Below are 144,179 nucleotides of genomic sequence, written 5' to 3' on the forward strand. Positions count from 1 at the left end.
TTTAGGATTTTGGATCAGGAACGGAAAAAGGAGAATGAGTAGTACTGGCTCGAGGTCAATTCTTTTTTTTTTTAGGAGAGATCACACTCCTTTCTTTAGCGCTTGTTTAAATTTATGATTCTCGCATCAACCTCAAGTTGATATTATAATAATAACATTAACACACAAGATCAAGACAAATGAATTTTCATAATGCCGCAACCCACCCTCTAGATCCGCCCCCGAGGATCATTAATATTACAGCATAGCAATAATATTCTTTAGAACAAAAATTTTACTGGTAGATATTGGCGAATAAATCCACAGAATCCTCTTAATCAAACAATCCTTCTTCATCTTTTAAATGGGGAAAAGAACCCCTTAATCTTGAACCAATAGTGGAAAATCAAAAGATTAAAATTGGCCTTTAATATTTTTGGATTGTAACACATGGAGTAGCTTTTAATAAATTCCACGTAATTTCTTTAACCTTTTTTATTTGAAAAATAATACCCTTTCACCTTTTGAATAGATATACTCTTTAATTTTAAATGATGACAAAAAATGAACTGAATAGACTGCATATATTTTCAAAATGTCCAAAGGAACCCACAGTAAGTAAGTAAGAGACAATTGTAACTCTTAAGTTTTACCAAAATTTAATTCTCAGTTTCGGATTATTTATTTTAAAAAAAGAGAGTATTATAACAAGCGACTCTGAGACTCCCCATAAAACTAGGGAATCAATATTATGGATCCACTTGAACATTGATTCGGCAAATAGGAAGCAAATGATCAGATAACAGAGGATTCCTTGTTTGAGCCAAACTATTTTTATTTGACCTAAGATAAAACAGCACACATTCATGCCTAGTAGCATAAAAAGAACCAATATAATACTTTTTTTTACAAATAAATGTTTAACATGAAATTCTTTACTCATCAACTTCATAGGCATGCCTATTGTTCTATGTAGCAGCTTACAATATTACATGAAAGGGGAGTCTAAATTTATCGTGGTATGATTAAAAGATCACGAAAATAACCTCTTATAAGATCAAATATGTTCCAACATTTCTTCAAACTCGAAACATGGTGAGAATTTAGTGCACTAAATTGTCTCGTAGTCTTTAATATTATATATATAGTTGGTGCAAGCTTGCAAGCATTAAGGTGGGGAACATAAAATTCTGTTATGGTTGCTTATGCAATATGGAACCATTATCATTATGAGTGGTGATATTCATTTCATTGTTTGCTTCTTCTTAAAATGCTACTTTCGTGGAGCCCTTACCCCATACCTACCTATCCCTATCCCAAACGTGTCATGTCAACCTGTTGTGCAATGAGTTATAGCTCTCATTTTTTAGCACTCTACTCCATGATTTCGAGTTCCATAAGCAATTCTATTCCATCAACAATGATTGTATTGTATTGGAATGAAGTCTTGAGTTTCCAGTTTTAGATATGAAGTCATTTTTATTAGGGAGTGTTTTATTCCAAAATATAAAAATTTTAGATATGAATTCCAATTTAATCAAATCTGCAAATATATTGAACATAAAAAGAGAAAAAAGAAAAATTCATTCCAAATACACCACCTCGTTATCAATGGTTACACTTTTATAGCTTGACCATAACAGCTGTTTGGCACACAATTACATAACTAGACAAAAATGCTAGCAATTTCGCTTTGGTGGGTACGAAATCCTCCTTTCATAAATCATTGCTCAGTTTATATATTGACGCTTGTTTCTCGCCTTACGTTTGCCTTTCAATGGAGGGGGGGGGGGTCCGATATGGAGTAACGAATAAGAAAAAGGTCTAGCGAAAATTGAAACTTACAGATGTAAGAGGTAAGATAGCAACTCAATTAGTGAATTACTACTCTGTTATCAATTATGTATAATTAATTATGTGTATAAAGAAATAGAGAAAAATATCACAATAGTCCAAGTAGATGTTTTTCTCTTTTTGATTGTTAATTTATAGGGCGTCAATCTAAATTGATATGAAATACGAAAATTGAATCATCTGAAATTTGGAACTGGTATATAGGTGAAAATTAAAGGACCAATCAGTAAAAGTTATAGGAAGAAACATACAAAGATTTTGGTCCACGAGAGTTAATATTACTTCAATTTTGGGACACAGAATTTGGATGGATTTGCAAGAGAGGACATTTTCTTGAACTTAGAATTGCCTTTTATTGTGGTTGACATTGACCCTTATACAATTAGTGGTCAGAGAAATTTTAAAGACCAAATTCAGAAAGTATATTTTTAAAATGAAGGAAATTGTTGATTTGATGGTTGCAGTTTCCATTTAAAACAACAGATTGCATTGTTTTAAACTAGTATAAGTTAACATTACCGTCGAGGATTGCATTAGAATAGTTCGAGTAACTTTATCTTTAATTAAAGGTATAGATTTCATGCCTTGAGAATAAATATTTTTTTATGAGAACGCTTTGCCCCTTAGTGTGCCTACTTGGTAAGAATTTAGATTAGTTAGGTCTATCGATTTTGGATACTTGATTATTAAAAAATATTAAAATCATTTTGGTTTTGTAACATGTGATTTGCACGGCATATAATGTTCTTTTTTTCCTTTTCCGGACAATTTCTCGAGTGTTTATTACTTGTACGGTAGTAATAATTGACAACCAAATGTAACATCTATATCAAGGAAAACAACAAAGAGCTCAAGGTCATTCGACACACTTATATATTAATCTCAACTAACCCATTATGTAGTGCAACCTAGCTGGTTCTTTGTCTTCAATAAAACGTTTTTATCAGTAAAAGAAACAAGAAAACAAATGAAAGATAGAAAGAAAAAGGAAAGTAGTTCCAATTGCAGCCTTACGTTTATTTCCACGGGGGTGTATTGTATTCCCTGGAAATACACATAGATTCTAAACAAATCAATTTTAACGTGACTACAAATGAGAACGTGTTGACTACAATTTGAGTTGACAATTGGACTTATCTCCGGGGCGGATGTACCGTTATAGGTACGGGTTCAATTGAACCTATAACTTTCGACGCGGCGTATAAATTTAGGTGTAAAAATTATAATAAGTAGTAGAGATAAACCCATAAACCTAAAAGTTTCAATACTAAAAACCTAAAAATTGAACCCATAAACTTTAAATCCTGAATCCGCCGCTGCTTAGCTCATGCTTATATTGAAAAAAACAACGAAGTAGCTAACAAAATTAGCTAGAAACGGAGTAGGTATCTATGCTTGTTTTTAGAAAGTAACGTCCTAGTTTTTATAGTCAAATTAAATTATAAAACTTTGTGAAAGCAAACCTAATTATGGCTAGCATTAGTAAACATGAAATGAAAGCTAAAAAAATTGAGGGCGCATCTGTAAAGCCACTGTATTTGAGTGTAATACATGACTGATGTGTTTGTTTGGCCAAATAATTATTTGGTCAAGACTGAATTAGTTGTAATTGGGGTAGAGTAATTATACTCTTCAATTCTCAAAGGATGAGGGGTTAATTATTGATTGTAAATTACATATTGACACAATTACTTTTAAAATATGAATTTTCAAGAAAATTTTTCCCACTACTCTAAAAATTAATTACAAAGTTGACCGGTAAGTGACACAACGAGAATTTCCAAATCTACAGCTAACGTAGTAGGATGGCTATAAGTAGAAAAGAGGATTCTGTATCTCCAAAATATTTGGGGTAGGTGCACAAACAACCATTCTTTTGAGACGTTATTTAGAAATTAGTAACTACTTATTTTGCCCTGAAGTTATAAACTAAAAATTTTAAATTTAGGATAAGTCAAGACAATTTAATCCCGAAAAATTAAAATTCAAGATGCATTAGATATACTTAATAGCAGCCTTTTAGAGTGGCTATCCGGAGTCATTTTTACAAATATTTGGGCCATTGAGTAGTAGAGGCCCGAGTGAAAGTCAGTTGGATCAGTGACACAGAGTGTGGACACGTTCACCAAATACCCATCACCAGAAATGAGCTAAAAAACATTGAGGAAAAACAAAAGGCATTACCTGTGTCTACGTGCTAAAAAATGGTGTAGATAATACCATAATCCAATAATCACAAAAATGGCTAACCGTTTTGGTATCAAATTACAGAACAGGCTGCCAAGTTTGGCGGGTGTTTATCCATTTTCAGCTCCCATAACAACTACCAATTCAGTTATTTATTCTTATAAAAAGTTAAGAATTGTTGGTAAGAGGAGAGCGTTTATTCCACGTAGAGTGGTGATAGGAATTGGGATATCAGTTTGGTCTCAGTTCATGGGCATGGCTGCCAATGTCGGTGGTAAATCTTTCATGGCTTCTGCCAGTCAGAAGAGTGCAATTGAGCAGGTAATTAAATTCTTCATCTTTCAGCTTCAACCCATGCTAGATTTTGGTTAATCTTCTCTTATCGTTACCTGTTAGGTTTCCCTAAAAAGTTATAAATTTTCGGGTTCGAACGAATAGATGACTCTTAGTTAGCTTGGTTTCTTTTCCGGACTGTTGGAGTTGTGGAATGTGGTTATTTAGTTTATGCATACAGCATATTCAATCTATTGTGCAAGGTTGGGGATTACCTGGCAAAGTTGGGAACTTTATGACGTCAATGTGGAGTGTGAGTGGTAAAATTGATCATAGAATATTATTGATCATTGAAATGATAATGAGCTCATAGAGGTGGCATTTGGTAACCCAATTTTCCTTGAAAATTCAAGGATTAATAGAACAAATCATTCTTAGAAGATTATTGATCTGGCAAGTAATGAACTAAGGCCAGAATTGGATTACCTGGAATAGGCATTGTTTGCGATCTAATTTCAGTTTCATAGTCCAGCTGAATCTTGTTGTCGCTAAACCTATCTACTGATACACCTTTGTCAAACTTATGTCTCAACATCGAATGATTCGTTCTGATTGAGGACAAGTTCGCTTGGTTCTAGTTTTCATGCATTGGCTTTTATTTGCTTTCTTGAAGGTTTTGAAGAATGTCGAATGGCCAGAACAATTTCCTTTCAGGGATGAGGATTTCCAGCGCTTTGATGAGTAAAAACTTTCCAACTTTTGCTTGCTTTTTGTTTGTGTTCCAAAACTTTACTTTTCATATCCATAGAGCTGTGGGCTGAAAAATTGATTGGACTTATTTTTGGGTTGAGTTCATCTTCAGATCACCAGATACATTATTCTATGAAATGCCACGATTTGTGACACATATCGATGATCAAGCTATTGCTGCACTTACCAAATATTACTCAGAAGTCTTGCCTCCTAGTAATGCTCCTGGAGTAGCAATACTTGATATGTGTAGCAGTTGGGTAAGATATCTCTTGCTTGTAATTCTCTCTTTTCCTGAACATGCTTACATGATCATCAACTAGATTTTCTTCTTATCTAGGTCAGTCATTACCCTGCTGGGTACAAGCAAGAAAGGATAGTTGGAATGGGTTTGAATGAAGAAGAGCTTAAGCGAAATCCGGTAAGAGCTAAACACTACCTTTCAGTCTTAGCCTCCCTCATTTTTATAATTTTCTATTATGGCCATCTGAACATAACCTGCCTTTGTCTTTTAAGTATGATTGATGCACTTCGGTCCTGATCTTCTCTTCTTCAATTAACATGTCCTGTCACACCCCATAACCCACCCACCCACCCCACACACACGAAAGGAAAAAAGAAAAAGGGAGGAAGTTCCATGCCCTGCAAATTGTGGTCCACTGTAGACAAAGATACCATTTTCCAGAAGTCGCCATTTGGGTGTGAGAGCTTTTTTCCTGTGTCTGATCAAGATCCAGAAATGGGTGGCCATATTTTAGGAGATTTTTGACGGATTAAGGCAATGCAAGAACTTCTCTCACTTCTGCTTTATAAAAAATGAGAAAAAGCTGAATATCATATTTAGATAGAGAAAATAAAAAAGTGATATATTCTTTACTCGAATTTGTTCCCTTATGTTTCATTGTGCAATGTGGATGTCACTTGGAATGTATTCTCGATAAAGCATCACCTTGATCAGATGAATTCGTGAACTTGCATATTCGATATCTCTGCAGGTTCTAACAGAGTATGTAGTTCAAGACTTGAACAATAATCCTAAGCTCCCATTTGGAGACAATACCTTTGATGTTATAACCAATGTGGTATGTTCATCTTATCCATTTTTCATTGATATCTGGCATTGAGCAAATGCTCGTCTTTTCTGCATCCTATGTGAACATGCATACACTTGCTTAATGATGATGCTATTCATTGTACTTCAAAGTTTCTCTTGCATCATTAGCTCCGCTGGGCATTCTATTGCATAAGAATTGGATGATCCATGTCTTTTTGGTTTTAAAGAAACGGGGCTTTGGCAGCAATTCAGTGAAATTGCTTTTTAATTTAATGCTGACATTGTCTCTTCATTTATGGTTGGAATCCACTAGTTTAGTTGCTGCTTGGTCTCCTAAGGTTGAGAATAAGTCTGATTACATCTAAATGTCAGTTGTCCACTTGTGGTCTTATCAGTAGCCTCCGTAGGATCAGAAAATAAATTGTGCCACGATTGACTAGAGAAGTACTATGTAGTAACTTAGTCCATATTCGCTGGCAATGAGTTCTAATGTTTGTTCTCCTTTACTCGTTTCACAGTGATAAAAGAAACATGAAGCATCCAGCTTTTGAGATCACTGTTGGAACTTGCAACCAACTAACTTCTGATGACAGATTTTTCAAATTTAAAATGAGATAACATTTGTTCTTTCTAGGAAGATCCAGCTTCAAATCCATTGTATTCCGTCAGAGACAAGTTGCGCTCTTGCACTCAATCACATGCATCAATTGTGCTTTATCACTTCATAATAGGTTATACAATTATCGAATAGGACCTGGTTCCTTTATCCTCAACCAAACACATCTCCAAACTACTAGAATCTGTAAAAGAAGAGCAGAAATAAGAACTTATGTCAAAAGAACAAGGGGAAAACTTTTCTGAAACCGAACACACCCATAATTTCAACACCTTAAGCATAACACGGTATAGAAAACTTGGCCATTAGTGATCTTGTCCATTAAGAATGTGATTGTACCTTGCCAGTCACATTCTTCCAGAGATGGCTGGCTCTTTTTTCAATAATTTGTGACATTTCTTTCTTCTCTTTTATATGTGGATTCTGGAAATAGGAAACCATGCTTTATGCTTCCCCTTTATCCTGCTAGAGACAACTACCTACTCTGATATTTGTGATAAGTTATAGACAACATTTAGGATGACTAAACATCCGGTCTTGGACTGTAAATCATAAGTTGCATAGTTGTCATAGAAATACTATTTCTTGCATTAATGGAGTGCTCTTCTTGCATGTTGTAGTGAAAAATTTAAAAGCTAATGAACATGGATTCCCCTTGCAGGTTAGTGTTGATTACTTAACAAAGCCTCTTGATGTTTTCAAGGAAATGTCTCGTGTTCTTAAACCTGGTGGGCTTGCAATTATGAGGTAAATAATGACAAGAAAGTGAAATTTTTTATTATGTCTGACGAATACAAATCCAAAAAGTTTCTTGGCTTGGTTCCAGCTACCCTTTTTCTGCTTAGATATCTAAACTTGGGCCATTAATTTCCGGTGTTTCCTTTAACACTAATTGTAAGGCCTAAAACCAATCTTCAACTATTTGGGCTCTTCCTGTGTACCAGTTTCTCGAACCGCTGCTTCTTTACAAAGGCTATCTCGATTTGGACATCAACTGGAGATGCTGATCATGTTATGATAGTTGGGTCTTATTTCCATTATGCTGGAGGATTTGAACCTCCACAGGTAACTTCTAGGTTCTCTGCTTAGAGCATTTGTTAAAGTTCATCATCTTCGGCATATTAATCTCACAAAGAGATGATTTCTCCTCAATCCATATGATAGCAAAAGTTAAACTTATTTGATAAGTTAAAATGTCAACACCTTGTACCACTTTCCTTAGCAAAGAACACATCCCTTTTGTTTGTAAGCATTGTAAAATTGTGATTCATGACACTACATGACAACTGTTTATCCCATAATTGGGACATCTCCCCACCCCCAAAACACATACACAAGAAAAGAAAATGTGAAAGGAGCCACAGGCAAAAGTCATTTGATTCAAAAGAACAAAACGTATAAGAGTATAGGGCTAACTTCTACTATGCTAGTTCTCTTGGAGTAAGGTGTTCATATGTTACTTGCTCACTTGTAGTTTCTGCTATAATAATTTAGGCTTTAGAAGGAAAGCCAAGAAGAGAGGAAGGATAAAGCTGCTGCTATCATAATATGGATATTTCTGTCTGCCTCTCCCTTGAGCATCTTTTTAGTTTTTAGGGCATGTGATACAACTTTCTCTTTTCGTTATTTTATACTCGACGTGAATTCATCCTATGTTGAGTATCGATATATCAGCATGAAGTTATATATGATAATGCAAAAACCTGGCCCTGTTAATAGTTTGGTTAAAGGGTAAGACGCTGAATTCCTAGTGGACATTGCTAGAAAGTAGTCTGATTGGATCCACACAAATTGTACCTAAGTACTAGAGCTTTTCTTCCAGAAAACTCTTTAACTTCTTTGATTTTAGTTTAAACAATTCTGTCGCTTATTGGCTTTTAAGATTGAGAATCACTTTTTGCTTCTGCTGATTATTTTTCACGTTGTTTCATTATAGGCTGTGGATATATCTCCTAACCCTGGACGTTCGGACCCCATGTATATAGTATATTCCAGGAAGATAGCGACAGCCTGAAATTGGACTACTGGTCTAGATGGTTCTGTTAGCTCGTGCCATTTCAGCTATGAGTTTTCGTGTCGATTTGGTAAGTATTTTATTCATTGATCACAGGAATGTACAGTCAAGAGTAGTGAAAGGTGAGATAGAATGATAGATCTGCTCCTGATCTGAGAGAATGTATTCCCTATTTTCCTTCATAAACACATTCAACAGAGGTAATTCAAAATCCATCCAGTTTAACTATTATAGCCAAAAGTCATAAGTTGGCAAAAGTACTTATTTGGTTGGGAAGGATAGGAGGGTGTTTGGATTGACTTATTTTAAGTGTTTATTGGCTTTTAAGCATTTTTTTAGTTTGTGGTGTTTGGCAACGATAAAAAGTGTTTAAATGCACTTACTTTTAGGCATAAAAAGTACAAAAATAAGCCAAAAGCCAAAAGTTGAATATTACCAACTTATGACTTTTGGCTTTTAGCTTAAAAGTTACTTTTTAAAAGTCAATCCTAACACCCTCTGGGACTTCTGACTCCAAGCCTACCCTACCCGAAAAAAAGTTTCAGCTATTGATGTAGCCTCTAGCGGCGTGGTCCAGAACAAGCCTTTGCTGACGTTGACAATCGATTCCTTCCAAAGGGAGCTGTTGCCGGACTCTATTATGGGTTTCTGACCACATTCTCCATAGGGCCCTTTTATCTCTTCCTTCTCCGAGCTCTGGTTATGGAAGAAGGAATCGAGAAGAAGGTATCAACAACAACTGATTTTATTACGGGACAGCTCATGATTCATGACCATGTATATTTAAGTTTTAGAGGTCAGTAAGAGGACTAGGAGAGGAAAGAAAGAAGACCTACATTACACATCGCGAGGAAGGCACTAAACTATTTGTTTGTTTGTTTTTAAGAATTGTGGATGACCAACAGGAAAAATGGTGAGTCCCAAATCCCAATGTTGAGTTGGTTTCAAAAAATTATGGACCAAATTTAAAAACAATTATCTGGTACTTGGGGGCGTTGATGGTCACACTATCTTGTCGATAATGTCGGCGAGGGGTCATTTGGTTGGCCGCTTAGAAATGAAACTATTCCAATATAAATTTCACACAACTAACCTAAGAATGATATAATAACAAGAATACAAAGATAGATGCAAAGAAATTTATGTGGCCCCATGAATGGTGGAATTTAGCAAGTAATCGGAGCGCTAGGTTCAAGCAACTTCATACGATTTTATCCCTTTAACTCTTCAATCTAATTTCTATATTCATAGCTTAGAAGGCTTACCTTCACCTCTCTTAATTGGTTCTGCCAATATGCCTAGTCCACAACCAAGGAAGAACAATTCCAATATATATCAAGTGTACATAAAAGGTACAAAATTAAAGATATCAGTCTACTTAGTCAGCTCAGGTGATCTCCATAATCTATTTATTTCATAGGGGAATATAAATAATACATGGACGATTTGTAGATAACACATATTCGATTTATGATTTCACCAAGATCTCTCACTTTATAAAATAAAAAAATCCTGATAATAATTCATAAGCGATCAACGAGAGCACTTAGGCGATCCAGTGGTCCACAGAGCACTTAATTGAGACAAAATGGTACAAAGAATATGTGCAACTGGAAACACAGAAACTAACACCTAAATGCAAAACAAGCTGCAAATGGTTTTGGAGTTTTAAGTTTTGGAATTAAAAGATTGGTGAATGGGAAATAGAGGGAAAGTGAGCTCCATTTTGCTTTGGAAAGAGTAAAGTGTTCCTCATTGGCGGTGGAAAGAAAAGTGAATGTGTTTATATTGAGAAAACACTTCATTTGGTGTTAAATGGTTTGGAAAGAAACTAAGTCTCGCGTTGTCGCCGTCGGCTTCGGCTTTGCTCATAGATTGATTAATTTTTTTGGACAAAATTTCTTTCAATTATTTAATTAATTAACGAAAATTCAACCTGGAATACAGGACCCGCGACTGACCCGGTCCGGTTCTTTCCCGGATTATTTTAAATCCTTTTCCCTGAATATTTCAAACGTGAAATTTTCCCACATGTTCCAACAACTATGGCTGTTTCAGAAAGGTTGCAAACCTTTTCAGAAACAGTGCCAGAAAATGGCTATAAATATGGCTTGATCCCAGAATCTTTCCTTACGAAATTTTCTCATCTTTTTCTTCTTCTTATGCACAAAATTTTCAGTGTGTTTAACAACCATTGAGTGGTTCGCAGTTCATTAGAGTTTTTGGTACCAATACACTTGTGAGTTAAATCGTTCTATCCTGGAAGATAATATTCCAGCACCTTGGGTACTTGAGGGGAATAGTTTCCTTAAGGACTCACTGTGCATTCAGTGGGCTCGATTTATTCCGAAATTATTTTCAGATATTTTTTCGACATTCTGTTGCTGCTAACTTTCTATTTCTATTTTATGTTTCAGAAAGTTTACTGTTTCATTATTCATTATAGTAATACAGATTGGCTAACAATCTTAAGAAAATTAATTTTTATATTATAATCTGTATTCTGTTTTTGGAGATTAAAACCTGTGTAGTTTTCTACTCCTTTTGAATTTTTCTATTCTGATTTGAAGATATAAAAACTTCATTGGAGTATTAAAATTCAGAAACGATTTGAAAACATAAAAACTTCATCGTTTTCTGTGAAACATTATATAAAAACTTCTGTTTTATTTATTAAACGTACTATTTATCATTAATTACAGTATTGTTTACTGTTCTATTTTTTGCCATTAATTGAACTCTTCTGTTGTTGACAGTGAGAAAAGATAATTGATAATGGAAATCCTTCTGCGACTGTTGCGGCAACGACGATAGCCTCATTAACCCGAATTGATGTGCCACTGACCGAGAAATAATTAACCCGAATTGATGTGCCACTGACCGAGAAATAGGAGAAATTTTCTGGAGCCAACTTCAAAGGATGGCAGCAAAGGGTGTTCTTATGGCTTACCACACTTGGTATGCAGAAAATCACCAGTGAAGAACCTCCAGTGCATGTCGTGGACATGCCAGACAACGAGAAATTTATGATTGTTGAGCGTGGAAACAGACAGATTTTCTTTGCAAAGGCTACATCCTAAGTGCTTTGGAGGATGACTTGTATAATGTCTACAGTTCTATGTAAACTTCGAAAGAATTATGGGATGCATTTGAGAAGAAGTATAAGACTGAAGATGCATGCTTGAAAAAGTTTGTGGTTAATTTTTTAGACTATAAAATAATAGACATCAAAACTGTTGGAACCCAAGTTCAAGAGCTTCAAATTATTTTTTACGACCTTATTGCTGAAGGTATGGTAGTGAATGAAGCATTTCAAGTGGCTGCAATGATTGAAAAATTGCCTCCTTCGTGGAGAGATTTCAAAAACTATCTTAAGCACAAGTGCAAAGAAAAAGTTGGAAGATCTTGTGATTCGTCTCAAGATTGAGGAAGACAACAAAACAACTGAAAAGAAATCTCGTGAAAATTCAACGATTATGGGAGCTAATATCGTTGAGGAGACTACTCCAAAAAGTAAGAAGAGGAAGAGGTCTTCTGGACAGACTAAGGAGCAGAACAAGAAGAAATTCAAGGGCAACTCCTACAATTGTGGAAAAGCTTGTCACAAAGCCCCTGATTGTCGTCTCCCGAAAAAGGATAAGAAAAAGGGACAAGCTAACATAGTGGAGAAGAATGATGACATTGATGATCTGTGTGCAATACTTTCGGAATGCAACCTAGTTGAAAATCCGAAGAAGTGGTGAATTGACTCTGGATCCACTCGACATGTTTGTGCTGTCAAAGAAGCATTTCCGACTTACTCTACTGTTGGTCCCGAATAAGAGCTTTCCATGGGAAATACTCCAACAACCAAGATTAAGGGTTATGGAAAGATATTCCTGAAAATGACTTCCGGCAAAGTGTTAACGCTCAACAACGTTCTTCATGTTCCTACTATTAGAAAGAATTTAGTTTCAACTTCTTTACTTGTTAAGAATGGATTCAAATGTGTATTTGTATCTGACAAAGTTGTTGTAAGCAAGAATGAAATGTATGTTGGAAAGGGCTACCTCACAGAGGGCCTTTTCAAACTCAATGTAATGGTTGTTGACACTATTAATAAAATTTAGCTTCTTCTTATTTATTGGAGTCAAATGATTTATGGTATATTCGTTTAGGACATGTCAATTACAAAACTTTGTGAAAGTTAATTTATTTAGAAGTATTGCCTAAATTCGAGTGTAATAAATCAAAATATCACATATGTGTTGAATCTAAGTTTGTTTTATAAGTTTGTAAAACATCCTTATAAGTATGTTGAAAGGAATTCAAATCCTTTAGACTTAATTCATACTAACATTTGTGATATAAAGTCGACACCATCTCGAGGTGGAAAAAAGTATTTTATAACTTTTATTGACGATTGTACTCGATATTGTTATGTTTATTTGCCTAATAGTAAGTATGAAATAATTGAAGTATTTAAGCAATAACCACCACCTAGTATAATCCCGCAAGTGGGTTCTGGGGAGGGTAGGATGTATGCAGCCTTACCCCTACCCTGGAGGGGCAGGGAGACTGTTTCCGATAGACCCTCGGCTAAAGACGGTGAAGGAAGCCCTGATATCAAGTAATAGCAAGACCAATAATTAGAAAACTAAATCGAAGATAGCAACAGAGAATATGAAAGGGGTACCGATAACAAGTAATAGCAAGACAGTATAATTAGAGAAATAAATCCAAGGCAGCACACGAGAATATGAACGAAGTACTGCTAGTAAACTACGAAATTACCGATGTCAAGTAGTAACGGAACAAGACATGCAAATATAGCAAATTAAGGAAAAATAGGGTACCATACTAGCACTAATACCATCGAACTAGATAAGACAAATGGAAACGCACGACTACCTACTAACATTCTACCCTAATCTTCAACCTCCACACCCTTCTATCTAGGGTCATGTCCTCGGTCAGCTCAAGCTGCTCCATGTCCCTCCTGATCACCTCTCCCCAAGACTTCTTTGGCCTACCTCTACCCCTCCTCTCACATCGCCTGACTGGAGCATCTGTGCTTCTCCTCTTAACATGCCCGAACCATCTCAACATTGCCTCACGCATCTTTGCCTCCACAGGGGTCACTCCTACCTTGTCCCAAATAACTTCATTCCTAATTCTATCCAACCTAGTATGCCCACACATCCATCTCAACATCCTCATTTTCGCTACTTTTATCTGCTGGACATGAGACTTTTTGACTGGCCAACACTTTGCCCCATACAACATATTCGGTCTAACCACTACCTTGTAGAACTTACCCTTAAGCCTCAACGACACATTTTTATCACACAAGACACCGGAAGCGAGCTTCCACTTCATCCACCCTGCTCTGATACGGTGTGTGACATCCTCATCTATTTTCCCATTCTTCTGAATTATGAATCCCAGATACTTGAAACTCTCTCTCCTGGGAATGACTTGCGTATGGAGTCTCACATCCCCGTCCGCCTCTTGGGTAACACCGCTGAACTTGCACTCCAAGTATTCTGTCTTGGTCCTGCTCAACTTGAAACCCTTAGACTCTAGTGTATGTCTCCATACCTCCAGCCTCTCGTTAACGCCACCTCGCGTCTCATCAATCAGGACTATGTCATCCGCAAATAACAAGCACCAAGGCACCTCCCCTTGAATGTGACGCGTCGAAGAATCCATCGCCAGGGAAAACAAAAACGGGCTAAGCGATGATCCCTGATGCAACCCCATCTCAACCGGAAAGTAGTCAGAGTCTCCTCCTGTTGTCCTAACCCGTGTCTTAGCCCCATCATACATGTCCTGAATCACTATAATATACACTACATGCACTCCTCTAGCTTCCAAACATCTCCATAAAACCTCTCTCAGGACTTTGTCGTAGGCTTTCTCCAGGTCAATGAACACCATATGCAAATCATTCTTCACCGCCCTATACTGCTCTACCAATCTCCTCACAATGTGAATGGCCTCAGTAGTCGACCGTCCCAGCATGAAACCAAACTGGTTCTCGGAAATGGACACACACCTCATCAACCTCCCTTCAATTACCCTCTCCCACACTTTCATCATATGGCTTAACAACTCGATACCCCTATAGTTGTTGCAGTTTTGGACATTCCCCTTGTTCTTGTACAACGGGATCATCATACTCTGCCTCCACTCTTCGAGCATCTTCTTCGTCCTAAAAATGATGTTAAACAGTCTAGCAAGCCATTCCACGCCCTCCTTACCCGCGCTCTTCCAGAATTCCACCGGGATCTCGTCCGGCCCAGTCGCTCTACCCCTACTCATCCTGCGCATAGCCCCTACAACCTCCCCCACTCGTATGCGTCTAGAGTACCCAAAATCTTGCTGCCGCTCTGAGTACTCCAACTCCCCCAACACAATGCCCTTATCTCTCTCTTCATTCAAGAGTTTATGGAAGTAAAACTGCCATCTCTGCCTAATTTGTGCCCTCTCCAATAAAACTCTTCCCTCCTCGTCTTCTATGCATCTCACTTGGTCCAGATCCCGGGCCTTCCGCTCCCTCACCTTTGCTAGCCTGTACAACTTCTTGTCCCAGCCTTTATCCCCAATTTCTTCGTATAAACGACTAAACTCTACGGTCTTAGCTGCAGTAACCGCCAACTTCGCCTCCTTCCTAACCTTCTTGTACCCCTCCCTGTTAGCACTCTTCTGACCCTCGTCTATACTCTCTACTAGCTTCAAATATGTCGCTTTCTTGGATTTCACTTTTCCTTGCACCTCTTTGTTCCACCACTTGTCCCTTTTATGGCCACCAGAAAAATCCTTTGAGACCCCTAACACCTCTCTCGCCGCCTCTTTAATACAATTTGCTGTCATGGACCACATACAACTCGCGTCCCCGTTACTCCTCCAGGCCCCCATAGCCAACAACTTGCTGTCATATACCACATACAACTCGTGTCCCCGCTACTCCTCCAGGCCCCCAGAGCCAGCAACTTCTCCCCCAACTCCTGGGCCTTGTCCTTAGTCAATGCACCCCACCTGACCCTAGGTATACCAAACAAAGCCCTCTTCTTCCTCGTCCACTTAATCTCCAAGTCCATAATCAAAAGCATATGTTGGGTCGTAAGATTCTCACTTAGGATGACCTTGCAGTCCGTGCAAAGACCTCTATCACATTTTTGGAGAAGTAGATAGTCAATCTGGTTCTTGGCGGCCATACTCCGGAAAGTTATCAGGTGCTCTGCCTTCTTCGGGAAACATGAGTTAGCGATTACCAGCTCAAAAGCTTTAGCGTACTCCAGCAGTGAAGTACCTCCTCTGTTTCTATCTCCAAAATGAATCCACCATGTACACCGTCATATCCCCCAGGCGACCTCCCAATTTGGCCATTAAAATCACCCCCTATAATAAGCTTCTCGGTGGATGGTATACCTCGCACCAACCCATCCAAATCTTCCCTGAAGTGTCTTTTAACCTCCTCGCCCAAACCTACCTGAGGTGCGTAAACAACTACTAGCTCCCTTAGATCCTTATCAACTAAAATGCCTACCCCGTTCTTCCCTCTCACCCTCCATGAATACCACAACTTAAACCCATGAGTCTCCTGAGCCCTGTTCCCCACCCATCTAGTCTCCTCGACACAAGCTATGTTAATTTTTCTCCTATGGAGAATCTTTGCTAACTCTATAGACTTCCCCGTTAGAGTCCATATGTTCCATGACCCCACTCTCCACCTAGAAGGTGCCTTAGCCCCCTGCCACCCCTCCCCCTACCCCCCACTCCCCCTGAGGACATGCCCTCACTCTATCATAGCTCGGCGCGGCTACTAGACCAGCACAAAGCTACAAGCATAATAGACTAAAAAGGAATAGGCTAAACAGAAACCTACCGGTACACAAGGTGCTAATAAGGGATCCGACTAAGCAGAGAAAAATTATGAATTAGTTATACACTAAAGTAATAGACAGAGATAGATAAAAGCCGACAAGTCTAGCTAAATCTAATTTAAACAAGGTACCGTAGCTGTCCAAGATACACGAAAGCAAAACGAGAAAAAATAACAATAAAAATATCGATACCACGAGTACCAGATATAGAACGAAAAAACCTGGAGCAAGTTTTCCTGAAGCGTGTCGGATCTGCTCAAGAGCACTGACAAGTCCTGCTGCGTCCCGTCGGAAAGCTGTTCGGAAGTTGCCGGAATTTATGAAACTTGTCGAAAATCTGAACACACCGGGAAATAGTCTGCCCTCGCCGGGAAGAAGTTTCACCTGTCCAAAGAAACAGACGCACCCACACACACAAAAAAGAGGGGGAGAGAGAAAGGAAAAGAGAGAGAGAAAGAGAGGGGGGAAGAAGAAGATGGAGCAGGGGCCGCCGGAAAAAGCAAAACTAGAAGGGTCATCGGAGTTGCAGCAACTCACTTGGAACACGCACGTCCCGACTACGGCAGCGAGAACGGAAAATAAAGGAAAGAAGAGAGAGAGAGAGAGAGAGAGAGAGAGAGAGAGAGAGAGAGAGAGAGAGAGAGAGAGAGAGAGAGAGAAAGAAAGAAGAGTGAAGAAGGAGAGAGAAAGAGAAAGAGAGAGAGAGAGAGAGAGAGAGAGAGAGAGAGAGAGAGGCTGAAGAGAGAGAAATGGACTTACCTGTAACAGCACCTGCGGCGGCGGCGGCAAAGCAGCAAATGCCGGAGTGTCGCTACTGGGGTGCTACTGGAGGTTACCGTTAAAGTCTTTTTTTTCGAAAATAGAGAACATAAGACATATTGCAACTCTTTCAGTAAATTGAATCATTTAAGCAACACAAGAATGAAGTGGAGAATCTATTGAATAAAAAGATCAAAATGATTAGAAGTTATAAGGGTAGAGAATATGAATCTCCGTTTGTCAAAATATATTCGGAATATGGAATTATCCATCAAACTACTGTCCCCTACACACCTCAATCCAATGGAATTGCGAAAAGGAAAAACCGGACATTAAAGAAAATGATGAATTCTTTATTAATAAGTTCCGGATTACCGCAGAGTTTGTGGGGAAGGCTATCCTTACAGCTAACCGAATACTCAATAGAGTACCCCACAATAAAGCGCAATCTATTCCATATGAAAAATGGAAAGAAAGAAAACTTAACTTGAAGTATTTCAAAGTGTGGGGGTGTTTAGCAAAGGTACAAGTACCTTTAACCAAAAGGGTAAAAGTTAGACCAAAAACTGTGGATTGTGTTTTCATTGGATATGTTACAAACAGTAAAGCATGTCGGTTTTTGGTTCATAAATCATTCATGTTAATACGTTAATTGAAGAAGATAATGCTGAATTCTTTGAAAGCATTTATCCGTATAAAACTGAATGCAAGTCGTTAAGTGAAAGATCTAAACGACCACGGGAAGAACCAAAGTAAAATACTCCAAGTAAAGAAGATCCAAGGCGTAGTAAACGTCAAAGAACATCTACTTCCTTTGGACCATATTTTGTGACATTCTTGCTTGAAAATGAGCCTCAAACTTTCAAAGCAGTTATGTCATCTTCTGATTCAGCATTTTGGAAAGAGGTAGTCAATAGTGAGATTCAATCAATTTTGGATAACCATACATAGGAATTTGTTGATCTTCCTCCAGAAAATAAGTCTTTAGGTTCGAAATGGATCTTTAAACGGAAAATAAAAGATGATGGCACTATTGACAAATATAAGGCAAGACTTGTTGTCAAAGGTTATAGACAAAAGGAAGATCTTGATTACTTTGACACTTACTCTCCAATAACGAGGATAACATATATTAGGGTATTAGTGGCACTGGCGGTCGTATATGGTCTTGAAATCCATCAAATGGATGTTAAAACAACTTTCTTAAATGGAGAATTGGAGGAAGAGATTTACATGGAACAACCTAAGGGTTTTGTGATTTCGGGTAAAGAAAAGAAAGTGTGCAAACTGGTTATGTCGCTTTATGGACTTAAACAAGCACCCAAACAATGGTGCAAAATTTGACCAAACAATGTTGGCAAATGGGTTTAAAATCAACGAGTGTGACAAATGTGTTCACATTAAAAACACTCCAGGTCATGGAGTAATTGTTTGTTTATATGTTGATGACATGTTGATAATGAACAAAAATATGGCAGATATAAATGCTACTAAGCGCATGTTGGCTAGCAAATTTGACATGAAAAACTTAGAAGTTGCTAATGTGATCTTAGGAATCAGAATTCACAAGACTCCACAAGGTATAGTATTATCACATTCTCACTACATTGAAAAACTACTTGACAAGTTCAAGTATTTGGATTTCAAGATTGTCAAGACTCCAATTGACGTGAGTTATGCACTTCAAAAGAATGAAGGTAAAAGTGACTCACAACTGGACTATGCAAGAGTATTGAGAAGTTTGATGTATATATGAATTGTACGCAACCAGATATAGCATGTGCTATTAGCAAACCGAGTCGATTTACAACTAATCCCAATCAAATGCATTTGAAGGCAATGAATCGAGTTTTGGGGTATCTGAAAGATACCCAAAATTATGCTTTGCATTATAACAAATATCCCTCCGTGATCGAGGGATATAGTGATACAAATTAGATCACCGGATCATCTGAAGTTAAATCCACGAGTGGATATATTTTCACAATTGGGGGTGGAGCAGTGTCTTGGAAATCATCCAAACAAACATGCATCACCCGTTCTACAATGGAATCTGAATTCATACCTTTAGACAAGGCCGGTGAAGAAGTTGAATGGCTCCAAAATTTCTTGGAAGATATTCCATTTTGGCCCAAACCTTTGACACATATATGTATACATTGTGATAGTCAAGCGGCAATAGGCATGGCAGAGAGCGTTATGTATAACGAAAAATCTCACCACATTCGACGGAGACACAATACCGCTAGACAACTACTCCCTAGTGGTGTTATCACGATTGACTACGTAAAGTCAAGAGATAACGTGTCGGATCCACTTACAAAAGGCATATCTAGAGAGGCAGTTGAAAGATCATCGAAGGGAATGGGGTTAAGGCCTAGGACAAGTCATCATGGCAGTAACTCTACCTAGCAGACTGGAGATCCCAAGAGTTAGTCTCAAAGAGATCAAACAAAGTTATGAATGACGGTTCAACATTGTCAAATAACTCAACCCATTCTCGTGATGAAGACAATGTTAAGAAATCAGGGTAAAACATTAAGGCTTTTTGATGAATCAATAAAGCTTAAAGCTTTTTAATGATTTGCTAAGTCTGGCAGGAAATGTTCAGATAGTGTGTCTATAGGATTACACGATTAGAAATCACCTATGTGAGTGTGAAGTGTAAGCCGCTTCAAGGGGAATGAAAGTAAAGGCCCATTCTCTAAGCACACATGAAACCAGGCGATGTTCATGGCTGAAACGAATACAACCGTGAGAACCATAGATGGTTAAGGGTTGATTGTTTGACTTATGTTGTCTAGGTATACAACAAAACTCGACGGTTCAAAGATATCAAATCTACCGATTGACTGAATATATCCGAAATAAGTTCACTACGGAAAGTTCAAAGGGAAACCTACTTATCTAGAAGCAATTAATCATTGTATGTAAATCACACATTCGTACGTGCATTCCTTTGTCTTATAGCCATTCCCCCTTCATGTGGGGGATTGTTGGGATTAAAAGATTAGTGAATGGGAAATTGAGGAAAGAAAGTGGAGGGAAAGTGAGCTCCCTTTTGCTTTGGAAAGAGCAAAGTGTCCCTCATTGGTGGTGGAAAGAAATGTGAATGTGCTTATATTGAGAAAGCATTTCTCTTAGTGTTAAATGAGTTGGAAAGAAAGTAAATCTCACAACGCCATCGCTCGCTCGCTCGACAATCAGATTTGGATTCGAATTCGGTCAAAGATCGATTGATTGATTAATCTTTTTGGACAAAATTTCTTTCAATTATTTAATTAATTAACAAAAATTCAAGCCAAAATAACCCAGGACCTACAACACGACCCGGTCCAGTTCTTTCCTAGATTATTTTAAATCCTTTTCCTGGAATATTCTACACGTGAAATATTCACACCTGTTTCATACAGTGCCAGAAAATGGCTATAAATATGACTTGATCCCAGAATCTTTCCTTACGAGATTTTCTGATCCTTTCTTCTGCACAAAATTTTCCAGTATGTTTTACAACCATTGAGTGGTTCGCAGTTCATCAGAGTTTTTGGTACCAATACACTAGTGAGTTAAATCGTTCTATCCTGGGAGGATAATATTCCAGCACCTCGGGTACTTGAGGGAAATAATTTCCTTAAGGACACATTGTGCATTCAGTGAGCTCGATTTATTCTGAAATTATTTTCAGATATTATTTCGATATTCTGTTGTTGCTAACTTTCTATTTCTATTTTATGTTTCAGAAAGTTTATTGTTTCATTATTCATTATAGTAATACAGATTAGCTAACATTAAGAACAAAGAAGACAATATACAAAGAAAAAAATCAAGCCCAACCCTGTTTGTAACGTCGGAAAAGTTGTTCAGTTTGGGCGTTTCTGAATGCACAGCAGGCAATGAGATATACCCAAATGAGAACCACCACAGTTATGATGAGAATGACATTAACTTTCCTCCATTCTTTTCTGATATTTCCCAGCAAACCAGCTTTGCACGCATCACAGTTGTAGCACAGTTGGTTTGGGTCATTGTTCCAGATGGAGCAATCTGGGTCTGCTATTGTGTTTGTTGGGTTATTCCAGACCGTTGGGTTCATATACTGGTATCCACATATTGTTGGAGGTTTACAACATCCAGACTGCACAATTTGGAGAGAACAAAAAGCAAATGGTAAACAAAGAGAATATAAAGCTAAATATATTTGTAAACTACTAGTTGCATCATAACTTATGCTTACTAAACACTATCGACATTTATTGTGCTACCTAGTTGACATACTTGAAAAGAAAAACGAGTTCAGATCGCCTTTAGATTAGACCCTGAATTCCTATAGTGTCTTGTGAAGCCAAAACTTGTCAATCCCAAACCCCTTCACGGAGTAAGATGATTGTTGAGGGGGAGGAGGATGGGGACCGTGCAAAGCCACTTTATGCTTGAGACACTAAAGGTCCCAAACAAACATATTAGATGCAGAAGCTAGCAACTACTATATACTAGTTAGTAACCTTCATTATCTTGTACTATGTATAGAAATAACAATATCTGAACTCCATGATTCCAGAGTGATTTCCTAGGGTAGTCAAGTACATTTGTCCACCTAACAAGTGGAAACCAGAAAGAGCGGTCACTACTAGTGTCGTCTATGGAAAAAGCAAATGCCAAGAGGCCCATAAATAGTTAGAGAGGTTCAAGATCACAGACCGGTAGTTCCTATATATTGCATACAGCCAATGGTCAGCTCTTCATTCATAGCACCATGATTAATGGACATGCTCTGTGCTAAAGAAAAAATCTTTTTGATCTAGGTTCAAATTAACTCGATCAATCCAAGCCCCTCCATCTTGGTCCTATCGGCATGAGATCGAAACAGGACTTAGGAAAATTTTTGTATTCCACACAAGACCTTAGCACACTTAAATCTCTCCAGTATGACAGCATAGAAACAATAAGCTACAAGAATGCCAAGTCCTAAGTAAGATTCATACTATCTTTCGTGCAAATATGATTGCATTCAATTTGAACAAAAAGTTCTCAACAGACATTGATGTGGTGAATCTGTGTGAGCTATATAGGCTCATAGTGATTTCTTGTGACACAAGTAGTATAGAACCTAGAATTCATGGCATTTGGCACCGAGTATATGTTCTGATATTTTCAGATAGAATAATCTAGATATCCAGATTCATCAATCTACAACCTGGTAAATTCGACTAGTGGGCCAAAGTCAAGAATCATATTAGTTTGTCTCAGTATGGGCAATAATGCAGTTTTTGAACTCTATTAGGTTGACAAAACAACTAAATGTCTTCCAAACTATGGACTGATCCTTTCATTCACCAACAAGCTCTCATGGTAGGTCCCATCCCACCATAACAAGTTTGAATGTTGCAACACCTTTTTCATTTTTAATTAATTAACACATAAATAGATTAATATGCTCAGGTAATGGCGCAGTAATTAAAGTCAAATCTCCAATAAGTTACCATAAATTATGATTTCATCATAGTACATTTTAGTTCATGTCTTGCCCTTTATCTTTTGTTTTCTCCAGCTCTCTACAACCACCAAATACTTCTGTTTTATCTGCACTTTATTCATGCTCTTTTGACAAATGAGAAAAGTAATGATGCTTACGCCCCCCCCCCCCTTTTTTTTGGAGGGTAATCTCGTTGAAATATATCAACACAATAATCAGCAAAATTGTTACTTTCACTAATTATTTCTAGTTTTTTTTTTTTTGTGTGTGTAAAATGATTGTTTTAACCTTCTTTCAATTACCTGGACATGCTAAAAATCCGTTCTAAGAGGAAAAGGAATGACTTGATGAGTCGAACTTTGCAATAATAAGATTGAGTTACTTAACAGCTATCTGCTAGTGAGCTATAAATTAATTCTCAATAAAAACCGTTCTAAATTAAAAAAACAGAGGAACGAAAATCTTACTCTGTTGGTGGGCTAAATTTGGAAAGGAAGAATAAAGGAAGAGGTGGAATATACCTGGATAGGGGAGAGATGAGCAGCGAAGAACTGATCAGCAGTAATAAACTCATTATTAAGCTTAGGACAAATATTAGAATCAGCCAAACAAGCCCTTATCTTCCCCCAATTATCAGAACTTGTAATATGATTCCTGAGCCAGGAAGAGAAACGAGCAAGCCTGTACTCACTGTAACCCCTACCGGGTACCAAATACGCGCCGTTGGGGCGCGTGACAACAAAGGCAAGAACTAAGAGGACAAGGAGAAGGATGATAAGAATGGCCATACACACCAAGTAGACACCCAAAAGTCCCTCTTTTTTCCAGTAAGCACCGACAAAACCAACTAAAGAAACTAGCATAACGGCGAGACCCATGAAAACAACGGGCCAACGGAGCCAGTGAATGCACTCGTTGTCTGGCTTAGAAGCAAGCCACGTGCCGGCGGCGATTATGGGGATAGAACACATGAACGCCACAAAGTTCAAAAAAGCTGTAATATTGTTGCTTAGAGACATGGCTGGCCTCGAGATATTTTAGTTTCCCTCTTCTGGTGAATTGGTTGGGGAGAGTGAAAACAAGTGTTTCTAATTCTTGTTTTTGTAATTTGGAGACTCTGTAGTTTAGCTTCAAAGGAGTTCGTTAATTAAAGTGTAGTAAGAAGTGTGTGACAGTTCTGGAAGGAAATGCGGCGGAGGCCACGCGTACTTTCTACAAGTAGCAGTGACCAGAGAGCAGCGAGCGAGGACACTGATAAATTCACAAAAGTGGGAAATTTAATTTAAGCCCCCCTACAATATCATAATTACAAATATGATCATATTGTGCTCTTTCTATATCCACACACAATTGCTATACACAAGATTTTATACATATTTGTACCTTGTCGGCTAAAACAACTCAATGATATTCGGGTGAAATTCAAAAATAGTTAGATTTATAAGTGGTAATTGAAAAATAGCCATAGTTTTAAAAGTAATTGAAATTTAGCTACTTTTCATATAAAGATAAATCTGAACGAAAACATTGTTCAAATTCCGGAAAATATTCCAGCATAATATACTGGAATTCGAATTTTTTACATGTGAACTTCCAGTATATTATGCTGGAACTCCAGTATATTATGATGGAACTCCAGTATATCTGGAACTCTATCATAATATACTGGAGCTCCAGCATATACTGGTCCAGCATAATATGCTGAAAGTTCATACACATGTGCTCCAATCTCCAGTATATTATGCTGGAACTTTCCATGTGCTGGAGTTCCAGTATAATATGTTGGAAGTTCATACGCAGGTGCACCAATCTCCAGTATATTATGCTGGAACTTTTCGTGTTGCAGCAAAATAGTGGCTATTTTTCAATGACTTTGCAAATGCTGGCTATTTTTCAATTACCTAGTCCGAAAACTGGCTAGCCCGTGCTATTTTTACATGATACTCTTAACATAGTGTGATATTATTTGCTTTGGGTCAAGCCGGTACGATTTTTCTCAAAAGGCCTTATTAAGAGATTCATACACCTTATATGGAGGTTCCTAATCTTTTCAACTACTTTGATCTCCCGAAACCCGCAACTAGCTTCTTTTCATGTGCACATCTTCAAGCTCGTAAGGGTAAGCAAACCAAGTCTTGCACCTTCATTTTGCTACCAACATACTCGTCCCGTTGAATTGGGCTCTGAAACCAGTTGTAGGGCTCAGCCAACCCAAAGATACTCTTAACATGGTATGATATTATCCGTTTTAGGTCAGATCTATACACCTTTCTCCGGAAGGCTTCACGCCACTAAAAGATCATTACACCTTATATGCAGACTCTAAATCTTACCGCTATCAATGTGGGATTTATTTGCACACTCAACCGTACCGATATATTATCACAATTCAATTAGTATGTGTGTTTAAATTTAAGATTATGAGATTTTAATAACTTTACTCTTACGTCAAACTACTAATGCTTACTATACACTATTTATGCGATTTTAATGTTAGTCTATCGGATAACATCACTTCTAAAATTCTCAAAATTTCAAGTTATTCCGCCGTTTAAATTAAAACTTGCCGTCATTTTTTTGTCAAATTAGTTATTAAAATTTTTAATTATATGTATTATATGATGCACAATTCAAATTATTGTCTTAAATACCGTAATATAATACACAATCAAGTAAAGCACGGGAAGTTAGTATTATTTAATCGATCATATTGTAAATTTTAATTCTTTCTATGAGTACAAGTCAGATGAGGATTGTGACACCATGCCTAATGCGTTTTCATTTTCCTTCTTTTAGGGTTTTGTGTTCGGTTTGAAGACATCATCTACTCTTCAAAGTTTCCAAGAAATAATTTCATTTTACATTTCTATTCAAGTTATTGTACTTCTATATTTGGCGATGAGGTTTTGGAGTTTGTGTACTTGACCTGATCTGAAATATCTCTCTCTCTCTATATATATATGAGGGATTTTACAATATGACGTGGCATTTCTTATATTGTAGGAAACCTATTTATCTTTTTTCTCATTTTTTTGACTTTTTCCTTTCATTTTAACCATAATTTAAAAAAATTATATCCATAACTCACGCCTCTTCATTCATTGTGACTTTTCAAGTTCATAACCCCCAATTATTTAATTTGTTATAAATTACATCTTGGATTGTGACTTTTTGAATCAGTAACCCCCTATTTGTTTAATGTGTTATAACCCCCAATTATTTAATTTGTTATAATGTGTTATTTTTATTGATGAACAAATAAGTTCTCTTCCTCCATTATTATTTTTTGGTTTTTTTTACTCTCCTCTCCGATTTTCATTTTCTGTTGCTTGGGTTTTCTTTATTGAGTTGCTTGGTGCGTATGAAAAACATTACTACTAAATAGAAATTTATAGTAGAGAGTGGCGGAATCAAAAATTGCGTGTGTAGAAGAAGAAAATTGATCCTACAAGCCCAATATGCCAGCAACAGTTTTATTATCTGACACTCTATCAATGTGGCTGACTTTATATTTTAAGTTTTTGGTTTTGTTAACGGAGAGGTAGTTCTCACTTTGTGATTACTTGGTTTGTAGTTATTTTGAATTTTTCACTTCTTTAATTTTTAACATTTTGCTTATGGGTTGTAATGTTTTGGATTTTTATCTTCTTTTGTGCCGGTAGATGCACTCAAAGATAGATCTGAGACTAACAAATATGTGATTTATTCTTATTGCCCCTTCCTCCGTATTTCTTTCCTCTCTTCTTTTTTTTCCAATTAAAATTTTGATTTTTATACTTATTAGCATGCTAGTTTTACTTTTTTAGATACTCATATTGTCAATGTCATTGCCTAGCTAATTGGGAAACAAACATTTATAACTAAGTGAATGTTAATGCCTTTATTTTACATATATAAAAAGTTTTTTTTTTTTCTTTTTATTCTTTAAATATACAAATTTATACTTGTATATTGTCTCTGCTTTTTCTTTTTTCCTTTAAATTGTTACATTAAGGTATTTTTTTAATGGGAAGTACTAATTATCTGCCAATGATATTGGTAATCGTTAATGAATTGCCTCACAAAATGTAGGAGTACCGGTAAATAAATAAACAAACGCAATAATGTGCTTGTGTGTGTTGTTGTGTCATATGGATTAATTCACTAATCTATATCAATATATAATATAAAGCTAGGCATAGATAAGGTGATGTGGCACCTCTCTATGGCCTCCATTCATATTTATCTTTTATCTCCTTTTTTTTGGACTCTTTCCCTCTCACTTATTTATTTATTAATAAAATAAAAAATGACAGTGAAATAAGAAAAAGAGATGAGGTTTCAGGTTATTAGGAGATTTCAGTTATGGATATAAAGAGAGTGCTATTATTAGTTTATAACGTATCAATTGTGAATAACATGTGTGAGCTTCTAACGTTTCTTCCATATCTTTCACAATTAAATTACCTTAAACATCAACAAATTTATTGTGTATTATGTATGATAATAGTGAAAAACTGAAAAGACGGTATATTGTATGTATAAATTTGTACGAATTTGCTTCATATCCTTGCCATGGATATTAACGAGAAAATTAGCTATGAGATCGGTCTTCCAACAATTGAGAAGGATAGGGCTAGCTCACAAAATTGAATTTATAGAAGTCCATGCACTTCCCTTTCATGACTAAATGATCGGAGCGTACGTATCAATTTTTTATTGAAGAAGATATCAAATGAATAAGTTGAATTTACCGATCAGTATTTATTTTTGTGAGTTATTTTTATTAACAGGGTAAGACTACACAACAAATGATTTGAATGGGAGCAGTTAAGCATATATAGAATCATTTTTCCTCTTTGTTTCTTAATCTTTCCTACATGAGTCTATGATTTTTCTTTTACGAACTATCTTAAGGCCTTTAAATTAATTTGTTTCATGTTCTGATGATCAAAGAAATCTGACTTTTGGGACGTAGTACACAATTTGTTGTTATATATATAAATAAGAAAGAATGGGCAAGATGACTTGACACTTCTCTTTGGCCAAGGATCCTATGGAGTATCTTTTTTCTCTTTTTCTTATAACAAGGAAATGTTTACCAACGTTTGTGTTTCAAAAACGTCGGTTACTATTCCACCTTTCATAAATTTAATGCTTACCAACGATTGTGTCACAAAAATGGTCATTACTTAGCTTCGACGCTTTCATATTCTGTATTTATGAGGAACAACAATAAATGCTAAAGATTCACACCCTATACTTATAAGGTCCTTCAACATTTTTCAAGATCAATATTGTTAATTTGATGAATAGTATTCTCGAAAAGAGAGTGGAAACCTTTTATAATGTCCAGTAAGTTTTTTTCATTAACTTTTTAAGTAATGCCATACATCTTCATACTAAAAAAGAAAGAAAGAAAAGGCGGAGAAAAGAATATTGTTGATTGTAATAATACTGTTATTTTCTTTGCAGGTGAGCCGAACTGGTTGATTGATTCTTATTTTCTTTTTTTTTTCTCTACTACAAGTTTGACCTCCCTTTGTTTTTTATTTCATGCCGTATATGACTATTTTATGAAGCCAATAATATATGATGCTTTTTTAATAACTAAGTTATATTGTATTTAATTTCCCAAGCCAATATTTCTTGAGTACTTTTTCAAGAAATGAGCAAATGTTTTTAGATTTTATGAGATTTTTTCATACTTTTAATGATTTAGAGGATGGAAAGGAGCAGTTTTAGCGTGGAGGAGTAGCTGGTTATAAAGAAGGTGTTGAAAAGTGAGAGAAGAAGAAAGAAATTGTTAATAAATATTTTTTTTGTTATTCACCAAAATAGTGTAAAATGAATGGGCAGGCAAGGAAAAATGAAATAAAGAAAAAAAAGAAGAAGGTAAAAGCAACTAAAAAATAAAAAATAAAAAATAAAAAATAATAGAAAAGATTCATGCAATTTATTTGGGTTGATTTAGGGCTGACAGATTTCTTTTCCTTATTTTGTTGAAGGAGACGTTGATATGTTTTTTTTAAGATTCTAAATAAAGAGAAATTATAGAATATGACTTTTGAAAGGTGAAGAGTAGAAGATACTTAATATATTAATTGAACAAAGAAACAACTATGTTTCTTGAAATTCATCTCTTTCTTTCATGTTTACTTCAGCAAAAATAGAAAATATTGTTTCACATATATAGATTATTAGACAAACCTTTTCTGATAGATAAAAAAAATCCTCAGATGATGAAAATTAAAAGAAAAAAAGTAAGAATAAAATGTTTATAACTTAAAATCTAATCTATGTTTGAATTTGAAGATTATAAAAGCTTTATATATTTTTCATTATTTGAACATTAGAAAAAAATTATTCATAACCACGCGAAGCGCGGATTAGTTCACTAATATATATATAAAGTTGGGAATTAAAAAGATGATGTGACGCATCTCATAAGCCATGAAAGTACCTTATCTTTTTTTCTCCTTTTTTTGACCTTTTTCCCTCATTTGATGTCTACAAAATATGGAGAAAATTAAATACATCCTATTTATGTCATTCCTTATTATCATTATTATCATTTATTTCATTTACACCCATGTTTCCTCCTTTATTAAGTCATTTTCCCACTCCTTTTTCCGCTTCTTTTTCTTCTTCTTTGTTTTTTTAATCTTTTCCGTTACATATTTAGGTCTCCTTTATGACTTTTAGTATTCAATCATGTTTCTAATTATACAATCGTTGCAATTCTTAATTTTTGTTTTCAATTGTGTATTGAATGATATAATAAAGAAGAATGATGTGACGCATCTCATAAGCAATGAAAGTACATTATCTTTTTTCTCCTTCTTTTTGACCTTTTCCCTCATTTGATGTCTACAAAGTCTTGAGAAAATTAAATACATCCTATTTATTTCATTTCTTATTATCATTTATTTCTTTTACACCCATGTTTCCTCCTTTATCAAGTCATTTTTCCACTCATTTTTTTCGCTTCTTTTTCTTCTCCTTCTTTTTTTTTTTTAATCTTTTTCGTTATATGCTTAGTTCTTCTTAATGGATTTTAGTATTAATTCATGTTCTAATTATACAATCGTTACAATTCTTAATTTCTGTTTTCAATTGTGTATTGAATGATATAATAAAGAAGAATAGCAAATGGAGAGAGCACTTTGCTATGATAAGTCTAATATGCAACATGGTTGTGTGAGAATTGTGTGGGTTGTCTATCTTGGATTTTGCATCTGCTACTGCTATTATTTTCTAGAATAATTAGTTGTTTAGTTTTAGGAGGAGTCTTCTAGAAGATTCAGAATTTTAATTATAGTAAGAGTTTAGTAATTTAGTTGTAGGAGGAGTCTACTACTTTATTTATTTTGCTATTTAAAACCCTATGATTAATAAAATTTTAGAGACCGTTTTTCAATCCTATTTTCAACCTTCTTCCTACTTGCATATTTTTTCTAAAATCCATAACAGTGGTATCAAAGCCTCCATTGATCTTGACAGATCTCTGAATTCGCTGAAAAACAACAAATTTCAACTACTTTTAAACCATACGCATTTTTACCCATACCGATTTTTAACCAAATTTTTAACAATGGCAAGCAGCGATCTCTCTTTGAATACCCCACAAACTTTCACTGGTGAAAACTATTAGATTTGGTCAGTGAAGATGAAATCTTATCTTGAAACTTATGATCTATGGGAAGTTGTAATGGAAGACAAACTTATACAACCACTTCCCACAAATTCTACCCTTGCCCAAATCAAAGCTCATTCAGATGAGAAAACCAAAATATACAAAGCCAAAACTATAATTCAAAATTCAGTTGCAAATTCAATCTTCTCTAAAATCATTGCATGTGAGACAGCAAAAGAAGCTTGGGAAACACTCAAACAGGAGTATCAAGGAAGTGAACGAGGCAGACAAAATCAGATTTTAAATTTGAAAAGAGATTTTGAATATCTTAGAATGCAAAATGATGAGACCATCGCTAAGTATTCTGACCGAATTTCTTTAATTGTCAATAAAATTAATTTACTTGGTGATGATTTCAAAGATGACAAGGTAGTTGAAAAAATTCTTGTGACAATTCCCGAGAGATTTGAATCCAAAATTTCCTCTCTCGAAGAGTCTAAAGATCTCTCTATCATCTCTATTGCAGAATTAATAAGTGCTCTTCAAGCACAAGAGCAAAGAAGGGCCTTCAGACAAGACAAAGTTACTGAGAGTATTTTTTATGCGAAACACCAAAAAGAAAAAGTCGATTATCCTTATTGCAAATATTGCAAAAAGAAAACACACTTAGAAAAATTTTGTTGGTGGAGACCTGATGCATTATGTGGAAATTGCAAACAAAAAGGTCATGTTACAAAAGTGTGCAAGTTCAAAGATGCTCATGCACAAGCACTAATAGCAGAAGAAGGAATTGATGATGACCTTCTTTAGACTGCAGCAACAGAAACAAGGATGAGTGTTGGATTTTGCATATGTTACTGATATTGTTTTCTAGAATAATTAGTTGTTTAGTTTTAGGAGAAGTCTGCTAGAAGATTCAGAATTTTAATTATAGTAAGAGTTTAGTAATTTAGTTGTAGGAGAAGTCTACTACTTTATTTATTTGACTATTTAAAACCCTATGATTAATAAAATTTTAGAGACCGTTTTTCAATCCTATTTTCAATATTCTTGTTGCTTCCATATTTTTTCTAAAATCCATAACAGTGGTATCAGAGTCTCCATTAATCTTGACGGATCTCTGAATTCGCTGAAAAACAACCAATTTCAACCATTTTTAAACCACACGCATTTTTACCCATATTGATTTTTAACTAATTTTTTTACAATGGCAAGCAGCGGTCTCTCTTTGAATACCCCACAAACTTTCACTAGTGAAAACTATCAGATTTAGTCAGTGAAGATGAAATCTTATCTTAAAACTTATGATCTATGGGAAGTTGTAATGGAAGAGAAACTTATACAACCACTTCCTGCAACTCCTACCCTTGCCCAACTCAAAGCTCATTCAGATGAGAAAACCAAAATATACAAAGCTAAAACTATCATTCAAAATTCAGTTGTAGATTCAATCTTCTCTAAAATCATTGCATGCGAGACAACAAAAAAAGCTTGGAAAACACTCAAACAGGAGTATCAAGGAAGTGAACGAGGCAGACAAAATCAGATTTTAAATTTAAAAAGAGATTTTGAATCTCTTAGAATGCAAGATGATGAGACCATCGCTAAGTATTCTGACCGAATTTCTTTAATTGTCAATAAAATCAGGTTACTTGGCGAGAATTTCAAAAATGACAGGATAGTTGAAAAAATTCATGTGACAATTCCCAAGAGATTTGAATTCAAAGTTTCCTCTCTGGAAGAGTCTAAAGATCTCTTTACCATCTCTGTTACATAATTAATAAGTGTTCTTCAAGCACAAGAGCAAAGAAGGGCCTTCAGACAAGACAAAGTTACTGAGGGTATTTTTTATGCGAAACACCAAAAAGAAAAAGTCGATTATCCTTATTGCAAAAAGAAAACATACTTAGAAAAATTTTGTTAGTGGAGACCTGATGCATTATGTGAAAATTGCAAACAAAAAGGTCATGTTACAAAAGGGTGCAAGTTCAAAGATGCTCATGCACAAGCACTAATAGCAAAAGAAGGAATTGAGGATGACTTCTTTAGACTGCAGCAACAGAAGCAAGGAGGAGTGTTGGATTTTGCATCTGTTACTGATACTGTTTTCTAGAATAATTAGTTGTTTAGTTTTAGGAGGAGTCTGCTAGAAGATTCAGAATTTTAATTATAGTAAGAGTTTAGTAATTTAGTTATAGGAGGAGTCTACTACTTTATTTATTTGGCTATTTAAATTTTTATGATTAATAAAATTTTAGAGATCGATTTTCAATCCTATTTTTAACCTTCTTGCTGCTTGCATATTTTTTCTAAAATCCATAACATTGGTATCAGAGCCTCCATTGATTTTGACGGATCTCTGAATTCGCTGAAAAACAATCATTTTCAATCACTTTTAAACCATACGCATTTTTACCCATATTGATTCTTAACCCAAATTTTTAACAATGGCAAGCAGCGGTCTCTCTTTGAATACCCCACAAACTTTCACTGGTGAAAACTATTAGATTTGGTCAGTGAAGATGAAATCTTATCTTTAAACTTATGATCTATGGGAAGTTGTAATGGAAGACAAACTTATACAACCACTTCCTGCAACTCCTACCTTTGCCCAAATCAAAGCTCATTCAGATGAGAAAACCAAAATAAACAAAGCTAAAACTATAATTCAAAATTCAGTTGTAGATTCAATCTTCTCTAAAATCATTACATGCGAGACATTAAAAGAAGCTTGGGAAACACTCAAACAGGAGTATCAAGGAAGTGAACGAGACAGACAAAATCAGATTTTAAATTTGAAAAGAGATTTTGAATCTCTTAGAATGCAAGATGATGAGACCATCGCTAAGTATTCTGACCGAATTTCTTTAATTGTCAATAAAATCAATTTACTTGGTGACAAAGATGACAAGATAGTTGAAAAAATTCTTGTGACAATTTCCGAGAGATTTGAATCCAAAATTTCCTCTCTCGAAGAGTCTAAAGATCTCTCTATCATCTCTATTGCAGAATTAATAAGTGCTCTTCAAGCACAAGAGCAAAGAAGGGCCTTCAGACAAGACAAAGTTACTGAGGGTATTTTTTATGCGAAACACCAAAAAGAAAAAGTCGATTATCCTTATTGCAAAAAGAAAACACACTTAGAAAATTTTTGTTGGTGGGAGACCTGATGCATTATGTGAAAATTGCAAATAAAAAGGTCATGTTACAAAAGTGTGCAAGTTCAAAGATGCTCATGCACAAGCACTAATAGCAGAAGAAGGAATTGAGGATGACCTTCTTTAGACTGCAACAACAGAAGCAAGGAGGAGTGTTGGATTTTGCATCTGCTACTGCTATTGTTTTCTAGAATAATTAGTTGTTTAGTTTTAGGAGGAGTCTGCTAGAAGATTCAGAATTTTAATTATAGTAAGAGTTTAGTAATTTAGTTGTAGGAGGATTCTACTACTTTATTTATTTGGCTATTTAAAGTCCTATGATTAATAAAATTTTAGAGACAGTTTTTCAATCCTACTTTCAACATTCTTGTTGCTTGCATTTTTTTTCCTAAAATCCATAACAGTCTAATGCTATATCTAGCATTGCCAAACGTTGCCAAGAAGCAAGGTTAAGGACAAGCGCATATACTGCATCCCAGAACTCCGAACTGTAAAAGTTAGGTGACACTAAATTAGCATGCAACCAAATGTAGATTTCTCATAAGATTACAAAGGTTTTTCATTCCATATTTTTGAGATTGTATTATATTCTCTTAATTTGGACAAATTAACGAGTGCATTCAGATCTGAAGAATATAAAGGAGGGGAGGTTTCAACATGACAAAATAAGGATTTTAACGGGAAAAAAAGTGACAGTGCGGCCATAAAGGAGGCAGAGATGATGGCAACAAAGGCAGAACTGCAGAGATGCGGCAATCAATCTTTTCTTTTATGTGCTTTTTCTCTCTCTTTTTTGTATAATATGAAAGAGAAGGATTGTATCTTTTTAATTTCTTTTTAATTTTGTAACCTATTTTCCATTTCAAATTGTTTACCAACGGTTGGCATCCTTTAAATTTTGAGCCAAAGCCTTGTATATAAATGTGAATTCAGATTAATGATTGGAGGTTCTTACTCTTTCTCTTTTCTTTTCTTTCTTAATTCCGTGACACTCCATACTTTGCTATTATTTGAATAGGTTGTGTATGTTTTAATTTGATCTAATTTTTACCCCGCGGATCAGTGGATTACGAATACTTTGAGATACCTATTCTAACGTTTCGCTTCGTAACACTAACTTCTTTGTGATTTACTCTAATATCGTTACCTTCCTTATTTTATTTTATTTTATTATAATTTTCTTAGTCCATTTATTCTTTCTGGATTGTAGTTGAGGACATTCTGAGTAATAGCATATTTTTTACTTTTCAGAAAAATCACTGACTCATATTAGCATATGGTTAAGACTATAAGAACTGGTTCGATCTTTGATGAGTTGATATTGATTTTTTTCAGCACTAAAAGTAATGGGTCTTTTTTCCTATATTAGTATGACAATCTTGAGATGTGAGTATCGTTTGTTATTTCAAACTAAAACAAATTTTCTTGGCGGTAGAATGTGAAGTGTACTTTACTTTTCGATTTTAACTTTCTAGAACTCTTCATATTTTTACGAGTTATGAAAATTCAAAATGTATCAGCCTTAAGAAGTTTGAGAAACTCTTTTTGTTCGTGCATAGAGAAATTTTAAAAAATTTGAGGTTGCTATTACATCAGACTTTGAAAATTTATATATTGATTTGAATTCTAAGAAAACAATACACATGAGAAAATAATCTGACTCAACTAGCAAAATAACTTCTTATACTTTTTTTCTATTACTTTTTAGATTTTAATGGTCTATTTTTTTAAAATTTATATTTGTAATTCAAAGTGAAAAAATAAATAAAAGAGTAATTCAAGTTAGTAAGTGACTGGTAGATATTACATGAAGAAGATGGAGGAAATTGCAACTAAAACATATGCATTACCAGCAAGTGAAAACTTCTTTTCATACACAAGAATAGTTTCTAGAATTTTGCTTTAGGCCTTTTGTTGTTAGGCCGTCGTGGCTTTATACTTTCATTCTTACTTCTTTGTTTAAAACAAATTAACCTATATGTGATGTTTTTTTTTTTGGTTAATTTGGTTTTATTGTTTTTTTTTAAAAAAAAATTATTGTTGAAAAATACCTCCCGCTTGAAGTAAAAAATTGGTATGTTTAGATTACTTAATTTTTGCAAGGATCTATTATTGGTTAGTTTTTGCAAAGATCTACTTTTGATGAGGTTTTGCAAGGATCTATTTTTGGTTATGTATGATTTTTTTTTTGTTTCGACAAAATTTCAAGAATATTTTATCATTTTTGAAATTTTATAGATGTCTTTTAAGGTTCACTAGTGGACTATGTAAATAATGTTTTTGTAACTGAGTTATGTTAAAAATCACGTCAAACAAAAGGAATTGCAGCAGTAAAATAAAATGTCTCAATTTATGTGAAAATTAACTGGCAAAAATTATAGCGTAGTAGGATAATATGGGAGAAACCAAAGGCTGTCTGCTTCTAATATTGTTTCCCCCCAAAATGGACGGCAGATAGATGGAGTATATAATTTTTGCTATAAATAATAGTATTTTATTGTTGAAAACATTGAAATTCAGTACTGCAAATAATGATTTGAGTATTATTATTTGCAACATCAAACCATTATTTACAAATGCTAAATTTCAATATTTGAAATATCGGTGAAATATATGTTAGTTCCGCCAATATTGCTGTATTTGTAAATAATAATTCTGTAAAATATAAGTTATCGTAATGAAACAGTAATTAATTCGAGCCCACCGAATTCACAGTGTTTCCTTAAGGAATTTAATCCCCTCCTAGTACCCAAGGTAATGAATTATTTCCTCCCAGGATAGAACGAATCACACACTGGTATAGCGGTACTTCAAACCCCAGTGTTTCAGCGAACACAAAGTTCGGTAGCAAATCACACTTACAATTGCTTTGTTTAAAGTTAAAACAATGCAGAACGAAGGAGTAGAAACTCAGAAAATCGTATGGAAATGCTGAGAGGAAGGAGTGCAATGTATAGCCAAATCAGTTGAGCGATTTCAGTCTTGTGTATTGTGTATTGTGTGTGTCTTTCTTCAACAGCAGCCAGTGTTGAAGAAGAACAATCGTCCACCCTCCATGGTGGATCAAGCATAAGCTTGTTTGTGGAACAAGCACATTCATGGTGGGAAGAGCATTAGGCGGTTGCCTTGTGGTCAATACACGGATTGAAAAATATCTGTTACAAATGCGGATAATCTTACGTTAATATTTACTATTAACAAATAAATTTGGTCCAAAAAATTAATCAATCAATCATTTGACCAAATCCGAATCCGAATCCGAAGCCGAAGCCGAAGCCGTAGCCGTAGCCGTAGCCGAAGCCGAGCGAGCGACGACGACGACGACGCGAGGCTTGCTTTCTTCTTAACTCTTTAAGAGCTACAAGAAGAGCAATTATATATATACCCACCAAAAATCTTTTCCTCTTCCAATATGGGACAATGTCTCATTGTCAAGAGGGAAAAACTTAAAATTTTACTCAAAAATTTTATTTTCCCTCCATTTCCCATTCACCCTCATTTTAAGACTATTTCATCTTAAAAATAAAAAAACCTCAACAATCCCCCACATGAATGGGGAATGGCTATATCACGGAAGTATGCATGAAAAAACTGTGTGATTTACAAGCAAGGATTAATCGCATCTGGATAAGTAGGTTTTCCTTTGAACTTTCCGTAGTAAACTTAGGTCGGATATACTCGGTCAATCGGTAGATTTGATATCTTTGAACCGTCGATCTTTGGTGTATACCTAAATAACCATAAGTCACACAATCAACCCATAACCGTCTTTGATTCTCATTGTTGTGTTCGTTTCAGCCATGAACACCGCCTGATTTCATAAGTGCATAGAGAACTGGCCTTACAAAGTTCTCCTTGAAGCGGCTAACACTTCACACTTACATAGGTGATTCCTAAACGTGTCATCCTATAGATACACTTTTTGGTATACCCCATATCAAATTTAGAAATCATTAAAAAGCCTTAATATTTTATCCTTGGTACTGAACATTGTCTCATCACGAGAACGGACTAAAATTTTATTTGACAATGTTGAACCGTCATTAATGACTTTGTTTGATCTCCTTGAACCTAGATCTTGGGATCTCCAGTCTTCTAGGTAGAGTTACCGCCACAATGACTTGTTCTCGGCCATAGCCTCATTCCCCTTGATGATTTCTCAACTACCTCTCTCGTTAGGCCTTTTGTAAGTGGATCCGACACATTATCACTTGACTTTACATAGTAAATCGTGATAATTCCTCTAGAGAGTAATTGCCTAACGGTTTTATGTCTTCGTCGTATATGACGAGATTTACCGTTATACATAACGCTCATAGCCCTTCCAATTGCCGCTTGACTATCACAATGTATGCATATTGGTGCCAACGGTTTGGGCCAAAATGGAATGTCTTCCAAGAAATTCTGGAGCCATTCAGCTTCTTCACCGGCTTTATCTAAGGCTATGAATTCAGCCTCCATTGTAAAGCGGGCAATACATGTTTGTTTGGACGACTTCCAAGATACCGCTCCTCCACCAATAGTGAATACATATCCACTCGTGGACTTAGAATCAGTTGAACCGGTGATCCAATTTGCATCACAGTATCCCTCAATCACCGCAGGAAATTTACTGTAGTGCAAGTCATAGTTCTGGGTATGTTCTAAATATCCCAAAACTCGTTTCATTGCCATCCAATGAGATTGGCCTGGATTGCTCGTATATCGACTCAGTTTACTTATAGCACAAGCTATATCTGGTCGTGTACAATTCATGATATATATTAAGTATCCCAACACACGAGCATAATCCAATTGTGATATGCTTTGGCCTTAACTCTTTGCTAATGCAAGATTCACGTCAATTGGAGTCTTTGCAACTTTAAAGCCCAAGTGCTTGAATTTTTCAAGTACTGTTGATGTTTGGCATATTTCGATATATATTGATGTTACTTTACCCATGTTTTAACCGCTTCTTGATGATATTTGATCTTTAAAATGCCCAACATGGTTTAATTATTGGTTTTATGACTAATTGAGTTGTTCGTGGTGAATTAGGGTGTTTGGAGTGCAAAAATATGAAGAAAAGGTGTTCTAGGTAGAGGAAGAGAGATTGGATGCATCGCATCCAATCTAGAAAAAGATCAGATTTCGAGCACCCTTAGCAGTGAAGTCGGCCCATAGCATCCGCCTTAGCATCCGCACTTGGGCAAAGCTGAGAAGTGGAGGACGAGGTGGATGCGTCGCATCCACCCTCGCATGCAAAGCTGAGAAATAGAGGACAAGGTGGATGCGTCGCATCCACCTTCGTAGGAAAAATTGAAATGGAGGACGAGGTGGATGCGTCGCATCCACCTTAGCATCAATCCCTGAAGCCGATTTGGACTAGGAATAGGAGATCTTTGGCCCACGACTTTTGTACGCAATATATAAGCCAAAAACGCCTCCTTTAGGTTATCTAACATATTGGAGAAGAGGAAAAAGGCACAACAAAGTTCTAAAACCACAGAATTCGTCTTGAGTTCCTATTCTCTCTTTCTTTTATTAATTCTTATGCACTCTTGTGAATTTTTGATGATTGCCTGAATATGAGTGGCTAAGAACCCTATTGTTCTAGGGTTATGGGTATACATGAATGTTGATGTTTGAAGTTTAATTTGACGAAGTTGATTTTATCATATTGGGTTGTTTATTTAATTCTGTTTTTAATTATTTTGCTGAGTAGCTAACAGTTAAATACTATCTACGAATCTAGAGTTGAACTCGAAAGTGGAAACTCTAGATTGCATATAGAATTAAATAGAGCAAGTTTTTAAACTCGGGCATCGGGGAAAGGATTTGAAATTGGGATAGACATATACCTAATTGCCTTGCTCGGTTGCAATATAGGAATTGTAAATGCGTTCTTGTTAAATTTAATTCCATAGACATATAGGTATTAAGTTAGCTTGAATAGGCGAGTAAGGGCTCGACAGATTCTTATGAGTAATATCAACCCTGTCAACCAACAATCCAGATAAATCAATTAGTTATTTTAAGCTAAGAATGCAATATGTTTGTTAAATAACCCGTGACCCTGGAATATTATCTCCCATTGATTGTTATTTAAAACTATTTAAGTGTTGTGTTGATTTCTAGTATTCCATTACTTGATAGTCTTTAGGTAGTAAATTAGACAATTATCTATTTTATAAGAAATCGCTTGAATCGATAAGCTATTTGAGTTTGAATTAGTCAAAAGTTAATCATAAGTTCTCGTGGGAACGATACTCTATTCACTATTCTATTACTTGACGACCACGTGTACTTGCGTGAGTGTGTTTGGTCCCAACAAGTTTTTGGCGTCGTTGCCGGGGACCTAGAAATTAGCTACTTGACTGAGTTAAGCTGTTATTACTTATTTGTTCAAGTTTTAATTTTCAGTTTGCCTTGTTTGTATTCACAGGCTCTTCTCTTGAATGCGGAGGAGTAGAAGTGCAAACAACCTACTTCCTTTTGATCCAGAAATTGAACGAACACTTCATAGAGTGAGAAAGGAAGTCGAAGCTAGAACGAGAATAGAAAGAGAGTTGGACATCGTAGTTCAACCACAGCCAATAGAGATGGCAGGTAATGAAGAGCGTCCGGTGATTGAAGCCGCAAGGCCCAATCTTGCGAATATGACTCAGGCTATTGTGAAGCCTGATATCACTGGGCATTTTGAACTCAAACAGTACATGGTACAGCTGATTCAGTCCACAGGACAATATGTGGGTCTATCTCATGAGGACCCGCAGAGGCACATTCAGAACTTCTTGGAAATTACGGACACTTACAATTATCCGAACGTTTCCAAGGACTATGTCAGGCTGACACTATTTCCCTTTTCACTATTGGGGGAAGCCAAGGAATGGTTGCAAAAGGAGCCCGCAAACTCAATCCACACTTGGGATGATTTAGCAAGGAAATTTCTAATCAAGTTTTTCCCTACTAAGAAGACAAAATCGCTGAGAAGCCAAATTCTTGGGTTCCAACAACGGGATGGCGAGACACTTCGTCAAGCTTAGGAAAGATACAAGAAGCTACTCAAAAACTGCCCGCATCATTGTCAGACTGATGAGGTATTGGGTCATACTTTTGTTGATGGGTTAGATGAAGCATCAAAGATGAATCTTGACTCAGCTTGTGGGGGTAGTTGCATGGCGAGGCCGTATAGTGAAATACAACTCTTGCTAAATAACTTCACTGCCAATGACCATAATTGGCAAGGAGATGGGGATGCAAGAAGAGCAATTAAACAGAAGTCAGCCGGGTTGATTGAGCTTGATGACTTCTCAGCCATGAGAGCAGATATTGCAAAGCTGGCGAATCAGATGAACCGAATGACAACACAACAAATGCAACATGTACAACAGATGTCTATTTGTTGCGAAATATGTGGTGACAGTCATATGAGTGACATGTGCCCCACGAATCCTGAATCTATATACTATGTGGGGCAACAAAACAGAGGCCCTCTGAATCAACATGCACAATATGGGAACACTTACAATCCAAATTGGAGGAATCATCCTAACTTCTCATGGGGCGGAAATCAACAGAATCAAAATCAGTATAGGCCTCAAGGAAATTTTAATCAGCCTCAGAAGCCACCCCAACAAATAGACGAGAGTACGAATGACTTGCTGAAAAAGTTGTTGCTAGACAATCAACAGCTCAGGACCGATTTCAGAAATCTTGAGAGGCAAATGGGGCAGTTAGCAGCAAATCAAAATACTAGACCTACAGGTTCTCTTCCCAGTGATACAGAGAAGAACCCTCAAGTTAATGCAGTTACACTTAGAAACGGGAGGGAACTAGAGGAAGTGCCAAAGAAGAGAAAGGAAAAACCTATACCTGAGGGGGAGCTGACACCTAAGGCAATACACGAGTCAAAGGAAAATGATGCAAGTTCAGAGCGAATGGAGGCTACAAGGCCACCACCACCTTTCCCCCAGAGATTGCAGAAAAAGAATGACGATCGCATGTTCAACAAATTTCTCTCTATGTTGAGTCAGGTTCAATTAAATATTCCATTAGTGGATGTACTTCGTGAAATTCCAAAGTATGCTAAGTACATAAAAGATATAGTGGCTCACAAGAGGAAATTGACTGAGTTCGAGACGGTTGCACTTACTGAGGAGTGCACATCAAGGGTCCAAAACAAGCTTCCCCAAAAGCTTAAGGATCCTGGCAGCTTCACCATTCCAGTGCGAATCGGTAATATTGATGTGGGTCGTGCTCTTTGTGATTTGGGTGCAAGCATAAATCTGATGCCTTTGTCCTTGTTTAAACAATTGGGTCTGGGAGCTCCGAGACCAACCACGGTGATGTTGCAATTAGCTGATAGGTCCATAGCCTACCCCGAAGGAGTGATTGAAGACGTGCTGCTGCAAATTGGGAAATTTATCTTCCCAGCTGACTTCATTATTCTAGATTTCGAGGCTGATGAACAAGTTCCAATCATATTGGGACGACCTCTCTTGGCTACTGGTGATGCAATAATTAAAGTGAGGGAAGGGAAAATGATTATGAGGGTGGACAACGAGGAAGCAGTCTTCAATGTCTACAAAGCAATACAACTTCCCCGCCACTATGAGGAGCTCTCTATGATATCTGTTGTGGAGGTGGATGCGCAACTTCTCGACACGAGTGTATATCTAGAGGACTCTCTAGAAAAAGCAATCATGTTGTTTGATAGCTTGATGATAGATGATGAGGTTGAAAAAATGATGCATATCCTAGATGCATCATGTGCTTACATGCAAGGAATACACCCGTTTGAGCCCCTGAATAGGCCAAGTGGCCCCCCTCCAAAGCCGTCAATTGAAGAAGCTCCAAAATTGGAGCTTAAACCCCTACCCCCTCACCTTCAATATGCTTATTTGGGTAGTTCTGACACTTTACCTGTTATTGTTTCTTCTCACTTGTCTAAATTGCAGGAAGAAAAGCTATTAAGGGTGCTACGTGAGCACAAGCGAGCAATTGGGTGGACAATGTCTGACATTAAAGGCATTAGTCCAGCTTTCTGCATGCACAAAATCCTCATGGAGGACGGACACAAGCCAAGTGTAGAGCATCAATGCCGACTAAATCCAATCATGAAAGAAGTGGTAAGAAAAGAAGTGATTAAGTGGCTTGATGCAGGTACTGTATTTCCAATCTCTGATAGTAAATGGGTAAGCCCTGTTCAATGTGTGCCAAAAAAAGGGGGGATGACTGTAGTAGTTAATGAAAATAATGACTTAATTCCTACAAGAACTGTCACTGGATGGAGAATTTGCATAGATTATAGAAAATTGAACAATGCCACCCGGAAAGATCACTTTCCCCTTCCCTTTATTGACCAAATGCTTGATAGGTTAGCTGGCCAGGAATACTACTGTTTCCTGGACGGTTATTCGGGGTATAATCAGATTGCTATAGCCCCAGAGGACCAAGAGAAAACTACATTTACATGTCCTTATGGCACGTATGCGTTCAAGAGAATGCCCTTCGGCCTTTGTAATGCACCTGCGACTTTTCAAAGGTGTATGATGGCTATTTTTACTGACATGGTTGAAAGATTTGTAGAAGTATTCATGGACGATTTTTCTATGTTTGGATGTTATTTTGATAATTGCTTGATGAACCTTGATAAAGTGCTTGCTAAGTGTGAAGAGACGAACTTAGTGCTAAACTGGGAAAAGTGCCATTTCATGGTACGTGAAGGTATAGTTTTGGGGCACAAGGTGTCCAAAGATGGTCTACATGTGGATAAAGCAAAGGTGGAGACGATTGAAAAATTGCCCCCACCGACATCCGTCAAAGGCATTCGCAGTTTCTTGGGTCATGCAGGTTTTTATCGTCGTTTTATTAAAGATTTTTCGAAAATTTCTTCTCCTTTGTGCAGACTTCTAGAGAAAGATGTCACCTTCAAGTTTGATAATGCATGTCTGAAAGCATTTGAGGAGCTGAAGGGAAGATTGGTGACTGCACCAATTATCATTGGCCCAGATTGGGCACAACCATTTGAGTTGATGTGCGATGCAAGTGACATAGCAATCAGAGCGGTTTTGGGGCAAAGGAGGGATAAAATCTTTCACTCCATTTATTATGCGAGCAAAACTATGAATCCCGCTCAGATGAATTATACAGTTACTGAAAAGGAGTTGCTTGCAGTGGTATGGGCGTTTGACAAGTTCAGATCCTATCTAGTGGGAACCAAAGTCATCGTCTACACAGATCATTCAGCTATCAGATACTTGTTTGAAAAGAAAGACGCCAAGCCGAGGCTGATTCGTTGGGTCCTCCTCTTGCAAGAATTTGACTTAGAGATCCGAGATCGAAAAGGGACAGAAAATCAAGTGGCTGATCATTTGTCCAGATTAGAAAGTCGGAACCATGTAGCTGAAGGAGGATCAATCAAAGAAACATTTCCTGATGAGCAATTATTAGCAGTCACCTCAGGTGAAGCCCCATGGTATGCAGATTATGTGAATTTTATCGCAAGTGGGGTGACACCACTAGAATTGACACCTGACAATAGAAGAAGATTCTTACATGATGTACGGCTCTACATGTGGGATGAGCCATTCTTATATAGGCAGTGCGCAGATCAGTTGGTGAGAAGGTGTGTTCCTGAGGAAGAGATGAATGCTATACTGCATGACTGCCATGCTTCGCCATATGGAGGTCATCATGGCAGGGATAGAACCGCCCAAAAAGTGCTACAATCAGGTTTCTATTGGCCAAAATTGTTTAAGGATGCACATGCCTTTGTTAAAAATTGTGATAGATGCCAAAGAACCGGAACTATCACAAGGAAACACGAGATGCCCTTGCAAAACATTCTGGCAGTAGAACTTTTTGATATTTGGGGGATTGATTTCATGGGACCATTCCCATATTCTAATGGGCACAGGTACATCTTGGTGGCGGTCGACTATGTTTCTAAGTGGGTGGAGGCCATTGCTCTTCCTACTAATGACGCAAAGGTAGTGGTAAGCTTTGTAAAGAAGTACATCTTCACACGTTTTGGGACTCCAAGAGTGTTGATAAGCGACGGGGGAACTCACTTTTGTAACAAATTGCTGAACAATATTCTTGCAAAATATGGAGTTAAGCATAAGGTTTCCACTGCCTATCATCCCCAAACGAGTAGTCAAGTAGAAGTTTCCAACAGAGAGATAAAGCAGATTTTGGAAAAAATAGTAAGTGGGAATAGAAAGGACTGGGCCGGGAAGCTAGATGACGCATTATGGGTGTATCGCACTGCATACAAGACCCCCATAGGTACATCTCCGTACAGGTTGGTTTATGGGAAGGCATGCCATTTGCCCGTCGAGCTTGAACACAAAGCATATTGGGCGATTAAAAAGCTAAATATGGAGATGGACTTGGCCGGTGAGAAGAGATTGCTACAACTCAACGAGCTTGATGAGTTTCAATTGCATGCATATGAAAATGCCAAATTGTATAAAGAAAAGACCAAAAGGTGGCATGATAAGCACATCCAACATCGTGAGTTTGAGCCAGGTCAAGAAGTTCTCTTGTTTAATTCAAGGCTATTAAATCTCGATGGTCGGGTCTGTTTGAAGTGGTTAGTGTGAAACCTCATGGTGCGGTAGAATTGCGTGATACAGGTTCCAATGCGACATTCTTGGTAAATGGCCAGAGAGTAAAACACTATTGGGGTGGTGACATTGCACGTCACAAGACCTCGATGGATTTAGTGGAGGCATGAAGAACGTGTTGCGTCGTGCCGCGACGTTAAATCAGGCGCTTCTTGGGAGGCCACCCAAGTTAGTTAGTTCATTGTTTTGTAGGAATTAGATCTTGTATGTAAAAAAAATAGTGAAAAAAAATATATATATAAAAAAAGTAATCAGGCTTCACACACCAGGCCTACTGAGGTCGATGTACCACCTGCTACAGAATCAGCTCCAGTTGGTGATGATAGGACAATGACAGCTCTCCCTATGCGTGAGGATGATGTTGCAAGGCCGGAGGGGGTCTTGATGAATGCCATGGATACAGATGCTCTTCCACAGACTGCGGATGAGCCGTCCACCTTGACTTGAGGGAGTTTCTTCTCACCCTACTTTACCTTCTTTATGTGCATTGGGGACAACGCACAGTCTAAGTGTGGGGTGGGGATTATTCATATTTTTTTTGTATGGATGAATGTACTAAACTGTTACAATTTGACTGTTAGGGGGGGGGGGGCTGTAACATTCACTGGATTAATGGCATGTAATAGCAGTAAATTCATCTATATGGAGTAACTCTCAGTTGATTCTTGAAAGTATAAGTGTAGTAAAAAATAAAAAAATAAAAAATTTAGAGTAGTAGCCTTGAGTAATTAGTAAAAATTTTGTGTAGGTAGTAATAATCCCCTGTGATTATTCTTTGTGCATCGGTTCTTTTCCATGGGATGTATTTTGAACCGGGTAGTAAAAAATTTTAATTTTTTTCTTTCTTTCCTTTGAGAATAGATTAGAGTTTAGAAAATAAATAGAGGAAGAAATATGAGATTCATAGGGGTTCTTGACTTGTTTGATAGTAGCATGTTCAGGTTTAGGCATGTGTAGTGCCTTTCCTATGTTTTAAAATTGATCATGAAGCCTTTATAAATTGGATAGCATGTTTTGTGGCACCTATTTCTCGTTTTCTTGACTTGTGTTCACTTTGCGCTTCATGCTCAATATCTCGTGGCTCCGTGAATACTTGCATTGCTTGAGAGTCGGAATGTGATCGTCCTTAGTGAGTCATGTGCCATGTGTGGTGAGGTTTTTGTGTTGTCCATGTATTGTACTTGTGTCTAGAACTTGCCCAGTATGTGAGTTGAAGCGAAATTTTAGGTGAAGCTTGGTTTGAAAAATGATTTTAGGCTTTCTTTGATCTTTTTGAGCTTATTGCTTATCACAAATAAAATCTATCCCTAGTTAACCCTTTTGAGCCTGTAGACCTTTTATTTGGTACCCACATTACAAGCCTATACCCTTTTTATTCCTAATTGACATTGTTTTGATCCTTTTACCTCTTAAAGCACTTTAATTGTTAGATGAGTGCTAAAAGAAGTAAGTAGGGACTAAGTGTGGGGTGACTTTTGAGTGGAACCAATGAAATAAAGAAGGGTGCACTTATTTTGTAAAATAATACACCACTAGCGGAAATTAAAAGAAAAAAAGAAAAATATAGATGAATAAATTATTGTCTTGTTATTGCTAGTGGGTATGAATTAAAGTAGTGCTTAAAGAAAGAGAAAATATTGTTGGGGGTGATATTATTTGTGAAATTGAAGTGGTGTTGAAGAATTTGCGCTTAAGTTATTTGATGATGTATTAAAGTGATTAGGAGGTTGAGTCACTATTCCTAAAATATATCCTACCTTTCCCTTAGCCCACATTACAACCATGAAAAAAAAGTCCTAATTGATTTTAGATCGAGCGAGCTTATATTAGTAGAGATTTACATTAAGGGCAAGCCTATGGTACCAATTTCATGCATGTGACTTCTTTGTGAGAGTGAGCGATTTTCTTTGATATATGTGAGTCATTAAAATATATTTGATCATGAGATTCGAATGTGTGGATTGAACTCGCTCTCTTGTTCTTGTTGTGAGGGCACATGGTTTCACGAGGGATAGGTAACGTTATTAGACTTCTCTATGATGTTGGGTGTTCAAGCCATGAGTGCATAGTGACATTGAGTCGGTTTTTGAGGTTAGGGTTGTTGTGAGCATGTTGTCTTTGTTCGAATATGTTTAAAGAAGGGCATAAGTAAAGGGAAGTGTATGTGATGCATAGTCTAGAGCCTAATTGTTGCAAATAACCATGGTCATAGGTGCAGTGTGCTTTGAATGATAAGAGCTTAATTTTGTTTCATCTACTATAAGATGGTTTGTTCGAGGACGAACAAAGGTTTAAGTGTGGGGTAGTGATGTTTGGCATATTTCGATATGTGTTGATGTTACTTTACCCATGTTTTAACCGCTTCTTGATGTTATTTGATCTTTAAAATGCCCAACATGATTTAATTATTGATTTTATGACTAATTGAGTTGTGTGTAGTGAATTAGGGTGTATGGAGTGCAAAAATATGAAGAAAATGTGCTCTAGGTAGAGGAAGAGAGATTGGATGTGTCGCATCCAATCTAGAAAAAGATCAGATTTCGTGCACCCTTAGCAGTGAAGTCGGCCCATAGCATCCGCCTTAGCATCCGCACCTGGGGAAGGCTGAGAAGTGGAGGACGAGGTGGATGCGTCGCATCCACCCTCGCATGCAAAGCTGAGAAATAGAGGACAAGGTGGATGCGTCGCATCCACCTTCGCAGGAAAAATTGAAATGGAGGACGAGGTGGATGCGTCGCATCCACCTTAGCATCAATCCCTGAAGCTGATTTGGACTAGGAATAGGAGAGCTTTGGCCCACGACTTTTGTACGCAATATATAAGCCAAAAAATGCCTCCTTTAGGTTATCTAACATATTGGAGAAGAGGAAAAAGGCACAACAAAGTTCTAAAACCACAGAATTCGTCCTGAGTTCCTATTCTCTCTTTCTTTTATAGAGCAAGTTCTTAAACCCGGGCAGCAGGGAAAGGATTTGAAATTGGGATAGACATATACCTAATTGCCTTGCTCGGTTGCAATACAGGAATTGTAAATGTGTTCTTGTTAAATTTAATTCCATAGACATATAGGTATTAAGTTAGCTTGAATAGGCGAGTAAGGGCTCGACAGATTCTTATGAGTAATATCAACCCTGTCAACCAACAATCCAGATAAATCAATTAGTTATTTTAAGCTAAGAATGCAACATGTTTGTTAAATAACCCGTGACCCTGGAATATTATCTCCCATTGATTGTTATTTAAAACTATTTAAGTGTTGTGTTGATTTCTAGTATTCCATTACTTGATAGTCTTTAGGTAGTAAATTAGACAATTATCTATTTTATAAGAAATCGCTTGAATCGATAAGCTATTTGAGTTTGAATTAGTCAAAAGTTAATCATAAGTCCTCCGTGGGAACGATACGTCAATTGGAGTCTTTACAACTTTAAAGCCCAAGTGCTTGAATTTTTCAAGTACTGTCTTAATATAATGAGATTGTGACAATGCCAGACCTTGAGGAGTCTTATGGATCTTAATTCCCAGAATTAAATCAGCAACTCCCAAGTCTTTCATATCAAACTTGCTATTGAGCATACGCTTAGTAGCATTTATGTTGGCAATGTCATTACTCATTATCAGCATATCATCCACATATAGGCAAACAATGACTATGTGATTTGGAACATTTTTAATGTACACACATTTATCACATTCATTTATCTTAAAACCATTTTACAACATTTATCTGGCAGATCAGGAACATCTTCCTTGATGAACTTCTGTAGACATAACGTAGTTAAGTAGAAGAACAACTTCTGCTGCCAGCGCTTGAAATCAATCCCGGAAACTTTTCCGGGGTTTTTCTGCCGGTGCCAATGCTGGTGTTCGGCTTGTCGATGCGTTGGCAGTCACCATTGGAATAGCTTGGTTTTCGCTTTCAGTCGTCATTTTTTCTGTAAAAGAATGACACAAAGAAATGTTTAATACACGTTTTCAAACTCGAGTAAAAATCACGTAGATTTTAATCTCCAACAAACCGCCACAAAGGCTTTACTCTCCAAAACGGGAGTATACAAAACCACAAAGGTTTTAGTTTGCAGAATAATAAGAATAACACAAATACAGAAATAAATATTAAATTCCTTAAGATTGTAAGTCCCGCCAATATTGCTGTATTTATAAATAATAATTCTGCAAAATATAAGTTATCATAATGAAACAGTAATTAATTCGAGCCCACTGAATTCACAGTATTTCCTTAAGGAATTTAATCCCCTCCTAGTACCTAAGGTAATGGATTATTTCCTCCCAAGATAGAACGAATCACAAACTGGTGTAGCGGTACTTCAAACCCCAGTGTTTCAGCGAAAATAAAATTCGGTAGCAAATCACACTTACAGTTGCTTTGTCTGAAGTTAAAATAATGCAGAACGAAGGAGTAGAAACTCAGAAAATCGTATGGAAATGCTGAGAGGAAGGAGTGCAATGTATAGCCAAATCAGTTGAGCGATTTCAGTCTTGTGTATTGTGTATTGTGTGTGTCTTTCTTCAACAGCAGCCAGTGTTGAAGAAGAACAATCGTCCACCCTCCATGGTGGATCAAGCATTAGCTTGTTTGTGGAGCAAGCACATTCATGGTGGGAAGAGCATTAGGCGGCTGCCTTGTGGTCAATACACGGATTGGAAAATATCCGTTACAAATGCGGATAATCTTACGTTAATATTTACTATTAACAAATAAATTTGGTCTAAAAAATTAATCAATCAATCAATCATTTGACCAAATCCGAATCCGAATCCGAAGCCGAAGCTGAGCCGAGCGAGCGACGAGGACGACGGCACAAGGCTTGCTTTCTTCTTAACTCATTAAGAGCTACAAGAAGAGAAATTATATATATACCCACCAAAAATCTTTTCCTATTCCAATATGGGACAATGTCTCATCGTCAAGAGGGGGAAACTTAAAATTTTACTCAAAAATTTTATTTTCCCTCCATTTTCCATTCACCCTCATTTTAAGACTATTTCATCTTAAAAACAAAAAAACTCAACAATCCCCCACATGAATGGGGAATGGCTATATCACGGAAGTATGCATGGAAAAACTGTGTGATTTACAAGCAAGGATTAATCGCATCTGGATAAGTAGGTTTCCCTTTGAACTTTCTGTAGTAAACTTATGTCGGATATACTCGGTCAATCGGTAGATTTGATATCTTTGAACCGTCGATCTTTGGTGTATACCTAGACTACCATAAGTCACACAATCAACCCATAACCGTCTTTGGTTCTCATTGTTGTGTTCGTTTCAGCCATGAACACCGCCTGATTTCATAAGTGCGTAGAGAACTGGCCTTACAAAGTTCTCCTTGAAGCGGCTAACACTTCACACTTACATAGGTGATTCCTAAACGTGTCATCCTGTAGATACACTTTTTAATATACCCCGTATCAAATTTAGAAATTATTAAAAAGCCTTAACGTTTTATCCTTGGTACTGAACATTGTCTCAACTACCTCTCTAGTTAGGCCTTTTGTAAGTGGATCCGACACATTATCACTTGACTTTACATAGTCAATCGTGATAATTCCTCTAGAGAGTAATTGCCTAACGGTTTTATGTCTTCGTCGTATATGACGAGATTTACCGTTATACATAACGCTCCCAGCTCTTCCAATTGCCGCTTGACTATCATAATGTATGCATATTGGTGCCAACGGTTTGGGCCAAAATGGAATGTCTGCCAAGAAATTCCGGAGCCATTCAGCTTCTTCACCGGCTTTATCTAAGGCTATGAATTCAGCCTCCATTGTAGAGCGGGCAATACATGTTTGTTTGGACGACTTCCAAGATACCGCTCCTCCACCAATAGTGAATACATATCCACTCGTGGACTTAGAATCAGTTGAACCGGTGATCCAATTTGCATCACAGTATCCCTCAATCACCGCAGGAAATTTACTGTACTGCAAATCAAAGTTCTGGGTTTGTTCTAAATATCCCAAAACTCGTTTCATTGGCATCCAATGAGATTGGCCTGGATTGCTCGTATATCGACTCAGTTTACTTATAGCACAAGCTATATCTGGTCGTGTACAATTCATGATATACATTAAGCATCCCAACACACGAGCATAATCCAATTGTGATATGCTTTGGCCTTTATTCTTTGCTAATGCAAGATTCACGTTAATTGGAGTCTTTGCAACTTTAAAGCCCAAGTGCTTGAATTTTTCAAGTACTGTCTTAATATAATGAGATTGTGACAATGCCAGACCTTGAGGAGTCTTATGGATCTTAATTCCCAGAATTAAATCAGCAACTCCCAAGTCTTTCATATCAAACTTGCTATTGAGCATACGCTTAGTAGCATTTATGTTGGCAATGTCATTACTCATTATCAGCATATCATCCACATATAGGCAAACAATGACTATGTGATTTGGAACATTTTTAATGTACACACATTTATCACATTCATTTATCTTAAAACCATTTGACAACATTGTTTGGTCAAATTTCGCATGCCATTGTTTGGGTGCTTGTTTTAGTCCATAAAGAAGTTAAGTAGAAGAACATCTTCTGCTGCCAGAGCTTGAAATCAATCCCGGAAAATTTTTCGGGTTTTTGTGTCGGTGCCAACGCCGGTGTTCGGCTTGTCGATGCGTTGGCAGTCACCATCGGAATTGCTTGGTTTTCGCTTTCAGTCGTCATTTTTTCTGTAAAAGAATGACACAAAGAAACGTTTAATACACGTTTTCAAACTGGAGAAAAAATCACGTAGATTTTAATCTCCAACAAACCGTCACGAAGGCTTTACTCTCCAAAACGGGAGTACACAAAACCACAAAGGTTTTAGTTTGCAGAATACTAAGAATAACACAAATACAGAAATAAATATTAAATTCCTTAAGATTGTTAGTCCCGCCAATATTGCTGTATTTATAAATAATAATTCTTCAAAATATAAGTTATCGTAATGAAACAGTAATTAATTCCAGCCCACTGAATTCACAGTGTTTCCTTAAGGAATTTAATCCCCTCCTAGTACCCAAGGTAATGGATTATTTCCTCCCAGGATAGAACGAATCATACACTGGTGTAGCGGTACTTCAAACCCCAGTGTTTCAGTAAACACAAAGTTCGGTAGCAAATCACACTTACAGTTGCTTTGTTTGAAGTTAAAACAATGCAGAACGAAAGAGTAGAAACTCAGAAAATCGTATGGAAATGCTGAGAGGAAGGAGTGCAATGTATAGCCAAATCAGTTGAGCGATTTCAGTCTTGTGTATTATGTATTGTGTGTGTCTTTCTTCAACAGCAGCCAGTGTTGAAGAAGAACAATCGTCCACCCTCCATGGTGGATCAAGCATTAGCTTGTTTGTGGAGCAAGCACATTCATGGTGGGAAGAGCATTAGGAGGCTGCCTTATGGTCAATACACGGATTGAAAAATATCCGTTACAAATGCGGATAATCTTACGTTAATATTTACTATTAACAAATAAATTTGGTCCAAAAAATTAATCAATCAATCGATCATTTGACCGAATCCGAATCCGAATCCGAAGCCGAAGCCGAAGCCGAGCCGAGCGAGCGATGACGACGATGGCTCGAGGCTTGCTTTCTTCTTAACTCTTTAAGAGCTACAAGAAGATCAATTATATATATACCCACCAAAAATCTTTTCCTCTTCCAATATGGGACAATGTCTCATTGTCAAGAGGGAAAAACTTAAAATTTTACTAAAAAATTTTATTTTCCCTCCATTTCCCATTCACCCTCATTTTAAGACTATTTCATCTTAAAAACAAAAAAACCTCAACAATCCCCCACATGAATGGGGAATGGCTATATCACGAAAGTATGCATGAAAAAACTGTGTGATTTACAAGCAAGGATTAATCGCATCTGGATAAGTAGGTTTCTCTTTAAACTTTCCGTAGTAAACTTATGTCGGATATACTCGGTCAATCAGTAGATTTGATATCTTTGAACCGTCGATCTTTGGTGTATACCTAGACTACCATAAGTCACACAATCAACCCATAACCGTCTTTGGTTCTCATTGTTGTGTTCGTTTCAGCCATGAACACCGCCTGATTTCATAAGTGCGTAGAGAACTGGCCTTACAAAGTTCTCCTTGAAGCGGCTAACACTTCACACTTACATAGGTGATTCCTAAACGTGTCATCCTATAGATACACTTTTTGATATACCCCGTATCAAATTTAGAAATTATTAAAAAGCCTTAATGCTTTATCCTTGGTACTGAACATTGTCTCATCACGAGAACGGACTAAAATTTTATTTGACAATGTTGAACTGTCATTAATGACTTTGTTTGATCTCCTTGAACCTAGATCTTGGGATCTCCAGTCTTCTAGGTAGAGTTTCCGCCACAATGACTTGTTCTCGGCCATAGCCCCATTCCCCTTGATGATTTCTCAACTACCTCTCTAGTTAGGCCTTTTGTAAGTGGATCCGACATATTATCACTTGACTTTACATAGTCAATCGTGATAATTCCTCTAGAGAGTAATTGCCTAACGGTTTTATGTCTTCGTCGTATATGACGAGATTTACCGTTATACATAACGCTCCCAGCCCTTCCAATTGTCGCTTGACTATCACAATGTATGCATATTGGTGCCAACGGTTTGGGCCAAAATGGAATGTCTTCCAAGAAATTCTGGAGTCATTCAGCTTCTTCACCGGCTTTATCTAAGGCTATGAATTCAGCCTCCATTGTAGAGTGGGCAATACATGTTTGTTTGGACGACTTCCAAGATACCGCTCCTCCACCAATAGTGAATACATATCCACTCGTGGACTTAAAATCAGTTGAACCGGTGATCCAATTTGCATCACAGTATCCCTCAATCACCGCAGGGAATTTACTGTAGTGCAAGTCAAAGTTCTGGGTATGTTCTAAATATCCCAAAACTCGTTTCATTGCCATCCAATGAGATTGGCCTGGATTGCTCGTATATCGACTCAGTTTACTTATAGCACAAGCTATATCTGGTCGTGTACAATTCATGATATACATTAAGCATCCCAACACACGAGCATAATCCAATTGTGATATGCTTTGGCCTTTATTCTTTGCTAATGCAAGATTCACGTCAATTGGAGTCTTTGCAACTTTAAAGCCCAAGTGCTTGAATTTTTCAAGTACTGTCTTAATATAATGAGATTGTGACAATGCCAGACCTTGAGGAGTCTTATGGATCTTAATTCCCAGAATTAAATCAGCAACTCCCAAGTCTTTCATATCAAACTTGCTATTGAGCATACGCTTAGTAGCATTTATGTTGGCAATGTCATTACTCATTATCAGCATATCATCCACATATAGGCAAACAATGACTATGTGATTTGGAATATTTTTAATGTACACACATTTATCACATTCATTTATCTTAAAACCATTTTACAACATTTATATGGCAGATCAGGAACATCTTCCTTGATGAACTTCTGTAGACATAACGTAGTTAAGTAGAAGAACATCTTCTGCTTCCAGAGCTTGAAATCAATCCCGGAAAATTTTTCGGGTTTTTGTGTCGGTGCCAACGCCGGTGTTTGGCTTGTCGATGCATTGGCAGTCACCATCGGAATAGCTTGGTTTTCGCTTTCAGTCGTCATTTTTTCTGTAAAAGAATGACACAAAGAAACGTTTAATACACGTTTTCAAACTGGAGTAAAAATCACGTAGATTTTAATCTCCAACAAACCGCCACGAAGGCTTTACTCTCCAATACGGGAGTACACAAAACCACAAAGGTTTTTGTTTGCAGAATAATAAGAATAACACAAATACAGAAATAAATATTAAATTCCTTAAGATTGTTAGTCCCGCCAATATTGCTGTATTTATAAATAATAATTCTTCAAAATATAAGTTATCGTAATGAAACAGTAATTAATTCCAGCCCACTGAATTCACAGTGTTTCCTTAAGGAATTTAATCCCCTCCTAGTACCCAAGGTAATGGATTATTTCCTCCCAGGATAGAACGAATCACACACTGGTGTAGCGGTACTTCAAACCCCAGTGTTTCAGCGAACACAAAGTTCGGTAGCAAATCACACTTACAGTTGCTTTGTTTGAAGTTAAAACAATGCAGAACGAAAGAGTAGAAACTCAGAAAATCGTATGGAAATGCTGAGAGGAAGGAGTGCAATGTATAGCCAAATCAGTTGAGCGATTTCAGTCTTGTGTATTATGTATTGTGTGTGTCTTTCTTCAACAGCAGCCAGTGTTGAAGAAGAACAATCGTCCACCCTCCATGGTGGATCAAACATTAGCTTGTTTGTGGAGCAAGCACATTCATGGTGAGAAGAGCATTAAGCGGCTGCCTTGTGGTCAATACACGGATTGGAAAATATCCGTTACAAATGCGGATAATCTTACGTTAATATTTACTATTAACAAATAAATTTGGTCCAAAAAATTAATCAATCAATCGATCATTTGACCGAATCCGAATCCGAATAAGAAGCCGAAGCCGTAGCCGTAGCCGAAGCCGAGCCGAGCGAGCGAGCGACGACGACGGCGCGAGGCTTGCTTTCTTCTTACCTCTTTAAGAGCTACAAGAAGATCAATTATATATATACCCACCAAAAATCTTTTTCTCTTCCAAAATGGGACAATGTCTCATTGTCAAGAGGGAAAAACTTAAAATTTTACTCAAAATTTTTATTTTCCCTCCATTACCCATTTACCCTCATTTTAAGACTATTTCATCTTAAAAACAAAAAAACCTCAACAATCCCCCGCATGAATGGGGAATGGCTATATCACGGAAGTATGCATGAAAAAACTGTGTGATTTACAAGCAAGGATTAATCGCATCTGGATAAGTAGGTTTCTCTTTGAACTTTCCGTAGTAAACTTATGTCGGATATACTCGGTCAATCGGTAGATTTGATATCTTTGAACCGTCGATCTTTGGTGTATACCTAGACTACCATAAGTCACACAATCAACCCATAACCGTCTTTGGTTCTCATTGTTGTGTTCGTTTCAGCCATGAACACCGCCTGATTTCATAAGTGCGTAGAGAACTGGCCTTACAAAGTTCTCCTTGAAGCGGCTAACACTTCACACTTACATAGGTGATTCCTAAACGTGTCATCCTGTAGATACACTTTTTGATATACCCCGTATCAAATTTAGAAATCATTAAAAAGCCTTAATGATTTATCCTTGGTACTGAACATTGTCTCATCACGAGAACGGACTAAAATTTTATTTGACAATGTTGAACCGTCATTAATGACTTTGTTTGATCTCCTTGAACCTAGATCTTGAGATCTCCAGTCTTCTAGGTAGAGTTACCGCCACAATGACTTGTTCTCGGCCATAGCCCCATTCCCCTTGATGATTTCTCAACTACCTCTCTAGTTAGGCCTTTTGTAAGTGGCTCCGACACATTATCACTTGACTTTACATAGTCAATCGTGATAATTCCTCTAGAGAGTAATTGCCTAACGGTTTTATGTCTTCGTCGTATATGACGAGATTTACCGTTATACATAACGCTCCCAGCCCTTCCAATTGCCGCTTGACTATCACAATGTATGCATATTGGTGCCAACGGTTTGGGCCAAAATGGAATGTCTTCCAAGAAATTTCGGAGCCATTCAGCTTCTTCACCGGCTTTATCTAAGGCTATGAATTCAGCCTCCATTGTAGAGCGGGCAATACATGTTTGTTTGGACGACTTCCAAGATACCGCTCCTCCACCAATAGTGAATACATATCCACTCGTGGACTTAGAATCAGTTGAACCGGTAATCCAATTTGCATCACAGTATCCCTCAATCACCGCAGGGAATTTACTGTACTGCAAGTCAAAGTTCTGGGTATATTCTAAATATCCCAAAACTCATTTCATTGCCATCCAATGAGATTGGCCTGGATTGCTCGTATATCGACTCAGTTTACTTATAGCACAAGCTATATCTGGTCGTGTACAATTCATGATATACATTAAGCATCCCAACACACGAGCATAATCCAATTGTGATATGCTTTGGCCTTTATTCTTTGCTAATGCAAGATTCACGTCAATTGGAGTCTTTGCAACTTTAAAGCCCAAGTGCTTGAATTTTTCAAGTACTGTCTTAATATAATGAGATTGTGACAATGCCAGACCTTGAGAAGTCTTATGGATCTTAATTCTCAGAATTAAATCAGCAACTCCCAAGTCTTTCATATCAAACTTGCTATTGAGCATACGCTTAGTAGCATTTATGTTGGCAATGTCATTACTCATTATCAACATATCATCCACATATAGGCAAACAATGACTATGTGATTTGGAACATTTTTAATGTACACACATTTATCACATTCATTTATCTTAAGACCATTTTACAACATTTATCTGGCAGATCAGGAACATCTTCCTTGATGAACTTCTGTAGACATAACGTAGTTAAGTAGAAGAACATCTTCTGCTGCCAGCGCTTGAAATCAATCCCGAAAATTTTTCCGGGTTTTTCTGCCGGTGCCAACGCCGGTGTTTGGCTTGTCGATGCGTTGGCAGTCACCATCGGAATAGCTTGGTTTTTGCTTTCAGTCGTCATTTTTTCTGTAAAAGAATGACACAAAGAAACGTTTAATACACATTTTCAAACTCGAGTAAAAATCACGTAGATTTTAATCTCCAACAAACCGCCACGAAGGCTTTACTCTCCAAAACGGGAGTACACAAAACCACAAAGGTTTTAGTTTGCAGAATAATAAGAATAACACAAATACAGAAATAAATATTAAATTCCTTAAGATTGTTAGTCCCGCCAATATTGCTGTATTTGTAAATAATAATTCTGCAAAATATAAGTTATCGTAATGAAACAGTAACTAATTCGAGCCCACTGAATTCACAGTGTTTCCTTAAGGAATTTAATCCCCTCCTAGTACCCAAGGTAATGGATTATTTCCTCCCAGGATAGAACGAATCACACACTGGTGTAGCGGTACTTCAAACCCCAATGTTTCAGCGAACACAAAGTTCGGTAGCAAATCACACTTACAGTTGCTTTGTTTGAAGTTAAAACAATGCAGAATGAAGGAGTAGAAACTCAGAAAATCGTATGGAAATGCTGAGAGGAAGGAGTGCAATGTATAGCCAAATCAGTTGAGCGATTTCAGTCTTGTGTATTGTGTATTGTGTGTGTCTTTCTTCAACAGCAACCAGTGTTGAAGAAGAACAATCGTCCACCCTCCATGGTGGATCAAACATTAGCTTGTTTGTGGAGCAAGCACATTCATGGTGGGAAGAGCATTAGACGGCTGCCTTGTGGTCAATACACGGATTGGAAAATATCCGTTACAAATGCGGATAATCTTACGTTAATATTTACTATTAACTATTAAATTTGGTCCAAAAAATTAATCAATCAATCGATCATCTGACCAAATCTGAATCCGAATTCGAATCCGAATCCGAAGCCGAAGCCGAAGCCGATGCCGAGCCGAGCGAGCGACGACGACGACGGCGCGAGGCTTGCTTTCTTCTTAACTCTTTAAGAGCTACAAGAAGAGCAATTATATATATACCCACCAAAAATCTTTACCTCTTCCAATATGGGACAATGTCTCATTGTCAAGAGGGGGAAACTTAAAATTTTACTCAAAAATTTTATTTTCCCTCCATTTACCATTCACCCTCATTTTAAGACTATTTCGTCTTAAAAACAAAAAAACCTCAACAATCCCCCACATGAATGGGGAATGGCTATATCACAGAAGTATGCATGAAAAAACTGTGTGATTTACAAGCAAGTATTAATCGCATATGGATAAGTAGGTTTCCCTTTGAACTTTTCGTAGTAAACTTATGTCGGATATACTCGGTCAATCGGTAGATTTGATATATTTGAACCGTCGATCTTTGGTGTATACCTAGACAACCATAAGTCACACAATCAACCCATAACCGTCTTTGGTTCTCATTGTTGTGTTCGTTTCAGCCATGAACACCGCCTGATTTCATAAGTGCGTAGAGAACTGGCCTTACAAAGTTCTCCTTGAAGCGGCTAACACTTCACACTTACATAGGTGATTCCTAAACGTGTCATCCTGTAGATACACATTTTGATATACCCCGTATCAAATTTAGAAATTATTAAAAAGCCTTAATGTTTTATCCTTGGTACTGAACATTGTCTCATCACGAGAACGGACTAAAATTTTATTTGACAATGTTGAACCGTCATTAATGACTTTGTTTGATCTCCTTGAACCTAGATCTTGGGATCTCCAGTCTTCTAGGTAGAGTTACCGCCACAATGACTTGTTCTCGGCCATAGCCCCATCCCCCTTGATGATTTCTCAACTACCTCTCTAGTTAGGCCTTTTGTAAGTGGATCCGACATATTATCACTTGACTTTACATAGTCAATCGTGATAATTCCTCTAGAGAGTAATTGCCTAACAGTTTTATGTCTTCGTCGTATATGACGAGATTTACCGTTATACATAACGCTCCCAGCCCTTCCAATTGCCGCTTGACTATCACAATGTATGCATATTGGTGCCAACGGTTTGGGCCAAAATGGAATGTTTTCCAAGAAATTCCGGAGCCATTCAGCTTCTTCACCGGCTTTATCTAAGGCTATGAATTCAGCCTCCATTGTAGAGCGGGCAATACATGTTTGTTTGGACGACTTCCAAGATACCGCTCCTCCACCAATAGTGAATACATATCCACTCGTGGACTTAGAATCAGTTGAACCGGTGATCCAATTTGCATCACAGTATCCCTCAATCACCGCAGGGAATTTACTGTACTGCAAGTTAAAGTTTTGGGTATGTTCTAAATATCCCAAAACTCGTTTCATTGCCATCCAATGAGATTGGCCTGGATTGCTCGTATATCGACTCAGTTTACTTATAGCACAAGCTATATCTGGTCGTGTACAATTCATGATATACATTAAGCATCCCAACACACGAGCATAATCCAATTGTGATATGATTCGGCCTTTATTCTTTGTTAATGCAAGATTCACGTCAATTGGAGTCTTTGCAACTTTAAAGCCCAAGTGCTTGAATTTTTCAAGTACTATCTTAATATAATGAGATTGTGACAATGCCAGACCTTGAGAAGTCTTATGGATCTTAATTCTCAGAATTAAATCAGCAACTCCCAAGTCTTTCATATCAAACTTGCTATTGAGCATACGCTTAGTAGCATTTATGTTGGCAATGTCATTACTCATTATCAGCATATCATCCACATATAGGCAAATAATGACTATGTGATTTGGAACATTTTTAATGTACACACATTTATCACATTCATTTATCTTAAAACCATTTTACAATATTTATCTGGCAGATCAGGAACATCTTCCTTGATGAACTTCTGTAGACATAATGTAGTTAAGTAGAAGAACATCTTCTGCTGCCAGCGCTTGAAATCAATCCCGAAAAATTTTCTGAATTTTTCTGCCGGTGCCAACGCCGGTGTTCGGCTTGTCGATGCGTTGGCAGTCACCATCGGAATAGCTTGATTTTCGCTTTCAGTCGTCATTTTTTCTGTAAAAGAATGACACAAAGAAACGTTTAATACACGTTTTCAAACTGAAGTAAAAATCACGTAGATTTTAATCTCCAACAAACCGCCACGAAGGCTTTACTCTCCAAAACGGGAGTACACAAAACCACAAAGGTTTTAGTTTGCAGAATAATAAGAATAACACAAATATAGAAATAAATATTAAATTCCTTAAGAATGTTAGTTTCGCCAATATTGCTATATTTGTAAATAATAATTCTGCAAAATATAAGTTATCGTAATGAAACAGTAATTAATTCGAGCCCACTGAATTCATAGTGTTTCCTTAAGGAATTTAATCCCTCCTAGTACCCAAGGTAATGGATTATTTCCTCCCAAGATAGAACGAATCACATACTGGTGTAGCGGTACTTCAAACCCCAGTGTTTCAGCGAACACAAAGTTCGGTAGCAAATCACACTTATAGTTGCTTTATTTGAAGTTAAAACAATGCAGAACGAAGGAGTAGAAACTCAGAAAATCGTATGGAAATGCTGAGAGGAAGGAGTGCAATGTATAGCCAAATCAGTTGAGCGATTTCAGTCTTGTGTATTGTGTATTGTGTGTGTCTTTCTTCAACAGCAACCAGTGTTGAAGAAGAACAATCGTCCACCCTCCATGGTGGATCAAGCATTAGCTTGTTTGTGGAGCAAGCACATTCATGGTGGGAAGAGCATTAGGCGGCTGCCTTGTGGTCAATACACGGATTGAAAAATATCTGTTACAAATGCGGATAATCTTACGTTAATATTTACTATTAACAAATAAATTTGGTCCAAAAAATTAATCAATCAATCGATCCGAAGCCGAGCGACGACGACGACGACGGCGCGATGCTTGCTTTCTTCTTAACTCTTTAAGAGCTACAAGAAGAGCAATTATATATATACCCACCAAAAATCTTTTCCTCTTACAATATGGGACAATGTCTCATTGTCAAGAGGGGGAAACTTAAAATTTTACTCAAAAAATTTATTTTCCCTCAATTTCCCATTCACCCTCATTTTAAGACTATTTCATCTTAAAAACAAAAAAACCTCAACTATATATATATCAATATTTGTAGATACATAATCCTCACATACATTTGTGTTTTAATTATAATAGAAGTATGATCAATCTATAGACTTAAAACTGGAATTCCAGCAAGTTTAAAACTTATTCCCGCATTTTGTATGAGCTCTTTTAATACCTGTATGATGGAGTTACGAGTTGGGTTTAGAAGCTGAGGGGGTATTTACGTTATCAAGAATATTCACACCCAAAAATAGCCCCTTTTTTCGCCAGAATCTCCAGTGTGCGCGGCTCCCTCCGACTTTTTTTTTCAGCAAATGGAATGTTGGGTACCATTGTTTCAGATATTCTTGAACTCCCCTTGTCCTGAAACCGAAGCATCTCTATGGTTACAACAATATTTCAACCAATCTGGCCCCACTACCATTTCAACAACCTCCTTCCTTTCACTCCTCACCAAACCTACCGATATCACCATCACCGGTTCCTCTTCCCCATCTCTCACAAAACGGTAATTTTGTACTCGATTTTACCTTTGGAGCTTAAAATTGAAGTTTACTTGTTTAACAGTTTAATTTAATGTAAATTGAACAAAGATGAATTGGTGTTTGTGTTGGCAGGGTTATGTGGATACAGACTCTACCAAATGCAGTTCAAACTCGTATTTTATCATTTCTACTTTATGATAGCCGGAGATTTTGTGAAAGAGACTTGTGTCAGCTTGCGGAAACTATGTTGAAAGAAGGTAAAGAGCTTGATTTTTGGGTAAAGCGGGCTGCACATCAACTGCTTGACGTAGTGTCTAGGTCAAACCATGAATGGGTAACTAGCTTGAACTTGGATTCTGAAGAAGAACAAGTGGATGATGAATTTAGTTCATTACCCAATTGGCTTAAGGATGCTGCCAATGACAGTGATTTGATGCTTCCATGGCTGCCTATATCACAGAAACAATTCAACTTGGCGATGCAGTTTAGTAGTTGTGGAGAAAATGATGATCCTTTGAGTGAATTCGAAGAGGGTAAACGACAACTGATGGATGACGTAATGGAGGAGGTTGATGAAGTAAGTGAGGAAGTAGATGACTACTTGAACCCTCAAGTTGAAGAAATGGCTGGGCGCTTGAAAGACCGGTTGTTGTCTCTTCAGTCTACTGCTAAGGCTGTGGAGTTGGCAGGGGAAATTCGGCAGCTTTGTACAGGAGGGGGAAAGTCTTTGGCTGTTTTGAGTATAATTGAACCTTGGAGAGCTGATGATGAGACAGCTGCAGTGTTAATGTCCAATCTTCTCTATGGGAATGAAGATGAACTTGGTTGGCCCAGTCACGTTCTTTGCGCTGTCATTCTTCCCAAGTTGTTGCTTTTGAAAGAACCAGCTTCTCGTACGTCACTAACGGCAGCAATAGAGTACAGTAAAGTTCATCAGAGAGCTGCAGAGTATGCGCTGCTATTGCCGCTGATTCTTAGAATGGAAGGCATAAATAGCCCTATTTGTGATGTAATAACAAAGATAGTTAAAGAATCTTTGCACCCAGGCCATATTTCTGCCTTCTGCCGGAAACTTCTCTGCGACCAGGACAATCTGAAGAAATCCATCTGCCTTCCCTGTCATCAATGCTTAATTGGAAGTAAATTGGTATGGACAGAGTCATTATTTAATTTGATGCAAAATATCCTAAATCATAACATTCATTTGACTCAGGACTCCGTTGATAGACTCGTTCAGTGTGCTTGGGAATCTGCTGACAGGTTTTCAAAGTCTTTGAAATTTGGAAACTTTTTATTATGTTTTGTCACCAAATGTGCTCCTCTGTCGAAGTCTCAAAAATCTTTGCTCTCAGAAGCCACTCAGCGTACTAATACTCTGGTGACAAAATCTGTGTTGTCAAAATTGTCTAGTTTGTAAGTGTCTCTATACCCTGTTAAACAAAGAGCTGTGTAAATACATCATTGTTCTTTAACTTGGACCATTTTTTGGACTTAGTTTCTTTAAGTAGCTACTATGACAATTTTACAACAGGTTTGATAGGAATTAACCTGGTTGTTTATACAGATGGTATTTCTTAATAGTTTTTTACTGAATCACATTGTTGTTTCTTCCGGTTGTAGTTATAATGATATTAATACCCTTATGTCATGCAATACAAGAGAGATGTTCTTCCTTGTCTTGGGCCTGTGTGGGTTGATAAAACTGAGGATGGATGTCTAACAATTAGGTGGACAAACATAACGGTTGGACGGAGGACATGTGAAAGAGAGTCTTATAAACTCTTTCTCTCTCTCCCCATCCCCAGTTTTGTGTTCTTTAAATCTTTTTCAGGAAGGTGTAAGGTTTTTCTCAGATTCACACTAACATAAATAATTTAAAATATTCCGAGTTGACAAAGGGTCTTCAGGAGGAATTTGTCTGTGAGTCTGCATATGGTGCTGTATCTCTTGCTAGATGATAAAATTAAGAGAAGGCAACAGGTAAAAGATTGTTATGCTCTCTGGAGTTGTTTTTCTTTCATTGATACAACCAAAATATTATCATCTTATTTTTGCTCTTCTGCAAGGTCATTGTTCTATAAATAACGACCTTTCAAAGCAATTCTAACTTTGACCTTAAACTTTTAACGAGATCTACATGATAAAGGAAGCTTATATACATTAGCTTCTCTTGAACTATAACCACAAAGAAGGCCCAAACAGAGAGAGGAAAAAACGAAAAAGAGGGCACTCAAATGATAAGTAACAATAGCATAAACTTATTTTTTTCAATGTGAAGACTTCAGTGCCCGTTCGCCAATGTTTTTGCGGACTCAAACCTGGGGCCTTTTTCCGCAAACTTGGTTTTGGAATAAAGATTCAAATAATCCTGAAAGCGGAGATGACAGGGATACAAGAGCTTTGATGCTGGAGAAATGATGGCCTCACCTGCAGGGTTGTAAAAGGTGGCAATGGAAAGTCTGTTCCCATCCTTTTCAGCCATCACTCGGTGTTGAATGCTCTTGTACATCCCATTGCTTAAAATTTCGATTTGATCACCAGTGTTTACAAAAATTCTGTTGTTCTTGGAAGGTGGAATTTTCACCCAATGTCCATCTTTGAAGAATTCCAGACCAGGAACTTTTTCGTCTTGGAGTAAGAGAATGATACCACCAGCATCTGTGTGCTCACGCAATCCCCTGACTAATTCAGGGCGTGGACATTGAGGATATATTGCCACTTTTGTTCCAACAGAAGGACCCTGGCTTCCTGAAAATGCTTCCTTAATGTAACTCTTTTCTAGGCCAAGATTCTCACACATAAGTTCTGAAAGATTTTCTGCAAGTTTGATCAACTGATCAATGTATCCATCTACTGCTTTGCTGCACATATACATGTTCATAGTTCAGATGTAACATTCAATAATGTTAAGAGAAGACTTGTTTCACGGATAGATTGTCAGTGACTTATTCTAAGTGCATGACATATAAGTTGTGTGTGTGCTCATTTGTTGAAGTGTTGAAGCTTTACGCTCTGGTGTTGTTTACTTACCAAAGATCCTTTGAAAGACCTTCAATCTCATAGATGTTAGAACTTGGACGATGCCAAAGAAAGAAGGTGCTTTCCCAGTCTGTGTTGCTGATGCTTTCTTTCTTCTCTAAGCTCATAGGTAGCTCTGATTCATAGAACCGTTGCTTCATATTGGCTTCATAGTGCTGAATCACGAGCTGCTTCACATTGTCCATCAGGTTAGTGTCAATTCCATGGTTCTCTATCTGCATAAATTGAACATTTCTGTTAGTATCAATATCTTAAAAGTGCTACGTCAGAAAAGCAGAAGTACAACATTCATTACCATAAAGAAGCCCCATTTCTCACAAGCGCGATGGAGAAGTGCCATGGTTGCACTTCTATCCTCACCTTCAAGCTTACTAAAGTCGATCACCGGAATCTCCATATTCTTGTTCTAAGTATGAAGGAAAGAAGGTACTTGGCGGACTATATATAGCCATAGGAGTAAAATATTTTTACCCGGTGGGGTTGGTTAAAACAAGCAATTAGATTTGAATAACAGTTGTAACCTCATTGGAAGGAGAAATTATTGGGTGCATTGGGATGAGCAAGGAATAGTATGTGTCCAAATTCACTTCATATCAAAACCATGTGATTATGCTGTTATTTTATGTTTTGACAATCTACAGCCGATTTTGTCTTACAAATAAAGCTTTATTTACTTGAGTTTCTAGGTAAAAAAATATTTCCTGATAGGATGCTTCCATGCCACTAAATTCCTTTCTTTTTCTTCTCTGTATTCTACTGGTCAACTAGGACTTGTTTACATTTTTTTAAGTAATGTTGGAAACTTTACGTACGGTAGTTGGTATTTCCTTAAACTGCAATTCGTTGGTTTGAAGAAACCAGGGGCTGTGAGTGATGGAGATCAATTGCCTTGGCCTAAATTCCAATGGGCGGTTTTGGTTTCAAAACTTTGAATATCTATGCCACTTAGAACAGTTTGCTGATCCAAAATCCCAACTGTATCTTTCTTTGTTAGTCTGTACGATTTCTAGCGTTCACCAGTTGAGTTTGTGTCATTGCTTAGGTGTAGTCTCTTGAAGGCATTGTGATACTTTCTCTGCGTCGTCTGTTCACAATTAATTCAAAATAGGAACCTTGTTTTGTTTAAACCTGGCCTTTGTCTATGACTAATATTTCACTCCCAATTAGGATCCAATGAAAGTGACAAATACAGAATATACTCATCTAGGGACTGTTCTGATTAGATTATGAATCTTTTTTATCCCAACTGACCAATTTTTCCTCAACGAACGACGATTACAAAATTTAACACCGGGATTTGAGTGTGCATGGCATGGCTCGTTAGTTCAAGTATAATTGCTATAATTTCTTACTTGGCGACTATATTGTCGATATATTGTAATCTTTAGGGACTCGTGGTTTTGTCATCAGGTTTTAACTCAAAAGGTGTCTCAACAGTTGAATTTCTGATCTCATTTTATATGGCTCCTAACTTTCTCCCCATACCGATATGAAATTTGTCTTGAACAAGTTTCACGATAGACCCCTTGCAATCACCAACATTGGTATGTCGTTACATACAATTTTCTTTATATGTCCAAAAAGATTAGTTAAAATCGTTTAGTGTTTCACGGGCCACAAACCTCCGCAGGTCTAGAACCTTGTCGAGGCAATTCAGATTTCAGATAAGATTTCATATATAGGAGAACATTTCGCAGATTAAAATACTTCTAAGAGACAAAGTATGGATGGTTAAAATACAATTTTTGCCGATCTAACTTCCCTATTGGGGGATCTACTTTGCTGATAGATGAAAGGAAGTGCTATGATCTTTCATTTAGGTATTTTAGGGAATAATGATAAACTCTATCAGCTATTACTTATTTTGTCTGGTGTAGATAGAATGACAAAACATAAAATATTGAGGAAACATGAACGAGATACTCCCTCCCTCCCATTTTAATTGTCGCTTTAGCTCAAAATATTATCTCATAATAACTGTCACTTTTGGATTTTAAGGTTAAAGTTGTTAGTTGTTTCCAACTATACCCTTAACACTAAAGGAGTAATGATTCTTTTTAACTCATGTATGGTGAGTGATGAACGTGTGTATCAACCTTCCTTACAATGCACAAGTCGCAAAGAGGTGCACTTTTCTGAGTTTAGCAAATTACAAATCTTCCGGTGAAGCTAAGTATGTGCTTTCTATTTCGTTCAATTCAAACTGCACTTTTTAAATGACAAGCTAAGTTATTAGGTAACTAATATGGAAGTTGGAGTATTATAATGTGCTCTGTTTCCTGGATGTGTCGGAAGTAAGGGAAAAACCTCGCTAGGATGGAGTGTTTAAATCAAATATACTGACATACCATGGTTAAGTGACTTAATGCAACGAGAATATAGATTAATTAATCATGATTAAGTGTTACAAGTGTATGCACAAACATATGTCACGCGTACATTATTTACCGTAAATATCATGTGCTGAGTTTATACTAAATCAATAAATACATAACATGTGTTTCACATACACTTCTCTCAATCAATGACGATTAATTAATATATATTCTCATTTCAGTAATCACCAGGTACGAGCAGAATTTTATTGAAAAATAATAGAGATGAAAGTATTAATCAGAAGAATACTTAATAAATAAATAAATAAATAAATAAGATGTAACAACATGAATAAAAGATAAAGATAGAATTTCATATAGGAAAAACTGTTTCGAGTCGCACTATGGAAGATGTTGTCTTCATAAAAGATTTTCATTACTATTCATGAATAAATAATAAAGCGATATCCGACTTTCAAGATACAAACACTCACGAATAAAATATACTTTTTAGGGGTTGTTTGGTTGAAAAGAAGTTATCATATGATTAATTATCTCGGAATTAATTATTTCATATTTTCATAGGGATGAAAAACACTACAATTTCGGGATAACTAATCTCGAGATTAATTATACCATAATTTTCTCCCAACCAAATATAAGATAAATTTTCTTAAATTTAATCTCGTGATTAATTATTCCTTACCCTTCGTACCAAACGAGCCCTTAAAGTTTATAGAACAGATTTTCACAAAAACTAGGTGTATCCTTTAAATAATAGTTGCCCTATATATTGTCTAAACAAAATACATTCAGTATTCAATTTACATCTAAATAAATACCATCAGTTTTTACTATCATATGTGTAGATTCTGTCTTGCTATTAACGGTCGAGGCATAGGCATGATTGTCACTACGAGTATTGTTTATAATTGCATTGGGAAAGATCTAAAATCTAGATCCAAAGAAAAAAAGGTAAGATCTTGAAGTTTTAAACGTAATACTTTAATAGAAAGTCGTTGAAATTAGATCTTCGGTTGAACCTATAGCAAAGATACATGCTTATCATCTTAAAATAACCTGACTTCATTTCTCTTGGGAATAAGATGATCGGTTTTATTTTAAATGAATTTTCGAAGAATTAATATAAATTTGTGAATCAATTATTTGATAGAGAGATTATTTTATGTTTTAGCTAAATTGCGCAGTTCCTTCTGTATTCTCTCCCAAAGACATTCCATCTCCAATTTTTTTTTATCTTTATCTAACAGTCACTCTTGAAAAATGAATATTAATAAAGCTGGTAAAGTAAAAGAATAAATTACCAAAAAGAAGTAATAGAATAAAGTTGAAAATGCCTTGCAAAATTTGTTGTGTTATAAAATAAAGACTATAAAAGAAATAAACTGAAGACAAGTATAGAGGGAGATTGATATTTTATTCAACTTTCAAAGTTATGTTCATAATGAACTGAAAAATCCTCTATTTATAGAAGAAAGGAAGCAGCTGCGAGGCTTTTCTTTAGTTGCTTGTAAGTTGTCTGCATGAACTGCTTGCAACCTGCCTGATTAATAAGAAACTGCTACAAATCATTTCATTAAGTTTCTTGCAACCTGTCTGCATCAGTTGCTTGTAAGTTGTCTGCATGAGCTGCTTGCAACCTGCCTGTTTAATAAGAAGCTGCTGCAAATCATTTCATTGAGTTGCTTGCAACCTGCCTGCATCAGCTGCTTGTAAATAAATTTCAACAGAGTACTAAACGGATAATCTTCTTTAGGAAGATTATCTATAGCGGAGTAATGAATGGATATCCACAATATAATATTTTCATAACATTCCCCCTTGGATGTTCATTAAAAGATAATGTACCTCGTTAAAACCTTATTAGAAAAAATCCAGTGGGAAAAAACCTAGTAAAGGAAAAAGAGTACACATATTTAGTAATATACATTTCTAGATGCCTCATTAAAAATCTTACAAGAAAAACACCATAGAAAAAAACCTTAGTAAGGAAAAAAGAGTACAATGCGTATTTTACTCCCCCTGATGAAAACCTTATTTCAAATATTTGAGTCTCCGCATTCCAATCTTGTATACCATCTTCTCAAAAGTTGAAGTTGGCAAAGACTTAGTGAACAAATCTGCCGGATTGTCACTTGAACGGATTTATTGCACCAATGTCACCATTTTTCTGAAGATCATGTGTAGAATAATTTTGGTGAAATGTGCTTCATTCTATCTCCTTTTATAAATCCTCTCTTTCATTGGGTTATGCATGCATCATTGTCTTCGTATAAAATTGTGGATCTTTTATCACATTCCGAGCCACATTTTTCTCGAATGAAATGAATCACTGATCTCAACCATACGCATTCCCCACATGCTTCATGAATAGCTATTATCTCAGCATGATTTGAAGAAGTAGCAACAATAGATTGATTTGTAGAGCGCCATGATATGATAGTATCTCCACATGTAAACACGTACCCGATTTGAGATCGAGCTTTATATGGATCAGATAAATAACTTGCATCTGCATAATCAACAAGATCTGCACTACCTTTATTAGCATAAAACAAACTCATATCAAGAGTTCCCTTTAAATATCGCAATATATGCTTAATCACATTCAATGTCTTCGTGTAGGAGAAAAGTTATATTTTACTAGTAAATTAACAGAAAATGCTATGTCAGGCCTTGTAGCATTAGCAAGATTCATAAGTGCACCAATTGCACAGATAGGGTGTTTCGGGACCAAGGAGTTCCTCATCCTCTTCTGGAGGTCGGAACGGGTCCTTATTCACTTCAAGTGGTCGAACAATCATTGGTGTACTCAATGGGTGCGCTTTATCCATGTAAAAGGGTTTTAAGACCCTTTATGTATAGGCAGATTGATAGATAAATATCACGTATGCTAAATGTTGAATTTGCAGACCAAGACAAAGTTTTGTCTTTCCAAGATCTTTCATCTCAAATTCTTTCTTAAGATATTCAATTGCCTTTTGGAGCTCTTCTGGAGTTCCAACAAAATTTATGTCATCAACATAAACAGCAAGTATAACAAATTCTGATGCCATTTTCTTTATAAAAATACATGGATAAATAACATCATTTATGTAACTTTCTTTCAACAAATATTCACTAAGGCGATTATACCACATGCGCCCATATTGCTTTAAATCGTACAAAGATCTTTGTAATCTGATTGAATACATTTCCTGAGATTTTGAATTTACTTCGGGCATTTTAAATCCTTCAGGGATCTTCATATAGAATTAATCAAATGAGCCATATAGGTTATGACTTACATTTAAATGGCATGACATCTTCAGGTGTCTGGACTATATGTATGATCCTCACAATCTTTTACAATATTGTGCACTATATTGAATCAAATATATCGTCGACGATCATTTCGTATCAGTTCTCAAGCGATACAACTTGTTGAGATCTCATCACTTTCTTTATTTTTAGGTACCTGAACGTCTTCTGGAGTTTCATGAAATGTTATGTCGTGGGCTCTTCCAGATCTTATTTTCTCCTTATTATGATCATTTTGATCATTTGCTCCTATTATTTTCAAGGATTGTTACCTTTGGAACCAATTGGTCTACCACGCTTTATGCGTACAATAAACTCTATCTTTCAGGGACTTTAATTTTAATAGGAGTATTTGCAGCGGAAATATGATATTTAATTTTGGATCAGCAAATGCTTATGGCATTTGACTTGAATTATCTTCTAAGCGAGGATCATATTAATGATAATTCGATTCATATAGCATATTTTCCAGATATTTTATTCCATCCCCCAAATGTTAGAAAAACTAACTCATATCCCAAATCTTCATTGGAAAACATATCTTTGTGCATTGTGGTAGAGAAATTAATCATATACCACACATCAAAAGTTATTAGATAGTAAAAATATTTGGCTTTTGATCCTAAACCAATTGTGAGGGGAGGACTTATTATATTTTGTTGGTCTGATGCATACAAATGTTGTTGTATGCAATTTAGAAAATCTTAGACCAACACATGAGGCTTTGTTCTCATAAGCAATAGTTTAGCCATTAATATGAGGTATTCATTGCTAAACTAGTTTGGATATAAACCAGCATCATCAAGATGAACTATCTTGATTTCATAATCTAAAAATTGTGCTCTTAATTGAGAAAGACAATTTCAAATGCAAAATTATAGGTTGACAATAAATATATATGTAACCATCTTATATATGCATCTATAAGTGGTTCACATGATAGGTGAATGAGCTCATATTCACCTTTTATATATTCCAGAATTCGGGGATTTTAATCCCAACTTTAGCTGGTATAATCAAGTTATTATGAGAATAAGTAACACAAGTGTTGTTGTATACAATTTAGAAAATCTTAGACCAACACATGAGGCTTTGTTCTCATAAGCAATAGTTTAGCCATTAATATGAGGTATTCATTGCTAAACTAGCTTGGATATAAACCAGCATCATCAAGATAAACTATCTTGATTTCATAATCTGAAAATTATGCTCTTAATTGAGAAAGACAATTTCAAATGCCAAACTGCAGGTTGACAATAAACATACATGTAACCATCTTATATATGCATCTATAAGTGGTTCACATGATAGGTGAATGGGCCCATATTTACCTTTTATATATTCCAGAATTCAGGGATTTTAGTCCCAACTTTAGCTGGTATAATCAAGTTATTATGAGAACAAGTAACACAAGAGAATTCTTGAAGAATCTTCTAGTTCTTCAGTATATGCTTATCTAAATTCTCAAATAGCTCATTTTAAAATGGCAAATGAAAATTTCAAGTTTATTATGGCATGTGCTATCTCTAAGTAAACTTCTGGTTTATTATGGCATAAACTTTTGCATCAGTAAACTTCTGATTTACTGTGGCTACTTTTGTATCAGTAAATTTCTGATTTACTGTGTGTCACGACCCAAACTAACCCATGTTGTGATGGCGCCTATCGTGGAACTAGGCAAGCCAACTCATTTCCAAAACAAACCGATATTTTTTTATTTCAAAGATAATTCCAATGTTATTTAACATAAAAACCTTTATAAAGGAGTTCCAATCAAAATAAAAGTGTTTCCAGGCTGAGTTAGCCTTGATATTGTTAGATAGATTGTAGTAGATGCTCATGACTAGTGACACCCCGATGTCAAACTTTTCCTTCCGCACTTTTATTTTGATTGAAACTCCTTTACAAAGGTTTTTATGTTAAATAACATTGGAATTATCTTTGAAATAAAAAATATCGATTTATTTTGGAAATGAGTCGGCTTGCCTAGTTCCACGATAGGCGCCATCACGACAGGGGTTAGTTTTGGTCGTGACAGATTGGTATTAGAGCCTAGGTTACATAGGTCTCACGAGTCATGAGTGGGTTTAGTAGAGTCTTGCGGATCGGTACAGAGACTTCTGTACTTATCTTCGAGAGGCTGCATAACCTTTAGGAAACTCCACATTCTTGAATTCTTGTCGTGCGAATTTGTTGATTCTAGGAACTAAACATGTGTTGTTTCATTCTCTCACAGATGGTGACGACTCGCGCTACCTGGTAGGAGGGCCAGCCACCGGTACCACCAGCCAGGGCCGTGAGAGGCCGAGCCCGCGGTAGAGGCCGTGGTAGGGGCAGAGGTGCAGCCCGTACAACAGCTGTGGCCGTACTTGCAGATCCACCGGTTGTCCCAGATCAGGACCAGGTTCCAGTTGTTGATGCACCAGCTTAGGCACCACCTGTGCCTATTGTGATTCCCGGCCTTTAGGAGGCCCTATCTCAGATTCTGACAGCGTGTACTAGCCTTGCTTAGGCGGTCTCTATTTCGACGGCCGTAACCACTTCTCAGGCCAGGGGAGGCATTCAAACTCCCGTCGCTCGCACACCCGAGCAGGTTATTCAGGGACTTCAGACACCGGAGACACCACCAGCCCAGTCGGTTGTTGTTGCTCAGGATTTTGTGGTTCCTGCTATGCCTGAGGATGATCAACGTAGGTTGGAGAAGTTTGGGAGACTCCAGCCACCACCTTTCAATGGCACAGAGAGAGAAGATGCTCAAGACCTTTTGGACATGTGTCAAAGGATACTCCGTACTGCTGGTATTTTGGAGACTTGTGGGGTCTCATTCACTACCTTTCAGTTTTCTAGGGCTGCACTTAGATGATGGGAGACTTACGAGAGGCGTAGGCCTATTGGCACAGCACCCCTTACTTGGCAGCAGTTCTCCGTGGTCTTTTTGGAGAAGTTCGTGCCTCGATCCCGCAGAGAGGAGCTGCGTAGACAGTTTGAGCAGCTTCGCCAGGGTGATATGTCTGTGACACAGTATAACATGCGATTCTCTGAATTGGCCTGTCATGCTATCTGGTTGGTTCCCACAGACAGAGAGAGGATCACGAGGTTTATTGATGGCCTCACTTATCAGCTACAATTGCTCATGACCAGGGAGCGGGTTTCGGGTGCTACCTTTGATGATGTTATCGACATTGCTCGGCAGATTGAGATGGTTCGCGGTCAAGAGAGGGTTGAGAGGGAGGCCAAGAGGCCTCGTGGTCAGGGTGGATTCACCGATGCTCCTTTTGGGGGTCAGTTCCAGCACGGTAGAGGTCGTCATTTTAGACAGGCTCAGTCAGCTCGGCCATTTCACCGCGATGCATTATCTGGCCATGGTTCTCACAGTTCTTATCAGGGCCACTCATCACTTAGTGCCCTTCCATCTCAGAGTTCATCCCGTGCTCCATCTGTTCAGGGCTCTTCCATGCCAGGTTCTTCTACCAGTTATCCCGGTGCTAGGGGTTCCCTTTAGTTTCCGCCGCCAGCACCAGGGAGCTATTTTGAGTGTGGGGAGCTTGGGCATATGTGAAGGCAGTGTGCTCGTCATCATGGAGGTCTATCTCAGCAGAGGATTCAGCCTCCGACTATAACACTAGTTACCTCACCACCCGCCCAGTCAGCTCGGGGTGAAGGTCAGTCAACTAGGGGACGCCCTAGAGGGGAAGGCAGATCAGGGGGTGGTCAGGCCCGTTTCTATGCTCTCCCTGCCAGACCAGATGCTATTGCTTCAGATAATATGATTACAGGTATTGTCTCAGTTTGTCACAGAGATGCCTCAGTATTATTTGACCCTGGTTCCACGTATTCATATGTTTCCTCGTATTTTGCCCATTTTCTAGATATGCCCCGTGAGTCTCTAGTTTCTTCTGTTTATGTATCTACTCCCGAGGGTAATACTATTATTGTGGACCGCGTATATCGGTCATGTGTGGTGATTATTGGGGGTCTGGAGACCCAATTGTACCTTTTGCTGCTCAGTATGGTCGACTTATTGTGATATTGGGTATGAATTGGTTATCTCCATGTCATGCTGTTCTAGATTGTCACGCTAAAATGGTGATGTTGACTATGTCAGGAATTCTGAGGGTTGACTGGAGCAGTTCTGTAGATTATGTACCAAGTAGGGTGATTTTATATTTGAAGGCTCAACGCATGGTTGAGAAGGGTTGCCTATCTTATTTGGTTTGTGAGGGATGTTAATGTAGAGACTTCTGTCATTGATTTTGTTCCGGTGGTACGTGATTTTCTGGATGTGTTTCCTGCAGACCTGCCGGGCATGTCGCCTGATAGGGATATTGACTTTGATATTGATTTGGTGCCGGGCACTCAGCCCATTTCTATTCCACCGTATCGTATAGCACCGACGGAGTTGAAGGAATTGAAAGAACAACTTTAGGAACTCCTTGATAAGGGGTTTATTCGCCCTAGTGTGTCACCTTGGGGTACACCGGTTCTATTTGTGAAAAATAAAGATGGTTCCATGAGAATGTGTATTTATTACAGGCAGTTGAACAAGGTCACAGTCAAGAACAAGTATCATTTGCCTCGTATTGATGATTTATTCGACCAGCTTCAGGGAGCGAGGGTGTTCTCTAAGATTGATTTGAGGTCCGGTTATCACCAGCTAAAGATTCGGGATTCAGATATTCTTAAGACAGCTTTCAGGACCCGATATGGACATTATGAGTTCTTGGTGATGTATTTTGGGCTGACCAATGCCCTATCATCGTTCATGCATTTGATGAACAGTGTATTCCAGCTATATTTGGACTCATTCATCGTTGTATTCATTGATGACATCCTGGTGTACTCTCGTAGCCAGGAGGATCACGCTCAGCATTTGAGGATTGTATTACAGAGATTGAGGGATGAAGAGAAGTTTTATGTAAAGTTCTCTAAGTGTGAGTTTTGGCTCAGCTCAGTAACATTCTTAGGGCACATGGTGTCCAGTGAGGGTATTCAGGTGGATCCGAACAAGATAGAGGCGGTGTAGAGTTGGCCCAGACCGTCCTCAGCCACAGAGATTAGGAGCTTTCTTGGTTTGGCGGGTTACTACCGTCGCTTTGTGGAGGGATTTTCATCTATTGCATCACCCTTGACCAAATTGACCCAAAAGGGTGCTCCATTTAGGTGGTCGAATGAGTGCGAGGAGAGCTTTCAGAAGCTCAAGACTGCTTTAACCACAGCTCCAGTGTTAGTTCTGCCATCAGCTTCAGGTTCTTACACCGTGTATTGTGATGCCTCGAGGATAGGCATTGGTTGTGTTTTGATGCAGGAGGTTATGGTGATTGCCTATGCCTCGCGCCAGTTGAAGACCCATGAGAAGAACTATCCTGTCCATGATATTGAGTTAGCGGCCATTGTTCACGCCTTGAAGATTTGGCGTCATTATTTGTATGGGGTTCATTGTGAGATCTATACTGATCACCGGAGTATGCAGTATCTGTTAAAGTATAAGAATCTTAATTTGATTCAACGAAGATGGTTGGAGCTTCTTAAGGACTATGATATCACTATTTTGTACCATCCGAGGAAGGCCAATATGGTGGCCGATGCTTTGAGTCGCCGAGCAGAGAGTTTGGGAAGTTTAGCATATCTTCCAGCAGCAGAGAGACCTTTGGCATTGGATGTTCAGGCCTTAGCGGGACAGCTTGTCAGATTGGATATTTCGGAGCCTAGTCGGGTATTGGCTTGTGTGGTCTCCAGGTCTTCTCTTTATGACCGTATCAGGGAGAGTCAGTATGATGACCCCCACTTGCTCGTTCTTCAGGATAGGGTTCAGAGAGGTGATGCTAGGGATGTGACTATTGGTGATGACGGCATGCTGAGAATGCAGGGCCGGATATGTGTGCCTAATGTAGATGGGCTTCGAGAGTTGATTCTTGAGGAGGCCCACAATTCGCGATATTCCATCCATCCGGGTGCCGCGAAGATGTACCAGGATTTGAGGCAGCACTATTGGCAGAGGCGGATGAAGAAGGATATAGTTGGGTTTGTGGCTCGGTGTCTCAACTGTCAGCAGGTTAAGTATGAGCATCAGAGACCGGGTGGCTTGCTTCAGAGATTAGAGATCCCAGAGTGGAAGTGGGACCAAGTCCGAGCACTTCATTCCAGTTGGTACTACTTACTCTTCAGAGCGGTTGGCTGAGATTTACATCCGAGAGATCGTTCGCCTGCATGGTGTCCCAGTTTACATCATTTCAGATAGGGGTACTCAGTTCATATCGCAGTTTTGGAGGGCTGTGCAGTGAGAGTTGGGTACTCAGGTTGAGTTGAGCACAACTTTTCACCCTCAGACGGACGGGCAGTCCGAGCGCACTATTCAGATATTGGAGGACATGTTGCGTGCTTGTGTCATTGACTTTGGGGGTTCATGGGACCAGTTTCTGCCATTCGCAGAGTTTGCATATAACAACAGTTATCAGTCGAGTATTCAGATGGCTCCGTACGAGGCTTTATATGGGAGGAGGTGTAGATCTCCGGTTGGATGGTTTGAGCCGGGTGAGGCTAGGCTCTTAGGTACAGACTTGGTCCAGGACGCATTAGATAAGGTGAAATTGATTCAGGAGCGGCTTCGCATGACGCAGTCTAGGTAGAAGAGCTACGTGGATATGAAAGTCTGTGATGTGTCTTTTATAGTTGGGGAGAAGGTTTTGCTGAATGTATCACCCATGAAAGGTGTTATGAGGTTTGGGAAGAGGGGCAAGTTGAGTCCCCGGTTTATTGGGCCTTTTGAGGTGCTTCAGAGGATAGGAGAGGTGGCTTATAAGCTTGCCTTGCCATCCAGCTTGTCGAGTGTGCATGTTTTATGTTTCCATGCTCCAGAAGTATATTGGATATCCTTCCCATGTTTTGGATTTCATCACGGTTCAGTTGGAGGGTGATATGACTTATGATGTGGAGCCGGTGGCTATTTTGGATCGGCAGGTTCGAAGGTTGAGGTCAAAGGATATAACTTCAGTGAAGGTGCAATGGAGAGGTCAGCCTGTGGAGGAGGCCACTTGGGAGACTGAGCGGGAGATGCGGAGTAGATATCCACGCCTATTCGAGACTCAAGGTATATTTCTAGACCCGTTAGAGGAAGAACGAATGTTTAAGAGGGGGAGGATGTAACGACCCGGCCGGTCGTTTCGAGGGTTATAGCCCCGTTTTCCCTATTTCTACTTCTTTTTGTGTTATTCAACTATATTATGTTATATCGGGTTAGTTGGTTCGGGACCATAGTGGTTTCAAGTGAATTGAGGCACTTAGTCTCTTAAGTAGAAACTTAAGTTGGAAAAATCAACAGGATGTTGACCTATGTGTAAACGATCTCGGATTTGAATTCTGATGGTTCCGTTAGCTTCGTTAGGTATTTTGGACTTAGGAGTGCGTCCGGAATGTGATTTGGAGGTCCGTGGTAGAATTAGGCTTGAATTGGCGAAATTGGAAATTTGGCGATTTTGGTCGGCAGTGAAAATTTTGATATCGGGGTTGGAATGGAATTCCGGAAGTTGGAGTAGGTTCGTAGTGTTATTTGTGATGTGCGTGCAAGATTTGAGGTCATTCGGACATGGTTTGGTTAGTTTCGGCATCGGTTGCCAAATTTGGAAATTTAGAAGTTCTTAGGCTTGAATCCGAGGGTAATTTGATGATTTGATGTCGTTTTGAGTGATTCGAAGGTTCGACTAAGTTGGTATGTTGATATATGACTTGTTGGTATTTTTGATTGAGGTCCCGAGGGCCTCAGAGTGATTCCGGGTGGTTAACGGATTTGTCGAAGTTGGAAAATGCAGCTGCTGCTACTGCTATATTTCGCACCTACGGAAGAAAGTGTCGCAGGTGCGAGGCTGCTGGTGCGTGTGGGGAGTGCGCAGGTGCGAGTTGGAGGTCGCATCTGTGAACCCGCAGATGCGAAACCTAGGGCACAGATGCGGAAAGGGGAATGCTGGACACGCTTCGCAGAAGCGGAGGAAACGCGCAGGTGTGCCTTCGCAGGCGCGGGGTTTTGTGCCGCAAATGCGGAAGCTGGACTCCTAAGTGAGTTCCGCACATGCGATGGATTTTTCCGCAGGTGTGGTGGCGCAGAAGCGTGAAAGTTTCCGCAGGTGCGAAAAACTTGGGCAAAAACCATAAATAGAACCCTTCGCGAATTTGGTTCATTTTTACCATTTTCAAGTCGGTTTTTGGAGCTTTTGGAGGGGTTTTTGATGAGTGATTCAAAGGATATAAGTGAGGTAAGTTGCTTGATCCCTAATACTTGTATATATGGTGATTTTCCGTTGTTTAATTATTGTAATTAGTAAAAATGAGGGGTTGGGGCTTGGAATTTTTGGAGAGTAATTTAAGGATTTGAAGGACCAAACGATGTCGGATTTTGATGAATTTGGTATAGTTAGGTTCGTGAGTGAATGAGCTTTCTAGTTTTGTGAATTTTGTCGGATTTTGAGATGTGGGCCCGAGGGCCGGGTTTGAGCCAATATCGGGTTTTGGTCTAATTTTGTAGCTTTTCTTGTGAAATTCATTCAATTAGTGCGTATTAATGGTATTGTACTGATTGTGAATAGATTAGGAGCATTTGGAGGCTGAGTCTAGAGGCAAGAGCATTGCGGGGTAGAGATTTGACCGGTTTGAGGTAAGTAACGATTGTAAATCTAGTCCTGAGGGTACGAAACCCCGAATTTTATATCATTCTACTATTTTTAGTGACGCACGTGCTAGGTGGCGGGCGTGTGGGCGTGTACTGTTGGGAATTGTGACTCGGTCCGTCCCGTAGCAACTGTAAAGTTGCATACTTTGTTGAAACTATATCATATTTATATGTTTTAGAAAGAATTTATGTAAATTGGGCTGAATGCCATGTTTGGGCCTTACGCCAGTGCTGTTTGGACCCTTAGGGGTTGTTTCTTACTATCCTCTCATTGTTTTCGATTGAAAATCTATACTCAGTCATGTTTATACTTGTTTACCGCATAACTCAGTTTTATGACTCTATTTTGATACATATTAATATTTAGGGTCGAATGCCCTGTTTTATTGAAATGCCCGAGTGGCTTGAGAGGTTTATGACTGAGTGAGGTCGAGGGCCTGATTATGAGGATGAGTGTGGATCGGGGACACCCGCCTGCAGCATACTTTATTATTGTAGCACGTGAGTTGTCCGTGCAGATTATAGCGCTTGGGCTGAAGGAGCCTCTCCGAAGTCTGTACACACCCCTAGTGTGCGCAAGTACCTACTGAGTGCGAGTGCCGAGTGTTGAGTGCTGAGTGACTGGGAGGCATGAGTCATTATGAAGTATGCCCGAGTGGTAAGAGTGATTGTGAGGTATGCCCGAGTGGCACGAGTGACTGTGAGGTTTGCCCGGGGGGCAGTATATGAGTGATATTTTGCCCGATGGACTGTTTATGATTTCATCATTTTGCTCACCTTTGCATTTTTCCTCTGTCTGAAAACTGTTGAAAAAAATCTTTAAATAATTTTTACTGGAATTGGGTTAAACGAGATGTTTTGATTCAAATCCTGATTTTAAAAGCATGTGGTATTTTACTGAGATTTCCCGATATGAATGTTATATGCTTTATTGCTCGTCACTACTGCTCAGTCTTTATTTATTGTTGTTACTTACTGAGTTGGCGTACTCACGTTACTCCCTGCACCTTGTGTGCAGATTCAGGTGTAGCTGGACACAATAGCGGTTATTGATTGTTCTGGTTGCAGATTTTCTTGGAGATAGCAATGTAGCTGTTTGGCGATCGCAACCCCTGTTCTTCTCCCTCTTATCTTCCTCTAGTTGTATTTAGCTATTTTTCCAGGCTGAGTTAGCCTTGATATTGTTAGACAGATTGTAGTAGATATCAAGGCTAACTCAGCCTGGAAAAATAGCTAAATACAACTAGAGGAAGATAAGAGGGAGAAGAACAGGGGTTGCGATCGCCAAACAGCTACATTGCTATCTCCAAGAAAATCTGCAACCAGAACAATTAATAACCTCTACTGTGTCCAGCTACACCTGAATCTGCACACAAGGTGAAGGGAGTAACGTGCGTACGCCAACTCAGTAAGTAACAACAATAAATAAAGACTGAGCAGTAGTGACGAGCAATAAAGCATATAACATTCATATCGGAAAATCTTAGTAAAATACCACATGCTTTTAAAATCAAGATTTGAATCAAAACATCTCGTTTAACCCAATTCCAGTAAAAATCATTTAAAGATCTTTTTCAACAGTTTTCAGACAGAGGAAAAATGCAAAGGTGAGCAAAATGATGAAATCATAAACAACCCATCGGGCAAAACATCACTCATATACAGCCCCTCGGGCAAACCTCACAGTAACTCGTGCCACTCGGGCATACCTCACAATCACTCTTACCACTGGGGCATACTTCATAATCACTCATGCCTCACAGTCACTCAGCACTCAACACTCGGCACTCGCACTCAGTAGGTACATGCGCTCACTGGGGGTGTGTACAGACTTCGGAGAGGCTCCTTCAGCCCAAGCGCTATAATCTGTACGGACAACTCACGTGCTACAATAATAAAGTATGCTGCAGGCGGGCATCCCCGATCCACACTCATCCTCACAATCAGGCCCTCGACCTCACTCAGTCATAAACCTCTCAAGCCACTCGGGCATTTCAGTAAAACAGAGCATTCAGCCCAAAATATTTATATGCATCAAAATAGAGTCATAAAACTGAGTTATGTGGTAAACAAGTATAAACATGACTGAGTATAGATTTTATATCAAAAACAATGATAGGATAGTAAGAAAAAGCCCTAAGGGTCTAAACAGCACTGGCGTAAGGCCCAAACATGGCATTCAGCCCAATTTACACAAATTCTTTCTAAAACATATAAATATGATATAGTTTTAACAAAGTATGCAACTTTACAGTTGCTACGGGACGGACCGAATCACAATTCCTAACAGTGCACGCCCACACGCCCGCCACCTAGCATGTGCGTCACTAAAAATAGTAGAATGATACAAAATCCGAGGTTTCGTACCCTCAGGACTAGATTTACAATCGTTACTTACCTCAATCGGTCAAATCTCTACCCCGCAATGCTCTTGCCTTTAGACTCTGCCTCCAAATACTTCGAATCTATTCACAATCAGTATAATAACATCAATACGCGCTAATGGAATGAATTCCACAAGAAAAGCTACAAAATTAGACCAAAATCCGAAATTTTCTCAAAACCGGCCCTCGGGCCCACGTCTCGAAATCTGACAAAATTCACCAAACTAGAAAGCTCATTCACTCACGAACCTAACTATACCAAATTCATCAAAATCCGACATCGTTTGGTCCTTCAAATCCTTATATTACTCTCCAAAAATTCCAAGCCCTAACCGCTCATTTTTACTAATTACAATGATTAAACAACGAAAAATAACCATATATACAAGTATTAGGGATCAAGCAACTTACCTCACTGATATCCTTTGAATCACCCTTCAAAAACCCTCCAAAAGCTCCAAAACCCGATTTGAAAATGGTGGAAATGAACCAAATTCGCGAAAGGTTCTATTTATGGTTTCTGCCCAGGTTTTTCGCACATGCGAAAACTTTCACGCTTCTGCGCCACCGCACCTGCGAAAAAATCCATTGCAGGTGAGGAACTCACTTAGGAGCCCAGCTTCCGCATCTGCGGCCTGTGAACAACTAATTTTTGACCACACTCAAATTCTATACTATTTTAGTGTAAATATGTGCTTTATGTCTAATCTTGATATTTTAAATATTTATCTCACTTTTAGTAGAGTTTATAAAAACTACAAAAATATTCACACTTTTAAAATACATATTTTGTTTCTATTTGTAAAGAGAAAAAAACTACTTGGTTTCATATAATTAGAATTTTAATAAGTAAGCTATAGTATCTTTCTTAGTATAATTTAAACTACAATGTAAATATTTAGTTTTCTTATGTATATAATATTTAAATTTAAAAGTAGCTGACTAATATTTTTAACTATGCAATTTACTTTCTCTAAAAAAAATAATAATTAAAAAAAAAGAAGAAATAAAAGTTAATTTATAAAATAAAAAAAAAGAAGGGCAACTAACAAAAAGAAGAAAAAAAATAAAAATAAAATAAACAATACAAAAGATCTCTTCTAATCTTAGTAAGCTGCCTATACAACCATAATCCTCATTTTTTCAAACTCCCCACGTCTCACTCCTCACGTCCCAACTATCCCCTCAATCTAATCCATGATCATACACACATACGAGTAGGACTTTAGGATTTTTCATATAAATAGCACACACTTGCACTTGCTTAAGGGGAGATCTTTGAATAAGAAAAATAACGTGAAAAGTGAGAGGAAGAAACAAAGAAGATTCAAAAACAAAAGGAAAGAGAGTTTTTCTAGATAAAAGTTTGAGAGATTCTCGTGTGATTAGGAGGTCGAGTTTCCATTCGTTGCTTCAGGTTCGACATTGCTGCTACTTTGTCCGGCCTGAGTTTCTGCATTGGATTGGAGTTTGTACTGGTTCTTTTTCTTGTATTACTGAAATTCTTTTGCTAAGGTTTGGATTTTATCCTTCTTCACTGTTATTTCTTAGTTTTCTTTGAATAAATTCAGAGCATTAGGATTTGGTTCCTTTTATTAGTAATTTATTTCCTTAATCCGTCATTTTTCTTTTTGAGCATATGTTTTTGGATAATTGTTATCATTTAGTTTATTTAGTGAAAGACTAAAAAGAAAGAATTCATAAGAAATTAAGGTTAAAATGACTATGGTGATGCTATAAATGTTTTTCTAGTATTAATTTAGCGGTCAGTTAAGTTTGCACAAAATTGTGCTATGAGGTTCATTAGAAACGAGTTAATTTTTTCAGTCATTCTTGTGAATAGACCATAAATTATAATAAATTTTTCCTTATAAGATTCTAGTAAGTTTCTTATATATAAAGAAAACTTTTTCTTCTTTGAATAAATGTTTACAACTGTTAACTACTTGGACATGAAAACTAAAGTTTCAGGTATTAATTTTAGTAGGAATTCCTTAAAAAAAAATGTTAATTGTATTAATTTCTTTATACCTTAACTCCACTGTAAGTTATTTTAGTATTATGAATAGCTATTTTAAATTAGTCTACGGATATAGATTTTTTCTTTGTTTCACTGTTGAAGAATAAATTGGATTCATGAGTTTTATCTTCATTTCATGAACTTTATTTGAATAATTTTTTTTTTTGTTATTTTTTTTTTTGTTTATTATCATAAGTATTTTCCTTGGTAAATTAATCGGATATTTCATATTAAACTGTTGAGTATATTTCTTTCACATTCTCACCGAGAATAGATTCAAGGGAGAATATAACTAATTGGGTCTAGACACATTGTAAGGCCTATTAATAGATAAATAGGGGTTGCAAATAATAAAGTGTTATTAATTGTGTACACGTACGCGTGACATGATTCATGACACACCAAATAAAACGAATACACGTACGCGTGATTCGTTTCAAAATAATTCCATAATTACAAATAATCAAGCAATTAAAAACGATAAAAAGGTAAATGTACATAGGTTCTAAAATGAATAATTAAATAATTTAATTAAGCCATGTATGATTAAAGTGACCGTGCTAAAACTACGAAATTCGAGAGTGCCTCACACCTTCTCTCGGGTTAACAGAATTCCTTACCCGGTCTTCTGTGTTCGCGGACCGTAAAACAGAGTCAAATTTCCTCGATTTGGGGTTTAAAATAAACCGGTGACTTGGGACACCAAATTTTATCCCAAGTGGCGACTCTTTAAAATATAATAAATTCTATTTTTGATTAATGTCACTTAAATTGGAAAAACTTCCTATCCCCTAGGGGAAAAGGGGAGGTGTGACAGCTCTGGCGACTCTTCTGGGGAGAAGAACCCAGAACTTCTGGTTCGGGGTTCAGAATTCGAGCTTATAAGATGATTTATACTTGGCTTTATTGATTTGATATTATTAATGTATTTTTGGGTCTAATATGCTAATTGTCACTTATTTACCGCTTTGATATTATTTGAACTGTATTAAATTGTCTTCTTACGCCTCCCTTCTGAATCTTCTGAATTTATGGTGCACACGTGCGCGTGGCCCACTTTTCTGTTAGAAGTCATACCAATTAGAACGAGGCTGGGTCAGTAACTAGGCCGGATAGACTTTCGTGCTCCCGGTACATTACCCTCACCTCGGCTCGAGCTGTCCGCTTGGGTAAGCCAGGTCTAAAACACTCCCCTTAGGATTTAAACCTATAATAACATAGCCTCATGCAGGATCCCTAGTAGGAACGTTTGTTTGCATCATGTGCATTTGACTTTGGGGACTCAACACAGGGGTTGGGTCCGTCTAGGACAGGTGTACCCGAAATTACAAGACCATCCTGATGCATCTTATGTGCTACTTGTGCATTATGTTTGATTTGGCTTGTGCATGTTGACCGGTTTCTAAAATAAAATAAAAATATAAAAATATTGAGGAAAAACCAGAAAGAAAAAAATATGAGGGAGAAAATTTACCCGATTTTCGAAAATTTCAGTATTTACCCCCCAAAAAAAAAGCCTGAATTTTTCAACAAAAAAAAGTGTCATCCTATTCCTGAAATTTTTACGAACTACGCGGGTCTGATTCTCACCGGATGTGAGATACGTAGGCAACCTTCATAGGGTTTGGCCCCATTTTTATAAAATAACTAAAAAAAAAAGAAATCTGTCTAGTGTTTTTCTTTTAATCAAAAAAACAAATAAACAGACCCATCTTCGGTTAATCCCAAATCGTTCCTGTCAGAATAGCCTTAGAACATCTTCAAAATTGTTGAAGGGCTGTTCTCGCAAGAACAGATGTGTCTGTCAATTGGGAATCACTTTGACCATAATGCCCTTCCCCCGACCCTAAAGCTATCCTAAGAAGGGGCCATAGTTGCAAAAATAGCCACCCTTTCTTCGGTCACAATTGCAAAAATAACCCCCCTTCTCGTTGATTTTTCTTAAAATTGAGTTATTTACAAAAGATTGTTTGCAAAATGAGTGCATTGGTTCTGTCTCTTGAGACTAGTGTCAACCCTAACCTTAACCACCCACAGGTACAAAATGAGCACTGTCCAGAACACACCGTTCACAGTTGTAGACGAGGCTCCACTTCAGCTTCAGATGTGGTGGTATGATTTAGGAGAAGATGGTCAGAAATGGGTCACCAAGCACCTGGGAGCCCTCACAGATATTATGAAAATTAAACCACGGGACGATTTGATTGAGGCACTAGTGACTTTTTGGGACCCTGTTCACAATGTTTTTCGCTTCTCCGATTTTGAGCTAACTCCCACTTTAGAAGAGATAGCTGGATATTCCGGGTTTGGCAGGGATTTGAGAAACCAGGAGCTCATATTCCCGAGGGCTCTTTATGTACACCGATTCTTCGATCTTCTGAACATCAGTAAGCAAATTAGAAAGACCAACGTAGTCGAAGGGTGTTGTTCTTTCTACTTCCTGTACTCTAGGTTCGGGCAGCCAAATGGGTTTGAAATGCATGAAAAGGGTCTTAACAACAAGCAGAACAAAGACACATGGTATATTCATCGTCGCTTCGCCTTCATAATGGCGTTTCTGGGAATTATGGTCTTCCCAAACAAGGAGCGGACAATTGATACCTGCATAGCCAGGGTTGTACAGGTCCTCACTACCAAAGAACATCACACTCTTGCCCCGATCATTCTATCAGACATTTATCGGGCGTTAACTTTGTGCAAGTCTGGGGCAAAATTCTTCGAAGGGTGCAATATTTTGTTACAAATGTGGTTGATTGAGCATCTCCGACATCACCCCAAGTTCATGAGCTATGGTCCGAGCAAGGACAATTTCATTGATAGTTACGAAGAAAGAGTAAAAGATTACAACTCTCCAGAAGGGGTGGAAGCCTGGATATCCCACCTAAGATCTTTAAATGCAAGTCAAATTGAGTGGACTTTGGGATGGCTCCCGCTAAGAGAGGTGATACACATGTCTGCCCTAAAAAGTCATTTGCTGTTGTTGGGTTTGAGAAGTGTCCAGCCGTATACGCCACACAGAGTTCTAAGACAGCTAGGAAGGTACCAAGTAGTACCTAAAGATGAAGATTTGAGTGTGCAAGTTATTGAGCTACACCCCGAAGCCCCACTCCCCGAAGCTTTAATCCAGCAAATTTGGAATGGTTGTCGCTACTTGAAAGATGATACTCAGGTGCCAGATCCTACGAGAGATGAGGTAGATCTGGGTTATGCTATATGGTTTGGGAAGAGGTCTCGCATGGATGATGTGCCAGAGCCCAAAAGGCCCATAAAAAGACCGCATGTTCAAGCCTTTGATGATAAAATCCAAGAACGGTTGGCCTGGGGTGAACGGGAAAAGGGATACAAAACAACTAGTCATGCCTTAGAAGAAAGGCTGAGAAACCCCAATTTTGAGAAAGACTTGCAAGAACAAAAAGCCGAAGGGGAAAAGAAGAGTCTGATCCACAAAAATGAAGCCCTTCGTGCTCAACTTCAACAGATGAAGAAAGCCTCTGAAGTGCCAGTGAGAAGTTGGAAAGACCAGAGAACCATTGCCAATCTGATGGAAAAGGTGCAAGATTATGATTCCCTCTTGGCAAAGACTGAAAAGGCGTTGGACAAAGCCAAGGAAAAGATTGTACAGCTAAATGAGAAGGCCGAATCAAGTAAGGATCGCCAAGTAACAAAATTTAAAGAAGAGAGGGCTCAATTCGAGAGAGAGAAGGCCCATTGGGTACGTTCAGAAGCTCAGCTCCATGCACAGTTGGAAGAAATGAGAAGGTACAATAGAGAATACCAGCATGCAGATTTTGATAGGGAGATGGCTCAGGCGAGACTCGAGCAGGCTAGACTTCGGGCTCAGTTGGAGTCAGCCTTAGATCGTGAGGGACACATAAGGGAGATAGCCACCACTTGCCAGCAGCAGTTACAAGATCGAGACCAGAATTTCTAGTACTTCAAAGAGCAAGTCCATAATTTGGCTGTTTATACCGCTCAAAGTTATGTGAACTGCCAAGGGATGGATTATGAGAAGTTTTTGGAGCATGCACCTATTTTTGCCCGTCATCTTGCAGCAGAGTTAGAAAGGATGTACCGTACATTAGGGGGTCAACCAGGGCAAGCCCCACCATGATCAGATGTTCCAGTGTTTGAAAGCAAGAAGATTGGGGAGTTGAATTATAGTCGTAGTTGTTAGAACTTTTTTGATGTAGAAGTTATGTTTTAGTTTGAGTCATTGTTGAATCTTTAAAATTGTTGTCTTTTAGTCTTGTCAGAGTTTGGTAAGTCATTTTCAATGTAATGTTCTTTCTATTATTGTATTATTTCGTTTTGTTAAAAAAAAATCTACTATTATTGTTTTTCCCTGAACTACGTAATGGTCTGATTCATGCGGCGTCATGATACGTAGGCAATCCTCATCGGATGCGATCATAACCATAATTAATCTAAAAAAAATGAAAAAAAAACCCGTTAAATTCAAGATGAAAATAAACCAATAAATCAATAAGCCGGGATGAAACATAAAGCCTTCCAAGATCATTTTAGAAATGAAAATGGCATTAGGTGCATGACATATAATGTGTGATTAATATCTGCAAAATGCCTAACTCTAACATGTTTATTGTTTGTCATTTTAAAAGATAAAGTAAAACAGAGGTGGTTGGTTTGTGGTTTAAACTGGCGACTCACCCTTACAACACGAGATCAAAAGGAAAAAATAGAATGGCAAACAACAGTGAGAATGAGTCAGATAATGATGATGTCCATGGACAATTGGTTGAACAAGGTTCAGGACTGGTTGAAGAAGTAAGAGTGTTGAAGCAACAATTGGCAGAGATGTACCAAGCCTAGGTGAATGGACAAGCACCGCCCTCACTACCCATAGGGTCTTCGGATAATCTTCATAATGTGTCAGTCTCCACTCAAGTGCCTATCTCCATAACAAGTAACCCATTGTACCAACCTGGATTCAGTTCGAGCATTAACCTTCCCACTATCCCCAGTACCTCCATTCCACATCCTCCAATCGCACCCCTCAGAAATGACCCACCTACTATACCCATTGTCCATACTTTCACTGTCCCTCAACCGGCTGTTGCTCAAAAGTCAAATAATGATCCACAACTGGATGCTCATGATGCCCAACATTACTCTCCAGAACTGACTTTAAAGGTTCCAGATTCATACAAGCATACTCCTCATAACGTTGTCCCAATTGAGATCGAAAAGCCCGAAAAGAATATGGAACAAGAGGAAATGACTAGAAAAATGAAGAGTTTGGAACAAACCATGAGAAACATACAGGGTTTGGGCGGCCACAAGAGTGTTTCATTTAACGATCTATGCATGTTTCCCCATGTTCATTTGCCACCCGGCTTCAAGACCCCCAAGTTTGATAAGTATGATGGGCATGGCGATCCCGTTGCCCATTTGAAGAGGTATTGTAACCAATTAAGGGGAGCGGGAGGCAAAGAAGAATTGCTCATGGCTTATTTTGGGGAAAGTTTGACAGGAATTACTTCAGAGTGGTTCGTAGATCAAGACATCTCTCACTGGCACGTTTGGAATGACATGGCTCAAGATTTTGTCCAACAGTTTCAGTACAACATTGATATAGTGCCAGACCGCTCCTCTCTCGTCAACATAAAGAAGAAACCAACAGAAAGCTTCAGAGAATATGCAATCAAGTGGAGAGAGCAGGCTGCTAGGGTCAAACCACCAATGAAAGAGGCAGAAATGATTTGACTATTTTCTCCAAGCTCAGGATCCTGATTACCTCCATTACATGTTGGCCGCCATCGGTAAACCTTTTGCTGAGGCGATTAAGATTGGTGAAATAGTTGAGAATGGCATGAAGTCAGGCAAAATTGTGAGTCAGGCAGCCCTTAAGGCGACCATAGAAGCAATTCAAAGCGGGTCAGGCAGTTTCGGAAATCGAAAAAAGAAAGAGGAAGGATCCATGATGGCATCTGGGTTCGGGGGAGTTCAAAGAGGAATAGCTCCTTCTTACGTGCAATTCCAACAAGGACAATCCAATTTTCCTCAACATTATTATCCGCCTCAAGGTCCCCAATACTCAGTTCCCCTGCAACAATACACAGTGTTTAATGTTCAGGCTTATGCTAGGCCTCCCAATCACCAACAATGGAGGGCACCAATTCCACAAGGCTCCCGTCAACTCCGGCCGAATTTTCAGGCACCATATAATCCTCGTCCCCGACAAGAATATGTGAGAGAACAGGATCCAAAGAAAGAGTTCACCCCAATTGGAGAATCGTATACAAGCCTATTTCGAAAGTTGATGCAGTTGAAGTTGATTGGACCTATTATGCCGCATTATGTGAATCCAAATTCAAAAGGTTTTGACTCAAATGCAAGATGTGAGTATCACTCTAACACCCAAGGGCATAGTACTGAAAATTGTTGGACATTAAAGAAAGCCATTGAAAATTTGATTGAAGCAAAGGCAATTGTGGTAACAAACAATGAGGATACTCCTAATATCACAAACAATCCGCTCCCAACTCATGATAATACACATTTTATTGGGATGATTTGTTATGATCGGGATTATAAGCAGTCTGGCAAGACAGAGATGGTTGTTAGAACCATAGGGCCAGAACCAAAAGTGATAGTGAGCCCGCCGCAATTGGCACCATTGATGGTGAAAGGTGCGAATTCTAGTTTGAACTTGGCATGTTCTGAAAAAATGATTCTCTATGTTCCTGGAAGCACAAAAAAGGTTGAGGTTCAATTGGGTGGGCCAAAAATTTGCATCCCCGGGGGCATTCAAAAGATCATTCCGAATAATGGTTTGAGGAATATAACAGAGCTAGTCGTGATCCGACCTGTTGCCCAACTCCTAGTGACAAACACAAAAGTTATTCCCTGGAATTATAATAAGACTGTCATGACATACAAAGGAAAAGAGATAGTTGAAGAAACAAGTGAAATGGGGGGCTTGACTCGCTCTGGAAGGTGTTATTCACCAGAGGAATTGAGAAAAGCTAAGCAAGCCAGGGAAAGTCATTTGCCAGTGAAAGAACCCGTTGCAGAAAAAGAAGCGGAGGAATTCCTTAAGAAGATGAAATTACAAGACTACTCAATCATTGACCAACTAAGGAAAACTCCTGCTCAGATATCTTTATTATCTCTGCTTTTGCATTCAGAAGAGCATCGTCGTGTGTTGATCAAAACTTTGAACGAGGCATATGTCTCAGAAAAGACAACGGTGAATCAGCTAGAAAAAATGACTGAAAGATTCTTTGAAGTAAATAGAATTACTTTCAGCGATGATGATTTGCCTGAGGAAGGGGCTGGCCACAATAGAGCTTTGCATCTTATGGTCAAATGTGAAGGGCACTACGTAAAAGGAGTCATGATTGACGGAGGCTCAAGTGTAGATGTGTGTCCTCTTTCTACTCTACAACAGCTGAACATCAACACTAACAGAATTTGAACCAGTAATGTCAGCATCAGAGCTTTTGATGGTTCAAAAAGAGACACTATTGGGAAAATCGAACTCACCATGACAATCGGCCCGGTTGATTTTAACATTGTCTTTCAATTGTTAGATATGGAAACTTCCTATAATTTTCTTTTGGGAAGGCCGTGGATCCATATGGCCAGAGCTGTACCATCCACCCTACATCAAATGGTCAAATTCGAGTGTGGCGGGCAAGAAATTATTATTCATGGGGAGGACAACTCATCTGTCTATAAAGACCCGTCCATTCCGTATATCGACGCCAAGGAAGGATGTGAATCTATCATATATCAAGCATTTGAGGTGATTGAGGTGGACCAAGTGGAAGAAGGAAAACCAATTCTGCATCCCCGTCTTTCAGCCACATCTATGATGGTAGCTTCGCTGATGTTGAGGAACGGCTATGAACCAGGAAAAGGATTGGGATCCTCTCTACAAGGAATTGTGAACCCCATTGCTCCATTTTCGAAGAAAAATACCTTTGGATTGGGCTTTAAACCAACATCAGCTGACATAGACAGAGCCAAGGCCCGCAAAAAGAATGGTTGGAATCTGTCCAAACCAATCCCTCACATTGCCTACTCTTTTGTCAAGCCACAATTTGAAGAAGTCCAAAATCCTTCTACTCAGGATGACATTGACGGAGTTTGCCAGGGTCTCAAGGAGATGTTTTATGAGATCAATATGGTTCAAGTTGGGGAGGGCCCTAGCCGGGCAAGTGTTCAACTGATTGGTCCAGATACCTCGCTCAGCAACTGGGAAGCAATTCCTCTTCCCATCAGAAAGGTGTCTTGGTAGCCTGTTTTGTTGTTTTTTCTGTATTTGGATTATTTTAAGGGTTGTAATCCAGATATTTTAGTTTAATTGCTTTGCTATGATGTTAACCCTTCTATCCTTTCAAATTCAATGAAATGAAGTTCCATTTTCGTAGTAAAATTCTGTCTTTTTATTTTCCTAATTTTTGTTAATTTCTTATCATTTTCAGTTTCGATAGTGCTGGCTTTAAAAACATGACATGCACGCGGAATTCATGCCCAGATCTTAAAAAGCTGTCTAATCTTGAAATAATGAATCAAGAAGTTGAGTATGACGAAGATGAGGCTTTTAGAGAAATAAAAAGGGAATTGGATCAATTTGAGAATAAGCCTAAGCCTAACTTAAATGAAACTGAGGCAATTAACCTGGGAAGTCCTGAAGAAATCAGAGAAACAAAAATAAGCATTCATACTGAACAAAAGACGAGAGATGCCATAATTCAAGTTTTGTTCAAGTATAGAGATGTATTTGCTTGGTCGTATGATGACATGCCGGGTTTGAGTGCCGATCTAGTGGTCCATAAGCTTCCCACACATCCTAATTTTCCACCAATCCAACAAAAACAAAGGAAGTTTAAGACAGACATGAGTGATAAGATTAAAGAAGAAATCACGAAGCAACTAAGTGCAAATGTGATCAGGGTCGTCCGATACACTACATGGTTAGCAAATGTTGTGCCAGTGCCAAAGAAGGATGGGAAAATCAGAGTTTGTGTTGACTATAGGGATTTAAACAAAGCAAGTCCAAAGGACAACTTTCCCTTACCCAACATTCATATCCTTGTTGACAATTGCACTAAACATGAGATCCAATCTTTTGTGGATTATTATGCCGGATATCACCAAATTCTGATGGATGAAGAAGATGCAAAAAAGACCGCCTTCACAACTCCATGGGGAACTTATTGTTATAGGGTTATGCCATTCGGTTTGAAGAATGCAGGGGCAACTTACATGAGAGCCATGACTACCATGTTCCATGACATGATGCACAAAGAGATTAAAGTGTATGTTGATGATGTGATCATTAAGTCGAGAACACAAGCTGACCATGTGCAAGACTTGAAAAAGTTCTTTGAAAGGCTACGAAGGTACAATCTCAAACTCAATCCAGCTAAATGTGCATTTGGAGTTCCTTTTGGGAAGCTTTTGGGTTTTATAGTTAGTCGAAGAGGCATTGAGTTAGATCCCTCCAAGATAAAAACCATTCGAGAGCTGCCTCCCCCGAAGAACAAAACAGAAGTCATGAGTTTACTCGGGAGGTTGAATTACATTAGCAGGTTCATCTCGCAGCTTACAACCACATGTGAGCCTATTTTTAAGTTGTTGAAAAAGAACGCCGCTATCAAGTGGACAGATGAGTGCCAAGAAGCTTTTGATAAGATCAAGGAATATTTGTCAAATCCCCCTGTTTTGGTCCCGCCGGAACCTGATAGGCCTCTGTTTTTATATTTGTCAGTAATGGATAGTTCCTTTGGTTGTGTTCTGGGTCAACATGATGCCACAGGCAAAAGGGAACAAGCAATATATTATTTGAGCAAAAAGTTCACCACTTATGAGGCCAAATACACTCTTTTGGAAAGGACATGTTGCGCCTTAACCTGGGTCGCCCAGAAGCTTAGGCATTATCTTTTGGCCTATACAACTTACCTCATATCCCGAATGGATCCCCTGAAGTACATCTTTCAGAAGCCGATGCCAACAGGCAAATTGGCAAAGTGGCAAATCTTGCTCACAGAGTTTGATATTGTTTATGTCACTCGCACTGCCATGAAGGCACAAGCTTTGGCTGATCATCTGGCAGAAAACCCGGTTGATGATGAGTATGAATCTTTGAACACATATTTCCCAGATGAAGAGGTTAATTTAGTTGAAGAAGTAGTCCAAGATGACAGTCAAATTTGGAAACTATACTTTGATGGGGCTGTCAACATCAAAGGCATAGGGATTGGGACAATTCTGGTATCACTTACTGGGCAACATTACCCTGCTACGGCGCGACTTGGTTTTTTCTGTACAAACAACACAGCAAAATATGAAGCTTGCATCATGGGTCTGAACATGGCAATAAATCTAAATGTGCGTGAACTGTTGGTGATGGGAGATTCAGATTTGCTTATTCGGCAGGCTCAAGGTGATTGGGAGACTCGAGACATCAAGCTCATTCCATATAAAAAATGTGTGGAGGATCTTAGCAAAAGGTTCAAGTCCATCGAATTCAGGTACATTCCCAGGTTTCACAATGAATTAGCTGATGCCTTGGCCACCCTAGCCTCAATGCTTCCATATCTGGGTAATACTCACATTGACCCATTAGAAATTCAAATTCGGTATCAACATGGTTATTGCAATACAATTGAAGTAGAACCAGATGGTGAACCATGGTATCATGATATTAAACAGTTTTTGAAAGCAAGAGAATATCCGGAACATGCTAACAGGGATCAAAAGAGAACTATTAGGCGACTCTCTAATGGTTTCTTTTTGAGTGGGGAAATTCTATACAAAAGAACTCTGGATTTGAATTTGTTGAGATGTGTGGATGCCAAAGAAGCTGAAATGATTATGAATGAGGTGCATTCGGGAGTTTGTGGTCCGCACATGAATGGATATGTTCTAGCAAAGAAAATCCTTCGGGTAGGATATTATTGGCTTACTATGGAACGAGATTGCTTTCATTTTGTTCGCAAGTGCCACCAGTGCCAGATTCACAGTGATTTGATTCACTCGCCACCTTCAGAGTTGTATCCTATGTCGGCTCCTTGGCCTTTTGTTGCTTGGGGAATGGACGTCATTGGCCCAATCGAGCCAAAAGCTTCAAATGGGCACAGATTCATCTTGGTTGCAATTGATTACTTTACCAAATGGGTGGAAGCTATTATATTGAAAGCAGTTACCAACAAAGCAGTAGTAGACTTTGTTCACTCCAACATCATCTGTCGTTTCGGTATTCCAAAAATCATTATCACGGATAATGCTGCTAATGTGAATAGTCATCTGATGAAGGAGGTATGTGAACAATTTAAAATTGAGCATCGCAATTCTACTCCTTACCGTCCCAAAGTTAATGGAGCTGTTGAAGCTGCGAATAAGAACATCAAGAAGATTCTTAGGAAGATGATCCAAGGGTCTAGACAATGGTACGAGAAACTACCTTTTGCTCTTTTGGGATACCGGACAACTGTCCGTACATCAGTTGGCGCAACACCCTACTTATTGGTTTATGGAACTGAAGCGATCATACCTGCTGAAATTGAGATTCCCTCTCTCCGAATCATTGTTGAAGCAGGGATTGAGGACACTGAATGGGTGAAGTCCCGATTGGAACAGTTGAATTTGATTGATGAAAAGCGTTTGGTGGCAGTTTGTTTTGGTCAGTTATACCAACAAAGAATGGCACGCGCTTACAATAAGAAAGTGCGCCCAAGACAATTCGAGGTAGGACAACTTGTTTTGAAACGTATCTTTCCGCACCAGGTAGAAGCAAAAGGAAAGTTCGCCCCAAATTGGCAAGGTCCTTACCTCGTCAAGAAAGTATTGTCAAAAGGAGCTCTACACTTGGTAGATATAGAAGGAAAGGTGACTGATATATCCGTCAACGCAGATGCGGTCAAGAGATACTATGTATGACATGGCTATGTTGGGGCATTCTTATATTTAGCATTCTCAGGTTGGGATGACGAAAGGCTATCATTCTCGCTACCCAAACACTGGTCAACCCTAGTTATCCCTTTGAAGCCTTGTTTATATTTCTTTGTTTTCCCCTCTTTTGGAACCAATGTACTTAAAAAAAAAGTTCATGTTAATTGAACTACGTTCGACCTGATTCCGAAAGGATACGTAGGCAGCCTCACTCTGGGGTTCGGTCATACCAAAACAAAAATCCACATTTTTCCAGTATTCAAAGAAACTGGAGCATGATTTTATTTTATTTTCGATGGTTGTTCCATCAAAATGGTTCCAAAAGTTGTAATTCAGTTGAATAGTTCTTTTTACCTTTCCCTGCTAAGACCTTCTGATCAACTTTCGAGAATGCTAAGTCAGTATACTACGGGTAATATTTCAGCCATTGAAGAGAGAAAAAATAAATGAGAGAGTCTTATTAGTGAAAACCTTCACGGGCACTATAAGGCAATTGTGAGTTGAGAGAAAGGCAAATGAGAGAGGTCAATTGGTGAAAACCCACAAAGGGTATCATTGATCGATTTAAGGCTTCGTACATCCCGACACAAGCATGGTCAAGGCAAAGAACTTAGTTTCAAATTTAAGTTTACAATAGATTTTGAGAATTAGACGGTTCAAACGGATCAGGCATCCAGTCCAAAGTGCATGTCATGTTCATTGAAGTCAGCATATTTCCTCCAGATAAGTCCTTTCTTATTCTTTCCTCTGAAATGGACATTTCTTGATTAAGTTGTAATACCTATTAGTTCACCTTCTTATTTTCTTTCGCATTACTTTTTTTGAGTCTCTTTCAGTCTAATTTTGTCAAAGCAAAGCAAAGAAAAGGCCGCAAAACTGGTTACAGTTTTCCCGTTATATAAAGCAAAGATTGCTGGGCATAAACCGTATGGGCAAAGGCATAAAGCCATCTGTGATTTTTCCTGACGAACAAAAGGCTTGAAGGAATGAACAATGCTTCAAGGTTCAACAAAAGTTACTCAGTTAAAAGTTGTTTTGGGAGCAAGGTTGTTTGCATCATAAACACAAGTGGTGATAGGCGCAAAATAGTCTGGTTTTGATGTTGAGAAAGAAGATCTCCAGAAAGTAAAGACAGAATCTCCCGGCAATTTGTACGACCATCGACAGAGTCAACTTTTCTAACAAGTGTAATGGACTCGAGGTCAAGTCACCCAAGAAATCAAGGCCACAAACTGACCACCATTTTAAAACTAACGAATCTTTCTTTGTTCAGAACAGGAACATAATAATTTTAGGAAACAGTTCGTGAAAAGACAAACACCACCAAGTGAAGTTCTCAAATACTTGATTTCCTTCCAATATACATGTAATCATGTTATTTTTAGTTTCATTATAGGGAATCAATACCCTATCTTCACCTCAGGGTACTACATCCCCTGGTTGCATTTCTTATTGCTAACATAGGGTACGACATTCCCTAGTAGCATCTCAGAGAGCCACATGCCTCATCGTTTTGCCAACATAGGGTACGACGTTCCCGAGTAGCATCCCAGAGTGCCACGAGCCTCATTTTTATTGCCAACATAGGGTACGACATTCCCTAGTAGTATGTCAAAATGCCATGAGCCTCATCTTATCACCAACACAGGGTACTACATCCCCTGGATGCATTACTTTCTGCCAACATAGGGTACAACATTCCTTAGTAGCATCCCAGAGTGCCGCGAGCCTCATTTTTACTGCCAACATAGGGTACGACATTCCCTAGTAGCATCTCAGAACGCCATGAGCCTCATCTTATTTCCAACACAGGGTACTACATCCCCTGTCTGCATTACTTTCTGCCAACATAGGGTACGACATTCCCTAGTAGCATCCCAGAGTGCCAAGAGCCTCACCTTATTGCCAAACAGCGTACTACATCCCCTGGCTGCCTTACTTTCTGCCAATATAGGGTACGACATTCCCTAGTAGCATCTCAGAGTGCCACGAGCCTCATCTTATTGTCAACATAGGGTATTACATCCCCTGGTTACCTTCCTTTTTATTAACATAGGGTACGACATACCATATTATTCAAAAAAAAAAAAGTGTCTTTTTTTTTCAATTCTTTATTCTGCAATAGCAAATATAGTTTAATGAATTTTCAATAACTCACAAAAATTTCCTAGAGCAAACTGGGGCAGAAATTTTTTGTTCGTTTTGTTTGTTTCTGATGGTTTGCAGGTTGTTTTTGCAAAGTACGGATTGGATGTACAAAAAATAAGATTCCATCTCTCGCCAGAGAAAGTGGAACATTTGATCTCAATACCAGTCGAACCAGCTTTGACATAATACATGCTAAGACATAGGATTTCAACATCCATCTTTTTATCACCTGATCAAAAAGCAGGCCTGTGAGAATATTTCATAGTCTTTTACATTTAGAGCATCAAGTTTCAGTCTAAAGTCAATGGGGGAAGCAGGTCAAGAATCAAGACAAGACTTGAGATGGCATTTAGATAGGAATTTTGTAACTCTTAGATTTCAAGAGTATTTAATTTTCTTTTTTCTTTTGATATAATGATAGGAGTTGCGGATCGGAACCTCGACGGAACTTCACTCGACTCTCCCTCTAAGTATACTCCATCACTCTTCTTTCACTTGAACTACACATGACCTGATTCCCTTATAACCCGGGATATGTAGGCTGTCTAAAACCAAGGCTCGGTCGCAACGCCTTCTTTTCACTTCTTTTCCCCTTTAAATAATAGGGTGGTCAAAAATCAGTCACCTTGTTCATTTTCTTTGCCTGAAAACTCTTCATGTTTCCAAGCAAAGAGGGGCATGCTGTGAACAACTAATTTTTGACCACACTCAAATTCTATACTATTTTAGTGTAAATATGTGTTTTATGTCTAATCTTGATATTTTAAACATTTATCTCACTTTTAGTAGAATTTATAAAAACTACAAAAATATTCACACTTTTAAAATACATATTTTGTTTCTATTTGTAAAGAAAAAAAAACTACTTGGTTTCATATAATTAGAATTTTAATAAGTAAGTTATAGTATCTTTCTTAGTATAATTTAAACTACAATGTAAATATTTAGTTTTCTTATGTATATAATATTTAAATTTAAAAGTAGCTGACTAATATTTTTAACTATGCAATTTACTTTCTCTAAAAAAAATAATAATTAAAAAAAAAGAAGAAATAAAAGTTAATTTATAAAATAAAAAAAAAGAAGGGCAACTAACAAAAAGAAGAAAAAAAATAAAAATAAAATAAACAATACAAAAGATCTCTTCTAATCTTAGTAAGCTGCCTATACAACCATAATCCTCATTTTTTCAAACTTCCCACGTCTCACTCCTCACGTCCCAACTATCCCCTCAATCTAATCCATGATCATACACACATACGAGTAGGACTTTAGGATTTTTCATATAAATAGCATACACTTGCACTTGCTTAAGGGGAGATCTTTGAATAAGAAAAATAACGTGAAAAGTGAGAGGAAGAAACAAAGAAGATTCAAAAACAAAAGGAAAGAGAGTTTTTCTAGATAAAAGTTTGAGAGATTCTCGTGTGATTAGGAGGTCGAGTTTCCGTTCGTTGCTTCAGGTTCGACATTGCTGCTACTTTGTCCGGCCTGAGTTTCTGCATTGGATTGGAGTTTGTACTGGTTCTTTTTCTTGTATTACTGGAATTCTTTTGCTAAGGTTTGGATTTTATCCTTCTTCACTGTTATTTCTTAGTTTTCTTTGAATAAATTCAGAGCATTAGGATTTGGTTCCTTTTATTAGTAATTTATTTCCTTAATCAGTCATTTTTCTTTTTGAGCGTATGTTTCTGGATAATTGTTATCATTTAGTTTATTTAGTGAAAGACTAAAAAGAGAGAATTCATAAGAGATTAAGGTTAAAATGACTATGGTGATGCTATACATATTTTCCTAGTGTTAATTTAGCGGTCAGTTAAGTTTGCACAAAATTGTGCTATGAGGTTCATTAGAAACGAGTTAATTTTTCCAGTCATTCTTGTGAATAGACCATAAATTATAATAAATTTTTCCTTATAAGATTCTAGTAAGTTTCTTATATATAAAGAAAACCTTTTCTTCTTTGAATAAATGTTTACAACTGTTAACTACTTGGACATGAAAACTAAAGTTTCAGGTATTAATTTTAGTAGGAATTCCTTAAAAAAAAAAATTAATTGTATTAATTTCTTTATACCTTAACTCCACTGTAAGTTATTTTAGTATTATGAATAGCTATTTTAAATTAGTCTATGGATATAGATTTCTTCTTTGTTTCACTGTTGAAGAATAAATTGGATTCATGAGTTTTATCTTCATTTCATGAACTTTATTTGAATAAATTTTTTTTTTGTTTTTTTTTTGTTTATTATCATAAGTATTTTCCTTGGTAAATTAATCGGATATTTCATATTAAATTGTTGAGTATATTTCTTTCACATTCTCACTGAGAATAGATTCAAGGGAGAATATAACTAATTGGGTCTAGACACATTGTAAGGCCTATTAATAGATAAATAGGGGTTGCAAATAATAAAGTGTTATTAATTGTGTACACGTACGCGTGACATGATTCATGACACACCAAATAAAACGAATACACGTACGCGTGATTCGTTTCAAAATAATTCCATAATTACGAATAATCAAGCAATTAAAAACGATAAAAAGGTAAATGTACATAGGTTCTAAAATGAATAATTAAATAATTTAATTAAGCCATGTATAATTAAAGCGACCGTGCTAAAACTACGGAATTCGAGAGTGCCTCACACCTTCTCTCGAGTTAACAGAATTCCTTACCCGGTCTTCTGTGTTCGCGGACCGTAAAACAGAGTCAAATTTCCTCGATTTGGGGTTTAAAATAAACCGGTGACTTGGGACACCAAATTTTATCCCAAGTGGCGACTCTTTAAAATATAATAAATTCTATTTTTGATTAATGTCACTTAAATTGAAAAAACTTCCTATCCCCTAGGGGAAAAGGGGAGGTGTGACACGGCCCAAAACCCCGCGCCTGCGAAGGCGCACCTGCGCGTTTCCTCTGCTTCTGCGAAGCGTGCCCAACATCCCCCTTTCCGCATCTGCGCCCCAGGTTTCGCACCTGCGGGTTCGCAGATGCGACCTCCAACATGCACCTGCGCACTCCCCACGCGCACCAGCGGCCTCGCACCTGCGACTCTTTCTTCCGCAGATACGAAAATAGCAGTAGCAGCAGCTTCAGCTGCATTTTTCAACTTCGACAAATCCATTAACCACCCGGAATTACCCCGAGGCACTTGGGACCTCAACCAAAAATACCAACAAGTCATATATCAACATACCAACAAGTCATATATCAATATACCAACTTAGTTGAACCTTCGAATCACTCAAAATAACATCAAATCATCAAATTACCCTCGGATTCAAGCCTAAGAACTTCTAAATTTTCAAATTCGGCAACCGATGCCGAAACCAACCAAACCACGTCCGAATGACCTAAAATTTTGCACACACATCACAAATGACACTACGAACCTACTCCAACTTCCGTAATTCTATTCCAACCCCGATATCAAAGTCCACTGCCGACCGAAAACGCCAAATTTCCAATTTCGCCAATTCAAGCCTAATTCGACCATGGACCTCCAAATCATATTCCGGACGCACTCCGAAGTCCAAAATTACCTAACGGAGCTAACGGAACCATCAGAATTCAAATCCGAGATCGTTTACACATAGGTCAATATCCGATTGATTTTTTCAACTTAAGTTTCTACATAAGAGACTAAGTGCCTCAATTCACTTTGAAACCACTACGGTCCCGAAGCAACTAACCCGATATAATATAATATAGCTGAATAACACAAAAAAAAGTAAAAATGAGAAAAATATGGCTATAACTCGAAACGACCGGCCGGGTCGTTACATTATGACTGCTTTTGCTTTAGTAAACTTTTGGTATATTGTGATAAATAATGTAGTACAAATTTTAAGAATAAGGCAGGTATCTTCTCACATACATATTTACCCCATATGATTGTGGAAACATGAAGATTTTCAATCTTTCAATCATTTGTAGTCTCAGTATGATAGTCATATGTATTAGTAAACTTTGGTTTATCATAACATATGTTTTGACCACAATAATAACAAATAAGTTCTTCGGGAGCCTTCCATTTATTGTCCACAATCAAATATTATTCAGACACTACTTGTGTCATATGTCTTCTAGACAAACAGTTAGCTCTTCATGAGCTTTTTTGTACTACCAAATATTGCTCAGACACTTCTGGTGTCACGAGAGAAAATCATAACCAAATGAACAATATAAAGCTAATTCTAAATTTATAAATGACGAAAATTAAGAATTTTAATATTTCTACCTCTAACTTTGTGACAAATATCTCCTTCAAGGAGAAATATCATTAACATCTGAATATTTTGTATCAATACGGCAACCACATAGTCATTGCATCTTTTAAAGAAAGATACACGAATTGTTATTTTCTTCGGGGAACTCAATAACTAACCATAATATATTAACTAACCATAATACAAGAATGCTTTTGCCTTAGAATGATACTTAATAAAATTATCCAAGATGTTTTACATACAACAAATACGTGTGACAATGATCTTTATGCTACAAAAGTAATATTTATATCCTCTATTATTCTACCTCTTCAGGAGGTGAGTTGTGGTGTTTTTCATTCACTTCAGGGAATAAAAATGTGCTTCAAAAATAACTTTGAATAGCTCATTATTTTGTTTAAGCACATAAAGATACTGCTTCAAAATATTTTCCTACTTCAGGAGGAAATTTCAATTGTGTTACTTCTTTAGGAGCAAATTTAAAATACGAAATATTGAGTATATATTCTCTCAATCATATTAACTCTCATGGAGGTGAATTGTAATATATTTACAATAAGAACGCGTTCATATTTACGAATTTATTAATATTATCACATTCACTTCAGGGAATAGATTAATATTTATCAAAAATTCTCATCCTTCGGAAAATCGAACATAATTATCTGAGCACGCATTAATCACATCAAATTGTGATGCTTCAACCTCTTTTAAAATATTTACTACTTCAGGAGCAAATCGAGACATGCATATAATATAAAGTATATTTCTCTAGCTTATCTTTAATTGTAACCATAGAAAGCCTAAATTATCACTTCTGATGGTCATAAACATATACCACTTCTGGTGATTAACAAAATTTAGTTACAATGAGATATACGAAATATAACCACTTCTGGTGGTTGTATATTTCTTGCAAACTCTGCTAGAGTTTAAGTGGATCTAACAATGTTAGCCACTTTGTAATCCTTTATTAAGATAATAAGGATGAAAATAAATACCAAAATAGGTACTGTATACGTAACATATAACCAAGCAAGCGATGATAAAAATATTAAAATATAAGCAAAAGGCTCAAATTAAATTACGTAAATTTGGCCACTCCATATGTAAGTGATATCTACATCACTACTGTCAAGAAGAAAAACTCACTACCTCAAGGATATAATCTGCCTTATGATGCTCGGAATGAACAAGATCTGACCACGGACATAAGAGTGTCGCCTTACATCGGAGATGAACACTGAAATAGAAATTAAATTCGATGTAAGTGCTCAAAATGACAGAGTCTCGTGCCGATAACGTGTTATAAAATAAAGATTATAAAATAAATAAACTGAAGACAAGTATAGAGGGACATTGATATTTTATTCAACTTTCAAAGTTATGTTCATAATGAACTGAAAAATCCTCTATTTATAGAGAAATGAAGCAGCTGCGAGGCTTTTCTTTAGCTGCTTGTAAGCTGTCTGCATGAGCTGCTTGCAACCTGCATGTTTAATAAGAAGTTGCTGCAAATCATTTCATTGAGTTGCTTGCAACCTGCCTGCATCAGCTGCTTGTAAGTTGTCTGCATGAGCTGCTTACAACCTACTTGTTTAATAAAAAACTGCTGCAAATCATTTCATTGAGTTGCTTGCAACCTGCCTGCATCAGCTGCTTGTAGATAAATTTCAATAGAGTAATAAATGGATATCTATAGCGGAGTAATCAATGAACATCCACAATATAATATTTAAATATAATATTTTCATAACATTATGAAATATTTTACCTTTTTGTGGTTTAACATTATGTAGTTTTTTCGGTTTTAAAAATTCTCTCCTTGAATTGTAGAATTAGATAAAGATTTTCTTCACAAAAAAAGAACTTATCCTTTTTCAATTCATTCACCTTTGTTAATTTCCTAACGAATTTCGTTTGCTTTCGGATAAAGATTGGTCAAAATGTTTCTCAGATCTGACTAAGGTTGACCACCACTAGTCGCCTTCGTCGAAGCGGTTGTCACCGGAGCGTTTGTTGCACGTGCTAAAACCTCGTGTGGAACACCTGACGGGAATCACAAGAAGCGAATACGAAGGAGGACTTTTTTGTACTTTCACTCAACTTCTCCCGGGGCCCGATGCTTTCCTCTTTCTCTCTCCCTCAATCTCTCTCCCAAAACTTCCCTCCGTTTGGCGAAACGTGAACGTGAAAACACTCTTGAGTTCGACGACGGTTAGTTAACTTCAATCGGCTGCCACTCACCCCACCCTTTTTCCACTTTCTTCACATAAAAAGTTACCTTCTCTCTCTCTAAAACCCTCATCAGAGTTTTCTCTCTCTAACGTCCAGTGCAAATGAGAGGGCTCTTCGTTCTCCTCCTCATTCTCACTTTCTCCTTCCAATGCGTTCTCTCTGATGCTGATGCTGATGCGAAGCTTGAAGATGCAGACGACGTCGTAAATGCTTCTGAATTCAACTCGTCTAGATCTACGGAAGTTAGCTTCGCTAACATGATCGATCGAGCTCTCGAAAAGGAGTTCAACGAGACTGACGACAAGTCCGATGGTTAGTTCAAATCCTACTCTTCATTTTTTAGGGTTATATCCAATGCAATGTCTCGGCTTGAGAGAACTTGAATCCAACAAAACATGCAATGCGGGAGCTAAAATTGCATGTTTGAGTAGCTATTTCCCACTAGTCTTCAAGTTTACCTCTTTACTATTTACACTATTAAATCTGGATAATATGTTCTCTTTGGGAAACAATTTGACTGGAATTACTAGCTGGACTGACAGTGTTGGTACTTGTACGTGTCGTTACATTTATGCGGCAAGATCTTCTCTTTTTTGATTTTGTTGTTTATTCTCTGATATGTTATTTGAAACTCGATAAACCTACCTCTAAAGCTGGTGATAAAGTTTCTGTAAACGATTTTGTGATTTAGGATTCAGTAGCGCCCGTTCTGGTCTTTCTTCTGTTCTCTCATACTATTATTTATTTATTTTTCATTTCAGCAACTGATCCCAGAAGCTTCAACAACAGCGTGGCAGATCAAGAGGTTTGCCCCTACTTCCTTCGAATTGTCTGAAATAGTGAAAATAATTTGGCGCCTATGACTTGTAAATCTTGAACGAGAAGTTATTGCAATAGTTCTCCGGTTAGCTGTTCCTCGAAATAGTTCTTGGATAAGATATTTGTAGTCTGATTGCTGATCTGGAACTTTAATTGCTTTTTGAGGGGTTTATAATGTATTTGTTTGCTACAATTTTAGCGGTTTTACTATTTAGCTATAAATGGGAGCTATTTAAAGAACTATTATTCAAGGATGAGTTTTCTGGACTGCAATTAGGACCATCTTCTCTGACAAAGTACATTCTTGTTCTCATTGCAGTTCTTTTCCTAAAATTTCTGTTTTGCTCTTTTGGTCAATTAGCATCTGTTAATCAGCCGAAGAATCATTTATTACCAACTGGTTGGGCTTCTCTTAGTTGAAGGAGATAAGTGTTGGTGCTATGATCTGAGGTTCAGCGGTTGGTCTGCGCATATTGAGACTGAAGCTTAATCCATATACTCCAGTAAACCAAGTTGTGGAATGTGGTGCATGGTAATGGTGATGCTTGGAGTTCAAGTTAGGCACAACACACTTTTGATTACAATGAAGTAGAATGCTTTTGTTAGCTAAATGATATTGTGATATTTACCGGTTGTTTATGTGAAAAGATGAAAATCTGCAATTGACAAGAATTGCTAATAAAACATCGAGGGTCTTTGGGAAGTAAAAAGAATGAAGTGCTATTATGTTGTATATAAATTTATGAAATAAGGAATTTGATCTTGGAGTTAATTGGTTGTTCTTGTTCCTGAGAGCTAGATACAGATTAACGTGGCTGCTATTGTGAGAAAAGATTCTCAAAATCGGTAACTAGATGTTATTTTGAGTTATTGTGCTAGTAGATTGTTTTAAACGGTGCATTATTCCTTAGCTTAAGGCTTTATTCTTTGCTTACCATGTAGTTTGCCATTTAAATATGAAGTGTCAGAGAAGAATCTTAAGATGTGTTTTCCTGTTGATGTTATCACTTTGACCTGAATATTTCTTGAAATGCTTCATTTCTCAGGCAGTTTTGGAAACTGTTGCTAGGGTCAAGCCCAAGAAGAATGAGACGAAGGAGGAAAAGTAAGTTTAAATCTTGTATTCGGTACATGCTATGCTACTTTCAATAGTCTCCATGTTATTGGAAGTGAAAAGACTGAATGGTGTTGGAATAACTGGTTTATATTAGGTCGTTCCAGTTGCATGATGTTTTCCACCTGGAGAATGACAATGGAGCTGAAGACACACCTACCTTGATAGATCGAAAGGTACCTATTGCATCTAGAAAGTATTGGGTCTGCTAATAGGTCACACTGGAGCACTAGTAGTAGTCAGAGATGATTATGGATTAGTGAACACGATTTACTAACTGGTGCCTTCACTCCTGCTCCCCCATCAGGATAATGTCTTTATCATGTCTAATCCCAAGTCGAAGTTTCCAGTGCTGCAGCTAGACTTGAGGTTAGCTATATTCTTCCCTACATCCTGGTCATTCTGAACTAAATGAAAAAAGAAGACTGTTCTGTTAAGAGGAGCTATATTGTTTTAACTGATCTGATTTTACTGTAAATCAATTGGCAGATTAATATCAGATCTAGTTGTTGTCATTGTTTCTGCAACTTGTGGTGGCATTGCCTTTGCTTGTGCTGGACAACCGGTGTGTTAATTCATCCTTTGCATGTTTTTTATGCTAACTGGATAGCCTCTTTTATTTTCTTCTGCATTTGTGCTATTTTACATGCTGATGATATTATCTTGGCTGCTTTTACACATCTTAATTTATGCATTAAACTTCAGAAACAATTAAGTCCTATCCTGTTAATATCTTTCAGGTTTTCACAGGATATTTGCTGGCAGGATCTGTAATTGGACCTGGGGGTTTTAACTTTGTCAGTGAAATGGTGCAGGTATGTTGATTTCCAGTCTGATTCATTAAACTGACAAAGATTATGTAATCCCGTAATACCTTTTATTTGGTCTAGTTTGCATAGACATTGAGTAGGCACTTATTTGCAATCTGTATTGCATTAATATTCTGCCTCCCTTGGGTAAATGTTAGCTGTGTGTCTGTTATCAGCTTGTCCATCACCATAATAAGCAACTTAGCAAATTTACGGTAGAAACTGCCGAAGTCCTTAAACTCTAATTATTCCTTCTCTTGAGGATCAGGACATTGTATGAGGCATCAAAGCTTTTTCTAAGCTTTCAAACTGATGGAATAATTGAGTCAGGATTTGATAACTTCCCAGCACCTCCAATAGAAGGGCATGGAGAACCCATCAGGCCTATGTGCTTTATACCCCATTGAACTACCAGCTCATTTCTTCTTCAAATTTTCTAGGGATGGCATCACTTTGGAAGGAAGTCCATCTCTTTGCTCCTTGTAAAGTGATAAACTTCAACATCTCTTCTCTGTTAGATTCTTGCGCCTCTCAGATCTCCCCAGTGATCTTTAGCTTATCAACATGGTGTATCTCCTGTGGGCATTGGCTATTTTATGGAAATTTTTTCTGCTTTTATCCCCTTGTTTGAGCCAAAGAGATCTTGAATTTTGCCTCCATTAGATTCTTCCAACCTGGATATTCAGTGTCCTTTTTTTTTTTTTTTTTGCAGTTGTTCCTCCTCTGTTAAAGTGTTAAGATACTTTCGTCTAGCGCTCTGTCAAGATTCATAAGGCTTTCTACTATTGCAGACTTCCTATTTCCTAGATGGCTAAAAGTGGTGCCGTCCCACGCCAAGTATTTCCAGCAGCTTTAGTATTTTTGTCAGAATGTAACTTGGAATTCCCGTCACATCATAAGACTCCAGGAAATCTTGACCATGTCTACAAAACCATTGATCTCGGCCACATATTCTCATATCGAAGTGGGACTATCTTTGCTCCCACTGTCCCAGATTGAAGGAAAATGATCTGACAGAGTCTTAAGGAGGATAGAATGTCAAATGTACCTCAACTATACATCCCAGTCAGTAGAAAACAAGAATATTTTTTCTTGATGTTTTTCTTATAGTATTCACTTAGCCCTAGTATAACTGCCACCACATGGAGGATGGTTAGCTTGCTCCTTTTACTTGAAAATTCTCTCATTAGTTTGGAGTAAAAAGTCATCTTTTCGATAGAATAAGAAAAGAGAACTTTTATCAGATTGGGAATAAGAAAGTTGAGACTAGAGAAGCTTAATACTGTCTCCTTTTTTCTTTGAATGAGCGTCTGAATGCTTTTAAGCCTTTGTACAAGATCTTAATGATTCAGACCTATTAAGAGCTAGTAAATGGTTGTGAAAAGAAAACATACTTAGTAGGCAGATCCAGACCTCCATTAAGTGGAACCAGATGAGGCCTACGAAGGATGTACTCTTTTGTGCTCCTATTTTCATGTCTCCCCCAAAAACCCAGTTTAAGTCACTGCTTTGTAAAAGAATTAAGCCTGAGAAACAGTTGTGGCCACTAACGAACTCTTTATATCGTTAGCTCCTTTTGTCCCAAAGATCACTTTACAGTCTTTCAGGCCTATTGCAGTCCACTCATATGTTTGGCCAAATTTGACAGATTGCTCTCTGGTTCCAATCTTACACTTTGGTCTCTTAGAAACAATAGAACTCTGCCTTCCATTGTTGAATCAGTGACCCTAGTAGGCCTCTTTTATTCTTGCACTTTAGCCCCTCACTGAATTTTGTGAACTTGCACATGTTATAAATTTTCCTTTTAGAAGTTTGTGATCTGTAAGTGCTAATGAGTCATTGCATACTTTTTCAGAGTTTTGAGGTGCAAATATATTTTTGGAGAGCCGCTTACTAGCCATCTTACAATTACCGCTTCCTGGAAATTCAATTTCTTTACTGAACTGCTTAACAGCGTAGCCTCCTGATATGATTTTTGTGCTTATAGTACTTTTATGTTAATTAAGTTGTCTTTTGGACCATCCCCATCTAATGTTGTGCTAATGGTCTAACTGGTATTAGGTCTTCTATATTTCCTTATCAGAAAAAAAAAGGTTAGGTCTTCTAAATTCGTGTTTCCTAATATCCAGTGGCTACATCATTCAGGTGGAAACAGTTGCTCAATTTGGTGTTATTTTTCTTCTATTTGCATTGGGTTTGGAGTTCTCCACAGCGAAGGTTTGCTTTTGATTTTCTAGATTAAGACAATTTTGTATGTTATTACGTAGAGTGAAAGCAGAAGTGCATTTTTAACTTGTAACTGTAGCTTCGCATTGTTCGAGCTGTTGCTGTGCTAGGAGGGTTACTCCAAATTTTTCTCTTCATGTGTTTGTCTGGGATAACAGCCTCGGTATGTGATTTCTATTATCACCTTTTTTTTAGCTACCTTCTCAACATGCAGTTCAGCTACGGGAATCTGCATTTTTAAAATGTTGTCTCTATGTTTAAAGCTCCAGAGCTCCAGTTATGCAAAATATAACGTCCATTCTATTCATAACCATGAATCAATGATACTTACAGTTATGCGGTGGGGAAGCATCTGAAGGTGTTTTTGTCGGCGTCTTCTTATCAATGTCTTCGACAGCAGTGGCAAGTTGATGTCGTTTTTGAATTTATCTTTCCACTTTAATTGATTGTACCATCAAGTATTTAGTCATGGGCTTTTATTCAATTTTCATGTTAGGGGGGTAGAACTGAGAATACCTCTTCCAAATTATGAAAGCTTCCCTATGCGTTCCTAGAGGAAAATGGAAAAAAATTCAGTTGATAGTTAAATTTACCTAAGGTATAATTGAGGAAAGGAGACAGAAAATTGATGCCGCAGATGCATGAATCATTTTGTATTTTGGGTTCAATACCCTATATCTTTACTTTTACGAAATGTTAGGACCTTGTTGAGTGCTGTAAGACAGGAAGTAACATCCTCATTTTAGGAAAGATTTTTTGAATAATCTGAAAAGTGGTGTATTATAGGAAGATGTACTGATAAAAAAGTGTATTACAGAAAGATGTGCAATGGGATTCACTCCAATTTGAAAATTTTCTAATATCACAATAAATGATGCATAAGCATAGTTTCTGCCTGCATCAGTTTTGTGCCTCACTTGCTGTTAAGAAATGTGATTAGAGGTATTAAAAAACCCAAGAAATAAGAGTAACTGCAAAGTTGTTTCAGTATTCCCTTTCAGAATGTAGAGAAGCCATCTCACTGGAATTTTGAGGATTTCTGGCTCTCTGAATCCACTAAACACAAGATATTTTCCTTCATATCTGGCTAATAACTGAGTTGGGAAAAGGGGAAAACTACGGAAGGGAATGAATTTTGAATGTTGAATCCCCTTATTGGATGTTATGGACTGAAAATATTGTAAAGGGCTCATTATGCTTTAATTAGTAATGCTTCTAATAAATGTACTGAAGATCTTTATCTTTTTCTGAATAACAGGTGTTAAAATTTTTGATGGAAAGAAATAGTGTTAATACCCTCTATGGGCAAGTCACCATTGGAACTCTTATTCTGCAGGTCTGTCTCAGCTATCCTTCTCTTTTGTGAATATAGCAATGTTTTTGACAAAATATTGGCTCACTGTTGTCTTTCGCATGGATGTTTCTTATAAAAAAAGTGTTTCCTTTCACATGGATGTGTTATACCCAAAAAATTTCCTTGTCAGAATTTTCTTGTTCTTTTTCTCAAGAGTTCTTCCCTGATTGAACTATTGAGATATCTCTGGCTTCCAGGATTGCACGGTGGGTTTGCTATTTGCACTGCTTCCTATTCTAGGTGGTAGTTCCGGTGCTCTTCAAGGAATGCTTTCCATGGCAAAACTGTAAGCAGTGGTGGTTGAATAATTTTTGAATTTGGAATGCAGATTTTTTTTTATGTGAAACAATATGTTGTTACATGCATTAAAGAATTCTTTTGTATCTCCATAATGCATATGTTGTTCTGTTTTCGTCATCCTTAGAGGTGAGATTATGATATCTATGGTGGGTATCTGGCAATTATGATGCCAAACAAAAGAGCTTTCAAATTAATCTTAAACTATTACCTTGTTTGACACTTTTTCTCTTAATCAGTAAGAGGTAGTTTTGTTTATTTCCAGCTACAAGTATATGCTCTGAGGTATGTACCGTATATCTGCATCACAACTGTTACGCGACGCCTTCCTGAAGTTCCTTGGAAGGGCGACGTAAGGCTAAGCAACCGATGTCAGTGCGGTTGCTATGCGCCAACTGAGGTCCCCTCCGTATCTAGACTAGATTGTCAGTGCCGTACGGGAAAACCAATGTCGTGAGCAATTGAGAAGCAAAAATGAGTAATGATGATGAAAGCTGATAATTGTATTGATGATGATGAAAGCTATTACAAAATGCAAATGCGGTGTCGGGGGGGAGAGACACCAATACAAAGAATTGTTTGATTGCTTGAATGTTTTGGTCCCCCTTAATAATGCTTAAAAAAAAATAAACCAAAGTTACATGAGTTGACCTAAGAAAGCTGTAGAAGCACACTGAAAATGAATGAAGTAAAATTACTCTATAATTACAATGAAAAGGACTTAATCTTCTACAAGGTGGAAGCAAGTCCGATGGCAACAACTTTGTCTTGAGCATCAGGGTCTGCACGCGCATTGCTGTTGGCGCGCGCAGTACTATTTGGATCTGCCAGCGGCCGGGCGCTGGTGCTTGGCATTGGATCTGCGCGCGGGGCACTGTCTGTGCGTGCGGCGCTATTGGCAACATGATGGTTTATGCGCGCGGCACTGATGGCATTCGCCGGCCGCTGGCACTGATTATCGGTGGGGCGACAGAGGCGCATGCACGCTTGTCACTTGGCGCTGCCGAGACCACGGGGCCGACCGTGGCGCTAGGCGTTGTGAGGCTTGCCGGGACGCCACGGGGCGCGTCCAAGGGGTCATGGGTCGATGATGGAAAGCAGCCCATGACACAACTTGTGTAATAAGCTCAAAAAATCAAGCATAGCCTTAAGTATAGCTTTTATTGATAAGTTTAGCCTTAAAATATAGCTGCATCGCAGGTTGTATAATAAGCTCAAAAATCAGTCATAGCCTCTACATTATTAACTAAAGCCACGTTGCACCAAAAAGAAAGTAAAGAGATACAACTGTACTTCATTGTAACTAAAGCCACGTTGCACCAAAGCCACGTTGCACCACGTTGCAGCATCATTGAAGTAGTTTCAATTTCTTAGGCATTGACCAGTTAAGTCCCAACATGTTTATAAAGACTTCAAAAGCTGAGAGGTGAAACTGCAATGCTTCGTATTAGTTTGACACCTTAAGTGTGAAAACTCATTATAGCTTAGGCCAACTACTTACTGAACCTGTTAGATTTGTGCGAAACCAGTAAAAAATCAGGTGGTGAGTCATTCTGGATCCCGTTGATCTGTTCTGAACACTTAAGACATATCTCTTAAACTCAACATATTTATTACAGGGCACATTCCATTATGCCATTCCATAAATCTAAAGTCCACTTTTGTTGATTAGTTTCACACTTTCACTGCAGTAGAACAAAATTTCCAACTTCACTTTAGCCTCTACTCGGCCCCCCCCCCCAAAACAAAAAAAGAATAAGAGCACGATTCCTGATTTTCCTTCTGTTCTTCTACGCTATTGACTGTATTAAACATTTTAAATGTGAATCTTGTCCTTGACTGCTACTATCCTTTTGATTACAGATTGGTCGTTCTGGTCATATTCTTGACCATTTTGTCAGTATTATGCCGCACCTGTGTACCTTGGTTTCTTAAGCTAATGATAGGCCTATCATCGCAGGTAACTTTGCATCTGTTGGAATAACACATCTTTTATGTCACAACTGTTTCTATATATGACTGATTTACTGAATTCTTTGCAGACTAATGAACTGTATCAACTTGCATCTGTGGCTTTCTGCTTGCTTGTTGCTTGGGTTTGTCTCTTTTTCATATCTTTGAATAGCAAATGCGTGGTTCTCAACTTTTTAACCTCTTATTATCTCCTGGATATGACCAACTTGTGGATTAAATGGACTGTTGCATCTCAGTGTAGTGATAAACTGGGTTTGAGTCTTGAGCTGGGTTCTTTTGCTGCTGGAGTGATGATATCAACAACCGATCTTGCTCAACATACACTTGAACAGGTTTTTCATCTCGTATATCTCATAAGCGTTTTGCTTTTCCTCATGTCTCTCTCATTGCTATCGTTATGACGTTATCTATGTGCAAGATACTGAAGAACAACTTGTGTTTCTAGGCAAAGATTCTCAATTGACCCTTAACTGTATCAATACAAGAACGAACCCGGTGTAATTCCACAAGTGGAGTCTGGGGAGGGTAGTGTGTATGCAGACCTTACCCTATCTTGTGGAGGTAGAGAGGATGATTCCTTAGCTGTATCGCTATTTTGAACATTATCTAAGTGGAACAAGTATAAAAAATTGATGAGATTTTAGTTTTTCAGAGAAGAATAAATTAACAGATTCAAAGATTAGAAAATATAATAATCCTCTAGACTGGAATGGATAAAAGAGGATTCATCTGATGGACCTCAACTAGATTGGGATAAGGCATGTTCGATTGATTGATCAGTCGGTCTTAACAATCCCAAATAGCACAAGTTAAAATTTGTGTGCATCTTTTCTGTTAACCAAAGTATTCAGTAATTTTATATCATAACGATGTCATTCTTACAAATGCATGTATATATTAAGTCTTGAAGAGCCTAATAACTATCTATACAAATGGCCCCTTCAAAATTTCTTCTTTATCTTTGTCTCTATCTTATATTAACCTGAAAAAGCAAAATGGAGACATTCAATAACCTCATTTTCCAGCTTTCAATCTGCGTGACCCCGAACCTGTCATCATTGTTGCCTCGGTTTTAGGAACACCCAATTGGAAGTTAAATAAGAAATATGCTAATTTCCATAACGCTGTAATGAAATTATTAGTGTAGTGGATAGTGATCAACATCCTCCCCGTCTTTTATCTAAGCAATAATAGCTTATCACTACCGATCTCAGCCTTCTTCCTTGGTTCCCAATTTGCTTCAACAACACAGAACCTCGGCGAATACTCCACCTCTTCTCTCTCTCTTTTCCATCTCAAAAGTGGACTTTCCCAATTTTCATTTTCCTCAATGATTCTCCTACCCAGTCTGCTTTCTCCTTCCTAGCCTAATAAAATAGCATAGCCCTTGCCCCTAGCAAGGCTCAGTAAGAGAGAGGATAAAGATCCATCTGAAGAAGGAACTTTGCTTATCTAAGACTTTTCCGCTCTATTCGGGCACTTAGTCTCTAGAATTGTATAAATTCCATCTTTAGAAGTTGGGATGGGTTGCCCATGTTGCTGCGGACCTATTTTTATGTGTTCAGGCTTTGAGCATAACTGTTTTCTTCTCTCTGAGGAAATAATTTTCTCTAACAATTCCATATATGTCGTAGGCATGCTGGAAGATGCGGATTTCACATATTCGTAGCCTATGGTTACATTGTTAAACCATCTGCACTACATGCCTTATTCTTAGCTGTGTTTTCATTTTGTTGCAGGTTGAACCTATACGGAACTTCTTTGCTGCTCTTTTTCTAGCTAGCATTGGAATGCTTATCCATGTTCATTTTCTTTGGAATCACATTGATATCTTAGTAGCAGCTGTTATATTGGTCATCGTTATAAAAACTATAGTGATTGCCGCAGTTGTCAAGGGTTTTGGTTACACCAATAAGGCTGCAATTCTAGTAAGTTTTCCAAGTCATATGAGGTCATAATTTCTAAACTCTTTTCAACATATAAAACAGCTGTTAGTATCTGTTCTTTTCTACCCATAATTTCTGTTACTAACTTTTTTTGTATGGTAAGGTTGGAATGTCTCTGGCTCAAATAGGAGAGTTTGCTTTTGTTCTTCTTAGCCGTGCTTCAAATCTTCATCTAATTGAGGTGCTGGTTTAGTATGCCCTTTTAAGCAATATGATTTTTTTTTTCTGTTGATGTCTACAATAATGTGATATCATATGATATTTTTAATACCATTTTGTAGGAATTGTGTGATTTGATGGAATTGAAATTAATTTACTAATACGTTGTATTCCTTTCCTTGTTGCCACTCTCAATTATGTAAAATTCAATCATTGTTGAGTTATCGACTGCTGATTTGGGATGAGTAATGGAATTTGTTGACGCTGCAGGGTAAAGTGTATATGCTGCTTCTGGGCACAACTGCACTTAGCTTGGTATGTTTACTGTTATTCTCTTTTCTAGCAACAGTAGCTGTACCTTATATACTTTTGAGACTGTGTTGAAGTTTTGCTTGCCTTCTTGCTTTTGGTACTTGTTTACCTTTCTATGAGTGATCAATTGACTAGAATCTGGACCTGCGACAATGCATGTTCTCTTTGGGGAGGTAAAGAGCTAGTGCTTCAGAAATAATGGAAGACTCATGAGCTCTGCATCAAGGGGTTTTCATAATTCTGTCATGGTAGGGGGTGGGTGTCAGTGGTTAGGCATAAAGAACATATCAAGACTCTTCCTGAACTAAGCGTGTTTGAGTGTTAAACATCTTTTACAGTTATCCTGGTGAAAATCTTGAACACCAAACAATCTGGATTGCAAATGAAAAGGTTTCTGCAGATTTTACCAAAATTTTAATTTTACTGGTACTTAGTTGCATGAAGTTTTATGTGCTTATGATGGGCTAAATGTACTTTAGAATAGTTGATTAAACAGGTGAGCCAGCTTTACAAGCACTTCAATTCCGGGAAAGGGGGTTGCATTCATGTGCACGAGCTTCTGCACGGGGGTTTGGGAAATATTTATGGACTCCATGATCTATTTTTGGATTCTAGAGGACTAACAAATAGGATTCCTAGTTGTTGAAGCCTAGAGTCTGAATTTTGAATCTTTTACCCTTAGTCAAGATATTGTTGGAAATTATATTTGCAATGCTTAGGCTAGAGTTATCAGCCAAACCTTGAATAAGTACCGCTTCAATATGTCTTTGACAACTAAACTAATAATTTGGCGATGAAGACGACTTATGAGTTATTAGATGGGACAATAAAGAGAATCTTTTAGGGAAAGGCTCAACAGTAATAAAATTTAATGGTTCTACTTTATCTTTCATTTTTGTTTCTATGCTGATATGTTGGGCCTCACTCCAAGTCAATTCTATAGGTGACCACACCATTGCTTTTCAAGCTAATTCCTGCTGTTGTGCATCTTGGAATACTACTGCGGTGGTTCTCGCCTGAAACTCCAAATGAGGTATTTGTTTTTCTCGTGTAAAGAATGCCTGGTTTTTCCGCAGTTTTATCAGCTCACTTGGTTACAGTTTCCCTTGAATACCTGCCTGTGTTAAGAGATTTGAGATCTTGGAAATGATTTTTCATACAGATTGGACCCAAAGGAGATATCCTGCGTGCAGACAGTTCTAAGCGTATCAGTGTGCTGATCCAAGGATCCCGTGATTCATGATAGTTAAATAAAATTCAGAACCAGGAAAAGCAAATAGTAATATATACCTGATGGCATTCTGATGCTGGGGGACAGGAGTGCAAAGGAGGTTGACTGACCGGACAATTCATAATCATGAAGCTCCTTCTATGCACCAACATCGGGTGGTTTTCTTTGATACATCGGAGAGGTTGCAAAATGCAGAGCCCTTACTGATCTATCTGCCAACATTCCCTGGCATTTATTTTTGATACGTCATTACTTCCCACTTAGCTGCTATATAAAATCTTGTCCATCTGTAATGCAATTGTTTATATTCTCTAGTTAGATTTTTTTTTTTGTTTTTCTGGGTTTGTGTCAAAACAGCCCTCTCAGTATCACTCTGTAAATAGACGATCATTGATTAAAGTGATGTAGCAATTATAGTTGTATGTATACAACTGAACCTTGACTTTTCAGGTGGAGTATTCCAGTGCCTAAATTTGCTAATACTCCAACCACCCCTTAATAAAGCTCCACAAATTCTCTCCTCCCCTTTCTTTTTGTATGCGGTAAGTGGAAATGTGTTCTTTGGCACAGTTCCGTGCATCCTCATTTCAAAGTTTGTACTTCACATTGAAGGAGAACTCTGTCTGCCTCGATGGCAAAGTTAGCACTTCAGAATAAAGCTACTATTGGAAGATTCTAACTGGCAAAGCTAAATACAGGACGCGAATGAATGGTTTGCAAAGAGGTTTACTTTTGCCACCTGCAAACAAAGTAAGAGCTTCTTGCTATATTATTTTTTTGTGATAGCTGCAGCAATAACTTCTCTCACCATCTATGTTTTCGTGACTAAGAGTCCATTTTCACGATCCTACAATTTCACCTCAGGGTGCGGTTTCTTGCCTTCGAGATTAAATTCTTCACGAAACAAATGGTGAACAGTGACCGTATTTTCGGATTTCTGATCAGGAACAGAATTGAGACAGAACATCAAATGGATATAAGGTTAGATATTGCATCCTTGTCGACAATTTAGAGGCAGTAATAAGACAATGCCTGGACTCTGGACCCTGTTAGTTGAAACGCCACCACAATCAACACAATGGTGGGTTGAAGGGGAGGGGCGGGAAGGGGGTCCATAGAAAAGCTTCTAGTCTTCTCAATGGTCCTACTATCAGGGGCGTAGCTAGCATGCGAAATACGGGTTCGGCCGAACCCAGTAGCTTTGGTCCAAACTATTTATTTGTCTTAAAAAATTCATTAAATATGAACAAATTATCAATTTAGAATCTAGTAACTTAAACAGACTAATACCCCGAACCCATAAGCCAGTGAAAGGAAAATTTATTTTGTCTATATAATCCTACTATATGTATATATAGAGGCCAAATACCTATACGGCCTCTTAAACTTGGCTTCGGTTTTCATTTAGACACTTCAACTAACGCCAGTACCTATTGTATATTTTAACTTAGTATATTATGCACCTATTAAACACCTCATGACAGGTGGCACGATGTGTTATTTGCACTTAAGAGTTCGGCGCGTGAACAAGAAATGTTATATTTTTTCTGTTTTCTTCTTGACATACTTTTTTTTATTCTTTTTCTTTCTCCTTCATTTCTCATCGCTACCTCCATATGCCACAAGACTTTCTTCCTCTTAATTTCCTCTAGGGCCTTTTTATAGATTCATCTTACTTCCAACATTGATTAACTTACTAATTCACTTCAAAGAATTACTTACATGCCAACGAAGAAGAGTAAAACCCAGAAATGATTTATCAAACGAGACTGAGATAAATATTGAAATCCAAACTCGAAGCAGTAGTGTTAAACTTTATTTCTGGATTATCTTTTCATTACAGAGAGACACCTTAGAATTCATTTCAAATTCGAATTATTTACAAGTCAAGGAATAGCTCAAACTCATTTTTCAGAGGAAACAGAAAAGAAACTCAGCAATTTTAGAAAATAATCAAGCAAACTCGAGTAGATTTTGCAAAGAGAAACCCAGCAAGAAAAGCGCAGCAATTTCAAACATCAACTCTGTAAAATTAATCCGATTTTTCACCGATAAAACTCAACAAGAAAAATCCTGCAATTTCAGACATCAAAAACATGAATTAATTTTGATGCTACAAACATGGAATTCAATCCAACGATTTCGCCGGCATCGGAATTTTCCGTCCAGATGTGAAATTTAACGCCGAATATGTACAGCTACAAACATGAAGATTTTCCAACCAAGAACACAACAATATGCTTTTTGTTTGGACATAGCTAGAGAGAGGTGGAAAAATATAAATGGGTAGGGAAGAAGCAGATAGCTTGAGAAAGGAGAGGGGAAAAGAAATGGATGTCCGGAAAAGATGTGTTTGGTAGGTGGGTGGGGCGAGTAAAGTTTTTAATTTTTTTTAAATCTTTTTCAATTTGAATTATTTAACCTTAAATAAAGAAAAAAGAAAATGGGCACAACCACGTGTCACTCTTTAATTCGATGTTGCACCACTGAAAGTGAACAACACGCACTTATCTTTTTACACTGGGTGAGTGAGAGGTGTTTAATAGGTACATATTGCATTAAGTTAAAGTGTATAATAGGTATTGGCCTTAGTTGAAGTGTTTAAATGGAAACTGGAGCCAAGTTTAAGGGACCGTATAGGTATTTGGCCTATTTTAATTGTTCTTGTATCAATATTCAATTTTGTAGGTATAGTGCACAAAGAATGAGCTCAATCATTAGTGTTATCAAATACGAGAAATAAAAATAAAAGGCGCTACAATCTATGAGGCATTAAGTGGATTGTGCAAATAAACCAGAACTTTAATAAAGAAAGTTGAGGTACATGTCTTAATGCCTTGGTGCATACACTAAAATACAGTTTGAGCGAGCCAAAGCACACAACCTAATTTGTAATGAGTTTCAAGGCTTAAGCATGTCTCAGAAAGCCTTTGACAAACACACAAAAAATGAATGCTAAAACGAAGAGGAATCTTGATTGTAGGCTTTAGCTTTAATGGATAAAATAAATGTTGGGGGTAGGGAGAAGAGGACAAATCTCTATCCTCCTCAGAAAACATGTGAATAAACATGAATACAGAGATTATCATTGAAGTAGTATTTATCAAGATATGGATGTATGCTTGTTGGTTCAAAGGATACTGTTTCTTAAAATTGAATGCACGATGTGACAATTGACAACTTGCTACCAAATTTATTTATTAGGGAGTACAAAATTATCCAAACCAAAATCCCTAAAACAGATGCCTCCAACCCAACCCTTTATTTGATGGCCCGGAAATATTTTAGGTGATCTGAGTCTGGAGGCTGGGTCTACGCGGAAGACGTAGGCTATAGCACACAAAAATATGAAAATCGGACTGAATTTCAGTTTTATGGCCGTAAAATGATAAAAAAGAGAAACGGTCATGGCGGGGCGGTGACTATGGTTCCTTAGATCGTATTTGATGGCCCGAAATTTTTTTAGGCGATCCGGGTACAGAGGCCCGGGCCCACACAGAAGGCGTGGGCTATAGGACACGAAAATATGGGAATTGGGGTGAATTCTAATTTTATGACTGTAAAACGCCAAAAAACGAGGAACGGTCATGGCGGGGCGGTGACTATGGTTCATTAGGTAGTATTTGATGGCTCGAAAATTTTTAGGCGATCGGGCAGAGTTCCAGTTTTATGGCCGTAAAACCTAAAAAAAGGAGGAACGGTCATGGCGGGGCAGTGAGTATGGTTCCTTAGGTCGTATTTGATGGCACGGAAGGAATTTAGGCGATCCGCATCCGGGGGGCCGGGCACACGCGGAAAAAGTGGGCTATAACATACAAAAATATGGGAATTGGATGGAATTTCAGTTTTATGATCGTAAAACGCGAAAAAATAAGGAACGGTCATGGAGGAACGATGACTATGGTTCCTTAGGTCGTATTTGATGGCACGAATTATTTTTAGGTGATCTGGGTCTGGAGGCCCGGGCCCACGCGGAAGGTGTGGGCTATAACATATGAAAAAATAGGAATCACGCGGAATTCTAGTTTTATGGCCGTAAAATACAAAAAAAAGGAGGAACGGTAATGGCGGGGTGATTACTATGGTTCCTCAGGTCGTATTTGGTGGCCCCGAAAAATTTTAGGCGATTCGAATCTGGGGGGAAAGGCCCACGCCTTCCAATTTTATAGCCGCAAAACACTGAAACACGAGTAACGAATATGGCGGGGCGATGACTATGGTTCCTTAGATCGTATATGATAGCCTGAAATACTTTAGCGATCCGGGTCCAAGGGTCAGGGACCACGCAAAAGGCGTGGGTTATAGCACACTAAAATATGGGAATTGAGCGGAATTTCAGTTTTATGGCCGTAAAATATCAAACAATGAGGAACGGTCATGGAGGGGCGGAAACTATGGTTCTTTACATCGTATTTGATGGATCCGGGTCCGGAGTTCTGGGCCCATGCGAAAGGCATGAGTTATAACACACGAGAATATTAAAATTAGGCGGAATTCCAGTTTTAGGACCGTAAAATGCCAAAAAATGAGGAACGGTCATGGCGGGGCGGTGACTATGGTTCCATAGGTCGCATTTGATGGCCCGAAAATTTTTTGGGCGATCCGGGTTCGGGTGCCCGGGCACACACGTAAGGCGTGGGCTATAGTACACGAAAATATGGGATTCGGGCAAAATTTTAATTTTATGGCCGTAAAACGCAAAAATAAAAGGAGGACCGGTCATGGCGGGCGGTGACTATGGTTCCTTAGATCATATTTGATGGCCCGGATAATTTTTGGGCGATTAGGGTCCTGAATCTCGGGCCCACACGGAAGGCGTGGGCTATAACACATGAAAATATGGGAATCGGGCGGAATTCCAATTTTATGGCCGTAAAACACCAAAAAATGAGGAACGGTCATGGCATGGCGGCGACTGTGGTTCCTTAGGTCGTATTTGATAGCCCAGAATTTTTTTTAGGCAATTCGGGTCCGAGCCCACGCGGAAGGCGTGGGTTATAACAAAGAAAAATATGGGAATCAGGTAGAATTCTAATTTTAGGGCAGTAAAACGCAATAAAGGAGGATCGGTCATGAAGGGACGATGACTATGGTTGCTTAGGTCGTATTTGATGGCCCATAAAAATTGTAGGAGATCCGGGTAAGGGGGACATGGCCCACGCGGAAGGCGTGCGCTATAGCACACGAAAATATGGGAATCGGGAGGAATTTCAGTTTTATGGTCATAAAACACCAAAAAACAAGGAATGGTCATGGCCGAGAGGTGACTATGGTTCCTTAGGTCGTATTTGATGGCCCGGAATATCTTTAGGCGATACGGGTTCAGGTTCCCGGGCCCACGCGAAAGGCTTAGGCTAGTGCACCCGAAAATATGGAAGTCGCGCAGAATTCAAGTTTTATGGCCATAAAACGCGAAAAAATGAGGAACGATCATGACGGGGCAGAGATTATAATTTCTTAGGTGTTATTTGATGGCCCGAAAAATTTATAGGTGATTATGGTCCGGGGTCCCGGGCCCACGCGTAAAGCGTTGGTTATTGCACAAGAAAATATGGGAATCGGGCTAAATTTCAGTTTCATGGCCGTAAAACACGAAAAATAGGAGGAGCGATCATGGAGGGGCGGTGACTATGATTCCTTAGGCCGTATTTGATGGCCCAAAAGGTTTTTAGGCTATCAGGGTCCGGGGAGCCGGGCCCACACGGAAGGCGTGAGCTATAGCACACAAAATATAGGAATCAGGCGGAATTTCAGTTTTATGACCATAAAATGCCAAGATATGAGGAACGTTAATGGAGGGGCTGTGATTGTGGTTTCTTTAGGTCATATTTGATGGCCTGGGGAATTTTTAGGAGATCCGAGTTCGGATGCCTAGGCCCACGCGAAAGGCGTGGGTTATAACACATGAGAATATGGGAAACAAGCGGAATTCCAGTTTTATTTCCGTAAAATGCCAACAAACGAGGAACGGTTATGGAGGGGCGGTGACTATGGTTCCTTAAGTCGTATTTGATGGCCATAAAAATTTTTAGGCGGTCCGGGTCCAGAGGCCCGGACCCACGTCTAAGGCGTAGGCTATAACACATGAAAATATGGGAATCAGGCGAAATTCCAGTTTTATGACCGTAAAACGTAAAATAAAAGAAGGAACGGTCGTAGCGTGGTGGTGAATATGGCTCCTTAGGTCGTATTTGATGGCCCGATCCGGGTCCGCGGATGCCGTGGGCTATAACACATGAAAATATGAAAATCGGGCGAAATTCCAGTTTTATGGCCGTAAAACACCAAAGACGAGGAACGAGAATGGCGGGGCGTGACTATGGTTCCTTAAGTCGTATTTTATGGCCCGAAAAATTCTTAGGCGATCCGGGTCCGGGGGCTCGGGCCCTCACGGAAGGCGTGGGCAATAGACGAAAATATAGGAATCTGGTGGAATTTTAATTTAATGGCCGTAGAACGCCAAAAAATGAGGAACGATCATGGCGGGGTGGTGATTATAGTTCCTTAGGTCGTAATTGATGGCCCAGAAAATCTTTAAGCGATCCGGGTCTGGGGGGCCGGGCCCACGCGGAAGGCGTGGGTTATAACACACGAAAATATAGGAATTAGGCATAATTCCAGTTTTATGGCCATAAAACGATAAAAAATGAGAAACGGTCATGGCATGGAAGTGACTATGGTTCCTTAGGTCGTATTTGCTTACCCGAAATATTTTTAGGTGATCCGGGTCCGGGTCCACGCGGAAAGCGTGGGTATAACACAGGAAAATATGAGAATCACGCTAAATTTAAATTTTATGGCCATAAAACGCCAAAAAATGAGGAACGGTCATGGAGGGACGGTGACTATGATTCATTAGGTCACATTTGATGGCCCATAAAAATTTTAGGCGATCCGGGTTCGGAGGGTCGGGCCCACGCGGAAGACGTGGGCTATAGCACACAAAAATTCCAGTTTTATGACCGTAAAACGGCAAAACATGAGGAACGGTCATGGCGGGGCGGTGACTATAGTTCCTTTGGTCGAATTTGATGGTCCATAAAACTTTTGGCAATCCGGGTCAGGGGGTCGGTCCCATGCAGAAGGCCTGGGCTATATAACACAAGAAAATATAGGAATCAGGCGAAATTCCTGTTTATGACCGTAAAACGTAAAAAAAGGAGGAACGATCATGGAGGGGCGGTGTCTATGAATCCTTAGGTCGTATTTGACGGCCTGAAAAGGTTTTAGGCGATCCGGGTCCCGGGGCAGGCCTACACGGAAGGCGTGGGCTATAATACACGAAAATATGGGAATCAGACGGAATTCTAATTTAATGGCCGTAAAACGCCAAAACACGAGGAACGGTCATGAAAGGGCGGTGACTATTGTTCCTTAGGTCTTATTTGATGGCCCGAAATTTTTTTAGGTGATCCGGATCCGGGGCCACGGGCCCAAGCGGAAGGCGTGGGATATAGCTAACGAAAATATGGGAATCAGAAGAAATTTCAATTTTATGGTCGTAAAACGCAAAATAAGGAGGAACGGTCATGACGGGGCGGTGACTATGGTTCCTTAGGTCGTATTTGATGGCCTAAAAGTTTTTTAGGCGATCTGGGACCAGGGTCTCAGACCCACGCGGAAGGCGTAGGCTATTGCACACGAAAATATGAGAATCGAGTGGAATTCCAGTTTTATGACCGTAAGATGCCAAAAAATGATGAACGGCCATGGAGGGGCAGAGACTATGGTTCCTTAGGTCGTATTTGATGGCCCAAAACTTTTTTAAGGCAATCTGGATCCGGGGGCACGGGCCCACGCGGAAGGCGTGGGATATATAACATACAAAAATATGGTAATTAGGCAGAATTCTAGTTTTAGGACTGTTAAACGCAAAAAAGGAGGAACGGTCATGGAGGGACGGTGACTATGGTTGCTTAGGTCGTATTTGATGGCCCATAAAACTTTTGGCAATCTAGTTCAGGGGGTCGGTCCCATGAAGAAGGCGTGCACTAGAGCACACGAAAATCTGGAAATCGGTGAGAAATCGATTTTTTTAGCCGTACAATACCAAACAAACGAGGAATTGTCATGGACGGGCGGTGACTATGGTTCCTTAGGTCGTATTTGGTGGCCCAGAAAATGTTTAGGCAGTCTGGGTTCATTTTCACGCGCCCACGCGGAAGGCGTGGGCTAGTGAAAACAAAAATATCGAAATCGTGCGGAATTCCAATTTTATGGCCGTAAAACGCCAAAAAATGAGGAACAATCATGGCGGGGCAGATATTATGATTCCTTAGGTAGTATTTGATGGCCCAAAAAATTTATAGGCGATTCTGGTTTGGGGTCCCATGCCCACGCAGTCCGGAGGCATGAGCCCACGCGAAAGGCATGTGTTATAACACACGAAAATATGGGAATCAGGCGGAATTCGAGTTTTATTTTCATAAAATGCCCAAAATTGAGGAACGGTCATGGCGGGGTTGTGACTATAGTTTCTTAGGTCATATTTGATGGCCCAGGGGCCCAGGCCCACGTGTAAGGCGTGGGCAATAACACACGCAAAATATAAGAATTGGGCGGAATTTCAGTTTTATGGCCATAAAATGCCAAAACAAAGTAGGAACGGTCATGGCGGGGCAATGAATATGTTTCCTTAGGTCGTATTTGATGGCCCAAAAATTGTTTAGCCGATCCGAGTCCGTGGGGGAGGGCCCACGCGGAAGGATAGCACACGAAAATATGGGAATCGGGCAGAATTCTAGTTTTCTAGCCGTAAAACACAAAAAAGGAAGAACGGTCATGAAGGGGCAGTGACTATGGTTTCTTAGGTTGTATTTGATATCTCAAATTATTTTTAGCCAATCCGATTTTGTGGGCCCGGGCCCACGCGGAAGGTAGGGTGCTATAGCACACGAAAATATGGGAATCAAGCAGAATTCCAGTTTTATGGCCGTAAAACACCAAAAAAGAGGAACGGCCATGGCGGGGTGGCGACTATGGTTCCTTAGGTCTTATTTGATGGCCTGAAAAGTTTTTCGGCGATCTGAGTCCGAGGGCCCGGGCCCTCACGGAAGGCATGAGCTATAGTGCACGAAAATATAAGAATCAGGTGAAATTCGAGTTTTATGACCGTAAAGTGCAAAAAAAGGAGGAATGGTCATGGAGGGGCAGTGACTATTGTTCCTTGTGTTGTATTTAGTGGCCTGGAAAGTTTTTAGGTGATCTGGTACTGGGGGGCCGGGCCCACGCGGAAGGCATGGGCTAGCACTCAAAAATATGGGAATCAGATGGAATTCAAATTTTATGGTCGTAAGACGCCAAAAGACGAGGAACGGTCATGGCAGGACGGAGACTATGGTTCCTTAGGTCGTGTGTGATGGCCCAAATTTTTTTTAGGCGATCCGAGTCTGAGGCCCACGCGGATGCCGTGGACTATAACATATGAAAATATGAGAATCGGGCGGAATTCCAGTTTTATGGCCGTAAAACACCAAAGACGAGGAACGAGCATGGCGGGGCATGACTATGGTTCCTTAAGTCGTATTTTATGGCCCGAAAAATTTTTAGGCGATCCGGGGGCCCGGGCCCTCGCGGAAGGCGTGGGCAATAGACGAAAATATAGGAATCGAGTGGAATTTTAATTTTATGGCCGTAAAACGCCAAAAAACGAGGAATGGTCATGGAGCGGCGGTGATTATAGTTCCTTAGGTCATATTTGATGGCCCAGAAAATCTTTAGGCAATCCGGGTCCAGGGGGCCGGGCCCACACGGAAGGCGTGGGTTATAACACACGAAAATATGGGAATCGGGCATAATTCCAGTTTTATGGCCATAAAATGATAAATAATGAGAAACGGTCATGGCGTGGCAGTGACTATGGTTCCTTAGGTCGTATTTGCTTACCCAAAATTCTTTTTAGGCGATCCGGGTCCGGGCCCACGCGAAAAGCATGGGTATAACACAGAAAAATATGAGAATCATGCTAAATTCAAATTTTATGGCCATAAAACGCCAAAAAACGAGGAACGGTCATGGAGGGACGGTGACTATGATTCATTAGGTCACATTTGATGGCCCATAAAATTTTTAGGCGATCCGGGTTCAGAGGGTCGGGCCCACGCGGAAGACGTGGGCTATATCACACAAAAATATGAGAATCTGGCAGAATTCCAGTTTTATGACCGTAAAACGGCAAAACATGAGGAACGGTCATGGCGGGGCGGTGACTATAGTTCCTTTGGTCGAATTTGATGGTCCATAAAACTTTTGGCAATCCGGGTCAGGGGGTCGGTCCCATGCAGAAGGCGTGTGCTAGAGCACATAAAAATATGGGAATCGGTCAAAAATCGAGTTTTTTAGCCGTACAACACCAAATAACGAGGAATGGTCATGTACGGGCGGTGACTATGGTTCGTTAGGTCGTATTTGGTGGCCCAAAAATTATTTAGGCGGTCTGGGTTCACGTTCTCGCACCCATGCGGAAGGCTTGGGCTAGTGAAAACGAAAATATTGAAGTCGAGCGAAATTCCAATTTTATGGCCGTAAAACGCCAAAACATGAGGAACAATCATGGCGGGGCAGAGATTATGGTTCCTTAGGTAGTATTTGATGGCCCGAAAAATCTATAGGCGATTCTGGTTCGGGGTCCCATGCCCACGCAGTCTGGAGGCATGGGCCCACGCAAAAGGCATGTGTTATAACACACAAAAATTTGGGAATTAGGTGGAATTCCAGTTTTATTTTCGTAAAATGCCAAAACACGAGGAACGGTCATGGTGGAGTTGTGACTATGGTTCCTTAGGTCGTATTTGATGGCCCAGAAATTTTTTAGGCGGTCCTAGTCCAGGGCCCAGGCCCACGTGTAAGGCGTGGGCTATAGCACATACAAAATATAGGAATTGAGCGGAATTTCAGTTTTATGGCCATAAAACGTCAAAACAAAGTAGGAACGGTCATGGCGGGGCAATGAATATGTTTCCTTAGGTCGTATTTAATGGCCCAAAAATTGTTTAGCCGATTTGAGTCCGTAGGCGAGGGCCCATGCGGAAAGATAGCACACGAAAATATGGGAATCAGGTAGAATTCTAGTTTTCTAGCCGTAAAACACAAAAAAGGAAGAACGGTCATGAAGGGGCAGCGACTATGGTTTCTTAGGTTGTATTTGATGTCTCAAATTTTTTTAGCCAATCCGGGTTTGTGGGCCCGGGCCCACGCGGAAGGTAGGGTGCTATTACACACAAAAATATGGGAATCAAGTGGAATTCTAGTTTTATGGCCGTAAAACACCAAAAAAGAGGAACATCCATGGCGTGGTGGCGACTATGGTTCCTTAGGTCGTATTTGATGGCCTGAAAAGTTTTTAGGCGATCTGAGTCCGAGGGCTCGGGCCCTCGCAGAAGGCATGGGCTATAGTACATGAAAATATAGGAATCACGTGAAATTCGAGTTTTATGACCATAAAGCGCAAAAAAAGGAGGAACGGTCATGGAGGGGCAGTGACTATTGTTCCTTGTGTTGTATTTAGTGGCCTGAAAAGTTTTTAGGCGATCTGGTACTGGGGGGCCGGGCCCCGCAGAAGGCGTGGGCTAGCACTCAAAAATATGTGAATCAGACGGAATTCAAATTTTATGGTCGTAAAATGCCAAAAGACGAGGAACGCTCATGGAGGGATGGAGACTATGGTTCCTTAGGTCATATGTGATGGCCCAAAAGTTTTTTAGGCGATCCGAGTCTGAGGCCCACGCGGATGCCGTCGGCTATAACACATGAAAATATGGGAATCGGGCGGAATTCCAGTTTTATGGCCGAAAAATACCAAAGACGAGGAACGAGCATGGCAGGGCGTGACTATGGTTCCTTAAGTCGTATTTTATGGCCCAAAAATTTTTTAGGCGATTCGGATCCGGGGGCCCGGGCCCTCGCGGAAGGCGTGGGCAACAGACGAAAATATAGGAATCGGGTGGAAGTTTAATTTTATGGCCGTAAAACGCCAAAAAATGAGGAACGGTCATGGCGGGGCGGTGATTATAGTTCCTTAGGTCGTATTTGATGGCCCAGAAAATTTTTAGGCGATCCGGATCGGGGGGCCGAGCCCACGCGGAAGGCGTGGGTTATAACACACGAAAATATGGGAATCAGACATAATTCCAGTTTTATGGCCATAAAACGATAAAAAATGAGAAACGGTCATGGCGTGGCAGTGACTATGGTTCCTTAGGTCGTATTTGCTTACCCGAATTATTTTTAGGCGATCTGGGTCCGGACCCACGCGGAAAGCGTGGGTATAACACAGGAAAATATGAGAATCACGCTAAATTCAAATTTTATGGCCATAAAACGAGAAACGGTCATGGAGGGACGGTGACTATGATTCATTAGGTCACATTTGATGGCCCATAAAATTTTTAGGCGATCCGGGTTCGGAGGGTCGGGCCTACGCTGAAGACGTGGGCTATATCACGTAAAAATATGAGAATCTGGCGGAATTCCAATTTTATGACCGTAAAACGGCAAAACATGAGGAACGGTCATGGCGGGGTGGTGACTATAGTTCCTTTGGTCGAATTTGATGGCCCATAAAACTTTTGGCAATCCGGGTCAGGGGGTCGGTCCCATGCAGAAGGCATGTACTAGAGCACATAAAAATATGGGAATCGGTCAAAAATCAAGTTTTTTAGCCGTACAACACCAAATAACGAGGAATGGTCATGTACGGGTGGTGACTATGGTTTGTTAGGTCATATTTGGTGGCCCAGAAAATGTTTAGGCGGTCTGGGTTCACGTTCTCGCGCCCACGCGGAAGGCTTGGGCTAGTGAAAACGAAAATATCAAAGTCGAGCGGAATTCCAAAATTTATAGGCGATTCTGGTTCAGGGTCTCATGACCACGCAGTCCGGAGGCATGGGCTCACACGAAAGGCATGTGTTATAACACACAAAAGTTTGGGAATCAGGTGGAATTCCAATTTTATTTTCGTAAAATGCCAAAAAACGAGGAACGGTCATGGCGGGGTTGTGACTATGGTTCCTTAGGTCGTATTTGATGGCCCAGAAAATTTTTAGGCAGTCCTAGTCCAGGGCCCAGGCCCGCGTGTAAGGCGTGGGCTATAGCACATGCAAAATATATGAATTGGGCGGAATTCCAGTTTTATGGCCATAAAACGCCAAAACAAAGTAGGAACGGTCATGGCGGGGCAATGAATATGTTTACTTAGGTCATATTTGATGGCCCAAAAATTATTTAGCCGATCCGAGTCCGTGGGGAAGGGCCCACGCGGAAGGATAGCACTCGAAAATATGGGAATCGGGCGGAATTCTAGTTTTCTAGCCGTAAAACACAAAAAAGGAAGAACGGTCATGAAGGGGCAGTGACTATGGTTTCTTAGGTTATATTTGATGTTTCAATTTTTTTTTAGCCAATCCGGGTTTGTGGGCCCGGGCCCACGTGGAAGGTAGGGTGCTATAGCACACGAAAATATGGAAATCAAGCGGAATTCCAGTTTTATGGCCGTAAAACACCAAAAAGAGGAACGGCCATGGCAGGGTGGCGACTATGGTTCCTTAGGTCGTATTTGATGGCCTGAAAAGTTTTTAGGCGATCTGAGTCCGAGGGCCCGGGCCCTCGCGGAAGGCATGGGCTATAGTACACGAAAATATATGAATCTGGTAAAATTTGAGTTTTATGACCGTAAAGCGTAAAAAAAAGGAGGAACGGTCATGGAGGGGCAGTGACTATTGTTCCTTGTGTTGTATTTAGTGGCCTGGAAAGTTTTTAGGCGATATGGTATTGGGGGGCCAGGCCCACGCGAAAGGCGTTGCTAGCACTCAAAAATATGGGAATCGGACGGAATTCATTATGGCCGTAAAACGCCAAAAATGAGGAACGGTCATGGCGGGGAGGTGACTATGGTTCCTTAGGTCATAATTAATGGCCTAGAAAAATTTTAGGAGATCCGGGTTCGGGGGGCCTGGCCAACGCGGAAGGCGTGGGCCATCGCACATAAAAATATGGGAATCGGGCAGAATTTCGGTTTTATGGCCGTAAATCACCAAACAATGAGGAATGGTCATGGCCGAGTGGTGACTATGGTAAATTAGGTCGTATTTGATGGCCCTAAATATTTTTAGGTTATCCGGGTCCAGGGTCCCGAGCCCACGCGGAAGACGTAAGCTATTACACACAAAAATATGAGAATCGGGCGGAATTTCAGTTTTATGGCCGTAAAACTCCAAAAAATGAAGAGCGGTCATGGCGGGGGAAAGACTATGATTCCTTAGGTCTTATTTGATGGCCCAATAAATTTTTAGGGGTTCCGGATCCGATGGAACGGGCTCACGCGGAAGGCGTGGTATATAGCATACAAAAACATGGGAATCAGGAAGAATTCCAGTTTTAGGGCCGTAAAAAGCAAACAAATGAGGAACAGTCATGGCGGGATGGTGACTATAGTTGCTAAGGCCGTATTTGATTTCCCAAATTTCTTTTAGGCGATGTGAGTTCGGGGGGCCGGGCCCACGTGGAAGGCGTGGGTAATAACACACGAAAATATGGGAATCGGGAGGAATTCTGGTTTTATGGCCGTAAAACACCAAAAAATGAGGAATGGTCATGGCCGAGCAGTGACAATGATTCCTTAGGTCGTATTTGATGGCCCTGAAAATATTTAGGAGATCCGGGTCCAGGGTCCCGGGCCCACGCGAAAGGCATGGGCTATTGCACACGAAAATATGGGAATCAGGTGTAATTCAAGTTTTATGGCCGTAAAAATCCAAAAAATGAGGAACGGTCATGGAGGGGCAGAGAATGTGGTTTCTTAGGTTGTATTCGATGGCCCAGTAAATTATTTTGGTATCCGGATCCGTAGGAACGGGGGAACGGGCTTACGCGAAAGGCGTGGGATATAACACACAAAAATATGAGAATCGGGCAGAATTCCAGTTTTAGGGCCGTAAAATGTAAAAAAAAGGAGGAACGGTCATGGAGGGATAGTAACTATAGTTCCTTAGGTCGTATTTGATGGCCCAGAAAATTTTTAGGCAATTCGGCTTCAGGGGGCTAGGCCCACGCGGAAGGCGTGGGCTATAGCACACGAAAATATGGGAATCGGGAGGAATTCTGGTTTTATGGCCGTAAAACACAAAAAAATGAGGAATGGTCATAGCCGAGCGGTTACTATGGTTCCTTAGGTCGTATTTGATGGCCCAAAAAACTTTTAGGCGATCCGGGTTCAGGTTCCTAGGCAAACACGGAAGGCATGGGCTAGTGCACACGAAAATATCGAAGTCAAGTGGAATTTCAGTTTTATGGCCGTAAAATGCCAACAAAATGAGGAACGGTCATGGTGGGGAGGATATTATGGTTCCTTAGGTCGTATTTCATGGCCCGAAAAGTTTTTAGGCGATTCTGGTTCGGGGTCCCGGGACCACGCGGAAAGCGTTGGCTATTGCATATGAAAATATGGGTATCGGACAGAATTCCTATTTTATGGCCGTAAAACGCCACAAAATGAGGAACGGTCATGGTGGGGCTGTGACTATGGTTTCTTAGGTCATATTGGATGTCCTAAAATTTTTTTAGGCGATCCGGGTTCGAGTGGCCGGTCCCACGCGGGAGGCGTGGGCTTATAGCACACGAAAATATGTAAATCGGGCGGTATTCTAGTTTTATGGCCGTAAAATACCATAAAACGAGGAACGGTCAGGCGGGGCAGTGACTATGGTTCCTTAGGTCATATTTGATGGCTCAGAAAATATTTAGGCAATTCGGGTCTAGGGGTCCAGGCCCACACGGAAGGCGTGTGCTGTAGCACACGAAAATATGGGAATCAGGCGGAATTCCAATTTAATGGCCGTAAAATGCGAAAATAGGAGGAAGGTCATGGCGGGGCGGTGACTATGATTTCTTAGGCTGTATTTAATGGCCCAAAAGGTTTTTAGGCAATCCGGGTATGGGGAGTCGGGCCCACGCGGAAGGCGTGAGCTATAGCACAAAAATATGTGGGAATCAGGTGGAATTCAAGTTTTATGGTCGTAAAACGCCAAAAAACGAGGAACATTCATGGTGAGGCGATGACTATGGTTCCTTAGGTAGTATTTGATGGCCCGAAAACTTTTTAGTCGATCCGGATTGGGGGGTGGGGGGTGCCCACGCAGAAGGCGTGCACATGAAAATATTGGAATCGGGCGGAATTACAGTTTTATGACCATAAAATGCATAAAAATAATTAACGGTCATGGCGGGGGGATGACTATGGTTTCTTTGGTCGTATTTGATGGACCAAAATGTTTTTTAGGCGATCCGAGTTTGGGGGTCAGACCCACGTGGAAGGCGTGGGTTATGAGACACGAAAATATGGGAATTGGGCAGAATTCCAGTTTTATGGCCGTAAAACGCCAAAAAATGACTGCAAGGCGGAAACTTTGGTTCCTTAGGTCGTATTTGATGGCCCAGAATATTTTTAGGCAATTCGAGTCCGGAGGCCTGGGCCCACGCGAAAGGCGTGGGCTATAACACACGAAAATATGGGAATCAGACGAAATTTCAGTTTTATTTCTGTAAAATGTAAAAAAACGAGGAACGGTCATGGCAGGGCAGCGGCTATGCTTCCTTAGATCATATTTGATAGCCCGAAATTTTTTTAGGCGATCAGGGTCCATGGGCCCAGGCCCACGCATAAGGCGTGGGCTATGTCACACGAAAATATGTGAATCAGACAGAATTCTAATTTTATGGCCATAAAATGCAAAAAAGAGGAACGGTCATGGCGGGGCAGTTACTATGGTTCCTTAGGTAGTAGTTGATGGCCCAAAAAAAATTTAGGCGATCCGGATTCGGGGGCCCGATCCCACATGGAAGGCGTGGGCTATCACACACGAAAATATGAGAATCAGGCGGAATCCTAGTTTTATAGATGTAAAACACAAAAAAGGAGGAACAGTCATAGAGGGGCGATGACTATGGTTCCTTAGGTCATATTTGATGGCCTAAAATTGTTTTAGAAGATCCGGGTCCGGGGTCCGGGCCCAAACGAAAGGCGTGGGCTATAGCACACAAAAATATGGGAATCGGGCGAAATTCCAAGCGCCAAAAAAGAGGAACGGTCATGGTGAAGTGGTGACTATGGTTCCTTAGGTCATATTTGATGGCCCAAAAACTTTTTAGGCGATCCGGATACGGGGTCATGGGCCCACGCAGGAGGGGTGGGCTATAGCTCACGAAAATAAGGGAATCGAGCGAAACTCTAGTTTTATGGCTGTAAAATGCAGAAAAGGAAGGAACGGTCATAGCGGGGCAGTGACTATGGTTTCTTAGGTAGTATTTGATGGCCCGAAATTTTTTTAGGTGATCCGGGTCCAGGGCCCCGAGCGCACGCGGAAGGCGTGGGCTATATCACAAGAAAATATGGGAATTAGGTAAAATTCTAGTTTTATGGCCGTAAAATGCCAAACAACGAGAAACGGTCATGGCGGGGCAGTGACTATAGTTCCTTAGGTCGTATTTGATAGCCCGGAAAATTTTTAGGCGATCCGGGTTTGGGACCCCGGGACTAGGCGTAAAGCGTGGGCTATAGCACATGGAAATTTGTGTATAGGGCGAAATTCCAATTTTATGGCCGTAAATTACAAAAAAAGAGGAATGGTCATAGCGGAGCGGTGACTATGTTTCCTTAGGTCGTATCTGATGGCTCAGATAATTTTTAGGTGATTCGGATCTAGTGGTCAGGGCCCACGCGGTAGGCGTGGGCTATAGCACATGGAAATATGTGAATCGAGAGAAATTTCAATTTTATGGCCGTAAAATGCCAAAAACAAGGAACGATAATGGAGGGGCGGTGACTATGGTTTCTTAGGTCTTATTTGATTACCCAAAAAATCTTTAGGCGACCCGGGTTCGGGGGCCCGGGCCCACGCGTAAGGCGTGGGCTATAACATACGAAAATATTTGAATCAGGCAGAATTACAATTTTGTGGCCGTAAAACGCAAAAAGGAGGAACGGTCGTGGAGGGGCAGTTACTATGGTTCCTTAGGTCGTATTTGATGGCCTAAAAAAGTTTTAGGCGATCCGGGACCTTGGGTCGGTCCCACGCGGAAGGCGTGGGCTATATAGCATACGAAAATATGCGAATCGGGGGGGGGGGGGGGGGTATTCTAGTTTTATGGCCGTAAAACGCCAAAAAAGGAGGAACAGTCATGGCGGGGTGGTGACTACAGTTCCTTAGGTCATATTTGATGGCCTGGAAAATGTTTAGGCCTATCTGGGTTTGGCTAGCACACGAAAATAGGGGAATCGGGCAGATTTTCAGTTTTATGGATGTAAAACGCAACAAAAGGAGGAACAGTCATGACGGGTTGGTGACTATCATTCCTTAGGTCGTATTTGATCACTCAAAATTTTTTTAGACGATCCGGGTCAGGGGGCTCGGGCCCACACGGAAGGCGTGGGCTATAACACACGAAAATATGGGAATCGAGCGGAATTTCATTTTTATGGCCGTAAAATGCCAAAAAATGAGGAACGATCATGGAAAAGCGATGACTATGGTTCCTTAGGTCATATTTGATGGCCTGGAATGTTTTTTGGCGATCTGAATGCGGGGTCACGGGCCCACGCGCCCACGCGGAAGGCGTCAATTATACCACACAAAAATATGATAATCAGGCGGAATTCTAGTTATATGGCCGTAAAACGCAAAAAAAGAGGAATAGTCATCGTGGGGCGGTGACTATGGTTCCTTAGGTCGTATTTGATGGCCCGAAAATATTTTAGGTGATTCGGGTCCGGGGTCCCGGACCCACTGAAAGGCGCGGGATATATCACACATAAATGTGGGAATCACGGAGAATTCAAGTTTTATGGCCGTAAAACGCCAAAAAATGAGGAACGATAATGGCGGGTCGGTGATTATGGTTCCTTAGGTTGTACTTGATTGCTCGAAAAATATTAAGGCTATTCTGGTTCGGGGTCCCGGGTCCATGCAGAAGGCGTGAGCTATTGCACACGAATATATGGGAATCAAGGGGAATTCTAGTTTTATGGCAGTAAAACGCCAAACAACGAGGAAAGGTTATAATGGGGCAGTGACTATGGTTCCTTAGGTTTGATGGCCCGAAAATCCGCGTCCGGGGTCCCGGGCCCACGCGAAAGGCGTGGTTTATAACACACGAAATTATAAAAATCGGGCGGAATTCCAGAAAATGAGGTACGGTCATGGTGGGGCAGTAACTATGGTTCCTTAGGTCGTATTTTATGGAGCGGTAAAGTTTTAGGCTATCTAGGTCCGGTGGCCCGGACCTACACGGAAGGCGTGGGCTATAGTAGATGAAAATATTAGAATCAGGCAGAATTACAATTTTATGGCCGTAAAACGCCAAAAAATGAGGAATAGTCATGGTGGGGCGGTGACTATGGTCCCTTAGGTTATATTTGATGGCCTAAAAAATTTATAGGCGATCCGGATACGGGGTCGCGGGCCCACGTGGAAGATGTGGTTATAACATATGAAAATATGGGAATCAGGTGTAATTCAAGTTTTATGGCTGTAAAAATCCAAAAAATGAGAAACGGTCATGGAGGGGTCGAGACTATGGTTCCTTAGGTTGTATTCGATGGCCCAGTAAATTATTTTGGTATCCGAATCCGGGGGAACGGGCTCACGCGAAAGGCGTGGGATATAGCACACAAAAATATGAGAATCGAGCAGAATTCTAGTTTTAGGGCCGTAAAACACAAAAAGGGAGGAACGGTCATGGCGGGATAGTAACTATGGTTCCTTAGGTCGTATTTGATGGCCCAAAAATTTTTTAGGCGATCCAGATTTAGGGGGCCAGGCCCACGCAGAAGGCGTGGGCTATAGCACACGAAAATATTGGAATCAGGTGGAATTCTGGGTTTATGTCCGTAAAACACCAAAAAATGAGGAATGGTCATAGTCGAGTGGTTACTATAGTTCCTTAGGTCATATTTGATGGCCCAAAAAACCTTTAGGCGATCTGGGTTCAGGTTCCTAGGCAAACGCGGAAGGCATGTGCTAGTGCACACGAAAATATCGAAGTCGAGCGGAATTCCAGTTTTATGGCCGTAAAATGCCAACAAAACGAGGAACGATCATGGCGGGGAGGAGATTATGGTTCCTTAGGTCGTATTGCATGGCCCGATAAGTTTTTAGACGATTCTAGTTTGGGGTCCAGGGCCCACGCGGAAAGCGTTGGCTATTGCACATGAAAATAAAGGTATCGGGCGAAATTCCTATTTTATGGCCGTAAAACGCCACAAAATGAGGAACAGTCATGGTGGGGCTGTGACTATGGTTCCTTAGGTCGTATTGGATGGCATGGAAAAATTTTAGGTGATCCGGGTCCGAGTAGCCGGTCCCACGCGGAAGGCTTGGGCTATAGCACATGAAAATATGTAAATCGAGCGGTATTCTAGTTTTATGACCATAAAATACCATAAAACGAGGAACAGTCAGGCAGGACAGTGACTATGGTTCCTTAGGTTGTATTTGATAGCTCGGAAAAGTTTTAGGCAATTCGGGTCTAGGGGGCCAGGCCCACACGGAAGGCGTGTGCTATAGCACACGAAAATATGGGAATCGGGCGGAATTCTAGTTTAATGGCTGTAAAATGCAAAAATAGGAAGAACGGTCATGGCGGGTTAGTAACTATGATTCCTTAGGCTGTATTTGATGGCCCAAAAAGTTTTTAGGCAATCCGGGTCTGGGGAGCCGGGCCCACGCGGAAGGCGTGAGCTATATAGCACACAAATATATGGGAAACAGGTGGAATTCCAGTTTTATGGTCGTAAAATGCCAAAAAACGAGGAACGTTCATGGCGAGGTGATGATTATGGTTCCTTAGATAGTATTTGATGGCCCGGAAACTTTTTAGTAGATCCGGATCGGGGGGGCCATGCCCACGCGGAAGGAGTGGGCTATAGCACATGAAAATATTAGAATCGGGCGGAATTATAGTTTTATGACCATAAAATGCAAAAAAAGAAGGAACGATCATGGCGGGGCAGTGACTATGGTTTCTTTGGTCGTATTTGATGGCCCAAATTGTTTTAGGCGATCCGGGTCCAGGGGTCAGGCCCACGTGGAAGGCGTGGGTTATGAGACATGAAAATATGGGAATTAGGCAGAATTCCAGTTTGATGGCCGTAAAATGCCAAAAAATGAGAAACAGTTGTGGAAGGGCGGAAACTATGGTTTCTTAGGTCGTATTTGATGGCCCAGAATATTTTTAGACAATCCGAGTCCGGAGGCCTGGGCCCACGCGAAAGGCGTGGGCTATAACACACGAAAACATGGGAATTAGACGAAATTCTAGTTTTATTTCCGTAAAATATAAAAATATGAGGAACGGTCATGGCAGGGCAGCGGCTATGCTTCCTTAGATAATATTTGATGGCCCAAAATGTTTTTAGGCCATCAGGGTCCAGGAGCCCGAGCCCACGCGTAAGGCGTGGGCTATGTCACACGAAAATATGTGAATCGGACAGAATTCTAATTTTTTGGCCGTAAAATTCAAAAAAAGAGGAACGATCATGGCGGGGCAGTTACTATGGTTCCTTAGCTCGTATTTGATGGCCCGGAAATTTTTTAGGCAATCCGGGTCTGGGGGCCGAGCCCACACGGAAGGCGTGGGCTATAACACATGAAAATATGGGAATCGAGCGCAATTCCAGCTTTATGACCATAGAATGTCAGAAAATGAGGAACTTGGGCTATAGCACACAAAAATATGGCAATCAGGCTAAATTCAAGTTTTATGACCTTAAAACGACAAAAAGCGATGAACGGTCATGGCGGGGCGGTGACTATGGTTCCTTAGGTCGTATGTGATGGATCAGAAAATTTTTAGGCGATCCGGATACGAGGTCATGGGCCCACGCAGAAGACGTGGGCTATAGCTCACGAAAATAATGGAATCGGGTAGAACTCCAGTTTTATGGTCGTAAAATGCAAAAAAGGGAGGAATGATTATGGCGGGGCGGTGAATATGGTTCCTTAGGTAGTATTTGATTACCCAAATTTTTTTAGACGATCTGGGTCCAGGGCCCCGAGCGCACGCGGAAGGCGTGGGCTATATCACAAGAAAAAATGGGAATCACGCAAAATTCCAGTTTTATGGCTGTAAAATGCCAAACGAGGAACGGTCATGGCGGGGCAGTGACTATAGTTCCTTAGGTCGTATTTGATAGCCCAGAAAATTTTTAGGCGATCTGCGTTCGGGGGACCGGGCCCAGGCGTAAAGCATGGGCTATAGCATATGGAAATATGTGAATAGGGCGGAATTCTAATTTTATGGCCGTAAATTGCAAAAAAAGAGGAACAGTCATGGCAGAGCGGTGACTATGGTTCCTTAGGTCATATCTGATGGCTCGGATAATTTTTAGGCGATTCAGGTCCAATGGTCGGGGCCCACGCGGTAGGCATGGGCTATAGCACACGAAAATATGTGAATCGAGAGAAATTTGAATTTTATGGCCGTAAAATGCCAAAAACAAGGAACGATCATGCGGGACGCTGACTTTGGTTCCTTAGGTCATATTTGATGGCCCAAAATTTTTTTAGGCGATCTGGATCCGGGGACCTAGGCCCACACGGAAGGCGTAAGCTATCGCACACGAAAGTATGAGAATCGGGCGGAATCCCAATTTTATAGCCATAAAACTTAAAAAGGGAGGAACGGTCATAGAGGGACGGTGACTATGGTTCCTTAAGTCGTATTTGATGGCCTAAAATATTTTTAGAAGATTCGGGTCCGGGGACCTGGCCTACATGGAAAGCGTTGGCTATAACAAAGGAAAATATGGGAATCGACGGAATTCTAATTTTATGGCCGTAAAATGCTAAAAAATGAGGAACGGTCATGGAGGGGCGGTGAATATGGTTCATTAGGTCTTATTTGATGACCCAAAAAATCTTTAGGTGATCCGGGTTCAGGGGCCTGGGCCCACGCGTAAGGCGTGGGCTATAACATACAAAAATATTTGAAACGGGCGAAATTATAATTTTATGGCCGTAAAACGCAAAAAGAAGGAACGGTCATGGAGGGGCAGTGACTATGGTTCCTTAGGTCGTATTTGATGGCCTAGATAATTTTTAGGCGATCCGGGACCTTGGGCCGGGCCCACGCGGAAGGCGTGGGCTATATAGCATACGAAAATATGAGAATCGGGGGGTATTCTAGTTTTATGGCCGTAAAATGCCAAAAAAGGAGGAACAATCATGGCGGGGTGGTGACTACAGTTCCTTAGGTTGTATTTGATGGCCTAAAAAATGTTTAGGCCTATCTGGGTTTGGCAAGCACATGAAAATAGGGGAATCAGGCGGATTTTCAGTTTTATGGCCGTAAAACGCAACAAAAGGAGGAACAGTCATGGCGGGTTGGTAACTATCATTCCTTAGGTCGTATTTGATCACCCGGAATTTTTTTAGATGATCCGGGTCTGGGGGCTTGGGTCCACGTGGAAGGCGTGGGCTATAACACACGAAAATATGGGAATAAGGCAGACTTTCATTTTTATGGCCGAAAAATGCCAAAAAACGAGGAACGGTCATGGATAAGAGATGACTATGGTTCTTTAGGTCATATTTGATGGCCCGAAAATTTTTTTGGTGATTCGACTGCGGGTTCACGGGCCCACGCGCCCACGCGGAAGGCGTCAATTATACCACACAAAAATGTGGGAATCACGGAGAATTCAAGTTTTATGGCCGTAAAACGCCAAAAAATGAGGAACGGTAATGGTGGGTTGGTGATTATGGTTCCTTAGGTTGTCTTTGATTGCTTGAAAAATATTAAGGCTATTCTGGTTCGGGGTCCCGGGTCCACGCAGAAGGCGTGAGCTATTGCACACGAATATATGAGAATCGGGGGGAATTCTAGTTTTATGGCAGTAAAACGCCAAAAAGCGAGGAAAGGTTATAATGGGGGCAGTGACTATGGTTCCTTAGGTTGTATTTGATGGCCCGAAATATTTTTAGGAGATCCGGGTCCGGGGTCCCGGGCCCACGCGAAAGGCGTGGTTTATAACACACAAAATTATGGAAATCGGGTGGAATTCCAGTTTTATGGCCATAAAACACCATAATACGTGGAACGATCATGGCAGGGCGGTAACTATGATTCCTTAGGTCGTATTTTATGGAGCGGAAAATTTTTAGGCTATCCGGGTCTGGTGGCCTGGACCTACGCGGAAGGCGTGGGCTATAGCAGACGAAAATATTAGAATCAGGTAGAATTACAGTTTTATGGCCGTAAAACGCCAAAAAATGAGGAATAGTCATGGCGGGGTGGTGACTATGGTCCCTTAGGTTGTATTTGATGGCTCGGAATATTTATAGGCGATCCGGATACGGGGTCGTGGGCCCACGCGGAAGACGTGGTTATAACATACGAAAATATGGGAATCGGGCGGAATTCCAGTTTTATGTCCGTAAAACGCAAAAAAAGGAAGAAAAAAGGAAGAACGGTCATGGCGGGGTGGTGACGATGGTTCCTTAGGTCGTATTTGATGGCTTAGAAAATCTTTAAGCGATCCGGGTCCAGGGGTCGGGCCCACGCGGAAGGCGTGGATAGCAAACGAAAATACGGGAATCAGATGGAATTCAAGTTTTATGGCCGTAAAACACAAAAAAAGAGGAACGTTCATGGCGGGGCAGTGACTATGGTTCCTTAGATCGTATTTGATGTCCTGGAAAAGTTTTAGGCGATCCGTGTCCGGTGGTCCGGGCCCACGCGGAAGGCATGGGCTATAGCACACGACAATATGGTAATCAGGCGGAATTCCAGTTAGGTCGTATTTGATGGACCGAAAAATGTTTAGGCGATCTGGGTCCGGGTAGTACACGAAAATAGAGGAATCGGGCGGATTTCCAGTTGTATGACCGTAAAATTCAACCAAATTAGGAACAATTATGGCGGTATGGTGACTATCATTCCTTAGGTCGTATTTGATGGTCCAGAAAAAAATTAGGCAATCCAGTTCTGGGGGCCCGGGCCCACGCGGAAGCGTGGGCTATACCATATGAAAATATGGGAATCAGGCGGAATTCAAGTTTTAGGATCGTAAAATGCCAAAAAATAAGGAACGGTCATGGCAGGGCGGTGACTATGGTTCCTTAGGTCATATTTTATGGCCCGAAATGTTTTTAGGAAATACGGATCCGGGGGCCAGGGCACACGCAGAAGGTGTGGGCTATATAGCATACGAAAATATGGGAATGAGGCGGAATTCTATTTTTATGGCCGTAAAATGCCAAAAAACGAGGAACGGTCATGGCGAAGCGATGACTATGGTTCCTTAGGTCATATTTGGTGGCCTAGAAACTTTTTTAGCAATCCGTATTCGGGATCATGGGCCCACACGCCCACGCGAAAGGCGTGGGCTATAGCACACGAAAATATGGGAATCGGGCGGAATTTCAGTTATATGGCCGTAAATTGCATAAAAGGAGGAATGGTCATTGTGGGGCGGTGACTATGGTTCCTTAGGTAGTATTTGATGGCTTAGAAAATTTTTAGGTGATTCGGGTCCAGGGTGCCATGCCCACGCGGAAGGCGTGCTATAGCACATGAAAATATGGGAATCAGGCGGAATTCCAGTTTTATGGCCGTAAAATGCTAAAAAATGAGGAACAATCATGGCGAGGCAGTGACTATGGTTCCTTAGGTCGTATTTGATACCCCGAAAAGTTTTTAGGCGATCCGGATCAGGGGGCCCGGGCCTATGCGAAAGGCGTGGCCCATAGCAAATATTGGAATTAGGTGGAATTTCAATTTTATGTTCGTAAAATACAAAACAAAGAGGAACGGTCATGGAGGGGTGGTGACTATCATTTCTTAGGTTGTATTGGATAGCCTAGATAAATTTTATGCGATCCGGGACCGGGGGACCAGGCCCACGCGGAAGGCATGTGCTATAGCACACGGAAATATGGGAATTAGGCGGAATTCCAAATTTATGGCCATAAAATACAAAACAACAAGAAATGATCATGGAGGGGCTGTGACTATGGTTCCTTAGGTCGTATTTGATGGACCAAAAATATTTTAGGTGATCCGGGTCCGTTGTGCCGGGCCCAAGCGTAAGGCGTGGGCTATATCACACAAAAATATATTTATCCAGTAGAATTCCAGTTTTATGGCCGTAAAACACCAAGAAACGAGGAACGGTCATGTCGGAGTGGTGATTATGGTTTCTTAGGTCGTATTTATGGCCCAAAATATTTTTAGCGATATGGGTCCAGGGCCCCGGGCCATGCGAAAGGTGTGTGTGTAGCACATGAAAATATGAGAATCGGGCGGAATTCCAAATTTATGACTGTAAAACGCAAAAAATTAAGAAATGATCATGGCGGGGCGGTGACTATGATTCCTTAGGTCGTATTTGAGGGTCCAAAAATATTTTAGGCGATCCGGGTCTGGGGTGCCGTGCCCACACGGAAGGCGTGGGCTATACCACATGACAATATGGGAATGAGGCGGAATTCTAATTTTATGACTGCAAAACGAAAAAAAGGATGAACGGTAATGGCAGGGAGGTGACTATGATTCCTTAGGTCGTATTTGATGGTCCAAAAAATCTTTAGGCGATCCGGGTCAGGGGGCCGGGTCCACGAGGAAGGCGTGAGCTATAGCACACAAAAATATGAGAATCGAGCGGAATTCCAGTTTTCTGGCCGTAAAGCACCAAACAATGAGGAATGGTCATGGCTGGGCGGTGACTATGGTTCCTTAGGTTGTATTTGACAGCCCGAAAAGTGTTTAGGTGAAATGGGTCCAAGGTCCCGGGCCCACACGGAAGGCGTGGGCTATTGCATCCGAAAATATAGAAATCGGGCATAATTCCAATTTTATGGCCGTAAAATGCAAAAAAATAAGGAACGGTCATGGTGGGACGGAGATTATGGTTCCTTAGGTCATATTTGATGGCCCAAAAATTTTTTGGCGATTCTAGTCCGGGGTCCCAGTCCACGTGGAAGGCGTGGGCTATTCCATAAGAAAATATGGGAATCGGGTAGAATTCTAGTTTTATGGCCGTAAAATGCAGAAAAATGAGGAACGGTCATGGCGGGGCGGTGACTATGGTTCCTTAGGTCGTATTTGATGGCCCAGAAACTTTTTAGGCAATCCGGGTCTGGGAGGCCGGGCCCACGCGTAAGGCGTGGACTATAGCACACGAAAATATGGGAATCGGGCAGAGTTCAAGTTTTATGATCGTAAAACACCAAGAAAAGATGAACGATCATGGCGGGGACATGACTATGGTTCCTTAGGTCGTATTTGGTTTCCCAAAAACTTTTTAGGCGATCCGAATCCGGGGGCCTGAGCCCACGCGAAGGGCATGGGTTATAGCACATAAAAATATGGGAATCGAGTGGTGTTCTAATTT

The 144,179-nt window shown here is 39.1% G+C and overlaps 9 protein-coding genes across 10 annotated transcripts; 7 read left to right on the plus strand and 2 right to left on the minus strand.

Moving 5' to 3' along the window:
• Positions 1-3,993: 3,993 nt before the first annotated feature.
• LOC107805104 (uncharacterized) lies at positions 3,994-11,623 on the plus strand. 2 transcript variants are annotated; one of them, XR_001652362.2, is made up of 9 exons: positions 3,994-4,341; positions 4,967-5,034; positions 5,156-5,303; positions 5,384-5,464; positions 6,039-6,125; positions 7,375-7,460; positions 7,658-7,778; positions 8,650-8,797; positions 11,484-11,623. XR_001652362.2 is itself a non-coding variant. In XM_016629091.2 (8 exons), exons 1-8 carry the CDS (start codon positions 4,075-4,077, stop codon positions 8,725-8,727), a joined length of 936 nt encoding a protein of 311 aa, XP_016484577.2. In that variant the 5' UTR covers positions 3,994-4,074; the 3' UTR covers positions 8,728-8,955. The 2 variants fall into 2 exon arrangements, 1 of the variants encoding a protein (XP_016484577.2); XM_016629091.2 differs by lacking the exon at positions 11,484-11,623 and having other exon boundaries at positions 8,650-8,955.
• A 9,394-nt stretch (positions 11,624-21,017) lies between these two features.
• Positions 21,018-24,169, minus strand: LOC107805103 (tetraspanin-2). The gene is made up of 2 exons (XM_016629090.2): positions 23,349-24,169; positions 21,018-21,489 (listed from the first exon to the last, which is right to left on the minus strand). The coding sequence occupies exons 1-2, from the start codon at positions 23,844-23,846 to the stop codon at positions 21,178-21,180; spliced, it is 810 nt and encodes a 269-aa protein (XP_016484576.1). The 5' UTR covers positions 23,847-24,169; the 3' UTR covers positions 21,018-21,177.
• A 6,306-nt stretch (positions 24,170-30,475) lies between these two features.
• Positions 30,476-31,252, plus strand: LOC142168018 (uncharacterized). Its single transcript, XM_075228668.1, has one exon. The coding sequence runs from the start codon at positions 30,476-30,478 to the stop codon at positions 31,250-31,252; it is 777 nt and encodes a 258-aa protein (XP_075084769.1).
• Positions 31,253-61,957: 30,705 nt separating this feature from the next.
• On the plus strand, positions 61,958-63,867 carry LOC107765009 (uncharacterized). Its single transcript, XM_016583579.2, has 2 exons — positions 61,958-62,297; positions 62,407-63,867. The coding sequence occupies exons 1-2, from the start codon at positions 62,104-62,106 to the stop codon at positions 63,689-63,691; spliced, it is 1,479 nt and encodes a 492-aa protein (XP_016439065.1). The 5' UTR covers positions 61,958-62,103; the 3' UTR covers positions 63,692-63,867.
• Positions 63,868-64,255: 388 nt separating this feature from the next.
• Positions 64,256-65,769, minus strand: LOC107765010 (1-aminocyclopropane-1-carboxylate oxidase 1-like). The gene is made up of 3 exons (XM_016583580.2): positions 65,609-65,769; positions 65,305-65,528; positions 64,256-65,135 (listed from the first exon to the last, which is right to left on the minus strand). Exons 1-3 carry the CDS (start codon positions 65,708-65,710, stop codon positions 64,556-64,558), a joined length of 906 nt encoding a protein of 301 aa, XP_016439066.1. The 5' UTR covers positions 65,711-65,769; the 3' UTR covers positions 64,256-64,555.
• Positions 65,770-86,055: 20,286 nt separating this feature from the next.
• On the plus strand, positions 86,056-88,328 carry LOC142168756 (uncharacterized). The gene has a single exon (XM_075229705.1). It carries the CDS (start codon positions 86,057-86,059, stop codon positions 87,941-87,943), a length of 1,887 nt encoding a protein of 628 aa, XP_075085806.1. The 5' UTR covers position 86,056; the 3' UTR covers positions 87,944-88,328.
• A 385-nt stretch (positions 88,329-88,713) lies between these two features.
• On the plus strand, positions 88,714-91,450 carry LOC142168020 (uncharacterized). The gene is made up of 3 exons (XM_075228672.1): positions 88,714-88,829; positions 88,965-89,550; positions 89,756-91,450. Exons 1-3 carry the CDS (start codon positions 88,714-88,716, stop codon positions 91,448-91,450), a joined length of 2,397 nt encoding a protein of 798 aa, XP_075084773.1.
• A 2,891-nt stretch (positions 91,451-94,341) lies between these two features.
• LOC142168024 (uncharacterized) lies at positions 94,342-98,268 on the plus strand. Its single transcript, XM_075228676.1, has 4 exons — positions 94,342-95,005; positions 95,168-95,655; positions 95,770-95,916; positions 98,161-98,268. The coding sequence occupies exons 1-4, from the start codon at positions 94,342-94,344 to the stop codon at positions 98,266-98,268; spliced, it is 1,407 nt and encodes a 468-aa protein (XP_075084777.1).
• Positions 98,269-104,124: 5,856 nt separating this feature from the next.
• Positions 104,125-117,318, plus strand: LOC107792322 (K(+) efflux antiporter 4). Its single transcript, XM_016614532.2, has 20 exons — positions 104,125-104,868; positions 105,318-105,361; positions 106,422-106,480; positions 106,587-106,665; positions 106,797-106,858; positions 106,979-107,054; positions 107,230-107,304; positions 109,444-109,515; positions 109,604-109,687; positions 109,858-109,926; positions 110,783-110,860; positions 111,076-111,164; positions 113,039-113,135; positions 113,218-113,271; positions 113,386-113,481; positions 114,889-115,077; positions 115,199-115,276; positions 115,525-115,569; positions 116,510-116,599; positions 116,729-117,318. The coding sequence occupies exons 1-20, from the start codon at positions 104,658-104,660 to the stop codon at positions 116,807-116,809; spliced, it is 1,728 nt and encodes a 575-aa protein (XP_016470018.1). The 5' UTR covers positions 104,125-104,657; the 3' UTR covers positions 116,810-117,318.
• Positions 117,319-144,179: the final 26,861 nt, after the last annotated feature.

The sequence above is a fragment of the Nicotiana tabacum genome, chromosome 2 (assembly GCF_000715075.1).
Source record: "Nicotiana tabacum cultivar K326 chromosome 2, ASM71507v2, whole genome shotgun sequence".
NCBI classification, from domain to species: domain Eukaryota; kingdom Viridiplantae; phylum Streptophyta; class Magnoliopsida; order Solanales; family Solanaceae; genus Nicotiana; species Nicotiana tabacum.

Excerpts from the sequence above, each read along its gene's own strand:
- LOC107805104 (XM_016629091.2), top strand. The coding sequence starts at position 4,075 with ATGGCTAACCGTTTTGGTATCAAATTACAGAACAGGCTGCCAAGTTTG. Across the intron at positions 5,465-6,038 it reads AAGAGCTTAAGCGAAATCCG|GTTCTAACAGAGTATGTAGT; the intron begins GTAAGAGCTAAA and ends ATATCTCTGCAG. Across the intron at positions 7,461-7,657 it reads GGTGGGCTTGCAATTATGAG|TTTCTCGAACCGCTGCTTCT; the intron begins GTAAATAATGAC and ends CCTGTGTACCAG.
- LOC107805103 (XM_016629090.2), bottom strand. The coding sequence starts at position 23,846 with ATGTCTCTAAGCAACAATATTACAGCTTTTTTGAACTTTGTGGCGTTC. Across the intron at positions 21,490-23,348 it reads CTCATCTCTCCCCTATCCAG|TCTGGATGTTGTAAACCTCC; the intron begins GTATATTCCACC and ends CAAATTGTGCAG.
- LOC142168018 (XM_075228668.1), top strand. The coding sequence starts at position 30,476 with ATGAAATCTTATCTTGAAACTTATGATCTATGGGAAGTTGTAATGGAA.
- LOC107765009 (XM_016583579.2), top strand. The coding sequence starts at position 62,104 with ATGGAATGTTGGGTACCATTGTTTCAGATATTCTTGAACTCCCCTTGT. Across the intron at positions 62,298-62,406 it reads TCCCCATCTCTCACAAAACG|GGTTATGTGGATACAGACTC; the intron begins GTAATTTTGTAC and ends TTGTGTTGGCAG.
- LOC107765010 (XM_016583580.2), bottom strand. The coding sequence starts at position 65,710 with ATGGAGATTCCGGTGATCGACTTTAGTAAGCTTGAAGGTGAGGATAGA. Across the intron at positions 65,529-65,608 it reads AGAAATGGGGCTTCTTTATG|ATAGAGAACCATGGAATTGA; the intron begins GTAATGAATGTT and ends CAATTTATGCAG. Across the intron at positions 65,136-65,304 it reads GGTCTTTCAAAGGATCTTTG|CAAAGCAGTAGATGGATACA; the intron begins GTAAGTAAACAA and ends GTATATGTGCAG.
- LOC142168756 (XM_075229705.1), top strand. The coding sequence starts at position 86,057 with ATGAGCACTGTCCAGAACACACCGTTCACAGTTGTAGACGAGGCTCCA.
- LOC142168020 (XM_075228672.1), top strand. The coding sequence starts at position 88,714 with ATGGCAAACAACAGTGAGAATGAGTCAGATAATGATGATGTCCATGGA. Across the intron at positions 88,830-88,964 it reads AAGCAACAATTGGCAGAGAT|TTCGAGCATTAACCTTCCCA; the intron begins GTACCAAGCCTA and ends ACCTGGATTCAG. Across the intron at positions 89,551-89,755 it reads AAGACATCTCTCACTGGCAC|GATCCTGATTACCTCCATTA; the intron begins GTTTGGAATGAC and ends CTCCAAGCTCAG.
- LOC142168024 (XM_075228676.1), top strand. The coding sequence starts at position 94,342 with ATGGGTCTGAACATGGCAATAAATCTAAATGTGCGTGAACTGTTGGTG. Across the intron at positions 95,656-95,769 it reads ATGAAAAGCGTTTGGTGGCA|GTAGAAGCAAAAGGAAAGTT; the intron begins GTTTGTTTTGGT and ends TTTCCGCACCAG. Across the intron at positions 95,917-98,160 it reads ATGCGGTCAAGAGATACTAT|GTTGTTTTTGCAAAGTACGG; the intron begins GTATGACATGGC and ends GATGGTTTGCAG.
- LOC107792322 (XM_016614532.2), top strand. The coding sequence starts at position 104,658 with ATGAGAGGGCTCTTCGTTCTCCTCCTCATTCTCACTTTCTCCTTCCAA. Across the intron at positions 104,869-105,317 it reads GACTGACGACAAGTCCGATG|CAACTGATCCCAGAAGCTTC; the intron begins GTTAGTTCAAAT and ends TTTTCATTTCAG. Across the intron at positions 116,600-116,728 it reads CGCCTGAAACTCCAAATGAG|ATTGGACCCAAAGGAGATAT; the intron begins GTATTTGTTTTT and ends TTTTTCATACAG.